Below are 118,995 nucleotides of genomic sequence, written 5' to 3' on the forward strand. Positions count from 1 at the left end.
CAGAATCCATCCTTTCCTCAACCCTCAATCTACTAAAATGCTTGTGCATGCCCTCATCATCTCCCGCCTCGACTACTGCAACATCCTTTTCTGCAGCCTCCCTGCTAACACCTTTGCACCTCTCCAGTCCATCCTTAACTCTGCTGCCCGACTAATCCATCTCTCTCCTCGCTACTGCTCCGCTTCCCCCTCTGCAAATCTCTTCACTGGCTCCCATTACCTCAGCATATCCAGTTCAAATTACTAATACTGACCTACAAAGCCATCCATAACCTGTCTCCTCCATATATCTCTGAACTAATCTCCCGATATCTCCCCTCACGTAATCTCCGGTCCTCCCAAGACCACCTTCTGTCCTCCACAGTTATTCGCTCCTCATCCAATCGCCTCCAAGACTTCTCACGAATATCCCCCGTCCTCTGGAACTCTCTGCCCCAACATGTCTGACTATCAACCACATTCATATCCTTCAGACGGAACCTGAAAACCCATCTCTTCAGGAAAGCCTAGAGCCTGCACTGACCCCGGTGCCTCCTCACCACCACCGGAGCTCCTGCAACCCCCAACCTACTGTCTCCTTCCCCATAGTCCTGCAGAATGTAAGCCCGCAAGGGCAGGGTCCTCGCTCCTCTGTATCAGTCTGTCATTGTTAGTTTGTTTACTGTAAGTAATATCTGTAACTTGTATGTAACCCATTCTCATGTACAGCACCATGGAAACAATGGTGCTATATAAATAAATAATAATAATAATCTGAGTGCTGTTGAAGGTACATAGGTGGCATCTGAGTGCTGTCAAAGGCACATAGGTGGCATCTGAGTGCTGTTAAAGGCACACAGGTGGCATCTGAGTGCTGTCAAAGGCTGCATCTGAGTGCTGTCAAAGGCACATAGGTGGCATCTGAGTGCTGTCAAAGGCACATAGGTGGCATCTGAGTGCTGTCGAAGGTACATAGGTGACATCTGAGTGCTGTCAAAGGTACATAGGTGGCATCTGAGTGCTGTCAAAGGTGCATAGGTGGCATCTGAGTGCTGTCAAAGGCATATAGGTGGCATCTGAGTGCTGTCGAGGGCACATAGGTGGCATCTGAGTGCTGTCAAAGGTACATAGGTGGCATCTGAGTGCTGTCAAAGGTACATAGGTGGCATCTGAGTGCTGTCGAAGGTACATAGGTGGTATCTGAGTGCTCTCAAAGGCACATATTTGGCATTTAAGTGCTGTCGAAGGCACAGAGGTGGCATCTAAGTGCTGTCAAAGGCACATAGGTGGCATCTGAGCGCTGTCGAAGGCATATAGGTGGCATCTAAGTGCTGTCAAAGGCACATAGGTGGCATCTGAGTGCTGTCAAAGGCACATAGGTGGCATCTGAGTGCTATCAAAGGCACATAGGTGGCATCTGAGTGCTGTCGAAGGCATATAGGTGGCATCTGAGTGCTGTCGAAGGTACATAAGTGGCATCTGAGTGCTGTTGAAGGCATATAGGTTGCACCTGAGTGCTGTCCTTTGTTCATAGACCCATTGCTTAGAATTGGCACAATTCATCCAGGACCTGGATCAAAAACAGACTCTCTTTTTTTCTGACACTCTGCAAAAAGACATGGGAACAAGTCCAATAGACTATAAGGCGTAAATGTGTGCAGTCTGTGGAGAATATTAGCTGTAACAGATTTTTTTGATTAGTTGTTCATGAAAATATAAATATTAAGGTTGGCAACAATGGATTTGGCCCCCGCCTTGGCAGACACAAACAAACAAGGGCCCTTGTGCAAGAACAATATATGGAGCCTTTTCCAGCTCCTCATAATGCACAATTCCTCCTGTTAACGGTTGAAATGGGCCCCCTAACCTCTTGGGCCCTGCAGCTGCGTAAGGAGGTGGCGGAGAACCTCAGTTGCCTCCTCTCTCCTAAACACCAAGCCCATGCGGCACACCATGGTTTCCTCATGTTTTACACTGTTATGCTGTGTGTGTATTAATATGTAATTTATAATATGTAATGTGCTGTATATGCTATGTAACTGTATTTGTACATAGTTTGCTTAGGGACAGAAGGAGTTGAAAAGGGGTCCGGTCCAGCAGGCTTACAGGAGGATTTCGGGCAGGCTTGCCCGAGGCAGGACCCCTATCACAGCCCAGAACAGAAAGTACTCCAGTCTGGGAGATACAAGCTGCCAAGGACTGCCAGGCAGTGTTGATGGCCCTAGTGTTGTGGGACCGTCCCCAGATGGACTTTTGTGGCTCCTAAACCTGGATGGGAGCTGGTGATGCTGGACCGGCTCATGGAGTTGCAGGGACAGAGCAGGAAGCATTACATTGTTATAGTAAAGTTTTCCGTTGGAGCAGAACTGTGGACTGTGGCATTTTCCTGCGTACTCATCCCCAGCAGCTGGAGACGGTGTATGATGGAGGTAACTGACTGTACCACATCTGACACCTTTTTGGGAAGATTTAGTGAATCCTGCTTTCAGCAGGTGGTTGGATCAGATGACCCAGGAGGTCCCTTCCAACTCTAACATTCTATGATTCTATGACTGGGACTTCGCTTGTCTGTTTGTGTGCAAGGGGCCAGGGTGCTCACTGACTGTATCCTAGTGAACTCGCCCACAACTACCACCCCTTGCCACTTTGTTACAGCTGCACAGGTTGCACCAATGATATGTTTGCCCTGGACCCTTGCCCCCATAGGCTCTTCAGCTACAGACTGGTATGATCCCCTGTGGCTCAGCTCCTGTTGCGACCTCATACATAGCACAGCCTCCCCCATAAGGACCGGTCACAGAGGACTCTATGGGTACATTCACATTTACCAAAAGCGCTGTGTTCTTTCTGCTGCAGTTTTTCTGCATGTCTTGCGCAGGAGTCTGCCCCAAAATATGCAGCAACCTGCTGTGCCTTTTGTGTTTGACAAAAGTGCCCCTTTGGCATACACTGGGCCAGTATGTGTCGGCATACCTTTTCACTGCATAGCAGCATAGTCTGCTACTCTATCCTACACCGAGGGGCACAGTGCAGTTTTTTTATCATGGCAGTAATGAAAATATAAACAAAATGTGAACAGACCCTTAATCAGGATATTTCATTCCTATGCCTAAAGTCACTTTTTGTTTTCACGCATCGTTTTGTGCGGTCTGGCGGAGGTATACACTGCGAGGATATTCTGACATATACCTCCCATTACACCACATACAGAGACATCCATCTTAGAACCAATATTTTACTGGACATCTCAGGATTTCTGCTTGTATTCAAATATTCTCCCATTTCTTCTTTCACCCATCTGTCCAGATGCATTTATGCTAAATCGTCACTAGATGGCAGCCTTTGGATAAGAGATTACATGCAGTCCTATGTAAAGCTACAGATACAATCCCATATTGCAAGGTCAAACACTTGTAGATACACATGCAGCACTTACCGCATTCTGCACAAATACGAAGAATCATAGCTCTAGTAATCAGACCCCCATCTGTGGTGTATGATACAATACAAGGCGGCAGATGTTCGGTGTGGATTCTGCAACAAAGTGACGCCCAATATAAGTGAATGGATTTCCACAGAATACTAACGTGGGTGTCAATTTATGCTGGAGATTCAGAGGGTGAAATCACTAAGTCTATGTTTCCACAATGACTTGTGGGCGAGATTTTTTACACTATTTTTTTTTTTTAAATGCAAGTAACCTAATTTACATAATGAATTTAGAAATGGTGGAGAAAATCTACAACATCAAAACCTTATCGTGGGAACGTAGCCTAAATCTGCAGCTTTCTGCAACTAAGGGTATGTGCACACGTTGCGGAAAGGTGTGCGGATTTTTCCGCACTGATTTTGGTAAATCTGCAGGAAATCCGCACTGCGGATTAACTGCGGAATTACCGCGGTTTTTGTGCGGATTCCACCTGCGGTTTTACACCTACGGATTCCTATTGAGGAGCAGGTGTAAACCGCTGCGGAATCCACACAAAGAACTGACCTGCTGCAAAATAAACAACGCAGCGTTTCCGCACTGTATTCTCCGCACCATGGGCACTGCGGATTTTGTTTTCCATAGGTTTACATGGTACTGTACAATGCATGGAAAACAGCTGCCAATCCACAGCAAAATCCGCAGTGTGTGGACATACCCAAAATCTGCACAATCCGCAGCATATCTGCACCATGTGCATGTGTCCTAAAGGTGATGACCTGCTCAAAATATTTAGCACCTTTTCAACCAGTGGTAGGAGCCTGAGCAGTCACGTATTCATCATCTATCCTATGGGGAGATAATGGTTTTTATTTTGTGGATTTTTTGGCTAACCTCTTTAAAGAGTTATTCCCACAATCAAATTTATCCCTATAATTTTCTGAATGCTGGGACCCTCTACTATCCTGAGACAGTGGCTCTGCCGCCCTCCGCTCTGCATGGAGTGGAGGTGCCCATGCTCGACCTCTGATCCAGTCATTGTCTATGAGACTGCTGGAGAAACCCATTCAAAGTTCTGCTTTGTTTTTAGGCATCCAGGTCTGGGGGGGGGCAAACATTCGGTAAGGGATCCCTTATTTTATGGATAGGGGATAGCTTTCAGTTGTGGGAACCCTTTATTAAGCATCAGTCTGTCCATGTTCAGGAAACCCCATTGTCCGTGTGACATTGTAATCTTGTATTCTATATGGAACTGATCTAGAACCCTAAATTGCATCGTGGTACTGATCTAGAACCCCAAATGACATCATGGTACTGATCTAGAACCCTTTATGGCATTGAGGTGCTAATCTAGAACCCTAAATGGCATTGTGATGCTAATCTAGAACCCTAAATGGCATTGTGGTGCTAATCTAGAACCCTAGATTGGTGGGTGTCATTGGTCCTTATAAGGATTTTCCAAGAATTACATTTTTATTTCCCGAGGTTAAAAATATCAAACTCAGCTATACCCACCCTACCACTACCTCGCTGCCGCTGTTCCTGTCTTTGTTGACAGGCTGCTGCACTAAAGTCATGACCGCTGCAGCCAATCATTGTGCTCAGCTTGGATGCCAAGGTAGTCAGTATGAGACCACTAAGCTCAGTGACTGACTGCAGCGCTGTTGATGTGATATCTCCAATGGAGCAGTGGCCGAGACCCGAGGAAGGTTACTACCATCTAGTTCTTTCATTTTTAACAGGACACGTCAATGGTGTACAAAATGCTGAAAGTGGAAGACCCCTTTAAGTGTCAATGTAGCATTATTCTAGAACGTGACTTGTTTTTTTTTTAATCTAAAGTGGCATTATGCATCACGGCCCCATGGTTTCATGTATAGGATCCTCAATAACAAGTATGGAACTTACATTAGATCCCTGCCCCACTAGTGGTCCATCTGGGATCAGCGGTCCTATATAAAACCTCTCCCTATTCCACGACACACGTCAGCCGGAGTGTCCTGCTTCCAATTCTCCAATCTGTGCAGGAGCGAGTAATAATATTACATGTGTATTATCTCTGCCAAAGAAAGTGAAAAATGACTCAACTAAGAAAGAGGCCTTGTCAGTAGACAATAGCGGGTCTGTGCCCAGAGGAATTCCAGCGGCTACGTCCCCTACTAAAATCTGCTCCGAGGATCAGCCAGTTCTCAAAGTCATCTTTATGGACCCACTTACAATTAGCCACAACGTGTCCCCTGCTCGTAGGAACGGATTGTACCCCTATAGCTTCCACCTATTGTGTAAGTGTCCCCTCCATGTAGTGATGGTTACCCCAAAAGGGACACCTTCCAATAATAGCTGTGTAGCAGCTGCAGTATCCGGACCTGTAGGGATCATCTGATCACCAGCTGGTGAAAGGGGCATATTCTGCCTCATAGAGCACCCCTCTATCCATTACAGGGGGTTTCCAAAATCGCACGTTCTCCCCTATCAGTCTCCCTGATTTGTATGAAGCTGAGGGGACATGGCAGGCCTCTAATACATTTATCAGAAATTGGACTGCTGGAAACAGCAGAGCGCTGTACCCGGCTTTCTCCTGCAGTCCCATAGACAGTGAGTGGACGGGGTGGCGGGGGTTGGGAGGTCGAGCATGCGTACCTCAATTCAAGGAGCAGAGCCTCATTCTCACCGTTTCAGAGCCTTGGTCTTGGAATCGTTAGGGACCCCAATGATCGGACCCCCAGTCATCAGCAATTCTCCTAAAACCTGTGGATAAGGGATAACTTATGATTTGGGGAAAACCAATTCAAACAGTCATAATGTAATGGCCAGATAGATCGCTGGTGGAGAGAATCAGGATCGATGACAATCAGATGATTACTGCTATGACTTCATTTAAAAAACTGCTCTTCTTAGAGACACAACCCCTTTAAGGCATTTAGATTAGGGTGCGGGGAGTAGGATACGTGCATTTGTTTTGCTGAGTTTTCGGAGCAGAAACTGAGTGGAAACTCCATGTTTTTCAGGAGGTTTGAGATCTGGGGATTTTCTAGAGGAATGAAGGCTCCTTTACTGTAATGATTGGTGGGTGATATTGACACTGGATGTACCCTCTAAGCAGAATGCGTTAACTATTATTATGCCACTGCCTGGTACAGAGGATCACATGAGGATACATTTAAATACAGAGGGACAACACAAAAGCCAAAATCTAACATCCGGTCGGCTTCCATTAACACATCGGGGACATTCCAAACAAAAGCTTCCTGTGCTGAGGTAGAGCCAAGTCCCTGAGAGCAGCCCCGAGCCCCCGGCAGGCAGGCGTTCTGGGCCCTGGTGCTCTGGAGGTCTCCTAGGGTTGGCCACTTTTAGGAAAGTGGGCCCCAAGTTCTAGAAATACCCCAAACTCAGCAGTGTGCAGCTAGCGCAGGATCCCAGCCCACTCTACAAGCAGCCGATGCCAGATGTGTTACTCTGCCCAGCAACAGCAACCAAAGGAATTTGCTCCTATCAGCTGTTGTTTAACCATTTAGACCCCACTGGTAATCTCTTGATAGAGGCATTTAAATGGAGTGGCCGCCAGTCCCCATTTGTCCCCCGTGGCATGACTGTATGGTGCCGATGGGTTCCCACCATTCCAGCCCGGGGGCTGCTGAAGGCCTTCACGACTGCCATCTTGGGCCTCCCCGTCAGCAGGCTGTGCAGCATAGGAGCCCATGACTTACACTATATACTGAAGAATATGGAACAAGGGATCAAAGAATCACAGGCTGAAGTCCCTAAAGGGGGCTGAAAAATAAAGTGTAATATTAAAAAAAAAGTTGAAAAAAAATATATATAAAGATTAAAAGACATTGAAATTTGGACCATTTTCTTCTCCTCCATTAAAAACCCGTCTCTGAGAGTCTGATCTATAATAAATGTTGTAGAGAGGAAAAAAATTATTGAAACACCGAAATGGCGTTTTTTCGGTCTCCCTAATAAAGTAAAATAAAAACGTCACGCGTACCCCAAATCATTTGGAATCACTAAAACAGAGTGAAGGAGGTAAACGGATTGTCCAATACTGGACCACCCGCTATTGATGGACCCAAGGAGGTAGAAAAAACCCTAAAAACACGGTGCCGCTCCTCTGTCCTCAGATATCACTGATTGGCTGCAGCGGTACATCAGATGTTGATGCCAGCAGATGTGCATTGTTTATTTTTTGCATGTCTAATAGTGGGGTGGACAGATGCAGACCCCCAGCAGCCCAGTCTCCTCCCCCATGGGCTCTTTAGCACCGCCCCCTGGCGTAGTCATGCTGACCATACCTGTGCAGGTCCCGAGCACAGGTATGGCAGCCTCGCTAGGAGCTGGTGGATAGACTCCTACGCGGAGGGAGAAGTTTGTCCCTGACTGCGTCCTGTAGCTGTCTCGCCGCTACTATGGTAACGCGTTAAGGTGAGAAGCGGCTCAGCCTCAGTCTGCGCTCGGACCGCCATCAGTGAGGAGCCGGGGCTCTGCAGGGAGAGGTAGGAGGCTGCGCTGCGGGGCTGTGTATAGCGCTGCCATTGCCATCATGCTGTATGTCCCTGCTGATCAGAGTGATGGAGGCGCCAGTCATCTCCTATGTACCGGCCACTCCTATTGTCAGGGATCTCCTCTGCTGCTGTCACTCCTATTGATTGTCAGGGATCTCCTCTGCTGCTGTCACTCCTATTGATTGTCAGGGATCTCCTCAGCTGCTGTCACTCCTATTGATTGTCAGGGATCTCCTCGGCTGCTGTCACTCCTATTGATTGTCAGGGATCTCCTCGGCTGCTGTCACTCCTATTGATTGTCAGGGATCTCCTCGGCTGCTGTCATTCCTATTGATTGTCAGGGATCTCCTCGGCTGCTGTCACTCCTATTGATTGTCAGGGATCTCCTCGGCTGCTGTCACTCCTATTGATTGTCAGGGATCTCCTCGGCTGCTGTCACTCCTATTGATTGTCAGGGATCTCCTCGGCTGCTGTCACTCCTATTGATTGTCAGGGATCTCCTCGGCTGCTGTCACTCCTATTGATTGTCAGGGATCTCCTCGGCTGCTGTCACTCATTGATTTGTGCATTGTCTTCCCGGTTTTCTCTCATTATGTCTCATTATTATACAGTCACTATGGATGCCATTAGTAATATAGACATGGACTTAACCATTTGTTGTCCAGTATGACTGCAACACCAAAATCTATTGCATCAACCCCCTCCTGCCCTGATCCACACAGGGGGCCACAGCCCATAATGCTACTCTAGGTTTTGGGTGTGGATTTTCTAAATTGTATGAAGCCTTTGTGGTTGATGCAATTTGTGATTCTTCTTTTATTTCTGAAAGGTGCAGATATCCCCTCTAAGGCAGCGTATCATGTCTTGTACAATTGGTGATCCTGCTATCTGGGTCTCTGAGTGTTACAGATCTGGGGAGGACATTGTTAGATGTTCTGTCGCCGAGTGTTCACATCTGACCAGTGGTGGGTAAGGCACTGCTGTGACCGCTCTAGGCTGAAAGAGATGAGTAAGGCACTGCTGTGACCACTATGGGGGGAAAGGGGTGGATAAGGCGCTGCTGTGTCCGCTAAGGGGGGAAAGGGGTGAGTAAGGCACTGCTGTGACCGCTATGGGGGGAAAGGGGTGAGGAAGGCACTGCTGTGACCGCTATGGGGGGAAAGGGGTGAGGAAGGCACTGCTGTGACCGCTATGGGGGGAAAGGGGTGAGGAAGGCACTGCTGTGACCGCTATGGGGGGAAAGGGGTGAGGAAGGCACTGCTGTGACCGCTATGGGGGGAAAGGGGTGAGGAAGGCACTGCTGTGACTGCTATGGGGGGAAAGGGGTGAGGAAGGCACTGCTGTGACCGCTATGGGGGGAAAGGGGTTGGTAAGGCACTGCTGTGACCGCTATGGGGGGAAAGGGGTGGGTAAGGCGCTGTGACCACTATGGGGGGGAAAGGATGGGTAAGGCACTGCTGTGACCACTGTGGGGGGAAAGGGGTGAGTAAGGTGCTGCTGTGACCACTGTGTGGGGGAAAGGGGAGAGTAAGGTGCTGCTGTGACCAATATGGGGGGGATAGGGGTGGGTAAGGTGCTGCTGTGACCACTGTGGGGGGGAAAGGGGTGAGTAAGGTGCTGCTGTGACCAATATGTGGGGAAAGGGGTGAGTAAGGTGCTGCTGTGACCGCTATGGGGGTGGAAAGAATGGGTAAATCACTGCTGTGACCACTATGGGGGGGGAAAGGGGTGGGTAAGGCGCTGCTGTGACCACTACGGGGGGAAAGGAGTGAGTAAGGTGCTGCTGTGACCACTGTGGGGGGAAAGGGGTGAGTAAGGTGCTGCTGTGACCACTATGGGGGGGAAAGGATGGGTAAATCACTGCTGTGACCACTATGGGGGGGAAAGGGGTGGGTAAGGCGCTGCTGTGACCACTATGGGGGGAAAGGGGTGGGTAAGGCGCTGCTGTGTCCACTATGGGGGGAAAGGGGTGAGTAAGGTGCTGCTGTGACCACTATGGAGGGAAAGGGGTGAGTAAGGTGCTGCTGTGACCAGTATGGGGGGAAAGGATGGGTAAATTACTGCTGTGACCACTATGGGGGGAAAGGGGTGGCTAATGCGCTGCTGTAACGACTATGGGGGGAAAAGGGGTGGGTAAGGTGCTGCTGAGACCACTATGGGGGGGAAAGGGGTGGGCAAGGTGCTGCTGTGACCACTATGGGGGGGAAAGGGGTGGGTAAGGTGCTGCTGTGACCCCTATGTAGGATAGGGGGACAGGGCGCTGTTGGGACCCCTATGTAGGATAAGGGGACGAGATGTTCCTGGGACCAATGTAGAGGTAAATGCGGACACGTCTCTTGTGGCCAGAATATACCACTCTTGCATGTGATATGTATCTTCCCCACTGGTGCCACTGATTTAGCTGCCACATACTGCAGTCAATGACTTTTTTTCTTTGTGGAATCCTTTTCCATACAGACAGTATTTCCCATCATCTTGTGCTGGGGGATCTGCCCTGTACCGCTCCTGATGACGGGCAGCTGACTACATCCATGGCTAATGGAATCTGGAATATTTTCCAGCATCCTCCTGCCAGAAGTTCCCACAAAGTTCTAGACATGTGATGTTCTCATTGTAGCCACACCCCTCTTTGACAACCAAGTAACAAGTCTGTATTTCGGATCCTTGGACTTTTAAAGTAGCGGGACAAAATCAGATGGAGGCCCGGATATTATGTTTTGCATTGTAGAGTAGCAATCACTGTTGGCACCAAAGCCTGGATGTGACACCGGACACCATGGCACCATTAATAGACGGGAACTATAACTCTGCACAATATTGTGATCTTTACGTCTCCATATACTAGTTAATACTTCCTCATTACATATTTTAAGATTACAAATGGTTTACAGCATAAATGTGAAAAGCCCCTTTAAGGGGGTCATCTCATCATAACCTTGGACCCCCAGTAAGGAGCTGATTATGTGACGTCCCTTCTCCTATGATGTCCTTAGGCTCTGATCATGAATATATAAAGGTGTAGTCAAGATGAGACCTCTCCCTTTAAACTTGTCATACACACTAGTCTGACGATGGGTGCAGTAAAATCTCAGTGCTGTGATCTGGTTGTCAGTCATGGTAATGGCTTCCATCCTTCCTCCATCTGCGCTGAGGGCACATTCTTTACAGCTTTAATCATTTGACTGTCATAACAATGATATTGGATAACTGCAGTGTGTAAAACTGAAGAAGTCTCCCGGGAGTGTAAGATCCAGATCTGGAACCGCCATATCATAAACATCATAAATGTCTGACTGACAAGGAGCTGCTCTCCCAGGGAGATCCCAGTGTGTGCCATCTTCTGTGTCTGGCGGTGCTGCCATCTTCTTTGTCTGGCCGTGCTGCCCTCGCTGGGCACAGATTATAGTGTCAAATTGTTCTGGATTCAAGGTTTAAAGTAGTTTCCAATTTTAGAAAATCATGACTGCTTTTGTTGTAGAAACAGCGCCACCCCTTTCATGGTTTAAGTCTGGTATTGCAACTCAGCAATATTAAAGTGAATGTGACTAAGGAGTAATTTCTCACACAACCTGTGGACAGGTATGGCACTGTTTTTGAAAGAAGGCAGCCATGATGGGATCCTTACATATAGCTCCCCATATCACAGCATCCTAGGGTCAGAGACAAAAAGATGAGTTTGGGGGAACTGCTGTTACTCTGTATCCTGTATATTTTGGGTGGAAATGTTGCCGGTTGGGGCATTCTGAAATAAGGGGAACACACCCTGTATGACAGCAGCTGCCAAGAGCATCTCTTACTCTGGAGGACATGACACACATGTGCATTACACTGACAACTGGGCACATTGTAATGCTTCATTTTATCCTATGGTGGCGCTACAGGGGGGCTGAACACTTAGAGATTACTCTCCTCAATGGGGCTCCCAGCCTCATAGGACCCTGTGATTAACTCAGCCATTCTAAGGGCGCGTTCATATGTCAGTGCAAATCAGCCCCAGATCGGACCACCATGCACTGACTGGCCGTGGGTCTCCATGACCCGAATGTCAGCCTCACAGGTATACATGAAGCTGTAGCTCCGTGGTCAGGAGAGACTAGGCCAGACTGTGCTTTAGCAGTCCCTGCTCAAACCAATTACCACATTATTTTGAATGAACCTTAACAAAAAGAGTGGCGAACCCCACACATAGCTTGCTCAATTAACCCATTCCTGCCGTACGACATACATTATTTTGTTGATAGGCACAACAATACTTCAGTCATGGCCCGGGCTCTACAGATGTGACTGTGCCATCACTCCCTGCTTTAACGGCCAGGGTTGGTTTTAATGATAATTTGGTTGATTAACCCCTTTCGATGCTGTTGCCAATACTGATCACAGCATTAAAGCGGTTAGGAGGTAGAGGACAAGAGCTCCATCTGTCACCTCATCAGCAACCCTGCAATGCAGTCGTGGGGTACCGATGAGCTACCATGGCAGTTTTGAGCCCAATGATTTCCCTGCATCTGGCACATACATGAGCTTTTTAGGCCATACCACAGATTGAGATTGCATATACAGGATGTATAAGAGGGTGACTGCTGCTTATTGTTATTAAGTACAGTGGCTTGCGAGAGTATCCACCCCCTTGGCATTTTAGTTATTTTGTTACATTGCAACCTGTATTTTAATTTTTCTCTTCGCCACGACAGCACCCACTGAGAGAGGGGATCCGCCCCTAGGAACAGGAAACCCTACGGAGAGATAAAAGGGGCGGTCCCCCTCGCTCCCACAGTTTGGTTTCCTGTTCCTATGGGAAATCCACGGAGAAGAGGATGCCTAGCCTGGATGCCGCTTGCGCAGTTTACCTGTGAGGACGGCAAGGGCTCCAGAGCTGGAAGCAGCGTCGGGGGTCCTGGTGTCAGCTTCCCCCCTCTGCTGGCAGACGCTGTGAGGCCAGGGCTGGAGAGTGCTGGCTCACAGAAATTCATCCGGAACGTCTGCGGGGAGTTAGCGCTGTAGTTGGGGAACGCTGCGCCGTCCTCGGCGAGCGCTTATACGGCGTGGAGCCCCAGTATGCCCCCCGGAAGTATAAGCTAAAAAGCTTCCGAGGAGAGGGAGGAGACGGCGCTGGTGCCGGTGACAGCGCGGGCATATGGAATATGGCCGCGACCCGGAAGTGATTAGCACTTCCGGGTTCAACAGGAAGAAGATGGCGGCCCCCATGTGAAAAGGACGCCGGCAGTAACGCTCCGGCGTCCAATATGGATTCGGCACAGGACCCTGCGATGTCTTCTATTGAGGCCACCGCAACTACTCCTCACAGCCATACCAGCAGCAGCAGCCGCTCCAAGCGGAGCGGATCTTCTAAAAAGAGCAAGCCTCTGCAGTCTCCTCCTCGTCAGCCGGTACCTTCACAGACGCTTCACTGGGGTGAGTGTACATCTACCCTATTAAGCTGATTGCTGTCCCCTCTTCTCTAACACTCTAGGCAAAATGTACTGAAAAAACGAAACACAAACAGTGTGCGATATGTCTTCAGCCCCTTCCGGATAGTTACACAAAGAAACTTTGTAAACCATGCATTGATTCCACCTTACGGGAAGAGGCCTCGGTTAAATCTGAGGACATTAGAGTGTTGATTAGAGAAGAACTACAAGCCCTGCATAGTTCGGGAAAAGAAACGCGTCCTAAGGGGACAAGAGAGTATGTTTCACCCATATCTGACCAATCTTCCGAATTAGAGAATGCAGATTCGGATATTTCTAGGGATTATGTTTCCTCGGATGAGGATCAAGATACGTGCTTCCCCACCGACAGTATAGATAACCTGGTGAAATCCGTCTGTAACACTATGGGCATCGAGGATTCTAAGACCCCTAAAACACAGCAGGACATAATGTTCGCTGGGCTGTCCGAAAGGAAAAGACCCTCCTTTCCGGTGATAGCAGCAGTAAAAAATTTAATTAAAAAAGAGTGGGAAAACCAGGGGCAGAAGGGATTACCACCATCTTCAAAGAGACGTTATCCCTTTAATGATGAGGAATTCTCGACCTGGTCAAAAGCCCCAAAAGTAGACGCAGCAGTGGCTTCCACATCTAAAAAATCCCTGCTACCTGTGGAGGATTCAGGTTCACTACAAGATCCTCAGGACCGCAAAGCCGACTCTCTCCTTAAAAGAGCGTGGGAATCTTGTGCGGGAGCCCTAAAACCGGCTGTGTCAGCTACATGCACCGCTAGGTCCATGCTAGTCTGGCTAAGTGACTTGGAAGAAGGACTTAAAAACGGTCTCTCTAGAGACAAGTTGAGAGCCTCTATACCTTTAATTAGGGGTGCTACAGCCTTCCTGGCAGACTCATCTGCTGACTCAATACGTTTAGCGGCCAAGTCGGCGGGGCTGACTAATGCAGCACGTAGAGCCCTGTGGCTTAAGGGCTGGAAAGGCGATCCCCAGACAAAATCCAAATTGTGTGGTCTTCCATGTCAGGGTGAGTACCTATTTGGTACTAAGCTGGACGAGATCCTGACTAAAGCAGGGGAGAGGAAAAAGGGCTTCCCTAATAATAATTACCTTCCATCTTATAGGAGGGCGTTCCGAAAGCCCATGTTTAACAAGAGGAAGGATTTCAAGAACCAAGATCGCTGGGCCACTAGACCAGACAGAGAGGAGCACTTTTTGGGAAGCGCCCTTACAAAACTGAGGAAAAACCCCGTTAGAACAGATCTGCCTGTCGGAGGTAGATTGTCTTCCTTCTCAGATCAATGGCAGAAAATAACTTCGAACATTTGGGCAAATAGTATCATCACCTTCGGCCTAAAATTAAAATTTTCCCGAGTCCCGCCGGACTCATTTCTATTGACTTCTTTAAAAACCCAGTTACAACAGGAGGCTTTGGAGCAGGAGGTAATGAACCTTCTAGCCAAAGGGGTTTTGGTGGAAGTCCCATTTCTTCAGCAAAAAAAGGGGTTCTATTCCCCTCTATTTTTAATCCCAAAGCCAGATGGATCTTTCAGAACCATATTGAACCTTAAAAAATTGTGCAAAAAGGTGTTCAATCAAACCTTTAAAATGGAGTCTATCCGATCCACCATAAAACTGTTGTCTCCCCATTGTTTTATGACGGTACTCGACCTAAAAGATGCGTATTACCATCTGCCAATTTTTATAGAACATCAACAATATCTCCGCGTGGCGATTGTGTTGAATGGACGTATACGACACTTTCAGTATACAGCAATGCCCTTTGGACTATCAATAGCTCCAAGGGTATTCACTAAGTTAATGTCGGAAGTAATGTCATACCTAAGAGTAAAAGATACCCTCATAATTCCGTACCTTGATGATCTTTTAGTGGTAGGAAGTTCCCCTTCACAATGTCACCAACGATTGTGTAATATGGTCTCGTCCCTGCAGAGGCTAGGGTGGTTGGTGAATTGGGAAAAGTCTAGACTTCTTCCAACTACTCGACAAACATTCTTGGGAATTATAATAGACTCCATAAGCCAAAAATGTTTCCTACCACAATCCAAGCAATTGACAATAAGAAATAAGGTACAGTCGGTAATAGATAAACCTCTAATATCTTTAAGACAAGGCATGTCCCTCCTTGGCTCCTTCACGTCATGTATCCCAGCAGTACCTTGGGCCCAATTTCATTCAAGGTGTTTACAATATGCAATTTTACATGAGGAAATAAAATTACAAGGTCATCTAGACGGTAAAATTTCCCTTTCTGAAGACGTAATTAAATCTCTATCCTGGTGGCTAGAACCAGATCACTTGGTTAGTGGGGTCCCCTGGGTAGTTAAACCTTCAAACACAATATTCACGGATGCCAGTCCTAGTGGTTGGGGAGCACATATGAGAGATCAGGTAGCCCAAGGTCTATGGTCGGTTACGGAGTCAGACGACTCATCTAATATAAGAGAGCTGAAAGCTATCCATCACGCTCTTTGTGAATTCCTTCCGCAGCTACACGGAACACATACAAGGATTCTGTCAGACAACATGACATCAGTAGCGTATATCAATCATCAAGGAGGAACAAGATCAGGAACACTCATGTCTATAGCCGAAAACATCCTAACTATAGCCGAGAAACATCTACTGTCTCTATCAGCACTACATGTCAGAGGAGTGGACAATTCAAAAGCGGACTTCCTCAGTCGTCATACCCTCCACCAAGGGGAGTGGGTTTTAAATCATCGAATCTTCAAAATGATAACCGTAAAATGGGGTTTACCAGAGGTAGATCTCTTCGCTACAAGAGACAACAGGCAATTAAAAAAGTTCGCTTCAATGTTCCAATCCGACAAACCCGATTTTCTCGATGCTCTCCAGGTACCATGGACATTTCAGAAAGCGTATGCCTTTCCTCCTCTGATACTTCTACCAACAGTAATCAGGAAGATAAGAGAGGACAAAGCCAATATAATCCTGATTGCCCCATTTTGGCCAAAGAGACCATGGTTCTCCCTGCTCAGAGCTATGTCCATCTCAGATCCATGGATTCTCCCAGAGGATCAGGATCTTCTCTTCCAGGGGCCATTCAACCACCCTCATGTGAAGGGTCTACGGTTGACAGCCTGGAATTTGAGAGGCAATTGTTGAAATTAAGGGGTTTCTCTGATCAAGTGATTAATACTCTATTATTAAGTAGGAAAAGATCCACTACTTCTATATATGTAAGAGTATGGAGGAAGTTTCTAAGTCTTTATCCATTGGCCTTGTCAAACGAAATTCCTATACTTAACATTTTAGAATTTCTCCAGAAAGGACGTGACTTAGGTCTTTCAGTTAATACCTTAAAAGTACAAGTCTCTGCTCTAGGGGCATTGTATAGTCACAATGTAGCGGGTGATAGGTGGATAACTAGATTTATTTCAGCCTGCCAGAGGTCAGAACCAGTTCAGATTCCCCGCATACCGCCTTGGGATGTTAATCTAGTCCTTGAAGCCTTGACAGGTCACCCATTTGAGCCACTACACTCAGCTCACATTAAACACGTTACTCTCAAAACTGCTCTTCTTGTCGCATTAGTATCGGCAAGAAGGGTAAGTGACATGCAGGCACTATCAGTAGATCCTCCCTTTCTGTCAATATTTCCAGATAGAATCGTCCTGAAAACAGACCCTTCCTACCTACCTAAGAGGTGTACTAAATTTCATAGATCTCAAGAAATTCTTCTTCCTACTTTTTATGATAATCCTACAAATCAGGAAGAGGAGAAATACCATACCTTAGATGTGAAAAGGGCTGTAATGACTTACTTAGACAGGACTAGCGCCTGGAGGAAGAGCAGGGCTCTCTTTGTTTCCTTCCAGGGTCAAAGGAAAGGAGCTGGTGTCACAAAAGGCACATTATCTCGATGGATTCGGGAGGCGATATACCTGGCCTATTCATCTAAAGGGGAAGATCCACCTGAGACTGTAAAGGCACATTCAACCCGAGCGATAGCATCATCCTGGGCAGAGCGAGCAGAGGTTCCAATAGAACTCATATGTAAGGCCGCAACCTGGTCTTCGCCTGTTACCTTCTATAGTCACTATAGATTAGATCTATCTGCTTCCACTGATTTGTGTTTCGGTAGATCAGTTCTTAACACGATAATCCCCCCCAAATAGCTATCTCTGAAAGTCTCTCAGTGGGTGCTGTCGTGGCGAAGAGAAAACACCGGATTACGTACCGGTAATGCTCTTTTATAGAGCCACGACAGCACCCCTTTACTTCCCTCCCTTATATATATTAATTTGCATATGAGCACTGATAAGGGTGATTGGTTCTTGTAAATATACATGATTAAGTCAAAGATGAAATGTTAATATAGAATGACCTACTAAAACTGGTGGGCGGTTCCTCGCAATCTCTGTAACCCAAACTGTGGGAGCGAGGGGGACCGCCCCTTTTATCTCTCCGTAGGGTTTCCTGTTCCTAGGGGCGGATCCCCTCTCTCAGTGGGTGCTGTCGTGGCTCTATAAAAGAGCATTACCGGTACGTAATCCGGTGGTTTTTTTTGTAAACCGAATTGTATGTGATGCATCAGCACAAAATAATCTACGCTAGTGAAGCGAGAAAAATATAGGCATAAATTAAAGTGAGCCTGTCAGTGGCCATTTTCCCGGAGGCCACCGCATTGCAGCAATGAATGTGTGGGGGCCTCCAGGCTTTCACAAAATGCCTTGGAGCCCCCCACACCATAGAACACCACTGCTGAACCTGCTGCACCAGCCTGGGATGGGAGTAATATCACTGGACCACCGAACACCATCTGTGACCATCCTCCACCAGCGCTGCTAATTCCCCGTCTCCCCCCCCCCCCCCCCCCCCCCCCCCTTCCCATAAGCTGACTTTGGATTGTAAGACAGACCCCCATTTGACACATGAATTTTTTTTCCCTGTTTTCCTTCTGAAAATTTGGGGTGTGTCTTGTAGTCCGAAAAATACGGTATATATAATTATATTCCGAACTCTGATGATTCCCTGGAGCACCATCAAATCCATTATCATCAATTGGAAAGAACCTGGTACCACAACCAACCTGCCAAGAGAGGGCTGCCCACCAAAACTTTTGCCCAGTCAAGAAGGGCATTAATCAGAGAGGCAGCACAGAGAAAAAAGGTGACTCTGAAGGAGATGCAGAGTTCCAAAGCAGAGACTGCAGTATCTGTCCATACAACCACTATAAGCCGTACACTCCATAGAGGTGGCCTTTATGGAAGAGTGGGCAGAAAAAAAGCCTTTACACACACAAATTGTAAGGCTCGTTTTGAGTTTTACAAAAGACTTGGGAGACTCCCCAAATGTATGGAGGAAGGTGCTATCGTCAGATAAGTCCAAAATGTAACTTTTAGGCCACCTATGTCTGGGGCCAAACCAACACAGCTCATTATCCCAAGAACACTATCCCTCAGTGCAACATGGTGGTGGCAGCATCATACTGTAGGGATGTTTTTCAGCAGCAGTGACTGGGTGCAAAATACAGGGATATTTTTTAGCAAAACCTGTTTGTCAGTGATTTGAGACTGGGACAATTCATCTTCCAACAAGACTATGCCCCAAAGCATACTGCTAAAGCAACACTCGAGTGGTTTAAGAGGAAACGTGTAAATGTTTTGGAGAGGCCTAGTCAAAGCCCAAACCCTAATCCAATTGAGAATCTGTGGTCAGATTTCAATATTGCTGTTCACCAGAGGAAACCATCTAACTTGAAGGAGCTGCAGCAGTTTTGCCTTGAGGAATGAGCACAAACCCCAGTGGCAAGATGTGGAAAGCTCATAGAGACTTATCCAAAGCAACTTGCAGCTGTAATTGCCGCAAAAAGAGGCTCTACAAAGTACTGACTTTAGGGTGGTGAATAGTTATGCACACTGAAGTTTCCAGTTTTTTTGTTCTATTTAATGTTTGCTTCTCGCAAAAAAGAAAACCAAATGTTCACAGTTGTAGGCATGTTCTATACACAAACTAATGTAAACCCTCAAAAAATTAGTGAAATTCCATGTTGTGAGGTTTCAAAACACGAAAAATGCCAAGGGGTTGAATACTTTCTCAAGACCCCTGTATGTTTAACCCTTTATATTCCAGCACCAGTAGATGGTTGTTTTGATGCCCGGGGCCACATATTGCGTTAATATCACTTAGTGCGTTCTCGTTTCTTTTCTGGAGGCACAGAGTGAGTCTATTTCCATCCCGCACCACAATAGCTTCTATTAAGCAGGGCGAAGGAGCGAGGAAGTGGGGCTAATTATGGAGACTGGAGAGAACCCCCTGCAGTGCCATGCTCGATGGCATAATACAGAACAAAAGAGGCATTCTCTTCAGAGTACTGGAAGGGGATGTTATGACACCGCAATTACGCCGAGTAATATTTCACAATATGTTAGCCATATATAGGAATAGAGTGGGTTACTCGGAAATGGGGCGAGAAACCTTCCCTGCGTTACATTATTGATGTGTTATTCTTTAAACCAGCCTTTACCAACCGGGATGTTGATGTTTTATAGCGACCCTTAAACAATAATGGCCATGACATAAGTAGCCGGCGATTGGCACATGATAGCCCCACTTCTTGTTCTTTTTTCTGCAGGGAATGTCAAGTCCTTTCCTCCTGTGTAAGGATGGAATACAGTATGGCGTAAGGCTGGGACACATTATGACAGACTTCTCCCTTAACATCACTAAACATGCACAATTACATGTCAATCATAGCAATCTCCATCATGCCCTTCACTCTCTTGGGGTTCCTGCCATTATGTGCCTCTAAAGTCCATGAAATTAATCAGAAAAGGTCTCAGGTATGGCTGCAGGTAAGAAGAGGTTTCCAGGTCTCTGCCAGAACTGTAGAGAACAGAAGACATCTCATCCAAAAATGATTTCACTGTTCTAATGCTGCTATGCAAAAAATGTACAAAACTAAATTAAAGGTTCTTAGTTCAACATTCTGATCAGACTGTATGAAGCCCACTGCCATGTCAAGGCGAACTTCTCAGTGGGTCCCTAGCCTTTTGTTAAACTAAGAACCTCTAATTCAATTTTGTAAATTTCTGTCTAGCAGCATTGGATCAGTGTATAGTTTTTGGATGTGTCATCCATGTCTTCTTTTTCTACTGTTCTGGCATTTTGCATGGTACTGGTCCATCTGCCACAGACTACATACTGTACTTGGCCGCTGGACCAGGGCACATTTTACTATAACTGTCATCTCACTCTACCCTTGCTTACTAGACTTGTAGTTTGTGTCCCTTCACTGTTTAGTATACCTGGGGGGTCTCCCAGTCCTCCCTATTATATCTGGGGCATGTATCCTTGCCCCTGATTATTCTTCCTAAGTAGTTTGTGTCCCCGCCCCTGCTTATTTTACATGTATAGCTTGTGTCCCCCATGCCTGCTTGGTGTACCTGGAGGAGATGTGTGTGTGTGTCCCTACCTTTTTGCGACTTATACCTGGGCCGTATGTCCCCGCCCCTGCTTGGTATACCTGGGACGTGTGTCCCAGCCCCTGCTTCGTGTACCTGGGCCATGTGTCTCTGCCCCTGCTCGGTATACTTGGACCGTGTGTCTCTGCCCCTGCTCGGTATACTTGGACCGTGTGTCTCTGCCCCTGCACGGTATACCTGGGCCGTGTGTCCCAGCCCCTGCTTAGTATACCTGGGCCGTGTGTCTCTGCCCCTGCTCGGTATACTTGGACCGTGTGTCTCTGCCACTGCTCGGTATACTTGGTCCGTGTATCTCTGCCCCTGCTCGGTATACCTGGGCTGTGTGTTCCCGCCCCTGCTCGGTATACCTGGGCCGTGTGTCTCTGCCCCTGCTCGGTATACTTGGACCGTGTGTCTCTGCCCCTGCTCGGTATACTTGGACCGTGTGTCTCTGCCCCTGCTCGGTATACTTGGACCATGTGTCTCTGCCCCTGCTCGGTATACCTGGGCCGTGTGTCCCAGCCCCTGCTTAGTATACTTGGTCCGTGTATCTCTGCCCCTGCTCGGTATACCTGGGCTGTGTGTTCCCGCCCCTGCTCGGTATACCTGGGCCGTGTGTCTCTGCCCCTGCTCGGTATACTTGGACCGTGTGTCTCTGCCCCTGCTCGGTATACTTGGACCGTGTGTCTCTGCCCCTGCTCGGTATACCTGGGCCGTGTGTCCCAGCCCCTGCTTAGTATACCTGGGCCGTGTTTTCCCACCCCTGCTCGGTATACCTGGGCCGTGTGTCTCTGCCCCTGCTCGGTATACTTGGACCGTGTGTCTCTGCCCCTGCTCGGTATACTTGGACCATGTGTCTCTGCCCCTGCTCGGTATACCTGGGCCGTGTGTCCCAGCCCCTGCTTAGTATACTTGGTCCGTGTATCTCTGCCCCTGCTCGGTATACCTGGGCTGTGTGTTCCCGCCCCTGCTCGGTATACCTGGGCCGTGTGTCTCTGCCCCTGCTCGGTATACTTGGACCGTGTGTCTCTGCCCCTGCTCGGTATACTTGGACCGTGTGTCTCTGCCCCTGCTCGGTATACCTGGGCCGTGTGTCCCAGCCCCTGCTTAGTATACCTGGGCCGTGTTTTCCCACCCCTGCTCGGTATACCTGGGCCGTGTGTCTCTGCCCCTGCTCGGTATACTTGGACCGTGTGTCTCTGCCACTGCTCGGTATACCTGGGCCGTGTGTTCCCGCCCCTGCTTGGTATACCTGGGCCGTGTGTCTCTGCCCCTGCTTGGTATGCTTGGGCCGTGTGTTTCTGCCCCTGCTTGGTATGCTTGGGCCGTGTGTTTCTGCCCCTGCTTGGTATACTTGGGCCGTGTGTCTCTGCCCCTGCTTGGTATACTTGGGCCGAGTGTCTCTGCCCCTGCTTGGTATACCTGGGCCGTGTGTCTCTGCCCCTGCTCGGTATACTTGGACCGTGTGTCTCTGCCACTGCTCGGTATACCTGGGCCGTGTGTTCCCGCCCCTGCTTGGTATACCTGGGCCGTGTGTCTCTGCCCCTGCTTGGTATACTTGGGCCGTGTGTTTCTGCCCCTGCTTGGTATACTTGGGCCGTGTGTCTCTGCCCCTGCTTGGTATACTTGGGCCGAGTGTCTCTGCCCCTGCTTGGTATACTTGGGCCGTGTGTCTCTGCCCCTGCTTGGTATACTTGGGCCGTGTGTCTCTGCCCCTGCTTGGTATACCTGGGCCGTGTGTCTCTGCCCCTGCTCGGTATACTTGGACCGTGTGTCTCTGCCACTGCTCGGTATACCTGGGCCGTGTGTTCCCGCCCCTGCTTGGTATACCTGGGCCGTGTGTCTCTGCCCCTGCTTGGTATACTTGGGCCGTGTGTTTCTGCCCCTGCTTGGTATACTTGGGCCGTGTGTCTCTGCCCCTGCTTGGTATACTTGGGCCGAGTGTCTCTGCCCCTGCTTGGTATACTTGGGCCGTGTGTCTCTGCCCCTGCTTGGTATACTTGGGCCGTGTGTCTCTGCCCCTGCTTGGTATACTTGGGCCGTGCGTCTCTGCCCCTGCTTGGTATACTTGGGCCGCGTGTCTCTGCCCCTGCTTGGTATACCTGGGCTGTGTGTCTCTGCCTCTGCTTGGTATACCTGTGCCGTGTGTCCCCGCCACTGCTTACCAGAACCGTACAATGTGAACCTGAGGACTGTTATGTCTCATCTCCCCGCTCTAGTTCTATGGTCCTTGTCACTAGGAATACTGGTCTCATACACAGAATTCTGCAGACGTCCTGATGCTTCAGCTCAAGGTTACATGATGGAGCTAATTCATATCCCCCAACTACTTTAAGTCGCTCCCACGCAGTAGTTGTTAAATTAACCCCATAGGGTTCCCTGGAAAGCTGTTCTGCAAGCCTTATCTTCAAGGCTGCAATTACTCTTTTAGAAGAATAAAAAAAGCTTGTCATCAGCAGAAGGAATATTATGTTACAAGGCAATTACACTATAGTGCTTGGATTGCAATGAAATATTTACGTGCAGGAGTTGTATTCCTCTGTGATAGCCTTTTGGGCTGCTCCAGATCAAATCTACCGTGTAGTGATCACTTAGACCAGCGTGTATTAAGCTTGGCAACGTTACATCTGCTCTTTTCTGCTGTGCTAATACCACGGTCTGTGTCTTAAGTGCCTGGAGCGTTGAATGGATATCTTACAGTGCATGTTTATCCTTAATCAATGGTAGCAGCCATTCTGGAGACTGATTACTGACGGTCTGGACTCTGGTGTCGGGAACGCCTTGGAGTGATGGGGCTGAGCTGCCGTACCTGACCCATCTCAAAGATGACAGTGGCCTGCTTTTGGGAATAAAAGAGACCCCTCTTTTCTACTCTTTGAAAACTCTGCATTAAACCATTCTTATTCCTCCTGGAAATATATAAGACTAAGCATTGCCACTCACCTTGTCAGGCAGAAGTAGAGCTTCATATTCTGACCACGTCCATTCAGTGCCAACCACATCTGTAACCGTGCAGGAAGACACTTTATCGGCTGCAGACACCTGTTTTTTTTAATCAATTTAGTCCTAGATTTCCAGGAGGAACAACAGTAAAAAATAACAATAGTAGAAGATCTATTATAACTATGCCAAATTGACATGTCAGGACAGATGAGGCTCTCCGCTTTTTTTATTTTGTGACCTATCAGGGGCATCGGAGATGAAGCTATTACCAATGTCTTAAATTAAAGGGTATGGTCATCCTTGACTCTGACCCTCAGCTTGTTGCTCAAATTAGATGTCTTACCAGAGCTGAAGAAGTACCATCCTCTGGCAATTTTCTCAGGCCTTTGAGGGCTACACATCGAATTCCAGCCTGGCTTCCCAGTTTGTTGTCTGACCTCAATGCTCTGATTCTGTTACAGTTCTTTGGTGTAAACAGGTGTCAAACCCTAAAACAGTCAGTCTTGTAGAAATCTTGCAGAAACCTCAGGGGTTAAACTCCCATCATCACCTATTGGCCAAATTAAGCCCTGCCCCAGAGTGTGTGCTTGGCAATCTAATGTCCTGCATGCAGTTTGGAGGGGGGGGAGGCTCCTGCTGCAGCAAGTTGTGTTCCAGCCAGACACAGGACAGTGGGATGGAGTGTGACTGATCTCCTGTGAGATAAATTTTCATCTTTTTACATACGGTACTTTTATTTTTTAGCACTTTCTGTTCAGTGTTCTTAAAGTTTGTGCTTTCTGCATAGAGAGATTTTGAAGACAATTGTAACCAGAAATGCCTAATTCCTCCAGTAGCCCCCGCAAATATCCATGGATTCCTGACATGTCTGTAATTAGAAGCGATAATTCCACAGATAGTGTGCCATTATATACAGTATACTGGAAGCTTAGAACAAAGTGATATTATTAGCCACCGTTACTCATCCCCATAAGCCGGGGTTTGTTAGGGTGGTAGCACACAGCCCCCAGTACATTTACTCACCGTCAGCAGAGACCGTGATCGGTGTAGATGACTCCTCTGCCCTGATGAACAGTAACAGGACAAGCTTATGGAAAAGAAGGAAATGCCAGAGTTTACCCGTCCCATCCAATATCGTATAAACACAAATTGCCAATTTCATAGTCCCAGGATTTGAGACCTTGATGCTTTTCTGCATATTCTCTGCCGGCTTAATTTTTTCTACAATCAATGTGATATCTCGACTAAAGGGTTTGACTACCATGGTCCTCGCCTATCCCGATAGCTGGGCTCTGAAATGCCCTGGCTGAATGGAGCGGAGATTGATCATGCGCACTGCAGCTCCATTCATTCTAATAGGAACGCCAAAGATTGGCCAGCGGCTGCAATCAGCAAACTTCGGTACTCCCATTAAGAATGAATGGAGTGGCAGTGCGTATAATCTCTGTTCCTCTCGTTCCAGTTCTCTGGATCAGTGGGGACCACGGCGGTCAAACCTCCAGTGATCATAAAATGATAATCTATCCCATTAATAGGGGATAACATTTAAACTTGAGAACGCCCCTTTAATGTCTCCTTCATTGTCTATATCAAGCCTAATTTTATAACAAACTAATACTGCGCATATATTTAGTGAGAAAGTGTTCCCTGCTGGTTCTATGTAACACTGTCTGAGCAAAGTAATGTTTCATAATGGAGATGAAGCAAAATACAGGGCGGGCCATTTATATGTATACACCTGGGTGGGCCATTTATAAAGTTGGATAAAAAATGGCCGACTTCAAAATGGCCGCCATGGTCACCACTCATCTTGAAAAGTTTTCCCCCTCCCATATACTAATGTGCCACAAACAAGAAGATGATATCACCAACCATTCCCATTTTATTTAGGTGGATCCATATACATGGCCCACCCTGAAGAAAGAGGGAGGATATCCACATTTAGTTTTTTATTTATTTGAAATAAAAATCAACACTCCTGTTTTACACATTTATTTAAAAATAAAAAACAAAGTTATACTCCCCTTACGCCTATTCCATTGAAGCCCCTGTGCCCTGTAAAAGACAAAATAATAAACAACCATAATACTCACCTTACGCCTAATCCATTAAAGCACTTGTCACTTGTAAAACATAAAATAAAAATAAACAACCATATCCTTCACCTGTCCAAAGTGATGATTGGCAATACTGTCCCACACCGTAATCCATCTCTGCGATATCTGGTTTACAACCTAAACGGTGACATGATGCAAGTGTCCAGGCTGAAAACCAGGACACAATGAGGTAAAGCAGGGTGTTGATTTTTATTTTAAATACCGTAAATGATTTTATTCATGCTGTGTTTATTTCCAAATTTACTATGGGTTTACTAATATGTGCATCTTATAGACGCCTCTCCATTACCAACCCCTGGGCTTGATGTAAGCTGACAATACAAAGTTGACATCAACCCCAACCCTATTACCCTACTTGCCACTGCCATAGGGTAAGTGGGAAGCGCCAGATTTGTCACACCTTATGGATGTGCCATTTCTGGGGCGGCTGAGGGCTGATGTTGGTAGCCTGAGAGGGGGGCAATATATCTGGCCCCTTCCTAATCTATTAAGATCAACCAACAGCTATCTGTTTAGCATTTTCTGGGTATAATTTATAGGGGAACTTTACGTAATTTTTTTTTTTATGGGGTCCCCCATAAATTTATCAGTAAAGGCTAAGTAAACATTAGTGAGCTGTTATTAATAGCCTGGGAACCACATGTGGTATTGTCCCTTGTCCCAGATTATTAACATCAGCCCCCAGCCGTGGGCTTTCCCTCTGCTGGTTCTGAAAATTGCGCTACCAGGAGACAAAGATGAGAGCTGTCTTCAGCCGCTGGCACCTGAGAACAACACGAACTGTACTGCTTGTTCCCAGGCTCCGGTACGTGTCACGGTGATGACACACGGATGTTCAGAGAGTTCCCTGTTTGATGCTAGCTACAAAACAGTGTCTCCGGCTTTGAAGGACCTGACACATCATTGCATTACAACAACAGCCCAGTGATTTCTATGAGAGCTGTGGAATGCCTCTTTTTCCATTTTGATGCGTTACTTTGTGACGCACCCTCGAATGCGGTGTACCGCGTTTTGGGGTATGTTATGTCTAACGCACAGCAAACGGACGCGTTCGCTGTGCATAGACCTCTATTGCTAATGCATGCCAACGTAATGCTACCATGCTTTAGTTCGATTGTCGATTTTGGGCATCAGCGTTGGCGCATCCGTTTAATGGATGGCACTAACGCAATGTGAACCTAGCCTTAAAGGGTTTGTGCGGTGATGGAAAGTTATCACCTATCCACAGTTTAAGTGAAAACTTAGAGATTGGTTGGGGTCAGACTGCTGGGACCCTCTCCGATCTGCAGAACAGGGCACTGTATCCCCGTTAGAATGGAGCGGTAGTGCACATGCTGAGCGCTGCACTCGGCTTTCCAGCAGACCCATAGAGAATGAATGTAGTTGTGGCCACGCATGCGGTGTGACAGCAGTCGTTATCCACCCCACTTGTGAGCTTCATTATGGGGCTTCCAGCATGGTTGCCGCAGCCATACTTCCCAACAAGACTTGCAAAAGCCCAGGAGACGATGAACTGTATCTGTTTCTATTAATGTGCAATTTATCTTTTAAAGGGGATCTAGAGGATTCTAAAAGCGTGACTGCTTCCTCTAGAAACAGCGCCTCATCTGTCCACAGTTAGTGTGGGGTATTGCAACTCTGCTATAGTCACTTCACTAGAGCTGAGCTGCAGTACCAGACATTACCCATGGGCAAGTGTGGCGCTGTTTGGGAGCAGTCATGTTTTTCCTTTTACTGTTGATGCCTGATTGTCTGCAGTCTCTTTTGTAATGTTCTATTTTTACAGTTGTGCCCGATCATCCTGCCTATTTTATCGCCGTGCTTCAGCTCACCAGCTGTTGCCATTACTTTGCCCATCCCGTAGACCAGTGACTAGTATGAGCGCTCCTCTCTGGGAAGATGAGATGTTTGTGTACAGCCTATTAGCTGATGTGACTGGAAGCAGCTGTTGTTTTCTTATTTATCACGTAATAATCTTTTATGCCGCTTCCATGGAGCCAAATGCTTATCCTGACTCTTCCCACAATATACTCTCTTGTAAATAACTACTTGAGCAGTATAGCAGAGTTGGCAAAACAATAACAGAGCGGAGTTTGTCACAGTCTAATGTAAGGTTAATAGGGATAAAGCAGAGCTGACTTTGCCACAGAGTCCTATACAAAGCTGGCAGCAGTATAACAGAGTTGACTCAGCAAGAACAGAGTGGAGTTTGTCACAGATTCCAATGCGGAGATGAGTGGTACAGCTTAGTTACCTGGCGTTGTAGCAATGCCAGGTTTGTCATAAGGACAAAAGCAGAACTTCTAGTAGCCTAGAGTGGCAGCACACGGCAACCATTGGAATATTCAGGCAGTGACCCTCATCTGAGTCTATTACAGTGGGTATGGAAAGTATTCAGGCCCCTTTAAATTTTTCACTCTTTGTTTCATTGCAGCCATTTGGTAAATTCAAAAAAGTTCATTTTTTTCTCATTAATGTACACTCTGCACCCCATCTTGACTGAAAAAAAAAACAGAAATGTAGTAATTTTTGCAAGTTTATTAAAAAATAAAACTGAAATTTCACATGGTCATAAGTATTCAGACCCTTTGCTCAGTATTGAGTAGAAGCACCCTTTTGAGCTAGTACAGCCATGAGTCTTCTTGGGAATGATGCAACAAGTTTTTCACACCTGGATTTGGGGATCCTCTGCCGTTCTTCCTTGCTGATCCTCTCCAGTTCCGTCAGGTTGGATGGTGAACGTTGGTGGATAGCCATTTTCAGGTCTCTCCAGAGATGCTCAATTGGGTTTAGGTCAGGGCTCTGGCTGGGCCAGTCAAGAATGGTCACAGAGATTTTTTAAGTATAGTCCTCCCTCTGTACTAATGGAGGCAAGACCCTTAAACAATTGTTTATGGATGATCATTTCTTCGCTTTGATGGAGATTTTTGCTTTGGCAAAATCCCTATGATTGACCTGCCTTGTAGATACTGTAGGGATTCACGCTCAGCAGTAGGCACCGTTCATACAGACACTGGTTCTTGTGTCAAAGCAATGTTACGTTTAATTCCACATGTTGCACAGCACCGAACGCAAAACCATAAACCAAACATTTCTAGCCTTGCCTAGATGCTAACTAAACAATATAGTCCCTGGCTACACATACACGGCTGAGCTAGTCCCAGTTCGGTCAAACACAAAACGACTATTGTCCATAGAAGCCACTGATACTTGCAGTTTGGTGCACACTCCGTGTGCAGTCTCTTTTTCAGAGTGACTCTGGTTTGTCTCTCCCCAGCTACTATATAACCCAGTCTGCTTGGTTTTCCCTGCTTGATGCAGAGAGACCAAGGTGAACACATGTCCTGGTTCTTAGTCAAAGCTAGGCAGGCGCTTCTAATCAAGACCTGCAGTTCTAAGATTTAACTTTAGCCTACCTGGCTGTCCTACAATTGGCATTGGAGAGACAGTGTCCTTTCTTTTGGTAGAACGTTAATAGGCATTTGTTTCCCCGTAGAGCATTCCGTGGTTTGTAAGACCCCTTACATCTGGTGGTGGACTCTGCAAGGAAAATGGTTTCCCCGAGAGTAAATTATAGCAAAAACCTAGCCGGAAAATAAGTTTAAACACTCCATAAGAGACTTTATTTATCATGCACCAGCAGGTACATTTCATTGTAAGGCCCTTTTATCATTGTGGACTGACTCCACGGTCAAGGCTTCCCAATGACATGGACATTATTATATACAAAAGCCAAAATCATTTGGTTGCCATTGTTTTTGTCAAAAGCAGCACTCCCCAAACCATGAGGTGGGTTTTTCTGGTGAGGTGTAGTACCGTTAATACAGAGTGGCGTGCCGTGTGACATCCCAAATTCAGTAGGAAAGAGTTGCTTTTGTCATACTTTATGAGGAGCACAATAGTACCATCATCTTGTGGAGGTACTCAGTTGTGACTCCTGGTAGATGACCGTATTGTGCATCCTGCCCTAACATGTCACATGTGATAAATGGTAATCACCATACTGTGCAAGGATAGGAAGGAGCGCTAGGACAGGCAGTTCATTTTTGTAGCAGCAGTTGTAGTTTCTTGGACGAGTTCCTTTTTCAGACTGGTGAGATAAAAATGACCAAGATGGATATATTCATTTACATAGGAGTTCAGCTAAGGATAAATGTATCATATAACATTTTCCTTAGAGGGCCGGTACAAGGGAAGTATTCCTCGTCTTCACTGGTTCATTGGTCGAAATCCAAAACTAATCTTACAGATGCAGAATAGGAGTAGCCGATTAATTCATCGCCAGTATATGGATATAACATTAGTCTCCAGTACATAGACGTTCTCACCTCAATATAGTGGTCGACACGTAACGTAGCTTACCTAAAAAGGTGTCGGGTTGCTGCCATGGCGAAATTTGGGGCATCCAGTAACTGCCAATTTACAGCACCCCCAATTAGGAAAGTTTTAGCTGATGAACACGGAGCACAGGTTCAGGTCTTGGTGCATCTGAAACATTGAGATAAGGAAGAAAGCCTCGTGATAATTTGGCCGCACCTTGTCATTTGTTCCAGTTTCTGGAGGTGTTCGGAGCTGATACCATTGAGTCTTTGCAGAGATGGCGCCACTCCCGTCTTTAGGCCGTGTCTGGTATTACAGGACAGCCCCGTTCATTTATTACCTGGAACACCAAACACAGTGCCGCTCTTTATGGGGAAAAAAAATCCAAGCATTTTTTTCCTAAACTGCGACAGCCCCTTTAAGCATCCATTGAAACTTTTAATAGGATTATTTAAACCGGTATTCTGATGTTGGATGTTTCTGGCATATCCATATAGCCTAACCCCTGTAGAAGTGAATAAGGAGAGTCCTGCATGTGCACAGCCACCCTTCCATCTATTCTACTCGTTGGCTCGCGGAGACCCCTGTTATTATGGAGGTGGGTATGATTGAGACGCGAGACTCGCATTTGTCCGACATTAATGGCAAGGCCTGTAAATATGCCAATAATGTCCAAGATCAGAATAGCCCTTTTAATCATTAAAGATGGATGAGGAAATTAAAGAATCAAACAAATCCAACCTGTATTTCAACGCTCACTGTTCTGTCTTCTGCCATTTCCATCAGTACTCCGGTGTCACGCGGCGCCATTTGTGACCTGCCGAATCACACCGTGTCTTCTGTATGGAGCGGACGTCACTTTCTCAATGTAAGTATGAGAGACTGTTTAGCATCGTTGTGAGCCTCATAGATTTACATGTGATGTCGGAGCGACACTGGAAACGGCAGAAGATGGCAACTGGTGAGCCTCATAGATTTACATGTGATGTCGGAGCGACACTGGAAACGGCAGAAGATGGCAACTGGTGAGCCTCATAGATTTACATGTGATGTCGGAGCGACACTGGAAACGGCAGAAGATGGCAACTGGTGAGCCTCATAGATTTACATGTGATGTCGGAGCGACACTGGAAACGGCAGAAGATGGCAACTGGTGAGCCTCATAGATTTACATGTGATGTCAGAGCGACACTGGAAACTGCAGAAGATGGCAACTGGTGAGCCTCATAGATTTACATGTGATGTCGGAGCGGCACTGGAAACGGCAGAAGATTGCAACTGGTGAGCAACTCCTGTCCTGGAAGACCAGAGTTGTCCTTGTTATGTAGTTGGCCATTTAGCTGATTGGCCACCATGCTTTGGCTGATAACAGAGGCTATTGGTAGCCGGACCCAATGCTGTTCTGAGAAAACCTCAGACAGTGGTCACCTGGGCTTGTTGGCCACCGCATTTATAGCCGTATGTCATGAAGAACTATCTGATTTGCCACGAGACCATTGTTCAGAAGTCATGTCTTGGCCAGTATAGCTCTGCTTCCCGTCGTTTCTCTCCCTCGTGGCACCCTGTAGTTGGAGGCCTATATATAGCACCTGCTGTTTTTCTTACTGTACCCACAGAGCTATTCAGGTATTTGCATAATTGCATGCAAAATAATTGTGGTTTCCTCATGTGCTTTCCATAAAGGAGCGCGGTCTACCACACCATTGTGATCTCATACGCTGCAGCGTTACTATACCCGGACTGTAAATTTGGGCTCCACGCCGTCTCAGGACAGAAGGGTTTGTATCTCCTAGATAAAAGGGAAGAAGAAGGAAAAGCTCCAAGTCATGGATTCTAAAGCAATGTCGTTTTTCTGCTCTGGTTTATTTAAGAATCTTGAGTAAAAATGTAAAAAAGAAAACTAAGATTCGGCTCTAGTATTGGGTCTTCGTAATCTAAATAAAGCCCTTCATAAATGCTGGTCACAGCAGCCCCCTTACCTGTTAATAAGAAAAATATCGCCCACTGTCTATGCCTAGATGATCACCGCATGGAAGTGGGGAAACTCTTTGGGACATGGTGCAATAGATTGTGTCGCTCCACTCAGTAGCTTATCCCCTTAGTGACGGAGCCAAATTTTTGAAATCTGACCAGTGTCACTTTATGTGGTAATAACTCTGCAACGCTTCAACAAATCCCAGTGATTTTGAGATTGTTTTTTCATGACATATTATACTTTATGATAATAGTAAATTTAGGTCAATATGTTTTGTGTTTATTTATAAAAAATATCAAAAATTTTAGAAAAATGTTAAAAAATTAGCAATTTTCAAAATTTGAATGATTTTATCCCTTTAATCCAGATGGTAAAACCACAGCAAACCATTAATAAATAACATTTCCCACATGTCGGCTTTACATCAGCACCATTTGTAAAATGTTCTTTTATTTTGGTAGCATTTTAGGAGGATTAAAAATGTAGCAGCAATTTTTCAAGAAAATTTACAAAATTTATTTTTTTAGAAACTTATCCATGTTTGAAGTGACTTTAGGGGTCTTACATATTGGGAAACCCCCAACGTGATATCATTTTTAAATCAGCACCCCCAGACGTATTGAAAACTGCAGTCAGGTAGTTTATTAACTCTTCAGGTGCGTTACAGAAATTAATGCAAAGTGGCATGACATAAATGAAAATGTATATTTTTATCACCTAAATGTCTCTAACTTCTGAACAAATTACTACAGCCGTTAGATTCTTAGGCCACTATTTGGTCATGAATTGCCATCGCAAACATCAGGACCACAAAATCATGATCTGAGGGCACCAATTTGGATAAAGAGGAATCCCCCACACTCTGTTAACCAATTATAATGATGTAGTCACTATTGACAGCAGCATCTAAGGGGTTAAACAGATATGGACGGTGCAAACACTGATGATGGCTGATGCAGCAAGTTGTCAGCTATAGTGGACATCCGACAGCTGCTGGATTGTCACCTGTATGGGGAGGCTATCCTCTTATATCTCAGGTCAGTTAAAAGACGTATTGGCTGTCACTAAGGGGTTATAGGGACCTACGGTAATTATGTATTCCAGTAGGAAGAAGCAATCGCCCACCATGAGGCCCCTACCGACTGTCAGAATGGGGCACTTTTATCTTCCTTAGCGTGGAGCTTCAGTGCACACATGCAACCGCAGCTTGATTGCTTTTCCTTGGGATTCCAGGACTTTGTACTCTGAATCAACAAAGTGAATGAATGAAGTGGCAATCGCCTGTGCACACTGCCCCTCTGTTCTAATGAGGGTAAATGTGCCCCATTCTGCTAAGTGGTGGTTGGTGCCAGCAGTCAGACCACCATTGATCTGTAAGATAGGACCAGTCCTGTGAACACAGGCTCAAAGACAGCACCCAGAGCATTGAGGGGAATGACTTCACGCCACTTGGTGGTTGTCCAGATAAACCAAGTTAGTAACTATTCACATGGACCGCCAGGACCCACTCCGATCGGCAGAACTAGGGAACTTTTATCCCCATAAAAATCAATCTACAGTGCACATGTACTTCCTGCGCTCTATGCATTTCCTATAGTGCTGTCAAGCCCAATAGGTAATGAATATAGTAGCGATTTGCTGCTCCATCTCGAAATAGAGATAATACAGTGTGTCCATAAAGTCATGGTGGACTTTTGACCCGTCACTGGAAAGCAACAAAAGACGATAGAAGTGTGAAATCTGCTCCAAATAAAATAAAAACTCTCCCAGTTTCATAAATATTCAGTGCAGTTTGATATGGGCTCCATTTGTTGCCCTACACACATCCAAATGATAGTGAAGTTCTTGCCACACACGGGAAAGGACGTCTGGTGTAAGGCTATGTTTACATTAGCGTATCTGTGCGCAGCGTATCATCTGCATGCGCAAACGCATGCCAAAATGCATACAAACGCATGGTTGCGCTGCATTTTTCATCCGCTTACGCATGAAGCCACGTGTCCATGCGTTTGTATGCGTTTTTGCTTTTGCGTTGTTTATGCGCATGGGTTTGATATTTCCAGGAGGGAGTGTCTCAATCAGTTCCTGGACATGCGCAGTCCGAAGTACGTATGCGCATCGAACACATGCGTACGCATGTCCTTGCATACCAATGCGTTCCCATAGACAGTAATGCGTTGTTTATACGCACTCATCCGCATGCGTATGCCTGCGCATATTTGACGCCTCAAAAAATGCAACATGTGTACGCCTCCGCATGCAAACTGATGCAAACGCATGTCGACGCATGCCGATCGGTACACAGGTATACGCTGCACACACATACGCTAATGTGAACCCAGCCTAACAGAGTGAATAATGTCTTTGATTCTCTGTTTTAAGTGATCAGTGTCGTTGATACGTTCAGTGTACACATGTTGCTACACATAACCCCAAAAGTAAAAGTCTAAGGGCATCAGATCCAGGGATCGTGGTGGCCATGGCTTGACAGAACCCCTGCCTATCCACCGCCGGGGAATGTTCTATCCAGAGACTCATGAACAATGGTGACGTAGTATGGAGGAGCACCGTCCTGTTGAAAAATGACACCTTCTGGAAATTGTGGCACTGCATACAATTCCAGCATGTCAAGATACGTGTTTGCCGTCTCGGACTGCTCTGCGAAAAAAAATGGGCCTATCACCTTATCATGCATCATGCCACACCACACGTTCACTTTAGGGGTGTTATGTTTGTACTCAGCATAGGCATGAGGATGTTCAGCAGCCCATATTCGGACGTTATGGCGATGAACATGTCCACAGATATGGAAGGTCGCCTCATCGCTAAACACAATCTTCTACAAAAATCTTGCATCATCATCTCACAGAACACACTGAACTTTCCTCTGTACCTTCCACATCTCGACTGGCATGGAAAACTGCACTGCTGGCTTAAGCTTGTGGTTGTATGATGTCACAGATCTGGCAGTGTATTAATCAGAGTTCAGTTTATCAGGGGTTAATCTGTCTGGGGCTCAGCAACAGCTTAAATGAGTTTGTGTTGTTTGATTGGTTCTTGTTATCTCTCCTCATGAACAGGTGTGATACTATTGGGCCAGAGAAAGGACACCAAAGTGCACCATGACTTTACGGACACACTGTATTTCCCCAATCTACCAATTGGTGTGGGTCCCAGCAATCAGACAGACCACCACTGATCAGCAAGTGATCCCCTATCCCATGGACAACTGGATAACCCTGTTTAAAAATATGTGACAGCTGATACATGCTGACTAATACACTGATCCACCAACAGCATGCATCAGACGTTGGCTTTATGATTTCAGCTATGTATTTTTAACTCTCGGAGAAACAAATACTTTAAAAGCCATCCCGGTACCAAGCCTCATGGCCATGGGAGTCTAGTTGGACAGGCATGTCTCCTTGAGTGAATGCGTGTATAGGGAGAGACCTGTCACTCCAGGGAAGTGGGCGGGGAGAAGTTGCCACGGACCTTCCGGTCTGACAAATCTCCTATGCGGCTCGGTCCGCTGCAGCTTCTAAAGTGTGTTTGTCTCTGAAACGCCACTACATTTCAGCATTAGACATATATGGTATAAATCATACAGCCAGTGCCTATGTGCTGCCGGTGGATCGGGCAGCATGTTTCAGCTGTCGGGTTCCCTTAAATTAAAAAGGTTGTCCACTGCTTTATCATTGATGACCTGTTCTTAGGATAGGTCATCCAAGTCTGATTGGTCTGGGTCCGACACCTGGCCCCCCTCGATCAGCTGGTGTCGGTGGCCGTTGGTCGGAAATGCTCCTTTGTGGAGCTGCTCCATCTTCTGATAGTGATCTCGGCAAGGTACCGCACATCCGCCTCCTATTGATTTGAATAGATGTGTAATACCTGACTGCGGCCACTATCAGAAGACAGAGCAGCTCTGCAATTAAGCCATCCCAGCTGGCGGCCTCCAATACTGAGAACAGCTAATCGGCGGGGTGCCAGGTGTAGGACCCTGACCGAACCAAAAGTGGTGGACAACCTACTCAATTTGGAGAATCTTAATGCAGCTCATTTTTCATCAAGACTGATGTGCTAAAAGCCATTTTTGATAAATTGAAGCCATAATGTGTAACTGAATTTTTAATCCTATCTATATCAATATGTAGAAAAATAAAAAGTGAACCACATGGGGTGATTTTGTCCTTCCTCTGTTTTGAAGACATGGTCCATTTTGCTGGTTACTTGAGGCCAACTTGCTGGTGTTGGAATTCATATGAATAGCAATTATGAAAATGACTAAAATTCAGGTATTTATGCCAGAGGGTAAAAGGAGAAGGCTCACTACTGCCTTTCCAGGACATTTCACACAGTGATGTCCCAGTTTTGCAGTTCATAGCTTAGAAGATGTGACTGTCGGGAAGAGACTGGCATTGTGACTGGCAATGATGGGGTTGGCAAGGGTAAGCTCATAGAAAGAAGGGAAGTAATAGCGCCTACGTCAGGACTTTAATTATGACAACCCCTTTCTGCTTCTGATTTAGTTGGTAAGTGGAGACTTTATGGCAGCATTTTTCTGTACTAAGTAGAACAAGTAATGGATACTATCGTTCGTGTCTTTGGCCGGATGCGGCTGTAATTAAAACCAATCATCTCTGTCTGTTACAGAATGTCCTCACGTCTCGGACACCAAACCAATCCCTGTATTTTGTTATGCAAACTGGTTAAGGCGTTTTGACGAAAATGCAAATTGTGACAAACAATTTCAGGACAGCGGATGGAAAAATTATCCGAGGTGAAGAGCGTGATGTCGGAAGGCAGAAATCCACCACATACATTTATTCCAAGGGATCAATCATCTCTAGAAAATTCTGATATAGCAGGATTGTTATCCTGTTTATAAAGGAGGTCCTGAGGATGATGATGATGATGATAATCCTGAGAGAATGGAGGTTGTAATTCCAATAGCAGGATTTAGATCCTGAACTAATGAGGACTGTAGTCCTTCTATTATAATGATTTATTACATATTAGGGTTATAAATTACCGTAATAGTTACAAAAAGGAAAGTCATAACCCAAAAAAGAACTGGGGTCGTTATAGTGATACGTAGATGAATACAAGAAGGTCATAGTGTTGAATAAAGGGTCATCTTCAAAGTAAATAGGGGTAGTCTTGATATAACAGAGGAATAGCATAAGGGATCATAACGGCCCCCAACACCCCACAATCACTATTGATATAGCCATTTCCTGTGAAAGCCTGAAACAGGGTGATGACCACCATACACCAAGAAGCCTTGGTAGAACGGTTCAGGTTTAAAAATGGAAAACTAATTTGGGGAATAAAAAATGTAAAAAATGTTCTTACCTGTGATCACTGTCCGAGTGGGGTCATAATAAGATTCTGATTGTTTGCTCGTGCAACGTGCCACGCAAAGACCCCAAGTTACAAAGGTTTAAGACTGGTATGAAAAAATGCTCCAAGTTAAGAGTGCTTTCAGAAGCATGATAGTTTATTTAAAATTTTTCAATTACCAAAGTGAATGAACAAGAGAAATTTAGATCAGATTGCTATTTGGTGTGACAGACCTTTGACTCCACACATCAATTCTTCTAGGTACTTTTCACACCTTTCTTTTATTTAAGGGAATTAAAAGGAGGTTGTTCCAAACATCTTGGAGAACTAACTACATATCTTCTGTGAATGAGACTTCTGCAAATCCTTCTGTCTCTTCATGTAGTCCCAGAGTAGTTTCTGTTCAGTGCCGGGCTCTGTAGGGCCATATCTTCACTTCCAGGGCTCTTGGTTCTTCTTTAAGTTGAAGCTATTTCTCAATGACATTGCCTGTACGTATGGGGTCGTTGTTCTGCTGCACAATAAATTTGGAGTTATGATGGTATTACATGATGCAAATGTATCTGCCTGTATTTCTCAGCATTGAGGACACCATTGGTCCTGGCCAATTTCCCAGCTCCTGTTGCTGAAATGCAGCCCCAAACTTTCCAGGACCCTCCCCCAGGGGTGGATTAAGGGTAGCCAGGGCCCCGGGCTGTTCAGACACTGTGCCCCCTCCCCCCCCAGTCATGTGACGGGGGGGTCATGTGACAAAGATTTTGTAAGCCGCCACCATAACACGGTAGACACTTTTGGCCGGGCCCTACTCTACTGTAACCTATTAAATATTTGTTAAAATATGCAATACAATTTAGGTATATTTTGATTTATTTTTCAATTTTTAAAATGACCAATAATATCACATACAAGGAACAAATATCACTGCACCATGACCAGACCACATATTACAACTACAGTGATCGAATACTATCACATACAAGGAACAAATACCGCTACACCATGTCAAGACCACATATTACCACCACATGGTGACCAAATAGCACATACAAGGGACAAATACCGCAACACCATTTCCAGACCACATGTTACCACCACATAGTGACTGAATACTACAATACTGATCAGTGATAAAAAACAAACAAAAAAAACCACAATACTATCACCATAAGTGCCAGTATTCACAGGAGATCTATACTTAGTATGCAGTGTCTGTGTAGAGGTTATACAGTGATCACTGGTGACATTGTACACAGGACCTCTGTATATAGTACACAGTGTATAGTGTCAGTGTATAGGTAACACTGACTCACCAGTGACGTCTCTAGGTGAAGTCCTTCATCTTTCATCCAGCACAGACCGCCATCATTTCTTCCAGCCAGGGCTCGTCTCTGCAGGAAATAACACAGTTATCTAGAGCTCCGCTTGCAGAACACATTACTTAATTTTTCCCAACTTCTACATTACACCACATGAAGAAAAAAAGGCGACATAGTGTCACTCTGCAAAGTAACAGGACCGCCCCCCTCATTTAAAACAATATACTCAAAATAAAATAAATACATCACTGCAGTAATAATATCCCTTAATTAGCCCCTATGATAATAATATTTCCCATCCTGGCCCCGTGTGTCTCATTCCTGGCTCCAGCCATATGTTCTCGCATCCTGCCCTCATGAGTATCCATTCTAACCCATATGATCTCCCCATCCTGCCCCATCTGTCCCCATCGTATCCATCCTGACCCATGATCCTATCCTGCCCCATATCTACATTCTGCCCATGCCTCCAGCATGCTGCCCCCAGTGTGTCCAGCATGCTGCCCCCAGTGTGTCCAGCATGCTGCCCCCAGTGTGTCCAGCATGCTGCCCCCAGTGTGTCCAGCATGCTGCCCCCAGTGGGTCCAGCATGCTGCCCCCAGTGTGTCCAGCATGCTGCCCCCAGTGTGTCCAGCATGCTGCCCCCAGTGTGTCCAGCATGCTGCCCCCAGTGTGTCCAGCATGCTGCCCCCAGTGTGTCCAGCATGCTGCCCCCAGTGTGTCCAGCATGCTGCCCCCAGTGTGTCCAGCATGCTGCCCCCAGTGTGTCCAGCATGCTGCCCCCAGTGTGTCCAGCATGCTGCCCCCAGTGTCTCCAGCAATCTGCCCCCAGTCAGTGTCTTCTCTCCAGCATCCCCAGTGTGTCCAGCAATCTGGCCGTTCGCAAAGAAAAAAAAACAAAAACGAGTTCTCCTCACCTGTCCTGGGCGCTCCAGCGGCGAGCTCCCTCCTGCAGCGCACACTCGCCGGCGACTGACAATGACGTCAGACGCCGGCGACGTGTGTGCTGCGCCTGTGGCAGACTTCAGCTGCCAGCCTCCAATAGGCTGGCGGCTGTTGTTGACTATTGACGTGCGGGCGCGCGCCCGCACGTCAATACTGAAACTGCCGCAGCGCCGGTAGGGGCCCGCTGAGCATATGAGACGGGGCCCGATGCGGGCCCCCTCTCTGCCCACCGGGCCTATACCCCCGTCAGGGCAGTAATGCCCTGACTGGCGGTGGGCAATCTGAGCGGTAGCCGAGGGCCCCCCCACACCGCTGGGCCCTGGGCTACCGCCCAGATTGACCCTATTATAATCCGCCCCTGCCTCCCCCATGTTTCACTGTTGCCTGCAGACTCTCATTATTGTTCCGATCTCCAGACCATCGCAACTGTCTTCTCTTACAGCCGAATGCTTCACATTTTGACTCCTTTGTCCAGAGCACCCGCTGATATGTTTCTGTGCCCTAGTAGGCTTTCCTGCATAGTTGACTCGCTTGGCCTCATTTCCATGTTGAAGTTATGACTTTTTGGCCATAATTCTTCCATGCAGATCACCTTCTTGCCAGAGTTATCTGAACAGAAGATTGGTGTAGCTGGTTCCTCTAGTTGCTGTCAGATCTGAGCTGATGGCACTGCTGGACATCTTCCTATTCTGTAGGAAAGACTGATGTCTTTCATCTGTTGCACTAAGTTTCTTTGGCCATCCACTGCGTTTATAGTCCTAAACTTTGCCCATTTCTAGGTGCTTCTTCAAGAAACTCCAGTCTGCTTTGAAATCTTGAAATCATCTGTCTTGCCATGGTGTATAAAACGGTCTTCCCCAACCTCACCTTTTCACTGTTCCTCACCCAGCTTTAATCCTCCTACACAGTTGTTTCTGTTTCAGTTCGCAATGACTTTTCTTCAGTCTACACATGAAAATAATCTTTATTACCTGTTTGGTATAATTGGTTACTCATACACCTGACCTATAATCCTCCAAAGTCCCTGACTTTCAGCAAGGGTACCAAGAAGCATGGATGCTGTTTTGAAGGCAAAGGGTGGTCACTCCAAATATTGAGTTGATTTATCTTTTGTTAATTCACATTGCATTTTGTTAATTGTTAACAATTAACACTTTTACTTTTGAGAACATTATTAGTTTTCAGCATTTTCTCCACACCAGCCTAAAACATTTGCACTGTACTCTATACATGCATGTGTATGATGGCTATATACACACACTTTACATGTCAGACAGGCGGGGTGACTGCTGTGCCTTAGGTGCCAAATACCCTTAGTACCCTTTTCCTATTTCTGCATGGCCAGAATTAATCTGAAGCTTCTTTGCCCGTGACTGGGGCCCATGACTTGAAAAAGAGTTCAGCCTGTGGGTGAATTCTTCCAAACAGATCTAAATATAGCCAAGTGCGGCTTATTATCTGCTCTGATAAATAAACTGCGACTCGAAACGCGCTTCTTAAAGGTGCCAGGACGTGCCTTTCTTTTATATGTGGTTTGTTTGTAATGCAGTAACTTAAAGGAGCCATGCAAGATTTGACTATAACATTTGCTAATACAGATGCAGTTTCACTTCTTTCCGAGGGGCCATGACTTGCACCACACAAGACTTTTTGATGTTTTCTATATAGATGGCCAAATAAGTATTGAACACGTTCCACCTCCAAACTTCACCGGTGTATGGTGCTTTTGGGGTGATATGCAGTGCCTTTTGGCCTCCAAACATGGTGTGTATTATGGCATCCAAACAGTTCAATTTTGGTCTCATCTGCCCAGACTATATTCCCCCAGTATTTCACAGGCTTGTCTTGATGTTTAGACGCTCTTGAATATGCGTTTTGTTCCCCAATGGAGTCTTGTGTGTTGAGCGTGCATACAGGACACGGAGGTTGAGTGCATTGCTTTTTGTTTTCTTTAAAAGCATTGTACCTGCTGATTCCAGGTCTTTCTGTAGCTCTCCTCAGGTGGTGCTTGGCTCTTGCACAACTCTTCTGATAATTCTTTTCACTTCTCTGTCTGAAATCATGCAGAGAGCATCTGGTCGTGGCCGGTTTATCGTTAAATGATGATCTTTCCACTCCCCAATTATGGCCCCAACAGTGCTCACTGGAGCCTTCAGCAGTTTTGAAATTCTTCTGTAACCAATGCCATCAGTATGTTTTGCAACAATAAGGTTCTGATGGTCTTGAGACAGCTCACTCATTTTTTCCATCATGAGCTGTTTCTTGTGTGGCACCTTGGAATGAGCTACCTTTTTAGAGGCCGTCAGTTGAACCAGCTGATATTATTTTTCACTAAGTGGCAGGATTGCTTTCTAATTACTGATAGATTTCATCTCGTGTCATGACTTTCCATGGCTTTTTGCACCTCTTTCTTCATGTGTATAATACTTTTTCTGTGCCATGTCTTATTATTACGCATAACTTAATTTACGGACAGCTATGCATTGATTTCTTTGCCTGTGTTAATTGGATGGGTTGTTACCCACATCTGGTGAGAATTTCCTGTCAATAGCCCCTTTAGAAATAGATTTACTTTATTGAACACATCACCAATTTTCTATTTCACCTGCTGTATGTATCTCATCTCTAACTGAACAGGAGCCCATGAGCAAAACAAAAAAGTGATTCCTGGGTGGTCTAACTGGCAACAAAGGTCTAGAGCAGGGGTGCCTAACCTGCAATGTGAAGGGTGAGGGTATCACACGAGACCCGCCATTCTGTTCTTTATGTAAACTATTGAGATGAGCAAGCATATGTTGTGAACAAAGAAGTAGAGGACCCCACATTACTTTATTGTTCTTCTTGGAGAATGTATGAATAAATGAAAACTGGATTATTATTTCTCTTGTCCATTTACAGTGGTGTTCAAAAGTCCTGCATAGGATAAATTGATTTTTCAAGTTTTAAACGTTTTCTGTCGAATATCTTCGATGCTAATATGACATATTATATATGGTTTTGTTCAGAATACAATTTTGCATTCTCTCCCTGTAATATTTTTATCTTTTGAAGCAGTTTTGCCTGAAATTATTGCAACAATATGGGAATTGAAAGCACAACTAAATATTGTACAGCTTCAGATCCAAAATTAGCCAATCACAGATGAGGTTCTTGTGACCAATCATAACCTGGATATGGCAGCCAATCTCATTGCATTACATTGCATCACATCTGCTGCTTTGTTTGTTTGTTTTATCTGTTGGTCTATCTAGTGAATCATAATGTAGAGTTTTATGATGGGAGCCTTCAGATTTTTGTCAGCGGAGGATCGTGTGCGAGTTGTGGTGCTACATGAAGAGGGTTATACTGGCCCTCAGATCGCAAGGAAGGTCGGCTGTAATCAGAGTACAGTCGTAAGAATTTTGCAGAAACATAAGTAGCTTGGAATTACCCAGGACAGGCCCAGATCTGGTCGGCCCAGAAAGTCAACTAAAAGGGAGGATAGAGTACTGATAAGAACATCCCTTGCCAATCGAAAGCTCACCTCTCCTCAGCTTCTGTGAGAATGGCAAGAAAAGTGCAATATTGAGGTAGCAACATCAACTGTTAGGAAGGGATGTTTGGAAGCAGGATTGAGAGGGTGCAAGGCCCGAAAGAAGCCATTGATGACAGCCATACAAAGACAAAGACGAAAACTGTGGGCATTGAAATATTTAAAATGGAGGAAGGAGGAGTGGGAAAAAGTGCTATTTAGTGATGAAAGCACTTTTTGCATTTTAGGAAATGATGGCAAGTCTTATGTGAGAAGGTTCGCACATGAAGAGTACAAGCCAGAGTGTTTGAGCTTCTCTGTGAAACATCCGATGAAAGTAATGGTCTGGGGCTGTATGGCAGCCAATGGTGTTGGAAGAACAAGGTGGCTACTATTGACTGGCCAGGTCAGTCCCCGGACCTCAATCCAATTGAAAATTTGTGGCATAAGGTATCATTAGAGATATCTAGAAAACAGCCAAGGACCAAGAGTTAGTTGATTGAGGCTCTGATACAGGCCTAGAACCACATCATCACTCGTGAACATCTGCAGAGGCTTATTCACAATGCCACAGAGATGCAAGCTGGTGCTCAAGAGCAAAGGCTGGCCAATAAAGTATTAGAAGCTAAAGATGCACTCAAAAGGCCTTTTTCTCTATCCCCATGATGGCACCACGGAGAGAGGGGTCCGCCCCCAGGGACAGGAAACCTACAGGTGAAAAAGGGCGTACCTCTCTCCCACATCAGTTGGTTTCCTGTCCCTGACGGGGAACCTACAGCACGTACCTGAAGGATTCTTCGTGGAGTTCCAGGGGCTGATGCAGTCGACTTTCTAACAGGGGGCGCCCTGTTACGGCTGGATCAAGCGGTTTTTTCCCTCTTTTTTCTCCCTTTCCTGAAGCACCACCACAGGGGTCGGCGGGCCTCATGGGTGAGTGGAGGAAGGCAGTGAAAGGATCCAGTCTGCCTTCCACAGAGAAAAAAAAAAAAAAAAAGAGGGGGATAAGGAGCGGGTGACGGCGGTCACCGGAGGACTCTGGATGGTAATATGGGGGTAGCGGCGGCTATCCTACCATAAAAGCCCAAGTAAAAACGGGCCGGACCGGCGTCATTACCGGTAAATTGGTGTGGGCGTCGGTAATGGAGCGCTGGTGCGCTCACCGGCGCCATCACCGCAAAAACGCAGCGCTAGTGCGCGCGCGCCGGCGTCCCACCACATTCATTCCCTCATGTGAAGCTGACAGAGACCGGAAGTTGTGCGGGCGCATGCGCAAACCGTCACTTCCGGTTTCGCCGGCAAATGCATAAAAGAACGCCAGCATAGGGAAAAGGGTGGCAAATTCAAACTCCAAAGTGCACCAGACAGTGCGGAGGCCACCATGAGCGAAAGCGAGCAGCAGGTTATGCAGGAAGCTGTCCAGCGATCTCCTGAGCAGGCACAAGTGCAGCGGCGTCTGCACCCACAGCAGCAGCGCAAAGGAAACTCGTCCTCTGTACAGCGCAGCAGCAGCGGACGATCAGAGTCTCAACGCAGTCGGGGGTCTGCAAAAACCACACGGCCGGCGACGATTCCAGCGGATACAGTCCCCAGGCCCGAGACGGTATCTCTGATCCACAGGGGGTGAGTGATCTACGTGAAAGTGCTGAGTTTAATATAGGGCTCTTTTTGTTCTAGGGGAGAAAAAGTACAGCCAAAACTAAGCACAAAGAATGTGCCATATGTTCAGACGAGCTGCCTTCCTCCTGGGAAAAGAGACTATGCAGCGTCTGTATAAAAAAGACGATTCAGGAGGAAACTCCATCATTTGCATCCGAATTAAAGTCGTTAATAAAAATCCAGGTGGAAAGTGCCATTAAAGGCATTAAAGCCACAAAGAAAAAACATAAGAAAACACCCGAGTCCCCCGTATCTAGTGCGGACGAGTCAGAGAGTGAATTATCTGACTCAAATAATTCGTCAGCCTCTGACACTTCTTCAGTATCCTCTGAGGGGGGGCGCAGTTGCTTCCCTATCGAGGAAACAGACGCTTTAGTGAAAGCAGTCAGAGCAACAATGGGGATAGTGGAGGAGAGACCTAAAAGAACAGCGCAGGACATAATGTTCAGCGGTCTGGAACAAAAAAGGAAAAGAGCATTCCCAGTAAATGAGAAAATTCACTCTCTAATTAAAAGAGAGTGGAAAAAGCCAGACAAAAAAGCTCTCCTCACCCCCAAAAGAAAATACCCATTTGATGACCCAGCATGCTCGTCCTGGAGTAAAGCACCAAAATTAGACGTGGCCATAGCAAAGGCCTCAAAAAAGTTTGCCCTACCTTTTGAGGACATGGGTACCTTAAAAGATCCGATGGACAAAAAAGCCGAGGTTTTCCTAAAAAACTCTTGGGAAGCGGCAGGAGGCGGGCTTAAACCAGCTGTCGCGGCCACCTGCACAGCTCGCGCGCTAATGGTGTGGCTTGAGCACTTGGATTCCCAATTAAAGGGAAGAGTCTCAAGAGACACAATTCAAAAATCAGTGTCTATAATGAAAGGTGCAGCAGCCTTTTTGGCGGATGCATCAGTAGACTCGGCCAGACTAGCAGCCAGGGCTGCCGCCTTCTCAAACGCCGCAAGACGTGCCCTGTGGCTAAAATGTTGGCCAGGGGACCTTCAGACAAAGACAAAACTCTGCTCAATACCCTGTGAGGGTGAATTCTTGTTCGGCGCAACGCTAGATGACATCCTCGAGAAAGCCGAGGACAAGAAAAAGTCTTTCCCTGGTTTCCCCAACCAATCATACAGACGTTCCTTTCGGAATAAAAAATTTATGCGGAGAAAACCTCCGAAAGGGAACAAAGAAACATGGGAGGAAAAAAGAAATAAAACCAGAGGGTTCCTATTCAACAAACCCACTCCCGACAACAAAAAAACTCAATGAAGGTGTCCCCCAGGTTGGCGGGAGACTGACAAAGTTTCTCCCAGCCTGGGAAAAAATTTCAAGCAGTCCCTGGATACTAGGCATAGTACGAGAAGGACTCAAGCTAAAGTTCCGCATTCCCCCCAACAACCTCTTCATGGTGACACCACAGAGACAGTCTCAAGAACAGTCGGCTCTTCAGGAAGAAATTCTAGGCCTAGTCCAGAAGGAGGTCCTACAGGAAGTCCCTCACCAGGAAAGAGGCATGGGCTTCTATTCTCCCCTCTTCCTCCGAAAGAAGCCAGATGGGTCATACAGGACAATAATAAATCTCAAAAAGTTAAACAGTTTTCTCGAGATCCCACACTTCAAAATGGAAACAATAAAATCTTGCGTAAAAATACTCTTTCCCAGATGTTTCATGACTGTTCTAGACCTACGGGATGCATACTATCATGTACCGATCCACAAGGATCATCAAAAGTACCTCCGGCTAGCAGTGAATATCCAGGGGGAGGTGAAACATTATCAGTTTCGGGCCCTCCCTTTTGGGTTAGCTATCGCACCCCGGGTTTTCACGAAACTAATGTCGGAAGTGATGGCGCATATACGAGAACAGAATATCCTGATAGTCCCCTACCTGGACGACCTCCTTGTAGCAGGGACATCATTCCATCACTGCAAACAGCAGTTGGATTTGGTTATGACTTCTCTGTCAAGCCTGGGTTGGCTATTGAACCTTACCAAATCCAAAGTAGTCCCATCACAGGTACAGGAGTACTTGGGGATAGTCCTCGACTCAACCACACAAACGTGTTATCTTCCTCAGGGGAAGATTCAGAAAATGACACAGGCAGCGGTACAGCTGTCAAACATCCCCGGTCACCACACTCAGGAAAGCCATGTCCCTGCTGGGCTCCATGACATCCTGTATCCCGGCAGTGCAGTGGGCACAGTGCCATTCCCGGGACTTACAATGGGAGACTTTAAGTTCAAGCCTGTGTCTGGGAGGAAATTTAGACGGGCAGTTAAGCATATCTCCAACTACGATACACTCCCTACAGTGGTGGGCGGACCCGATAAATCTTACCAAGGGGGTCCCCTGGTCACTACCAACAGAAAAAATCCTAACGACGGATGCAAGCCCCTGGGGGTGGGGTGCTCATATAGACGGTCAGGTGACACAAGGGAACTGGGACAAAAATCAACAGCTGACCTCGTCAAATATGAAAGAACTGCTAGCGGTAAAACTCGCCTTAATGCACTTCCTAAAAATCATCCGCTCCCACCACGTAAAAGTCTTCTCGGACAATCAGGTAGTGGTAGCATACCTAAACCACCAAGGGGGCACCAGGTCACAAACACTGATGGAAGAAACCCGATCCATCTTCTACATTGCAGAACACAATCTGAAGTCCCTAACGGCCCTTTACATAAAGGGTTCAGAAAACCAGACCGCAGACTTCCTCAGCAGAACACGCTTGAAACAGGGGGAGTGGGAGCTGAAACAGTCGGTATTCAACCAAATAGTGAAGCGTTGGGGAGAGCCAGAAATAGACCTATTCGCGGACTATCAGAACCGGAAAGTGAGGAAGTTCTGCTCAATCGACCCCCGGGGAGGGCCAGTAGCTCTGGACGCTCTCACAGTCCCCTGGAACTATCGCCTCTCCTACGCGTTCCCTCCAATATCCCTTATTCCCCTAGTTTTGAGGAAAATTCGGGAGGAGGGGGCAACAGTAATAATCATAGCTCCATTCTGGCCTCGCAGAATATGGTTTTCTTGGCTGAGGAAGATGTCCTTAGACAGCCCGTGGGTTCTACCAGACACGCAAAATCTGTTATCCCAGGGCCCAGTGTGTCACCCCAATGTAAAAAGCCTACACATGACAGCTTGGCTTTTGAAAGGAAGCTATTAAGCAGCAAAGGGGTTTCGTCCAATCTGGTGTCCACATTACTACAGAGTAGGAAACCCGTAACCACCAAAATATATGGCAAAGTGTGGAAAAAATTCATGTCCGTATCGGGGGCTGACCCAAGGGGGGAGATCCCAATAGATAAAATCCTTGAATTCCTGCAAAAGGGGTTGGAGAAAGGGCTAGCTACAAGTACCCTAAAGGTTCAGGTAGCAGCCTTGGGAGCGCTGTATAATTGTGATCTAGCCAGAAACCGATGGATCGTGAGATTCATCAAAGCCTCGGGTAGATTAAGACCTGTTCCTTTGCATAATGCCCCTCCATGGGATCTAAACCTTGTTCTAAATGCACTAACCAAATCTCCTTTTGAGCCCTTGGCAGACGCACCCCTAAAGATACTATCTTTAAAAACAACACTCTTAGTGGCCCTAACCTCAGCCCGTCGCGTTAGTGACATACAAGCACTATCCGCAGGTCCTCCCTTCACTCAAATCTTTGAGGACAGGATCGTTCTAAAAACAGACCCGGCTTACCTCCCAAAAGTCGCGTCACAATTTCACAGGACACAAGAGGTCTCCCTGCCCTCATTTTGTCCCAACCCCAAAAATGAGGGAGAAAAGACACTACATACCCTTGATGTTAAAAGGTGTCTACTCCAATACTTGTCAGCCACTAGGGAGTGCAGGAAGGATAGGGCTCTGTTTGTCTGCTTCCAGGGTCCACGGAAGGGACAGAAAGCGTCAAAAGCTACACTAGTGAGGTGGATAAGAGATGCCATCGCCCTATCCTACTCTTCCAGCGGGGCGGCCATCCCGGAGAATATAAAAGCGCACTCGACCAGAGCAGTGGCATCATCCTGGGCGGAAAGAGCGGGCGCTTCAATACAACAGATATGTAGAGCGGCCACTTGGTCTTCCCAGTCTACATTTTTCAAACACTACCGCTTAGACTTGACCTCCTCTGATCTCACCTTTGGTCGAAGGGTTCTAGAGGCAGTGGTCCCTCCCTAAAAAGTTACAATCTATGTAAATCTCTCCGTGGTGCCATCATGGGGATAGAGAAAATCGTAGTTACTTACCGATAACGGTATTTCTCTGATCCCATGATGGCACCCGTATATTCCCTCCCTTTTCACACACAGGTGTGCACATTATAATGTATAGTTAGTTACCCTTAGTCACGGTGCCTCTGTTAAGTTAAAATTGTTAAATTTAATTTGTGTAAACATTAAGTTGCAGCTGAAGTTCTGTATAAGGCTCTGTTAACCAACTGATGTGGGAGAGAGGTACGCCCTTTTTCACCTGTAGGTTTCCTGTCCCTGGGGGCGGACCCCTCTCTCCGTGGTGCCATCATGGGATCAGAGAAATACCGTTATCGGTAAGTAACTACGATTTTCAGGACTCTGAATTAAAGGGCACCTGTCACCCCGTTTTTTCAGTATGAGATAAAAATACTGTTAAATAGGGCCTGAGCTGTGCATTACAACAGTGTATTTTGTGGACCCCGATTCCCCACCTATGCTGCCAAAATACGTTACCAAAGTAGCCGTTTTCGCCTGTCAATCAGGCTGGTCTGGTCAAAAGGGCGTGGTGTCTTCCCCCAGATCTTGCTTAGTTTTCCATTGGTGGCGTAGTGGTTTGCGCATGCCCAAGGTCCCGAATCCACTGCACAGGGGAGTTAAAAGAGCGCAATGTGCACTATTTCATTGGCGATCGGTGGGGGCGGCCATCTTCCTTTGGCCGCGCGTGCGCAGAAGCGGCGCTCTGCTGGCCGCGGCTTCAGGAAAATGGCCGCGGGATGCCGCGCGTGCGCAGATGGAGATCGCGGCGGCCATTTTCCTGAAGCAGAGATGCGAACTCTGCTTCAGGAAAATGGCCGCCGCGATCTCCATCTGCGCACGCGCGGCATCCCGCGGCCATTTTCCTGAAGCCGCGGCCAGCAGAGCGCCGCTTCTGCGCACGCGCGGCCAAAGGAAGATGGCCGCCCCCACCGATCACCAATGAAATAGTGCACATTGCGCTATTTTCCCTCCCCTGTGCAGTGGATTCGGGACCTTGGGCATGCGCAAACCACTACGCCACCAACGGAAAACTAAGCAAGATCTGGGGGAAGACACCACGCCCTTTTGACCAGACCAGCCTGATTGACAGGTGAAAACGGCTACTTTGGTAACGTATTTTGGCAGCATAGGTGGGGAATCGGGGTCCACAAAATACACTGTTGTAATGCACAGCTCAGGCCCTATTTAACAGTATTTTTATCTCATACTGAAAAAACGGGGTGACAGGTGCCCTTTAAATAAAAAATAATAAATCTTAAAAAGTAAAATTTAAGTCTGTGTGAACTTGCATTGGAAGTTAATGAACTTAGAAACCTGTTCACCATTCTACACACTGTACTGGTGTAGGTATGGTTATGCTGCAAAAAAAACTATCAAAAATGCGCATACCATAACAATTTATACACTTGGAACATTCAAAAATGAGTATGGCATACAATGAGGGATTTCAAAAACATATATGTTCCACCAGTTTCACTGTAGAGATGCAGAAGTATGAAACATATGGTTTTCTTCACGCCTATGCAGGACTTTTGAACACTATTGTACTCTGAAACAGCTCAGCTCCTGCTGACAGTGGTAAATTGTGCATAAATGTCTGTTTATTCCAACATTTCCAGGAGGAGTAACAGAGGAATTATAGGAGTATGCAGAGTTGTAAGAAAAGATGCTCCAGTGATGTTGGTTAATGGGGAATATAAATATTGGAAAATGATAGAACTGCAATACCACGCACCACCCATGGACTGATGTGGCGCTGTTCGGTACAGAGAACAGCCATGTATCTTAATCTCCTGAATACAGAATATCATTGCAATGTTCTCCTGCTACCCAGTGATTTCAGTCCTGCCCCTTTAAACTATATCTCCATGGTTTTTTTTACTGAAATATCTCTCTGGCTCCGTTATCTGCGCTGCTCTGGGGCTTTCATGTGAGTTGTCACTGACATGTTGTGTACTAGCAGAGACCCTCATTATATCACTCCACTCCCCCGGGAGAGAGAGGCGGCTTGTCACATTACATTGTACATACCCTGGTCCTGTCAGAGGATGGAAATGTTTGTATGCTGCGTGCTTCCAAATGTTCCAGAACCTGCCTGTATATGGGAGGGTCAATGGGGGAGAACCAGGACGTGTAGGGGAAAATGTCAGAAATGCGGCATATCACATAAACGGATACATGTGAGAACCAGTGTGCCGTGACCCAGTCCTATGCATTCACAGCCCCCTGTCCCCAGTGATTACTACTTTGCTATCCTCCATTGATCAATGAGCAAAAAAGCACCAAAAAATCAGTAGTTAGGCTGGTATTACACTCCCGCTGACGAGCTGTGGGCCCCACACATGGATTCCCAGTAATCTCATACCTGCAACTTGAACCTACTGTCAAGAGCAGGTAAAGCTCGGCAATTAGTGTGACCCATGGCTCGCCCAGTGATTTACATAGAGAAAAAAAGACCAGCACATCCAAGCTAGTGTGAACAGGCGCCAACCCTCCCAAAAAAAGTAAAAAAAAAAAAACGATAAATGTTGCACCATGATTAACTAAGAATTACTCAAAAACATTGAAACTTTGATGACTGCCATAGAAAATAGGAGAAAAGGAAAAAAGCGCTATATAGTGTACAGTATATATGAAATATTCATCTGCAAAAATTGCTATGAAAATAAAGTAAAAAAGAAGGTACTTAGTGCATAGATTGGCCAATATATGTGAGCCCAACTGCCATATCAAGGCGTCCTTCAAAAGTTGGGTCCCTGTCCGGATTTGTCACCTCTCCTGGGCAAAAAAATGTCATTTGGCTCGAACACTGGCAGTAGTTCTAGGTAAAAGCATTAGACACTTCATGATTTTGATGTAGATCAGTTCCCAATCTTGTGGTCCTCCAACACTAATACTACAACTCTCATCATGCAACGACTGACTAGAGCTGTCAAAGTATGGTCAGGCTTATAGTTGTGCAAATACAGAGATAATTAAGCATTGGGTGATGTATGTGACAAGAGGAGGCTTCTTTCATGTTTTCTTACACTGGGTAGACAACCAGATCAGTGTGATAGCTGCTAAAGATTTTTTTTGGCAGGATTCCATATGTGTCAGATGTATTTTTGTGGCACTGTTCTGCGCTGTGCTGGGATCGGCATTGTTTTACTCCTGAGCAGGTTCCACCACAAGCTGCCGTTATATAATAATGCTATTATGAGTGCAATCCCCTCCATTTGGCTCAGATAGCGGAGGTGGCCTCATAGCTGTGACTCATCTGTGCATTCAGCTACTTGTCTTTGAGTCTGTGCTTTGTGGATTTCTTAAACAGTCGGCGTTCTTTAGATCATCTGTTGTACTGTTCGGAAGAAAATGGCCTGTTGCGCCTTATCCCTGGTGCTCCAAGAAGAGATTCGGTTGCAGTCTAATGGCTAACAGCAAATAAGAGATGATAGCGCTGGGCCCCCTGTGATCATGAGGAGTTTGCGCTATGAGGTGGGGCTCTCCTAAATGGACAGTACCCTAAGAACAGTCCGTACAAGGCCTCCTCCATGTAAGGGCCTCCTCAACCATAACATACACAGAAGATGATATCACTCTCAATATGGGGCACACCTCCTACCACTAAATCCTCCCCCAGCGGTACAAGAACCTCCAATCCTTGTTCTTTCCTCTTCCGATCTAATTGTCACCTCTTTCGTTGACCAGCCAGAACTGGGGCCTCTCCCTGCCATCATAGCAATAGCATAATGTCACCACCATGGTCACCACATCTAATGGACTCATTCAGAGCCATTAAATTATCTGGTGCAAATTGGACAGTCTGCTTTGAGCTTTTATGACGGTCGGACTCTAATATGAGGCTCCTTATTAAGTCTTACTTCAGGATGACTGTATTCAGTGACAGAGCTTTTACACTCCTCTACGGGTGGGTTACACCCGAAATAAATTGAGCACAATTGGCGTAAGCCATAAAGTACCTATTAATGCTGTAAAAAGTCATAATATGATACATGTACCATAAACCGCACCTGACAGAATAACACAAATTTTTATCTTCAAAGGTTGACATCTTGGACCACTTATTCAGGATATCTCAAGCAAGGGGAAAGGTAAGGAAGGACATATTTGTATATGGAGAGGTTACACAGAGAAGGAAACGCAAAATGATTATGGAGCCACCAGTTTTGCAGAAGCTATATGCTAATGTCCGGTAGTTAATGTGGAACACCCAAGCTACATCATGGTAGTGTCATATAACATAAGGAGATGGTGAGGTTAGGTCTGGGTTCTGTGTGGCCGGTCATGGTCTTCCACATAAAACTCAAGTAACTATGTCTTTATGGACCTTGCTTTGTGCACTGAGGCACAGTCGTAGAAAACAGAAAAAGGGCCTTCCCCAAACTGTTCCCACAAAGTTAGAAGCTATTATTGTCTGAAATTTCTTGATATACTGAATCATTAAGAGTCCCCTTCACTGAAACTAAGGGGACTAGATCCACCTCTGGAAAAACAATCCCATAGCATTATTTGTCTATATACCAAACTTTATAGTTGGCAGTGTCAGTCAGGTAACGTTCTCCTAGTATTCACCAAACCCAGACTCCATTCATCAGATGTTCCAGAGTCCAATGGCGGCTGCTTTACACCACTCCATCTGACACTTGGCATCGTGCTTGGTGATGTAAGGCATGAATGCAGCTGCTTGGCCTTGGAAACCTGAGCCGTCAAGCTCCTACGCACTGTTTTTGTGCTGATGTTAATACCAGAGGAGTTTTGGAATCTGCAGTTATGGAGTCAGCAGGGCATTGGTGACTTTTCTGCCTTCTGCTCCTCAGCACTCGGTGACCCCACTCTGTAACTTTACGTGGTCTCCACTTCATGCTTGAGTTGCTGTGGTTCCTTCCACCTTTCAATAATACCGCTCACGGGTGATGGTAGAATATATGGGAGGGAAGAAATGCCATAACCTGACTAACAGTGACGTCCTATTACAGGACCGCTCTGCTATCAGTGAGGAGCTCTTCTATCACAAATGTTAGTAAAGAAGGACTTCATGGCGAGGGGCCGGATTATACACCTATTACAATGGGACTAATGGAAAACCTGAATTGGGCTATTAAGAGATGTGTCCGAATACTATTGTCCATGAAGTGTATATAGACCTGTATGGCAACCCAACCTGAAGTCAAACAGGACCAGCACAATGTTCCAGGCAGTGACCACTAATGTTCAGCTGATCTAAAAAGCTGTGTTCCGCTTTCTATAAATAGAAGAGTTTAAGTCCTAATTAAAAGCCGCATGGATCCCCAGATACCAGACTGGAAGCTTGTGTCTAAAATGGCTTTCATGGAAAAAACCTTTTCTTATTTTAGAGAGAACTTGCATTAGTGTACGTTGTCCTCATACTTTGAATTTGGCCTCGTTGTAAGCCGAGGAACTCGAACACTAAGCACTATGTATCATGGGCAAATCGATTGCATCTCTCAAGATAGCAACATTTTCACTGGGGGTCAGATAGCCGGAGGGTTTTTTTTTTTTTTTTTTTGGAGACCCCTTCTTTTAAGACATGACCTTGTGCTGTAGACCTGAAGTGATCACCAGGGATCCTCTTTTCTCCTGACCAGTTTGGACCTAATGAATGATGAAGCGGCAAACAACTTCACGTTCATGGACCACATCGATAAGCATTTTTAAGGAAGATGTGGACATCTAAGACAATCCTCCATGGGGAGGGCTACGGAGTAGACTCCCATTGTTATTGGAGGAAGGTGGATTATGTCTTTCCTAAAGGACTTTGATTTGAAAAAATGTGACTGATTTATTCTAAAAAACAGTGCCACACTTCTTCAAATGTTGTATATGGAATTGCAGCTCGGTCAGTTTTTTTTTTTTTTCTTCTTTTATGCAATATTAGACACAATCTAATAAGCAGGTGTGGTGCTGCTTAGAGGTAATCTGTCAGCAGGTTATGTAAATGGAGTGAAGTATAATTTAGGGACTGAGACCCTGAGTCTAGCGATAATTCACTTATTAGGCTGTGTGCTGTTATTTCAATAAAATCAGTTTTATCAGCAGGAAATTATTACTACAGGATTAGTTGTCTTGTGCCTCCTAGTTACCTACTGTGTAACACCGCAATCGCCACTGATTGACAGCTTCCTGCCTATGCACAGTGTACACAGGATGCAACCAATCAGTCGTGTGAACAGGGTTATACAGAGCTCAGAATTATGAGCACTGCTAGATCTGCAGCAGAGAAAGCGGTGATTGTATCAAAGTGACAGCAAGCAGCACAGTAAGTGACACATCTCTGGAATCGGGATATCGGTCCCTACATCATGCTGTTCTCAGATTAGGTAGCAAAAACCTGGAGACAGATTCCCTTTAATTAAAGAAGCGGCTTTGTTTTTCTAAAACTGGACAAGCCCATTAACTCTATTCAGGCTAGAATATTTATTAACGTAATCACTGCTTCGTAAACTTGGAAATTGTGAATAGAAAGTAATATAGCTTAATGCACATAAGTTAGACGTGGGACTTTCTGCCGCTCAGCACCACATTCAACATCTCAGCTAGAGAAAGTCAATACAATTATCAAGCCATTTTTCTGCTTCCCCGGCCTGAGAGATAGTGGGATCAATGGTCCTCTCTGTATTGGCATAGGCTTCGGATGCAGCAGAGCTTTTAATGGGAATTACAGAAATGATCCATGATATTGCGAGAGGAGCTCAGGACTATAGACTTGTTTTCTCACTGCTGACAGGAGCCAAGTTTACACCGTTCTCGTGCCAAGGGCATCCGAAGCGCCTAACTGGCCTTCAGTGCGTTCTGTTATGGTGTCTCTTTTTTCCAGCAAATCTGATGTAAATGATGACTGACCCTCCATATAATAATAGTAAGAGAACTGAAACATCGAGAGTGATCCACCACCCATCGTAGACAAGGGGAAGCCAAAGGACTGGTCAAATGTTGACTTCCAGATGCAACATAGAGGAATAAAAAAGACCACTTTCACCACAACAACAAGGAGAATTGGACTTTTCCTAAGATCAGAAGACCAGTGATGGCCTTAATGGTTCTTTATGGATTTTTTTGTTCTCCATTTTGAGAGCTGGGTCATTTCAGGTGTTACCATCCTAGTTTTGGTTTAAAGCCAAGGATCCTCATTTATTGATGGAGACTGGTGACAGAATGTGCCCAGCTTTGGACGACCCATCCTATCGGGCATCACCTAGAGAGCCTGTCGATTTGAATGGCCTCTGTGCCGTGCTACCTTGCACCTGAGGTGGCTCTGCAGGAAATTCCACAGTTATTGCCAGGTTTCTCTACAGATCACAGCCAATCACTGGGGTTTCCAGAAAGGTGACATCTTTGTGACCTCTGAATAAGTATATTGTCCAAAGTGGACAACCTGTTTTTAATCCAGCCTTACATATTAAAGGGGTTATCCAAATCTGAATAATTGATTACTTGTCAATAGACTTCGTGATCAATATGAAATTGGTGAAGGCCTGATACTTGGTGGCCCTACTGACCAGCTATAATTTGTGCTGGCAGAGGCTGTATATACCGTAAGCAATGTATGGTATAGAATACAGCAACGCCATAAATTGCTTGGTGGCTGCTGCCAAGTACTGCACTTCATCTCCTAAACAAGTGCCAGTGCAGATTACAGCAGCCGGTTGTCGGCCCACCACCGATTTTCTATTGCTGACCTATCCTTCAGATACATAATCTATTGCACAGTACTAGATGACACTGATAAGGTATCACTGATCTAAGTCTGTTTGGCTGTCAGGTAATGCCCATGATGCCACCTCAGCTGTTTTGACTTGCTGATGGGGGCTTGACAACCACAAAAAATCCAGCCTAAGCAACAGCACATACACGATGGCCACCTTGAAAATGGAAGGTGGTATGAATTGAGGGCATTTCCAGCCTGGTTATCCTTATGCCTATGCTGCATTCTGGACAGTTTTTTTTTTTTTTTAGTAACTTCCACCCCCACACCCTTTTTCAGTTCCTACAAACACCATTCAGAGTGGAGGCCATTTTACATTGTAGGTTTGGCAATCCCTTGTGCACGAAGCCGCTTTACTTCTGATGGAGTCTGGTGTTCAAAATGGACGTGGCCTCTGAAGATCCAGTCCAGAACAAGCTCTGTTATTACAAGTGACACGCTGACAAATGAGCCCGAGTGCGCACAAGGGGATATAAATAGAGGCGCTGCTGACCTGCACAATATCCCGGGGAAGAGCGACTATGCTTGACGTCTGCCAAGTGTCTCCAAGATATAACCTATACGTTTAATTTCCCTCCTGCAGATGGTCATCGTAATTATCCCACAGAAAGTTTTAGTCACGTGCGTCGGTTTTCCATTGGATAAGACACGTAGATTCCCACTATGGTCACCTAAGTGGGCACTCCCGAACATTGCTCTACGTAGACAAGCTTACAATGAGCAGCAATGTTCCCGCAATTATTATTGATAGCATCTTTAAGGCTGAGATAAAAATTATCGATAGTTGACAGATCAGTCATCAGTTCAAACAAGCAATGCATTTTCTATTAATATTATAAACTGGTTTTGAACCCCTTCCGACATGAAAGTCTTATTTAATCAAGCACCAATCGGCTTCCTAGATCTTGGACTTTGAGGCAATTTATCTGTTTGTGTAAAAAGACGCTAACCCTGAGCATCCATAATATTTTCCTAGTATTATATCGATTACTATCATTGTTAGCCTTTATTTTAGTTGTATGATTGTTGCAGATTTCTGCTTTCAGCAGAATCCTTCCACACTCAGCGTCCAGTATCTACATCAGGTTTCTCAAACCAAAATTGGGTCTGGGACTACTTGGGCCACATGCACATGTTGAGTATTTGGTGAGTTTTTTTACCTTAGTATACGTAAGCCAAAAAGTATAATAGAAACACGTCACGACTTCTGTATCACCCACTCCTGGTTTTGGCTTACAAATACTGAGGTAAAAAACTCACCAAATACAAAAATTAGAAAGGTCAGTGCGCATTGTGAAATTTCAGCTGGGGCTACACACACCAACAGAGGTCGCATGGCCAAAGTTCACACTGCTGTGCAGCTGCTACTTCGCAATATCATAAAAATAAATTGTTCCATTGCGATGCCTAGCGTGTGGCAACCCCATTGCCACCATATACAGAATAATGGCCCTATAACCCCCATGTACCTTATAATGGCCACAGACCCCTTTTATGTACATCATAACCTAGCCCCCCCCCCCCCCCATGCACAGCATGACAGCCCCACAGCTCCTGTATTACAGTATGATGCCCCTAATAGAGCTCTCATCTTGCTTTGCATCTCCCATCCAGCCCTGTTTCTTCTAGATCCGCTCTGGTGGGTTCAGTGTGTCAGTCGCTCATCATGGTGTCATTCAGCAGACTCTGCTGCAGAAGTACCTGTTACTTTGTGATACAGCTGGGATGCTGTAAGAGGGTGGTGCTGTTATGGGCAGTAAGGAACACGCTGTTACTTTAAGAGACTGCACCCCCTTGTCTGGCAGGATGGAATGTTCTGCTTCTCCCCTGGGATATACTGTGTGAATGAACTGGACTGTGCAGATGGCAGGGGTGGAGCCTGCACAGCGTGTGTGAGCTGAGGCTGCTGCAGAGAGAACTTTGTGCTGATAGCTGCAAGAGAGGAGAACTGTGTCCTGATATAGCTGCAAGAGAGGACCCCCAGCCTGTAACGGAGTGGACTTGTGAGATTTCAGACTTTTCCGGATGCAGCGAGGGTGGCTGTCCTGTGTTAGTTCGAGGAGCCACGAAGATACCGAGAAAGGGATTTAAAGTTTCCAGGAGCACCTCCAGGACCCCAAAGAAAGGAGAAGACCACTTTTCACGGAGCTGGCAGAAAGCCGTGCACACCACCGTACTAGACTGTTGGGGGCCCCCGGGACTGGATCTGAGTCCCCAACATCACCGTGAGTTTGTTCCTGTTTTGTGCACGTCATGGCCTAGTGTAGGCTTCAATAGTCAGAACACGGCAGCCGTGAGGCCTGCTTAGTAAAGGCCAGGGAGGTTATACATAGAGTAGCATCATTATTTGTTTATTGTTTGCATTTACTTGTGTAACATATATTGAATCTGCAACATTTGGAGCACCATGCTATTTTACAGACAAGCTAAAGAATATAACTTGTAAATTATTTTTTGCCATTGCATACCCCTGTTTGCATCTTCCTCATCCACTTCATTCCTTGCCTTCCAATAAATCTACCCTTTGTTGTTTGCACCTCAGTAGTCTTCCTGCACCGTGGTGGTCCCCCAGCCATCGCTTCAATGGCACTTGGTACATTAAAAGACAGGGTGCCAGCTGCCTCTCTGCCACCAGGACCAAGCCCATTCGTGGCTGCGGGCTGCAAAAATTGCTTAGGGGGGTTGCATGTTGGAGAGCCTTGATCTACATCATTGATAATGTAGAGGATTACCCCTGGAAACTGACAATCAAAATGGAGAGAGGTCATACAGTACAGTCTAGGAACTGCATACAATACCTAACAAAGTGTAGTCTTCTGCACAACCCCGCTCACAGTATAAGTCTGCAGCTGTTGCTATTACTCCAAAAAGCATCAGACTCCTCTTCTCTGGGAACACTGCTAGCATTGCATGCAGTCTAGACAATCCTCTGTGGACTCCGCTCCTGATACTTTTCACCTGTGATCAATCACTGTAGCAACTACAAGGACAAGAGAGAGATTTGTTGCTCTCATATATTTAGCTCGCAGAGCATTGTCTAGACACTACAATTGTAGCAAACTGACAGCGGTGAGACGGATTGCTTCTATATGGGCGTGACCTCAATCGGTGATCTTGAAAATATTCTATTATATATTGAGAAAAGTGTATATAGATAAAATGTTCCATAAATCTAAGATATGAAGATGTTTCAGAGTAGATAATATGGCTGCCTTCGTCCAAAGACTGTGTCTATCCATAGGTTGTGTCTAGGATTGGAGCTCATTTCTATTGAACGGTCACTGTGCTGCAGTACCACACACAACCTGTGTACAGGAGTGGCACTGTTTTTGGAAGAAATCTGCCCCATTTTGATTTTTAAAACCTAGCCAAAGTAATATTTGGGATAGAACGTGTCGCTGATGTTTCTGTTCCGGAAAACTCAGTATGGCACGCTGTTGTGTTTAACCCTTTGCTTCGTTGAACTTGATCTCTTTTCTTACGTAGCTGAGGCTACTGATAGGTCGTCTGTCCCTCCCTGGGGAAATCTCCCAGCTGTCGTATGCTGCTCACTTGCTTCCTCTTAGGCGCGGGTGTGGGAAGCAGGTGGATTAACACTGACTCATTTTACTGCAACCCATACACAGGATAGAGGTTAGCGCTAGTTATTTAAAGGGGCATGAAATGAATATCCTTCCTGTTTCAATAGGGCATTGTCGTCTCATCCCGCACTCAGTGTGGAAGTGTAATTGTGTACCATTCATCCCCCTGTGAATCCGCCCGCACTACTAACGCTTAAAATGACAAGTAGGAGGCATTATACGGACCCCAAAGGGTTCACTAATTTCAGCTTGCAAATGTACTAACCCCTACAAGAACTATCCGGATTGTGGAAATCACAGCAAATCATTATGTTGACAGACTGTGGTCATCTAGGTGAGACTGAGAGAGTGAGAACGTTTAAGGCATTTTTATTACTGACTGCTAAGTCAAAGATTTACATACATTTCATTAGTGTTTGATACCATTGCCCTTAACCCCTTCATGACCTTGGGATTTTCCATTTTTCCATGTTCGTTTTTCGCTCCCCTCCTTCCCAGAGCCATAACTTTTTTATTTTTCCGTCAATTTGGCCATGTGAGGGCTTATTTTTTGCAGGACGAGTTATACTTTTGAGCGACATCATTGGTTTTACCATGTCGTGTACTAGAAAACGGGAAAAAAATTCCAAATGCGGTGAAATTGCAAAAAAAGTGCAATCCCACACTTGTTTTTTGTTTGAATTTTTTGCTAGGTCCACTAAATGCTAAAACTGACCTGCCATTATGATTCTCCAGGTCAGTACGAGTTCATAGACACCTAATATGACTAGGTTATTTTTTACCTAAGCGGTGAAAAAAAATTCCAAACTTTGCTAAAAAATAAAAAAAAATTGTGCCATTTTCCGATACTCGTAGCGTCTCCATTTTTCATGATCTGGGGTCGGGTGAGGGCTTATTTTTTGCGTGCCGAGCTGGCGGTTTTAATGATACCATTTTGGTGCAGACACGTTCTTTCGATCGCCCGTTATTGCATTTTAATGCAATGTCGCGGCGACCAAAAAAAACGTAATTCTGGCGTTTCGAATTTTTTTTCTCGCTATGCCGTTTAGCGATCAGGTTAATGCTTTTTTTTATTGATAGATCGGGCGATTCTGAACGCGGCGATACCAAATATGTGTAGGTTTGATTATTTTTTTTATTGATTTATTTTGAATGGGGCGAAAGGGGGGTGATTTAACACTAGAACTACTGAACTCGTGACCCGACTAGAACTACTGAATGTAGTCATTTTGACTACTGACTTGTTTTCGTTTATTTTTAGAGTTTCATTTGTGGTTATTTATTAATATTTTTTATGTATTATTATTATTGCGAGATCCAACAGTAATGCTTTGGAATGTTTTTTTTTTCTGATTTTTCATATTTTTCTACAGGAAATAACAAAAGTAAACTAAGTAAAACAATAATAATAGACGTATAATGTTCGTTCATTTTTGACTGGACCTATAAAAGTCTTGATGTTTTAGCTAATTTATACATTTTTTTTGCAGAATTATACTGTATGTGAACATGGTTGATCATAAACAAAAGAAAAATGAAAAAAAAAAACACGTAATTTTTATCGTTTTCGCGTCATAAACCATTACATTGCATTATTGCTATATTCATGCATATTGCCCATTTGCAGATAAAAAAAATTATTTCTAGCTGTAAACTATAATAACATCAAGCTGTATGCAAATATAGTTTTTCCCCCCAAAAAAATGCTGCTTCACACAAAATAATTGAATAAGGCTACTTTCACACTAGCGTCGGGAACAACCCGTCGCTGTGCGTCGAGCCGAGGTTCCCGACGCTAGTGTGGTCTCCGCCGCACAACGGGGGCAGCGGATGCATTTTTCCCACGCATCCGCTGCCCCATTGTGAAGTGCGGGGAGGTGGGGGCGGAGTTCCGGCCGCGCATGCGCGGTCGGAAAAAGCGGACCGTCGGGAGCAAAAAACGTTACATGTAACGTTTTTTTCTCCCGACGGTCCGCTACCACACGCCCAAGCGTCGCAAAACGGACGCGACGTTTTGCAATGCGTCGCAAATGCGTCGCTAATGTTAGTCTATGACGAAAAAACGTATCCAGCAAGAACTTTTGCTGGATGCGTATTTTCGGCAAAACGACGCATTTGCGACGTATTGCAGTTAACGCTAGTGTGAAAGTAGCCTAATATGACAATAAAATGTTGTATCTGCTATATACTTGTATGAGTTTTTTGAGCTCTTATGTCTGCATGTGTTCTCTTTGTCTCTTCAGCTGAACTGAAAGTACACTTACTATCCAGACTACTGTCTACTGCTAGGACCAGAGAAAAACAACACCCTTCTTTAGCATAAGATAAGAGCCTACAGTATTTCAAACAAACTCTTTTCAGTTCAGCATTAAGGTACCTTCACATTTAGCGACGCTGCAGCGATCTAGACAACGATCCCGATCGCTGCAGCGTCGCTGTGTGGTCGCTGAAGAGCTGTCACACAGACAGCTCTCCAGCGACCAACTATGCGAAGTCCCCTGGTAACCAGGGTAAACATCGGGTTACTAAGCGCAGGGCCGCGCTTAGTAACCCGATGTTTACCCTGGTTACCAGCGTAAACGTAAAAAAATACAAACAGTACATACTTACATTCCGGTGTCTGTCCCCCGGCGCTGTGCTTCTCTGCACTGTAAGCGCCAGCCGGAAAGCAGAGCGGTGACGTCACCGCTGTGCTCTGCTTTCCGGCCGGCCGGCGCTTACACAGTGCAGGAAGCACAGCGCCGGGGGACAGAAACCGGAATGTAAGTATGTAGTGTTTGGTTTTTTTTTACGTTTACGCTGGTAACCAGGGTAAACATCGGGTTACTAAGCGTGGCCCTGCGCTTAGTAACCCGATGTTTACCCTGGTTACCAGTGAAGGCATCGCTGAATCGGTGTCACACACGCCGACTCAGCGATGTCTACGGGAGATCCAGCGACTAAATAAAGTTCTGGCCTTTCTGCTCCGACCAACGATGGCACAGCAGGATCCTGATCGCTGCTGCCTGTCAAACTGAACGATATCGCTAGCCAGGACGCTGCAACGTCACGGATCGCTAGTGATATCGTTAAGTGTGAAGGTGCCTTTACACAGTATGCATGACACACGGATTGGATTATAACCAAATTGAATTATGTAACCTATGCTTTACACTACACCTCTTCTCTCTCTCTCTGACCTCTTCTCTCTGAGGTTAGTGCTATGGTAGGTGACGTTGGATAAGGCTACTTTCATACTTGCGTCGCATTGCGATGGATTGCCACACGTCGCATCCGTCGTGCAACGGATGCATCGTGTTTTGGCGGACCGTCTGCACCAAAAAACCTTCCATGCAACTTTTTTTTGTGCGTCGTATCCGCCATTTTCGACCGCACATGCGCGGCCGAAACTCCGCTCCCTCCTACCCGGACATTACAATGGGGCAGCGGATGCATTGAAAAACTGCATCCGCTGCCCCTCTTGTGATTTTATTTCACAGGATGCGTCGGTACATCGGCCCGACGCACTGCGACGGGTCCGTACCGACGCTAGTGTGAAAGTACCCTAACACAAGGAAAATGTGAAAAGTTGCCATCTGAATTGAACTACATCTATATGAACATCAGGGTAAATAAGATACAGTGAAAAAATTATGCACAAAACTTTACAGCAACATTTAGTGACAAAAGGACAGCAAAATATAGTAGGTAGTCAAAATGACTACCTTTAGTAGTTAAGGGTAAATTGTGAAAAAAAAAAAAAACGCGCAATTTTCCTATCGCCACGACAGCACCCTTACGAGAGAGGGGATCCGCCCACCATCTGGACAGGAACCTACAGGATTTAAAGGGGCGGTCCCCCTCACCACTCCAGTTTGGGTTCCTGTCCGGATGGCGGGAGCCTGCAGGATTCTCTTACCCGGGTCCACCATGCCTCTGCGCGGTTTCCTTGAGAACGGCAGAATCGGGGACTCTGGAAGCAGCGTCGGGGGTGTTCTTTTTTCAGACCCCTCCTCGTCTGGTCGTGTGGTACGCGTTCCCAGGGGTCGGGCAGGCCGCCCTGGGTCGCGTGAACGCCGCAGCACTGTCTGTAAGCGCGCGGCGCCGGTTCAGCGTCCTTCATACAGAGGACCCGGAAGTGGATGGTAGGACTTCCGGGGTATGCTGGGGGAGGAGGGCGCGGCTGCCTGTATTAAGCAGCGGTGTCTGCAGAAGAATATGCGGCAGTTATGACTTCGGTTGCGGATACAGAGCACCTTCAGGTGGAGGTGCCTGACCAACGTAAGAAGGACAGCAGCCGCTCCAGGAGCAGCAGCAGCGTGGTACGGGGGCAGGAGCAGGCAGGTGCCTCAACGTCACGTATGGATTCCCCTCCTCAGAGACCGGTACTATGCAGTTCAGCCTTGGTGAGTGTTTACAAAAAAACCAAGTAGCTGATATAGCCTGTCTGTCCTTGTGCTTTGTTTTAGGCCAAGAAATCGGCTAAATCCAAGCACAAGCAATGTGCGTTATGTGCGGTTCCCCTGCCTGATAGTTATCAGAAAAGGCTCTGCCAAACTTGTATTTGTCAGACCTTGGAAGAGGAGGCTCCCCTTCGTGCATCAGACCTCAGGGCAGTTATAAGGGAGGAAATTAGTAGTTCCCTTAAAAGCAGTCGGCATGAAAGATCCAGGGAAGTATCACCAGGATCAAGCCCGTCTATGCAAGAGGGTGAATGTTCACGTTCCTCATCACCATCCTCTTCAGATGAAGAGGGGAGACCTTGTTTTTCAGTGGATGGAATGGACGCACTAGTTAAAGCGGTTCGTACCACCATGGGGGTTGTAGAGAACAAGGAGCCAAGGTCAACCCAAGATCTAATGTTTGCAGGGTTGTGCCAAAGGAGCTGTAAATCGTTTCCGGTAGTGGACACGGTGAAAGAACTTGTTAAGCGAGAATGGGATAAGCAGGATAAGGGTTTCCTGCCATCATCAGCGAAGAGAAGGTACCCCTTTGATGATAAAATCCTGGCGGAATGGGTTAAAATTCCTAAAGTGGATGCGGCTGTGGCTTCCACATCTAAATCAACCACCTTACCGCTAGAGGATGTAGGCCTTCTAAAAGACCCTGCGGACAGAAAAGCAGACATGTTCCTTAAAAAGGTTTGGGAAGCATCGTCGGGGGCTTTCAAACCGGCAATTGCCGGCACTTGCACGGCCAGATCAGTTATGGTCTGGGTAGCCCAGCTGGAGGAGCAGCTAAAAACTAAGGTGCCTCGTGACAAGTTACTGGATTCACTATCCCAGATTCGGGAAGGTGTGGCATATTTGGCGGACGCCTCGGTAGACTCCCTAAAACTTGCAGCCAGATCAGCAGGATTCTCAAACGCTGCCCGGCGAGCCTTATGGCTTAAAACCTGGAAGGGGGACGCGCAGGCTAGAGCTAAACTATGTACTATTCCGTGTAGGGGTGAGTACTTGTTTGGGCCAGTGCTGGATGACATCCTAGCTAAGGCTGATGATAGGAAGAAAGGTTTTCCTAAAGTGTTCAATCCTACCTTTAGGAATACCTTCAAGAGACGTTTCCCATACCGGAGACCTTACTCAGCCCGAAATTGGGAGCCGGCGGAGCCGAAGAAGAGAAATTCAGACTTCAACACCTCATCATCTTCTTCAAGACGTAGGCGAAATTACCGATAGATCGGACCTTCCAGTAGGGGGCAGATTAAGGCATTTTTATACTCAATGGGTCAAAGTAACTTCCAATAATTGGATCCTGGGTATAGTTAGGTCCGGATTAAAACTAGAGTTCCGGGTAAGACCTTCAGATTATTTTGTATTGACTGCCCCTGGTTCCTTAAACCAACAGAAGGCCCTGGAAAAAGAGATTCAAATGTTGAGACAAAAGGAAGTTATTGTAGAGGTTCCAAAAGATCAGGAGGGAGAGGGGTTCTATTCCCCCTTATTCTTAATCCCCAAACCTGATGGTTCCTTTCGAACCATCATAAATTTACGAAAACTGAACAAATTTTTACAATACCATGCCTTTAAAATGGAATCAATTAAATCGGCAACTAAACTTCTTTTTCCCAGGTGTTATATGACAGTCCTGGATTTAAAAGATGCATACTACCATCTGCCCATTCACAAAGATCACCAACGGTTCCTCAGAATGGCGGTGCGCCTAAACGATCAGGTCAGGCACTTTCAGTTTACGGCAATGCCATTTGGATTATCTATGGCACCAAGGGTGTTTACTAAGGTCATTGCGGAAGTAATGGCCTATGTCAGAGAGCAAGATACTTTAGTTATACCCTACTTGGATGACTTCCTGGTAGTGGGTAATTCATTTGTCCAGTGTAAAGATCGCCTAAACTGTATAATATCTTCTCTACAGGACCTAGGTTGGTTGGTCAACCTAGAGAAGTCAAAACTAAGGCCATCGACTATTCAGACCTTCTTGGGTATTCTGCTAAATTCAGAGAATCAGCTGTGTTTTCTTCCAGAAGAAAAGAAGGAGAAGGTTATACACAAAGTCAGCACGGTGATAAAAAGACCAAATCTGACCTTGAGAGATGCAATGTCCCTGTTGGGATCATTAACAGCATGTATACCGGCTGTTCTGTGGGCTCAATTCCACACTCGGGTACTACAAGCCCAGGTCCTGGATACAGAGAAGAGCCTTCAAGGTCGGTTAAGCGGAAATCTCAGGCTATCTACCACCACTCTAAACAGTCAAAAATGGTGGCTAAGTATAGAACATTTGTCAAACGGAGTTTGTTGGGAAATAGTACCAGACAACACGATCACGACCGATGCCAGTCCAATAGGATGGGGAGCTCACATAGGAGATGTTTGGACTCAAGGGCAATGGTCTCCCTTAGAAGCCCAAGAGTCCTCCAATTGGAAGGAGCTCACGGCAGTAAGAAATACCCTGCTCAGATGGCTACCGTTGCTTCAGGACTCGCATGTAAGAGTCCAGACGGACAACACGACAGTAGTAGCATACCTCAACCATCAGGGAGGGACGAGGTCGAAGTCTCTGATGATCACCACCACAGACATATTCAATATGGCCGAGACTCATTTTCGCTCTCTTTCAGCGGTTCACATACGAGGAGAACACAACATACAGGCAGACTACCTCAGCCGTCATTCTCTACGTCAGGGAGAGTGGGTCCTAAATCGGCTAGTTTTCAAACAGATCGTGGGTCTGTGGGGATCACCAGTCCTAGATCTGTTTGCTACGAGGGAAAACAGACAGACCAGGAAGTTTGCATCCCTTAGGGTAGCGGACAACCCTTCCGTAGTGGACTCCCTTCAGATTCATTGGGGGTTCCCTCTAGCCTATGCATTTCCCCCACTATGTCTGATTCCGCTAGTTCTCAGGAAGATCAGGAAGGAGGGGGCGAGGGTAATCCTGATTGCCCCCTTCTGGCCCAGGAGGGCATGGTTCTCCTTACTCAGGGCAATGTCAGTGACCGACCCCTGGGTGTTGCCCGTAATTCCAGATCTTCTTTCTCAGGGTCCATTCCGTTATCCCAATGTGGAATCTCTGCATCTCACGGCGTGGAATTTGAAAGGGAATTATTGAAAAGGAGGGGATTTTCTGATGCTTTAATATCTACCCTTTTAAGTAGCCGAAAGGAAATTACTACTAAAATTTACTGTAAGGTCTGGAAAAAATTTCTTGCCTTTCACCAACAGCCCTTTACGGATAAAATTCCAATTCCGGCTATTCTGGAGTTTTTACAGAAAGGCCATGAATTGGGTTTGGCGGTAAATACCCTTAGGGTCCAGGTATCTGCTCTGGGGGCATTGTATAACAGCAATGTAGCAGGAAATAGATGGGTATCTAGATTTATGAAAGCTATGGATCGGAGTAACCCCGTTCATATTGTTAGATTACCGCCATGGGATCTAAATTTGGTTTTAGACGCTTTGACAGAACCCCCCTTTGAGCCGTTAGATTCTGTCTCCATTAAAAATTTAATTTTAAAGACGGCCCTGCTAGTAGCCTTGACTTCTGCTAGAAGAGTGAGTGATATGCAAGCGTTGTCAGTAGACCCTCCTTATCTAATGATCTTTCAGGATAGGCTAGTCTTGAAGCCTGACCCAGCATACCTACCGAAGGTAGCCTCTAAATTCCATAGGAGTCAGGAAATATTTTTACCTTCTTTTTGTGATAACCCAGTTTCAGCAGAAGAACAAAAATGTCATATGCTAGACGTTAGAAGAACTGTATTAGAGTACCTACACAAAACAGAACCCTGGAGGCAGAGTAGGGCTCTGTTTGTCTCCTTTCAGAACCCAAGGAAGGGGGCGAGTGTTACTAAAGGTTCTATTGCCAGATGGATCAGAGATGCAATATGTCTTGCCTATACTGCCAAAGGTCAGACTCCACCAGAAGGCATCAAGGCCCACTCCACTCGAGCCATGGCCTCATCCTGGGCGGAGAAAACGGACGTCTCCATAGACGTAATATGTAAGGCGGCAATGTGGTCATCTCCTTCCACCTTTTATAATCATTACCATCTTGATCTATCATGTAAGGCCAATTTAGACTTTGGCCGTTCAGTACTTAGTGCTGTAGTCCCTCCCAGGTTAGTCTTTGAAAGTCTCTCGTAAGGGTGCTGTCGTGGCGATAGGAAAACCGGTTTTTACTTACCGGTAATAGGATTTTACAGAGTCCACGACAGCACCCGCACATTCCCCCCCGTAGTTAATCACTGGTTTCCTGCACTCTTTGGAAAGTGTGCTATTAGTTATCACTCTTTTAGAGGTGGTGGTATTTAGTAATGTTTAAGTATGTATGTTTATGTACTAACTCAATGGGCGGTGTCCCTTATACTCTGAAACACAAACTGGAGTGGTGAGGGGGCCGCCCCTTTAAATCCTGTAGGTTCCTGTCCAGATGGTGGGCGGATCCCCTCTCTCGTAAGGGTGCTGTCGTGGACTCTGTAAAATCCTATTACCGGTAAGTAAAAACCGTTTTTTTCACCAAAATTATTTATTGTCACAAAATCTTTTTTCACATCCTATTTGAGGAAAAGTCAACGAGTCTCAAGCCAGAATTCCGAAAAATGTAGTCACAAAAGAGAAATAAAAAGTGAAAGTAGTCAAAATGACTATACCAGTAACCGGTATACCGGTTAAAGGCCGCTGTCTGCGTTTGACAGCGGCATTTAACTAGTTAATAGCGGCGGGTGAATTGCGATTTCACCCGCCGCTATTGCAGGCACATGTCAGCTGTTAAAAACAGCTGACATGTCACAGCTTTGATGCGGGCTCACCGCCGAAGCCCACATCAAAGCGGGGGTACTATCCCGTCCGAGGTCAGAAAGGGGTTAAACTGAATGACTTGGGTCAAACATTTGGGATATCCTTCCACAAGCTTCTCACAATAGTTGGTTGGAATTTGGGCCCATTCCTCCTGACAGAACTGGTGTAACTGATCCAAGTTTGTAAGGCTACGTTCACATTTGCGTTGTGCGCCGCAGCGTCGGCGCCGCAGCGCACAACGCAAACAAAAACGCGGCAAAACGCACGCTAAAACGCTGCGTTTTGCGCCGCATGCGTCGTTTTTGGCCGAAAGTTGGACGCAAAAAAAATGCAACTTGATGCGTTTCTTGCGTCCAACGCTTGCGGCCATGCGGCGCAAAACGCAGCACAACGCATGTCCATGCGCCCCCATGTTAAATATAGGGGCGCATGACGCATGCGGCGCCCGACGCTGCGGCGCTGACCGCAAATGTGAACGTAGCCTAAGTTGCCTTGCTCGCACCTGCCTTTTCAGCTTTGCCCATAAATTTTCAATAGGACTGAGATCAGGGCTTCGTGATGGCCACTCCAAAACATTGACTTTTTTAATCCTTAATCCACTTCATTACCACTTTGGCAGAATGCTTTGTGTAATTGTCCTTTTGGAAGACCCATTTCTGCCCAGGCTTTAACTTCCTGGCTAATGTCTTGAGATGTTGCTTCAGTATTGCCACATAATCTTCTTTTCTCATGATGCCATCTATTTTGTGAAGTGCACCAGTCCCTCCTGCAGTGAAACCCCACACCATGATGCTGCCACCCCCGTGTTATACAGTTGGGATGGTGTTCTTAGGCTTCCAAGCTTCTCCCTTTTTCCTTCAAACGAAACGATGATCATTATGCCCAAAAAACTAAATTTTAGTTTCATCAGACCACAGGACATGTCTCCAAAAATTAAGGTCTGTGTTCCTGTGTGCATTTGCAAACATTAATCTGGCTTTTTTATGTTTCTTTTGGACTAATGGCTTCTTCCTGGCAGAGTGGCCTTTCAGCCCATGTTGACACAGTACTTGTCTCACTGTGAATATTGACACAATCTTACCAAGCTTCCACCATCATCTTCATAAGGTTTTTTGTTTTTGTCCTTGGGTTAATATGCCATGTCAGACCAAAGCATGTTTATCTCTGGGACACGGAACCCGTCTACTTCCTGAGCGGTATGAGAACTGGATATTCCCATCTTGTTTGTACTTGTGTATAATTGTTTGTACAGATGAACAAAGCACCTTCAGGTATCTTGAAATTGTGCCCAAGGATGAGCCAGACTTGTGCAAGTCCACAATTCTCTTTCAGATATCTTGGCTGATTTCTTGACTTTCCCATGATGCTACACAAAGAAGCAGTGTGTTTCAGGTGTGCATTAAAATACATCCACAGGTGTGTCTCTAATTAACTCAAATGTTGCCAAGAAGCTACTAAACACATGACATCATCATATGGGCAGTCCAGAATTGTTTAAAGGCAGAGTAATCTTATGTGTATGTAAACTTTTGACTTTCCAGTAAGTAATAAAAATGCCTTAAAACATTTTTTTTTCTCTCGCTTTCTCTAAAACGGGAAAGATTTATACTGATTTTATGTCAGATATTGAGATAAGCATGCATAGGTGTTTTTTCATATAGTGTATGTAAACTTCTGGTCACAACTGTATGTCCACAAAGGACCTGTAGAGGAAATACTGCGAATTTGTCACACGTCAACCATTGCAATGCAAAGGGTGAAATACACAGCATGCATTGACAAACTGGGGATTTAAAATCTGCAGCCACGATGAATTTCTGCTGTGGATTTTTTTTCCCGTAACGTGTTGATGATTTTTGTTAAATTTTACCCATTACACCGCAACTGTAATACGGAAAATCTGCTGCATGTTTGACCCTTGTGTGCCTACTACTTTCCTCTCCCTTACCACATTAATGGGTTGCCTATGAAAATGGTGCAAATGTGTGTGCACGAAAAAATTTTCACACCAGATACGTTCTCTGTGTACGTCTCTTTAAGCTCTCCAGTTTCGTAAACCCATTTTGATTTACCCGTTTTGTGAATGGAGAGCTACAAAGAGTTTCTCCCTCCCTGGAGGACCCGTCATGTCCTGCATTAGGCTGCCATTACTAGCAGTATTTGGTCAGTATTTTACATCAGTATTTGTAAGCCAAGCCCAGGAGTGGGTGATAAATACAGAAGTGGTGACGTGTTTCTATTATACTTTTCCTCTGATTGTTCCACTCCTGGGTTTGGCTTACAGATACTGATGTAAAATACTGACCAAATACTGCTAGTGTGATGGCAGCTTTATACAGATAGCCTGTTGATTTGAATGAGTACTGTGTAATTCCTCATTTCTCATGCGGAGGCGCTGCAGGGAAATTAAATGCTTACTGCCAGGCCTCCTAACTGATTTCTGTGGCTTCATACACTTTGTGATCAGCGTCCTATGATGGGACCCTTCTAGTAGTGTTGGACTGAGTTGCCAAGGGCCCAACCGTAACATTGACTTTAGGGGGCCCACTTTTCACCTGCATGAAAATATTACACTACCTTCTTTCACAAATTTACCTATATCTCTATATAATAATAAACTGGGTAGTATGGTAAATGAATGATGAGATGCTGCTTTTTTCTATACACAGTGAATCAAGTGAATTATGCCAAGTACTGCCCACATAGTGGGTTTGGGGGCCCCGTGTATGCACAGGAGCCCACCAGGAGATTCCCTGGTTCTCCTATGGGCCAGTCCGAGCCTGCCTTCTAGCCATTATGGATTGCCCAAGGCAGACTTGTCTTGAGTTTGTGTGTTCTCTCCGTATTTGCATGGGTTTCCCCCGGGTACTCAGGTTTCCTCCCACATTCCAAAGACATACTGATAGGAGATTCAGATTGTGAGCCCCATCGGGGACAGTGATGATAATGTGTGCAACCTGTAAAGCACTGCGGAATATGTTGGAGTTATATAAATAAAAAGATTATTATTTATACTGAGCTGCAAAATATGTTGGCGCTATAGGAGCAGCAGTGAACATGACCTCTTAGAAGGGACACTCTTCGTGGCTGATGGTGTGTGGCAGAATTCAGACTAGCGACTATTCTACCCACTAGTGACAGTCGCACACAGCAGTTGTATCGCAGAGTCCACCCCTCCCTATACAAACTGCACAGGATCCATTTAATCCTCAAATCCCAATCATAAAAGGCACAATGGAGAGGTTCCTGGAAATGCAGCGATGAAGTGTGGTGACAATACAAAGCGGTTTGTACACGCAGGAGGGATCTTTTGTGTGGATGGCTGAGTAAGTGGATGGGTGACATCACTGAGTCTAGTGTTGGATTACAGCAGACACGGGAACCACCCATTGCAGCCCTAGTATCCAGCAGTATGAGGCGGACTGCCTGGACGCTGGCACCCTGGGCTCTTCCCTACTGATCCATCCAAGTTCACTCTGCCTGGGGGAGATCCAGCTCTCTGTAAGTACCATGCCATAGTACATAGTAACCAGGGGGAGCTAAGTGCCCCAGCCGGGGGGCATGGAGCCCTGTTTCCCTTTAAATACTTGATACGCTTTGCAATCACTTGTGCATTTATTTTATACCCAGCTGGTAACTAAGAGGTTAATAATTGATCGATCCTTTATGCCGCTGCTTTATATAGTCGAGGCCATTCTGGAACCGTTTGGCAGGGCCTGCTGAAACTTCTAGTTCCACATCCATCATATTGTACGCATCATCTGTTCCAGTACTTCACTGGCCATCTTATTTAGCTCTGGGAGTTAAGGTGTTAATTGCATTCTTAATATATTGTAGGGCTTAACCCTCGCAGGCAGCCTGTATCTTGGTTTTGGTTGTCAGAGCCCCCTGGCATTATGGAGCCACAGGTTGTCCTTCTGTCCACGTACGTGACTGCATGTGGCATCGCCGTGGATCCAGAAGGAGTTAGAGAATTCGTCATTTATTATTAACGTTACAAGCAACCTCCATGTATGAAGCAACCTCCATCTATTATTCAGATGCAGCTGAGGCGAGTTTGTCTTGTAGTAGCGCAACTTCTGGTCATATCAGAACGTGCAGTCTGGGATTGTACCTACATGACCTTAGGAAGCGATGTGGATGCAACCCTGACAAATTCAGCTCTGCTACATGTGTATGTAGGGAAGTATTGTGGCTCTTATGGTTTCCGCTGTTTTTGTCAGCGTCTCCCGGGTCTAAATATCACATTTCAAGTCTACATTTAATTCTTCTTTGTGACCTTTTGGCAGCCAGGGGCTTCTGTTAGTTTATGCTGAGTATGCCAGTGCTGGGACTGGTGCTGACGGTGGTAAAAATGTCACATTTATCAAATATGCAAGTGTCCTGGGCGATTCCACATGAATGTGCGATGATCTGTGTGGCTCTTCGAACAGTGGCTGAACTTGTAGTCTTCTATTAGATAAGTGTCATTTTTACTTACTGAGGAAAGTTGCCATTGTTGGAGCGCCCCCCCTTTGGCTAAACATATACTACTGGATTATAGGACACATACTAGAACTCCCCTCTAATTTTATGGTTCACAGGAGGCCACCTGTTGGAGTGCTGCGGCTTGGGGCTTGCCCATGTCACACATGAGTCGCCATTAGTCCATGTTCACATGCTCCTATTAGGTCAGTATTTTACCTCCGTATTTGCGCAGTATTTTACCTCAGTATTTGGTCAGTATTTTACCTCAGTATGTGTAAGCCAAAACCAGGAGTGGGTGATAAATACAGAAGAGGTGACGTGTTTCTATTATACTTTTTCTCTGATTTGTTCCGCTCCTGATTTTGGCTTACATATACTGAGGTAAAATACTGACCAAAAACTGAATGTGGCCATATAAAGATAATTTGTAGATGTCAAAAGAATCATTTGTAGATCTCAAAAGATCTCAAAAGAATCTCAGTGTGATGTAACTACACCTCCATTGCCTTATTAAGTCCACTTTCAAACACCTGGAGCTCATCGGTGGTATTATTTGGGTACTATGTGGCACCATTATTTACTTACTGTTTAGAATTATTATATAGGCAGGGGGGTAGCTGAATGGGGCAACCATGGCATTTTCTCACGTTCTGGGTGTTACTGACAACAACCCATTATTATTATTTTGATCTCTTATAAAAAATGGTGTTTAGCACATTTAAATGCCCAAAAAGTGCCGCCCGCTCCCATAGTACCCAGCCAAAGTTCCATTAGTATTCGGCTATATTCACTCTCCACTTTTTTTCCTCACTAATTCCATTACTGGCTGTAGTGCCCAGAAATAATGTCACAAGCTACCCTTTTTCTAGTGTCCAGATATCGGTGCCCTACAACCTGTCTAGAAAAGCGTGCGGTATAAATAATAGGAAATCCTTAAAATTTAATGGGAAAATTCGGTTCTCTCCTGTTGCTAGCCAGATATGGTGTGGTTGTTTGTTAGTCTAGTCTTTTGTTCTATTTTTATTTTTTACTTTTCTGTTGAAGAATAGATTTGATTGGTTGCAGAAAGTGACATCTTCTGGGCATTATTTATCAGTCATCCTCCCTTCACAAGAGTACAAGATACACCCACCCTGTCTTCTTTGGGCTACCACTAGTGATAAGTGAATATACCGTACTCGTTACTCGAGATTTCTCGAGCATGCTCGGGGGTCCTCCAAGTATTTTTTAGTGCTCGGAGATTTACGGTAGTTTTTCTTGCCGCAGCTGAATGATTTACATCTGTTAGCCAGCATAAGTACATGTGGGGATTCCCTAGCAACCAGGCAACCTCCACATGTACTTATGCTGGCTAACAGATGTAAATCATTCAGCTGCGGCAAGAAAAACTAAATCTCCGAGCACTAAAAAATACTCGGAGGACCCCCGAGCATGCTCGAGAAATCTCAAGACGAGTATATTCGCTCATCACTAGCTACCACCAAACCTCTCAAGGTTATGGTGTTTCTATTGTTTCACTTTTAGGCTCATGCTTCGGTACCTGTTCTTGGTGCATTGGCCCTCTGGGTCCTTGGATTGGTGCATTGGCCCTCTGGGCCCTTGGATTGGTGCATTGGCCCTCTGGGCCCTTGGATTGGTGCATTGGCCCTCTGGGCCCTTGGATTGGTGCATTGGCTCTCTGGGCCCTTGGATTAGTGCATTGGCTCTCTGGGCCCTTGGATTGGTGCATTGGCCCTCTGGGCCCTTGGATTGGTGCATTGGCCCTCTGGGCCCTTGGATTGGTGCATTGGCTCTCTGGGTCCTTGGATTGGTGCATTGGCTCTCTGGGCCCTTGGATTAATTCATTTTTTGGGGGGGATAACTGGGAGATTAACTTTTTTTTTTTTCTTCAAGTCACAAAGTCTGGAGGGCAACCAACATGCGAGTATTTGCTGCTTCACATAAGCTGCAGTCAGGTTGGGCAGAGTCACAAGGTTTCGCATGACGTGGGCATTTCTGGAGTCACCGCTAGGTATGAGCTTTAAGTGCTAATAGCCATATACTGACTGTATGTGCAACTCTGGTGCCATCACCCAGGACTATTACTTGGATGCCAGATGGCTCTGGGTAACATCACCCCAACGTCTTTTTTATGGGGTGATTACAGCCACAACATGACTGGTTCCCTGCTATCCCAGGGTCATTTCCAGTTGGCATATGGTTTGGATTTCTCTTTTGGCAGACATGTTATTATTCCGCTGTTGCCATTGGCGTGTTTGCTGTTTTTTTTTGCTCGCTGGACACATGTGACTAGCTAGTATTGTTTTTTTTTAATTATGTCTTTGGACGTTATGTGATGACGAGACAGTAATTATATGATTCAGTTTTATAACTATTGTCACATTAAATTGAGTTTGTATATTAACTTCTGCCACATTAATTATGTAGCTACGTCTCATAATATTTACCCTGACCTTGGCAAGGGACGGAAATAGACTTTTTCACTTTAAGGCTGCAATTTTAAAAAATTTTTTAAAGTGAACTGCGACCAACAAGGCCAGGCTATTGCATGGGCAAAAGGGGCAATTACCCAGGGCTCTCCATAATTTTATTTAGTCTACTTCTAAACTCCTTCTGCAGCTCATCAAGGTGTCAACGGTGGTATTATCTGGGTACTATGTGGCACCATTATTCACTTTAGGCATAATTATGTTGGCACTGTAGCTGTACTTTGAGTTGTACACGCTGAGGTCATTATAATTAAACAGAATAAAGTATAATGAATTGGGGAATATCATCCTTACAGGTGGTCCCTCCAGTCTTCATGAATGGGTATTGTTAGATACTGCTTGTGAATACAAGCAATGTTGCAGTTTACTGCATATTAACATTTTTAGCCCTTCTTTAGGTATTTTAAACTTATTTCTTTTGTTTTGTTTTTTTTGCCTTAGAGACCGACCACTGCTGCTATAAAGCAAAACATGCAGAGTGCAAGTTAGAGAGCAGCAGTGGTTGGTCTCCTAAGCAGCAAACTATAAACAAAAGGGGCAAATAAAGTGTTAATATCTCCAGAATGGTTGCAAATTTTAATAAGCAGTAAATATCAAAAGTTTGTTTTTGTAAAGAATTACCATCTATGTAAATGGGAGTAGCACTTTAATGTTTTTTCCCTATCCAAAAATGTGAACTACTTACCCTTTCCAAACCCTTTTTTCACCATAAATGTTTTCCCACTGGGCCCCCACCATTCATGATCAGCTATAAAAAGTAGGAAGAGGTTATTAATTTTGGGACAGACCAGACTTTCACCTCCACAGCGGTCAATTTAAATGAATGTCCAATATTGAAGGAGGGTGTTTGCACTTGGGCTTTATGGTTGAGCTTGATGCAGCTATGTGTAAGTAGGAGCTTTTTATATAATAGCTTAGTTCAGATACACTGTGCTCAGGTCTGCTATAGAGTATAGGACAAATTCTGCCCACGGGCCACATCTGGCCATCTGGCTGTTCCAATCTGGCCCACAGACAGAGGCAACTGATGAAAACAGTGGCCAGTGGGCTGCACCATGCCCTCCCTCGCCTGCATCCAGATATCACTGCTATAGATATCTCATACTGTATGTAGGTGGGTTATGTGGGGTCTCACTATATCGAGGGCTTATACTGTATATAGGGGTACTGTGTGAAGGCTCATACTGTATATAGCGAGGCTATTTGAGGGCTTATACTGGCTATAGGAGGCTATGTGGGGGCTTACACTGTATATAGGAGGCTATGTGGGAGGCTCATACTGTATTTAGGGAGACTTGGGGGTTCATAATGTACATAGAGGGCATCTGGGTTCTCATACTATATGTAGAGGGCTGTGTGGGGGCTCATACAGTATATAAGGGGGTCTCATCATACTGCAAAATAATAATTATAACTAATGTTAGTTTTCAGCAGAATTCATTTCAGCTTATTGGTTCCGGCCTCCACAAAAGTTAGGGGTTCTCATGTGACCCATCTGGAAAATTAATTGCCCACCCCCGCACTATAGTATAAGTGCCCCCATAGTTTAGATCCGCTGTATTATCTGTCTTGTGCCTTTTTTCTTTTTGCAGTGATGGATGATAATTATGTATTAGAATGTACATCAATCATATTTATATAATTCAACCTTACAAACGGTTTCTAGCTCTTGCCAGGGAGATTCTTGGACTCCACCATACAGTTGTTTCCAAGAAGACACGTGCAATTTTTTTCTTGACATAATGATATCATTAAATACCTGAATTTTTAGCGAATGTATGGAATTTGGAACAAAATCATTAAAAAATTGAGGAAATGGCCTCGCTTCTACTCCTAGTGAAGTCTCATCAGGTGCGTGGTCATACCTCACTCTGACCCGATGGCGGATTGATGTATGGCACACGGGATGATGACAGGCGGTGTGGCAGAGGGCAGTGATCTAGCTTACATCAGGGGTGTGTGCTTGTGCCATAGTCATGGCTTGTGTTATTGTATGTCGGCCATATGATGTCATTACTAGATGTCACTCAGCAGGTGACACATGCCAAGGAAGATCCCACACAAGTGACCAGTGATAGATTTGTCTCTCAGAGAGCTGAGCGGATCCTCTGTAGCACCACTCGTCGCCAAGAATTATACAAATGATATATTACAATCATGTCAGCTGATGACCCCATTAACATGCATTATATCAGTGGTATCCTTAGTACCCAGCAGTGGGTAATATGCCCGTTTTGATGGCACGTAACCCAGGGTCTATCGGTATGCTGGTAGTGAACTGATTGAGGCCTTTCACTTGTTGGAGTAAAATTTACCGTAGTTTCCCCAGTTATGTCGCTAAAAAAGTACTAATCTTTATTCAGTCGCAATAAAAATAGAAAAGCATCTAAAAAGCATAAAAATGCTTGTACATAATAATGTCAACCCTGATAACAGGCCTAAAATAGTGTCCACCTCCCTGCGAATGATCAAATGTATCACAATGTAAACCATGTAACATGTCTATACGCAGAGGATAACCATCACCAGCAAACCTCCCACCTGGCCCAAAAATGTTATCACAAAAGATATACATTAATAGATGGACTAATCGAGCAGCGGTGTCAGTAAACTGTGGCAGCGAAGCGTCACCTACTGTACCTGCCAGCAGCTTTTCTTTGATTAGCCAGTGCAGTGCAAAGTCACATGTGCATCACACCGCAACGATGACGTAATTTTCTTGGCTCCACTCTGGCAGTCTTAGGCTATGTTCACACATTGAGTTTTAGCTGTATTATTATTATTAACTGTATTAGTACAGTTTAATAAAGTTAGCCATATAATAATAATATTTTATTTTTATATAGCGCTAACATATTCCGCAGCTCTTTACAGGTTGCACACATTATCATCGCTGTCCCCGATGGGGCTCACAATCTAAATCCCCTATCAGTATGTCTTTGGAATGTGGGAGGAAACCAGAGAACCTGGAGGAAACCCACGCAAACACGGGGAGAACATACAAACTCCCTGCAGATGTTGTTCTTGGTGGGATATGAACCCAGGACTCCAGCCACAAGGCTGCAGTGCTAACCACTGAGCCACCGTGTGAACGTAAACAATGCCTGACCAACTCCATGCTCTACCAATGTGTGAAAATAAACAATGCCTGACCAACTCCATGCCCTACCAATGTGTGACCATAAACCATGCCTGATCAACTCCATGCCCTACCAATGTGTGAAAGTAAACAATGCCTGACCAACTCCATGCCCTACCAATGTGTGAAAGTAAACAATGCCTGACCAACTCCATGCCCTACCAATGTGTGAAAGTAAACAATGCCTGACCAACTCCATGCCCTACCAATGTGTGAAAGTAAACAATGCCTGACCAACTCCATGCCCTACCAATGTGTGAAAGTAAACAATGCCTGACCAACTCCATGCCCTACCAATGTGTGAAAGTAAACAATGCCTGACCAACTCCATGCCCTACCAATGTGTGACAGTAAACAATGCCTGACCAACTCCATGCCCTACCAATGTGTGAAAGTAAACAATGCCTGACCAACTCCATGCCCTACCAATGTGTGAAAGTAAACAATGCCTGACCAACTCCATGCCCTACCAATGTGTGACAGTAAACAATGCCTGACCAACTCCATGCCCTACCAATGTGTGAAAGTAAACAATGCCTGACCAACTCCATGCCCTACCAATGTGTGAAAGTAAACAATGCCTGACCAACTCCATGCCCTACCAATGTGTGACAGTAAACAATGCCTGACCAACTCCATGCCCTACCAATGTGTGAAAGTAAACAATGCCTGACCAACTCCATGCCCTACCAATGTGTGAAAGTAAACAATGCCTGACCAACTCCATGCCCTACCAATGTGTGACAGTAAACAATGCCTGACCAACTCCATGCCCTACCAATGTGTGAAAGTAAACAATGCCTGACCAACTCCATGCCCTACCAATGTGTGACAGTAAACAATGCCTGACCAACTCCATGCCCTACCAATGTGTGAAAGTAAACAATGCCTGACCAACTCCATGCCCTACCAATGTGTGACAGTAAACAATGCCTGACCAACTCCATGCCCTACCAATGTGTGAAAGTAAACAATGCCTGACCAACTCCATGCCCTACCAATGTGTGACAGTAAACAATGCCTGACCAACTCCATGCCCTACCAATGTGTGACAGTAAACCATGCCTGACCAACTCCATGCCCTACCAATGTGTGAAAGTAAACCATGCCTGACCAACTCCATACCCTACCAATGTGTGACAGTAAACAATGCCTGACCAACTCCATGCCCTACCAATGTGTGAAAGTAAACAATGCCTGACCAACTCCATGCCCTACTAATTCAATTTCCCCTGCTACAGTTCCAATCGTGGAATTATTCATGAACTCCTGTAACCTTTAGAGTGGAAGCAAAGCTGAACTTTGGGATCCTGAAAGATACAGCAGAAAGAAAACACAGCAAAACCTGCTTTTTGTCTGCAGCTCTTCTACTGTCAATAAATCAAATTTTGGCTGCAGAAAAAAACGCCACAAAAAAAGCAACATGTGAACATTAGGCTACTGATGTCTAATTGACTTGATGTCCTGTAAATCGAACAATCGCACCATGTCTAGCATTTAATACTATACCGGTAATGCACATTCACTTCACTGGCGCTGAGCTGCTATACCAAACCCCAGCTGGAGACAGTGGTGGCGCGCTTTTGGAGTGAAGACAGACATGTTTTTAATTCTCTCTTCAATGTTGGACTTGCATCTTGAAGCATTGTGAAATCCTAACAGAACAATATCCTATTATAATAATTGCAGTAAAAGTGCACTGCTATTAATTAAAACCGGTTATAATGTCCCTAAGGATAATAATAATGCCGTTAAATAGAAGTATGCCCTGACTGATGCCCAGTACGACACCGTGTGCTAGTAACTAGTGCTGACGTATAACACATCTGTGATATCTAAGTAAACCATACAATCATTGGTCAGTTATACAACCCTATAGAAGAGGAAATGTATAACGTGCCGCAGATGGGGACCCCAACACAGCAGTGAAACCCATCTTGTCTTTGGCAGGAGTAAAGCTGTCTGCCATCAGCTGTGCCCGTGTGGCATCACTTTTATATCTGGATGTAATGACTATTATCATCTTCGTGCATCGGGGCGGGACTGTGGGTAGGGTTTTGGGCTCTGCCGTAACCTTCTGCATTTGTACAAGCATCCGTTTTTATATTTCGCACTAGCACCACCCTTTCTGCTGGTCTCCCAGTGGTCTCCAGCAAAAATGGCACAGGTGGCGTGGCGGCGCATGGGCAGATTCTGACCTCGGCTCAATGACTTTGTGAGATCTCAATCTGCGCATGCATCATTTTGCTGAAGACATTCAGATGTCAATCTGCACATGCGCTGTCACCGGCGCCATTTTGCTGAAGACCAATGGGAGATGAGTGTGTGCAAGTGCCGCCAGCAGCAAGGGTCTTGTACAAACGCAGAGGCGAAAACCCTACCCACAGTCCCGCCTAATGCATGAAGAGCATAGCATAATGCGTCAAAACTTGTAAGGTGCATTAAAGAAGAAACAGGATGCGGATTTCTTCCCTACAGGTATCTATTACAGGGAATTGTGTCAGTCTTTGCAATGTAATTTGGAGACAACAAGAGATAGAGGCTGAAACAGAATTCAGGGGTGTGTCAATTGTCAAAATGTGTGGTTTACTAACTGTGAGGGATTTATCATTAAGAGATTAACATTGCCTGACTACATTAGTCCGTCAATGCCCCCTCCTGTGATATAGGCAGCTCGCTGTCTATAGACCATGAACTGGGATATAAATTGGTGTGCATGCAGCGTGTAAGGGCATGTTCACACTGGCAACTGGACGGAAAAATAATTACCGTATTAAATATCCTGCAGTAAATATATAAACAACATAGTGCATGAAATAATACACGGTACTTTAGTTAACATATTTTTTTATTTAAAAAAAAATAAAAAAATGGGAAAGCCATCCAACCACTCCACGGTGACCGTAATTGAGACAGTCCTAACTCTAATATTAAAAACCTTATCGTTTTTATCACTCCGTTTGCATCATGTTCATATAAAGGTGTGACCTACTTTTCCTTTGAGCTGGGAATTATATTGATGTGGTCTCATTTGACAAACGGTAAGATTTGTAATATTTAGGCTATGTGCACACGTTCAGGATTTTTAGCGTTTTTTTCCGCCAAAAACCGCATAAGCATCCCATCATTTTTAATGCATTCCACATTTTTTGTGTGCACATGCTGCGTTTTTTTTCTGCGGCGGAATCGCATTCCAGAAAAAAATGCGGCATGTTCATTCTTTGTGCGGAATCGCGGTAATTCGGCACACATAGGAATGCATTGATCCGCTTAAGCGGATCATGTGCGATTGGTACCCAGGGTGGAGGAGACGACTCTCCTCCAGGCCCTGGGAACCATATACCTGTAAAGAAAAAAAAAAAAGAATTAAAATAAAAAATTGTGATATTCTCACCTTCCGGCAGCCTTCCTGCTCCACGCGATGTTCCCGTTCCCAGTGATGCCTTGGGACAATGACCTGTGATGACGTAGCAGTCTCGCGTGATGCTACGTCATTACTGGGATCGGGAGCTGCGAGGAGCGAGAACGCTGCGGGGAACGCTGGAAGGTGAGAATATCACGATTTTTTATTATTTGTAACATAGCATAGCATAGGCAGCATCAATAGTAAAAAGTTGGTCACACTTGTCAAACACTATGTTTGACAAGTGTGACCAACCTGTCAATCAGTTTTCCAAGCGATGCTACAGATTGCTTGTAAAACCATAGCATTCTGCAAGCTAATTACGCTTGTAAAACGCTAGTGTTTAGCGGGAATGCGCATGCCAATTCCGCATGTGTATTTTCCACTGCAGGGAGTTGCAAAATTGCCGCAGAAATTTCCGTGGCAATTTTGCAACGTGTGCACATAGCCTAATTAAGAGTTAGGACTGTCCCAGTTACGGTCACCGTGGAGTTGGTTGGATGGCTTTCCCATTTTTTTTTAAGTTATTTATTTTTTAATCAAAAAAACATGTTAACTAAGTATCGTTTTAATGCACTCTGCTGTTTATTTAAAGCAGGGTATTTAACCATTAATTTTCTGTCTGTGGTTTTGTGTATAGACCATGTACATACAGAGCCTGATGTGAGTGGGTTTATCTTTCTCTACCCTATGTTCATACATTCTGTATTCAAATTAATTAATAATGCATAAAAACCACATAGAAATAGCACAAAATAAAAATAGAAAAATTAAGTTTTGCAAAACAAATGAACATAATTTCTCTCCTGTTTTTATAGCGGGCAGCGTAGTTTGCAGCTTGGTTATGAAGGGGTTAACCGTAGACCAGCTGCTCTGAAGATGAACAGCTGCTGTAGCAAAGCATGATGGGAGGTTACATTTTATCAAATTACCATAACTCCCGCCAGCAGATGTTTTCACCACAATTGTCGCAGGCGCTTACAGCATTAACCAGGAGGTGAACAGCTGAACGTTACTTCCACTGATCTATCAGAATTTAATGTCTGTGTTATAGGCTGTGTATTATGTCCGTCACACTGGGGGCAGCCATTTTTTTTTAACCAAAAGGTCACTGTCCAAAAATTGACACTGGATCAAAATTATAAAATCTAGTCCCAACAAAACAGGGGGAAATGTACATTACAACCAGTCTGGTGATGACTTTCTTTAGGAAAATGAAAGCTACAAACTGATTGGTAGTTATGGTCAATAGCGCCCTGGTTTTTAGCCTATTGTTGGTGCACAAAATGGCCGCAGCGCCTTCAGCAGTGTGGAAGCCTTTTATACCTTTTTAAATGGACTGTCTCGTTAAGGTAACCCCTGGTCATGCGTCCTCTCTGGACAAACAGTTGAAAACTGCCTAAGGCCCCTCAATGGCAAATGTACTATAGCGATACAAGTCCCATATTACTAACAGATTATCTTGTACTCTTAAAGGGGCTTTCCTTAGTATGTGACATCTGTGTTTGAGCATTGGGGGGGCCTCACCCTCTGGATCTTTGCTTATTAGGGGGGGCTACAGTGCCCCATCAAGAATTGTATGCTTGTCTTTCTCTGGCATTGACACTCAGTCCCATTTTAAGTGATTTTATATAGACAAATTTAATTTTAAAATCATCGTATACTCCAGTTACTTAGCTCATTTTTTTTTTTAATATGGCTTATTTAGCAGCGTTTTTTAAGTTTCTTCCCCTGCAAACCAATTATGTCTAGCATTCCCTGATATACTATAACAGCTGTAGACCCACGAGTTGGAGACCATTTGCATAGGGCCTTTAATGATCTGCGTCGATACGTTGCTTCCACAAATCATATCAAGTTTTGTCTAGTTGTTTATAAGGGATCTTGACAGGCTTATTGCCCTGTTCATTTCCTGTAATTCGTTTATATATGTTTTTTATGGTCATCCCGGCCTACGTCTGGTAAGGTTCATAGAAATGCTAATAAAAGTGTTTTATATGTTCCTGGTTATGAGCTTGTGCCTCATCAATCAATAAGTTACATCCCATAACACTAATGGGTGGATAGAGACTACTCCTAAACAGAGAAAAATCAATGAAATTTCTTATGGCAAGTGCCATACATTTGAGTTATTTTATTACCCATTTATTTTTGTATAACATATTATGTACAAATAGCTCAAATGCAGTTCACAATCCTTCTCTGCTACCACACCATACTATCCAGTATGGTGGATATACTGCTGTGGGTCAAATATTTCCTATTTTATCCCTATCACTCAACATCCACTATGTTAACTTCTAGCTTAGATCATTGATACCCTGGCTGCTGAGTTTTATAAGATTAAAATAAATTTTGGCATTATTAGGGGTGAATGTTGGACCCATGGCAGTTCCAACTATACAGGTGTTAAATTATTATACTCTGCACAGTAAACCACTGTTTAGCTTGATATGACCAATCATATAATAGATTGTATACAATACTTCTCAGTTCTATACAATAGCACACTGTTCCTGAAAGATTCCTTATATTGAGGTGCGTAGTCTGGTTTTGCTTTTTGGCTAAACTCCCTTCATTACTCCACACTACCCATCTTTATGTTTCACTATTGCAACACTAAAAACTTTGCTGGTCTTTTTGATGCTGGATGACCTTTTTCACGTCATGCTGTAAGGTGGCTTTAAAGCAGTAATTTTATATGGTTTTATTTCATTATATAATGGGCTATACAACAACAGGATATGAGTCTTGAGCAATTTTAAGAATTATTTTTAAGGTTACTTACGTAATATTTTCCAAAGCATGTTTATATTTGGGTGGTCTCAAAACCTTCTTCAGCTCTTCACGAAATATTTTGTTGAGGTCTCCGATGATCAAAATCAGATGGCAAAATTATATAATTGAGGTTAATATCCTCGGCGGACTTGTGGGAGGGAATATCTTTGGAAAAGTGAGCTGTTAATCATGTGCAACAACGTCATGATAATTGCAAAGTAATAGTTTCAAGATGGTCCCCATTTTATTCCGGTCTCCTGCTCTTACAGGAAAAGACTGTCAAGAAGGAGACGGTCACTTCTGCGCCACTCTGGATTACACTGATGAAAGTTAGAAAATTGTCTTTGCTCCCAAGTCACAATGTAGATCAGCCACTCTCATCTATTCCTGACCGCGGATGTTAAACAATCGCTGATCGGCTATATGCAAGTTGTTTGGCGGTTGTTTAACAGCTCATCTGTACGCACAGAACAACTGTTAACCTGATGTTCTATATGCACAGAACGCATTATCGTCAGCACGTCCTGTTTACACAAAGGGATGTGCCGCCATGAACAATATTTTATAAGCTTGCTTGAAAATCCTTTCACCCGACGAACGTGTGTTTTTATTTGTGCTCAGCAATTGCTGACTCTTTCCCAATCACCAGCCTGTCGAAATGAGCTTTTAAAGCGCCTCTGTAAAGTGGATCATTGTGATAGGTTATCTTTTAACGCAGTGTGAAAGTGACTATTTTGGCCTCTATATCCAGCAGAACAGGCAGCAGATAGTGGGAGCCTTTCCCGGTTAGATAACCTGTCACCGTTTGACATTGAGCATGTGTGCAGAATGCTGATCGCTTCGTCTCAGGAGACTCTGCTCCTTCTTGGCACCTGTCAGTTCCCCAGACATCAGCCGACACATCCTTGTGGTCTGATCATCCACTTAGATATTCTTTTCTCATGACAGTCTACCTGGCAATCTAAAGAAAACGTATATTTGTGTATTCCCAGCGCTGAAGATTTAAAGGGGTTGTCCGAGTTATGGATAGAAATAATAATAATAATAGAAGTACGGTACTATGTAACGTATAAAATAAAGCAAAAAGGCACAATTAAATCCCACAAAATAATAAAATCTAAATATTTGGTATCCACATAGTCCTAATAACCTGTGCTGGGAATATTTCCTATTAAAAGGCTCGAGGAGCAAAAGAAAAGCATACAGTGCATACTAATAAAATTGATATTCCATACCTATTTTGGCCCTTGATTTATAGCAGACATACCGGTCCGCAGAGTTTGATTGGGTCGTTGCCCTTTTATGTTCTTCTCATGTGAATGAGCTATAAATTGAAAAAAAAAATTAAAAAAAAATCGGTGACCCTTCAGGACAGATGGGGTTAACAGAGCTAGACTTTGATCCTTTTTGGCTATGCTGCGCTTCCTTTGGCTGCAGCCGCCTAGCGTAATAAAGTGGACTGGCGCTTGTAGGTGATGAGAGCTGGCACCGCTACCCACGACCGACGCTCCACAACGCTGTAATGTGTCGTTTTGGGGCTGACTTGTATGGAGGATTATGGGATTTCCCCCCTGTGCAGCTGATGGCGGTTTTTGAGCCACCATCAATAACTGCCACAACCTTCATTGTCTGCCCAGGAAAACGGGTTAACCCTTAGGGGACTGCTTTTATCATGGGATTTCTGGCTGTGAAAGGGTTGCACCTGGTTTGCATGGTTTCCAGATGCTATAAGTAAAATGAAATATGATAGCAGCCTGCGACCCACACACTTGTCAACGTACAGTGGAAATAAGGACACGGAAAATCAACTGCATCACCTGTTTTTATTTAAATTTTTTTTTTTTTTCCTTAAGGTGGAATCTGTGTAATGAAGTGTTCAGTTGAGCTGTAATACCAGTTGCGGCCCTTGCACAAGAGTGTCGCTGTCTCTGGAGTAGAAACAGCTAGGCCTTACTATATGAAGGCCCCTCATACAAAAATTCCTAAAATCTATTTTAATGGCACCAATTTGGTTCTTGAAGGTTTGGTTCTTGAACCTATTAGCAGGTATTTGCTATGTAATCCGAGAGTAGCATAATATACAACAAGACTCTGATTCCAGGGATGTCACTTTTATTAAGTTGTGTGTTTTAGTTTCAATGCAATCAGTGTTTTATCATCAGGACATTCACTGCAGGACTAGGTGTCAGGTGCAGACCAGTCAGGTTAATCTGTGTAACCACTTCCCCACCACAGAATAGCAGCTTTCTACCTATGCACAGTGTATACAGAAAGCTGCCAATCAGTGGTATGGGCTGGGCTATACAGAGCTCAGTATTCAGAAAACTGGTAGATCTGTAGCGGAGAAAATAGGAATTCTTTCAAAACTGCATCAGGCAGCCGAATAAGTGACAGATCGCTGGAATCGGGCTGTCTGCCCCTACATCATGCAGGCCTGCCAGGTTACTTGTTTTCTATTTTCTGTAAAAGTACTTTAGTTAGAATCTTGAAAATCTAGGTAATCCTCAGGTATATAGTTGTTAGTAATTTCCAGTTATTCATATATTTTTATGTTACAGACATTTCGGTATAACAACCTTTTTTGGGGACTACCCCATATTCACGCACCTGGGGCCTTTTAGGCCTGTACTAGGTTTACATGTGATACTCAGTCTTTTTGTCTGTATTGTTGCTGGGGAAGAACTTTTATGACTCTGCTATTGCTGGGAAGAGTGTGGATTCTGCATGACAGCGCTGCTATATTTGTCCAGCAAAGAAGGAAAGAAAATCGGAGCGTTTCTGTTCTACTTGCGGACAAAATGTATGCAAGGAACATTCAGCCGAAAAAATAATATGCGAGAATTGTCGGGGGAATATGTAAAGTTACAAATAAATATTCCTGCACCAAGTTTGCTACAACCAAAAAATGTTTTCATAAAAATATTGCCTATAAAATGCCTATATTTGGCGTGTCCATTTACTTACTTTTTTGTTGTTTTATGCACATAATTATGTTCTGAAATATACACATCTTAGGCTGTGTTCCCAGTAGCGCTGGGGTTCGCCAGAAAGGGGATCCATAATGGATCTGACCTCCTGGTAACTCCAGGATTCCGCCAGCCTTAGCTGGGGTCACCAGGAGGTCAGATCCATTACGGAATCCCGTCCTGGCGGACCCCTGCGCTAGTGGGAATGCATCCTTACTTTGCAATAAACTTTGAAAAGTATTTTTATTTGAGTTATTCCATGATAATTGTAAACAGGCCTAAAAGGCCCCAGGTGTGTGAATGTGTAGATTTCTATGGGTGTGCGTTCTAGGGTTAAGGTTGCCATACACAATATTGTAACCTTGGCCAAAGCCTTCAATGTTAGGGTGCTCAGCTGACAGTCTTCTGTTCTTGTGGGCCTCTCTCATAGAGGGCACAGGAGCACTCCGCTGCCTGTTTCATCGAATGTATGGACATCATTCAGATGTCAGTTTTGCATCCGTTTTTTTTTTTCACAGATACAACACGCACCCATTATAATTTATGGTCCTATTTATATACATGTCCGTTTTTTTCCGGTCTTGCAGATTAAAAGTGCCAACAAAAGTCTATGGGGCTGTGAAAAACACGTACAGAACACGGATGGCATCGGTATACCATCCATGGGCTGTACGTAATTAACATTGCAAAGTATTAGAGAAGCTTTGTCATTTATTATTTATCTAGCTGTGAAAAAGACTGATGGTAAAAACGGATACACGGACGACACACAGATGGTAACAATGGACACACAGATGACACACTGATGGTAACAATGGACACACAGATGGTAACAATGGACACACAGATGGTAACAATGGACACACAGATGGTAACAATGGACACACAGATGGTAACAATGGACACACAGATGACACACTGATGGTAACAATGGACACACTGATGGTAACAATGGACACACAGATGGTAACAATGGACACACAGATGGTAACAATGGACACACAGATGGTAACAATAGACACACAGATGGTAACAATGGACACACAGATGGTAACAATGGACACACAGATGACACACTGATGGTAACAATGAACACAGATGGTAACAATGGACACACAGATGGTAACAATGGACACACAGATGACACACTGATGGTAAACACAGACACACGGATGACACTGATGGCAACAATGGACACACTGATGATGCACGGATGGTGAAAACGGACACATGGATGACACACTGGTAACAACAGACACACGGATGGTAAAAATGGACACACGGACTGAACACTGATGGTAACAACAGACACACGGATGACACACTAGTAACAACGGACACACGGATGACATACCGATGGTAACAACGGACACACGGATGACATACCGATGGTAACAACGGACACACGGATGACACTGATGGTAACAACGGACACACGGATGACACTGATGGTAACAACGGACACACGGATGACACACTGATGGTAACAACGGACACACGGATGATACACTAGTAACAACGGTCACACCGATGACATACCGATGGTAACAACGGACACACGGATGACATACCGATGGTAACAACGGACACACGGATGACACACTGATGGTAACAACGGACACACGGATGACACTGATGGTAACAACGGACACACGGATGATACACTAGTAACAACGATCACACCGATGACATACCGATGGTAACAACGGACACACGGATGACACACTGATGGTAACAACAGACACACGGATGACATACCGATGGTAACAACGGACACACGGATGACACTGATGGTAACAACGGACAAACGGATGACACTGATGGTAACAACGGTCACACCGATGACATACCGATGGTAACAACGGACACACGGATGATACACTAGTAACAACGGACAAACGGATGACACTGATGGTAACAACGGACACACCGATGACATACCGATGGTAACAACGGACACACGGATGACATACCGATGGTAACAACGGACACACGGATGATACACTAGTAACAATGGACACACGGATGACACACTGATGGTAACAACGGACACACGGATGACGCACTGATGGTAACAACGGACACACGGATGACACACTAGTAACAACGGACACACGGATGACACACTGATGGTAACAACGGACACACGGATGACACACTAGTAACAACGGACACACGGATGACACTGATGACACCGGTGCGCTCTTTTCACGTACGTGTTTAAATATGGACGTGTGAATGAGGCCTTGGGCAGTGCAGGATTACTTCTTCCCAATGAGCTGCAGCCGTAACACAACCCTGAGTTTCCCTCCTGGACAGCGCACACATCCCTCACTATATGAGCCTTATATAAGAGCACGCACATTCTAAATTGTTTCCAAGCTGTGATATTAAGTTTTATAAGAACATTTTTCCATTCTTTGGGTTTTCCAGCGCTCTGTTGCCCAGAAGTTTATAAAAGAAGATTATCCTGTTGTTCCAAAGAGACTTTAGTAACTGTTTTGGCAGCAAAGATACGTGGAACTGCCAGTACCGCTGGCAACCGGCTGAGCAGAGGGTAAGAGGCGGGCACACGTAACGTCTGTCAGTCTCAAAGATCTTCGCTACTTAATTAGTGTTATGGTTTACAGGAGATTGTATTTCTAGCCCTGAAATCTCGTTAGTAAAGCCATGACTGATCTGTATGAGCTCGTCATGGTTTTATCTGGGGTGCCTATTGGGAAGACTTCCTGTGATCCTACAAAAATAAAGGTTTCTTACGGGCTTCAGAATTGGGGGAAGGGACTTTGAATATATCTTACCTTTTAGCCAAAGTATTTAGCCTAACCTTTCCTTTTGATCGCCGAAGATCCCAGCATCATGATTAACCTATTGGGGCTTATTAAATGAGCGAGGGTTTTTGCGGATGTGATGGGATTGACTCCTTCAGTCTTTTAAGGACACTATCCTGTGTGCTTTCCTATGACCCGTCTTCTGCACTCACATCGGGATAATAGATGTAGTTTTTTATAAGCAGCTTTTCCTGAACATGTGCCGGTGACTGAGGACGAGACATTATTTCATCCTTGCTCCGATGACTCACGCCGAGCATTGACTACAGGCTATACAGGTTTCTGCGGCGACTCACCAGGAAAAGCAAATGATTTTCAATTTTCGGTTCCTGGTTACGTGATTGATGCAAAGTCAGATCTTAAGGAAATTGACACAAGTTCAGTCCCCCAAAATTCACAGGTATTTGTGTGAGGTATGTATATGACATGCGTGTGACAGCACTGCCTCATTCTTTCTGGTCTCATTCATTCTTGAAGATGCTTATATAGGAGTCCTCTGCTCCGCCAGTGTAGACGTGGACAAGCCGAAGGACTGGTGAGTTGTTTACATGGTTTTTATACATAGGCTTATTTTTTTTTTCCTTCTATATTTTCTGCTGTTGGGCCTTAAAGGGTAACTCCAGACCAACCATTTAAAAAAGTTTCCTCCTGTGCCAAGATCACACAGTTTGTGTTTGCCTTCTTCTAGCATTGAGATTATTTCTATTTCCAGATTAGCAGCGCTTGTGTTTGCAGAACCTTCAGCCTTTTTCTCTGGGATATACTGTATACTGAGTGTTTGTACAGCACATAGTACACATTCCTCCCAAGTCCCTAGACAACAAATACTTGGCATAGCACACTATCACAGATACAGAGCACTGCGCCTTCTACAGAGATTCTCTGCTAATCTGGACATTGCACTGAAGCTAAATCCCAACCAAAATTCTAGAATTTTTCTTAGCTGAATTAATAGTTACAGGAAAAAATGTTGCAGTTTTCTGACTTTCCACTAGATGTCAGCACTAAAGATCACTCCTGAAATCGGAAACCTCTTGCTGTACAGCCTGCTGTAAAGTCACTGTTCTTACTCACTATTACTAGTTGATTGACAACTGCCATGACAAAAAGGTCGTGATTGTAGTGATTAAAGATTTACAAGAGTAAGTTACAGTTGTACTCCCAGCATTAATAGGAGAAATGTTTGATTCTGCGTTGAAGCAGAACTGTTCCGCTAATGTAGAGACAGCTGGGGGTGATACAGAAACTATTACGGGTGCCTGTGACACGTGAAGACTCCCTTGTATCATTTTGGTGTCTGCAGGATTTGCCGTGGGATGCCATCTTGTAAGGATGCGCTAATTATGGATGTCATGTGTAATTAGGCTGTTCCTTATTGTTCTCCTCTTTCGTTGAGTCAGTCTGTATGAACAGCAGAGGAGCATCCCTGACTCATAGCTAATAAGTGAAGATGTGCTTTTGGCTACCAGGACCTTCACATAGTTGGCCCCTTTCATATTTAGTCATAATCGCAGTGCTGTATACAATCATAAGCTACATGGTGACATCTGACGCCGTGCCAGCGCCGCTGCTGCAACGTAGACCGGGTCCTACTGGGTTGTACGAGATTAGGAAAGGTCTGTTTTGGGGGTTTTTTTGTTTTGTTTTTATTTTCTCCCTGAAACTCCGCCACTTTTGCTCATAGGCTGTGTCTAGTATTGCGCTTTTTTTTTTTTTTTTTTAATTGTGCTGAGCTGCAATACCAAGAACAGCCATGGGCAATAGTGGCACTGTTTCAGGAAAACGGCAGGCTTTATCAATTAATAGGGTTAGTCTGGTTCCCATCATGCTTATGGCCCCCATACATTAAATACCTACAACGTATTCCATCACCTATAGTGTCCCAGTATAAAAATAAATACCATATATACTCATGTATAAGCAGAGATTTTCAGCACATTTTTTTGTGCTGAAAATGCCCCCCTCGGCTTATACACGAGGCATTGTCCCATAGGGTCAGTGGGGGAGGGGGAGTGGCAGGAGCCTGCGGCTGTCACATCATACTCACCCACTCCTCGCGCCATCGCTGCAAGTCCTCCCTGCATCGCTCTGTTGTCCCGGCGAGGCAGCTTGTTCCTGTGTTCAGCGGTCACGTGGTACCGCTCATTAAAGTAATGAATATGGACGTGTCTCCACTCCCATAGGGGTGGAGTGCATATTCATTACTTTAATGAGCAGTACCATGTGACCGCTGAACACAGGAACAAGCTGCCTCGCCGGGACAACAGAGATGCAGGGACGTGCGTGAGGAGGAGGGGGGAGCCGAGCAGAGCCATGCATACAACAGGGGGAGGACGGAGAGCCTTGCACGCAACAGGGGGAGGACAGAGGAGCCTTGCACGCAACAGGGGGAGCCACACATACCAGGGACAATGCATACCCGAGTCGATAAGCTTACCCAGTTTTCCGTGGCAAAATTAGGTGCCCCGGCTTATACTCAGGTTGGCTTATACTCGAGTATATACGGTATAATATATACATATATATAAATATATAATTCCTTTTTCTTTTTTTTAGGTTATGTCAGTAGGTTTTGCAATATAATCTGACAGCAGCATGATGTAGGGGCAGAAACCCTGATGTCTCCTATGTATTACTTACTGAGCTGCTTGCTCTAATTTTTTAACAATCACTCTATTTTCTGCCACAGATCTCCCAGTTCTGCGAACACTGAGCTCTGTGTAACCCCGCCCACACCACTGATTGGCTGCTTTGTGCCTATGCACAATGTACACAGAAAGCTGCCAATCTTTGGGCGGGGTTATAAAGAACTCATGAATATTTAGGACTACCTGGCAGTAGATTTACTAGTACTCTCATCTCCTGCTGTTTAAAACGGTGATTTTCATCAAAACCACACTAAGCAGCCTAGTAAGTGGTACATCACTAGAATCAGGGTTTCTGCCCTTATATCATGCTGCTCTTAGATTACATTGCAGATACATCCTGACAGATTCCCATGAACTGAATTAGTGTTATTTACTATAGTATTCCATATGTTTTTGTGGTATATACACCTGCCAGATGGAGGCCAAATGGTTAACATTTGGGCCCCGGTGGAACGTGAAGTGGCGGTGCTCCAGAATCACTTTCTGTACTTAGCGGTTCGTAATGATTTTTGTATCAATCGATTACTTGACATTACATTGTTGAATTAATTGCGGTTTGCAGCCCTCATTAACTTTAGACAATGATGGGTGCAAAGTTATCATTTATTTATTTAGTTTTTTTGTTTTTTAGTGGCCAATGAAACTTATTGGGTGCCATGAAAAACCATGAAAACTTAACTCTGTAGCATATCTAGTATTTGCCATGTACTCTCCACTGTAATAGGGGTTGGTGGGGAAATCAAGTTATCACTTATCCAAGCAGAGCGCTCGGCAGCCCCGTAGGGAATGAATGGATGGGCAGACGGGCATGCTCACTGCTGCTCCATTCTAACAGGGATGCTATGTTATCGCCTACCCTGTGGATAGGTGATACCGTGTCACCAGACAACCCCTTTTCTCCTGCATTTACATTAGCAGTCATTGCATTTTTTCACCTGATTACCAAAGATCCTCCAACGTGTTTCCACTATCCCTGGTTAGCGACATATAGAGTAACCCCCTGATAAAGCGAAGGTGTATGTGGGCATTGGGTGTAAGGATATATGTATGTATGTATGTGCATATATGTAATATATATATATATATATATATCTATATATATATATATATATATATATCTATATATATATATATCAGTGTAGACTGTACAACTTTGTACATTGGAGGTATCTGGTTCACATTTTGATCAAGTCGTGTGAGCCCATCACCCAGCCACAAAGCAACCTCTCTAGATGGGAACCTATACTAATAGACTTGCCTCTCTTGGGCCTAGGACTACAAAATGAAAGAGCGGGGGGGTGACTAATCTAATTTTAAAGCAATCTTTAAGCCGGGGTCACACTGCACACAGACTCCGGAGCTATATGACATATTACAGGTCAGGGGAGGTGATAATGTTATATCAGTACAGCCAGAGTCGCACTGTACACAGGCTTTGGAGCGATATAACATTACAGGTCAGGGGAGGTGATAATGTTATATCGGTACAGCTGGTGTCACATTATACACAGGCTCTGGAGCGATATAACATTACAGGTCAGGGGAGGTGATAATAACATTTATATAGGTACAGTTGGGGTCACATTGTACACAGGCTCCATACCTATATAACATATTGCAGGTCAGGGGAGGTGATAATAACCTTATATTGGTACAGCTGGCGTCTCACTATACACAGGCACTGGTGGGATATAAGATATTACAGATCCAGGAGATGATAATAACATTATATCGGTACAGCCGGGGTCACATTGTACACAGGTTCTATACCTATATAACATATTGCAGGTCAGGGGTGGTGATAACTGTTGTTATTTTGTCCATATGGGCAATTTTCTGTGCAGGGAAACTTTTCTATATCAATTCATGGCTGTGGGCATTTTTCTTTTGGGCGTTTTTCTGGTCACCCAACAAAACACTGCCATCTGAAGAGGTGATCTTGTCGGTAGCAGATGTGCTCAGACAATTTGATCAAAATGTGTTCTAAGAACCTCTAAATTGTTAGTATAGTCTATATGGCAGTAATATAATTCATACTCAATGTCTGCATACTCCTTATGCTCATAGTGTAATTCTGACTGTATGCTGTTAGGAGGTGCCGGTCTGTCATCTGTAGCCCTCCCTGGCAGTCACTCACAGTAGGAGAATCTCCCTCCACTACCATTTCACCAATTATAACAATGTCTATTATGTGGTCCATGCTCTAGTACTGGAACCTCATGTCCTTCTGTACATCAGTAATTATTAAGCAGCCCATACACCTAATAGAACTGTCGGCAGAGCGATATCTGAGTTATTCCCCCTGACCTCCAATAGATCTGTATGCTCAGTTTAACTGAGCGTGCATGTGTTTGTAATGGGTGGAGGCGAGGACGTTTCTGGCCACTGCTTTTCCTGCCTGAGAACAAAACGTTCGTGCATTGAAATTCAACATGACTGATCCATAACAGATTTGTCCGGTTGGATACATATGTCTTTGTTCACACCTCAGTCACAGATCCAGCCAAAAATATTATACAGAACAGCACTGCATTCTATGCTCCTTTTGTTAAAATGTATGGCTCCATGACGGGAACTGATGCCTCCTAATAGGCACTTTTGGCCCCCCATAGTGTCTGGCATGTAAGGGGTCTGGCACTGCTATTAATTTTGCACTGTTCCTATGATGGAGCATCAGCATTAAAGATAGCTGGATCATTAGATAAGAGTGGTCCTTTACCCTCTCTGTGTATGACCCCCTTTACACCACATAGCCTTCGATTGGAAGCTATGGGATGTATTGTGTTGGTTTGAAGTTAGGAAATTCTGGGAAGCGTGTCCTCAGTGGGTGACCTCAGTGGGTGTCCACAGTGGTATCCTCAGTCGGTGTCCACAGTGGTGTCCTCAGGGGTGTCCTCAGTGGGCGTCCTTGTGTGTCCACAGTGGTGTCCTCAGAGGGTGTCCTCAGTGAGGTCCTCAGGGGGTGTCCACAGTGGTGTCCTCAGGGGTGTCCTCAGGGGTGTCCTCAGGGGTGTCCTCAGGGAGTGTCCTCAGAGGGTGTCCTCAGAGGGTGTCCTCAGAGGGTGTCCTCAGAGGGTGTCCTCAGTGGGTGTCCTCAGTGGGTGTCCTCAGTGGGTGTCCTCAGTGGGTGTCCTCAGTGGGTGTCCTCAGTGGGTGTCCTCAGTGGGTGTCCTCAGTGGGTGTCCTCAGTGGGTGTCCTCAGAGGTGTCCTCGTGTGTCCACAGGGGGTGTCCTCAGTGGTGTCCTCAGTGGTGTCCTCAGTGGTGTCCTCAGTGGTGTCCTCAGTGGTGTCCTCAGTGGTGTCCTCAGAGGTGTCCTCAGTGGGTGTCCTCGTGTGTCCACAGGGGTGTCCTCAGTGGTGTCCTCAGGGGGTGTCCTCAGTGATGTCCTCAGGGGGTGTCCTCAATGGTGTCCTCAGGGGGTTTCCTCAGGGGGGTACTGAGGGTGTCCTCGGTGGGGTACTCAGGGGGTGTCCTCAGTGGTGTTCACAGTGGTGACCTCACTGATGGATAAAATGGCTACCTTCTGCCCCCGCTAGAATAAAACCATAGTATATCTGGCAATAAGGAATATAATGACTACTATAGGGGTTTCGGTGTAAGGTTTGCGAAAATAATCTTTGCAGGCAAAGTACACGCAGTCCTGCAGGAAGATGGATAATGGCATCTGATGGAAAATGGAGCCATCTGTTTTTGTAGCACAAGGGTTGTGTTGTGCTAAAATATTTCCTAAATCCCCGCTCCAGTCTGTGCGCTGCCGAGGCCTTATAAAGTAAACGCGGCACATAATTAGAATATTTGCAAAGCTGGGGAGGTCACGGTCGGGTTAATTTGCCTGTTGTTATGGATATTGACCCATTAGGGAAATCCTAAATTTAGAATGGCTGCGAAGACACGGCGCTCCTGAGATAGCGGTCATTTCTTATAGGCGGGAGCCGGATGGTAATGAGAAGCGTATTCGGGGAGAGGAGGAGGATTTCTCTGCACAAAACAAATCTAATTCCCACTCCAGACTGGTGGCAGAGACCTCGGGTTATTACAGTCACTATTAACCACTTCATGCCAGCTTTTATATTGCCCTGTAGAATCGTTGGACAGTTAATAATAAACTAGATTATGAATAGCCAAATAGACATTTAAAGGGATATTCTAATTAATCGGCTGTGATTTAACTATTATATACGATATAGACTATTGCTTATGGCAATACAGTTAAAGGGTTATACTGTTAATTAAAATTTTCCCTTTATGCTAGATCTATATGAACTTTTGGCCGTGCAGCATTAGGAACACAAATGTCATGCATGCCACCAGTTGCAACTAATGATAGTGAATGTGGTTGGGCAGAAATCCGGCATTTTTGGATTTCTACCCATGGTCAGGTTGCTGGCGAGTGTTGGGGTATGTACACCCAGGTTTTTTGTTTTTTTGCTGAGTTTTCAGAAAATAAACTCTCCAAATCCTCCTCAAAATCTTTTGTGTTTCTACTCCAAACATTCAGCAAAAAAACAGCATGTTCACATAGCCCTGGTTTGTATTTCACCCTGTCTGATCCTTTGAATTATATCACAGCAATTTGTTCTTAGGAAGTCTCAGCATCTGGGAATACCAACCTTGGCCATGCCGCTATGTGGAAGGTTAAAGGGAATCTGTCAGTAGGTTTTTGCTATGTAATCTGAGGGTAGCATGAGGTAGGGGCTGAGACAGATTCCAAGGATATGTCACTTATTAGGCTGTGTGCTGTTGTTTTCATATAATGAAGCTTTCATCAGCAAGAGTTTTATCACTGCCTGGACTGGTGGCCATGTGAGCACTGGTCCGACCACTCCCCCAGCACTGATTAGCAGCTCACTGTCAGTACACAGTGTACACAGAATGCTGTGTTGTGGGCAGGGGCAGCTTTCTGAGCTCTGCTGCATGCTACATCTAAAAACTCTGATTGTATCACAACTTCTAAACCAGGTAAACTAAGTGATACATTGTTTGATTCAGGGTTTCTTTTCCTATAATACGCTACTCTCAGATGAGGTAGCAAAAATCTGGTGACAGATTCCCTTTAGGCTATGTGCCCACTTTGCAGAAATGCTGCAGAAATGTCCGCAGCATTTCCCCAACTCCCTGCCGCGTGTAAAACGCATGCGGAATTCGCATGCATTTTCCCGCAAAACTCAAGCGTTTTTCAAGCGTTTTTAGCTTGCAGAATCCTTGCGTTTTCCAAGTGATTTGATGCATCGCCTGGAAAAGTGATTGACAGGTTGGTCACATGTCACGCATAGTGCTTGACAAGTGTGAAAAACTTTTTACTATTGTTGCTACCTATGCAGCATCAATAGTAAAAGATAGAATGTTAAAAATAATTTACAAAAAAAAAAAATGGTTATTCTCACCTTCCGATGGCCCCCGATCTCCTCAGCGGCGCTCCCGGTACGTTCCGTTCCCAGGGATGCTTTGCACATAGGACCTTTGTGATGTCACCGCGACGTCATCTCAGGTGATTCGCACAATGCATCGCTGGGAACGGAAGCCACCGCGTGCACCGCTGAGAGGCGGGAGGACTCCGGGGGCCAGCAGAAGGTAAGTATATCCCTATTTTTTTTATTTTAATTCCTTTTTTTTACAGGAATATTGTACCCAGGGCCTGAAGGAGAGTCTCCTCTCCTGCAGACCCTGGGTACCATCCGCACATTAAGTGCTCACTTTACGCATGGTGGGCATAGCCACATGCGTAAAGTGAGCGTTTCAATGCAGTCCTATGGCTGCGGAATCACCACGATTCCGCAGAAATAATGAACATGCTGCAGATTTTACCGCTTTGCGATTTTGCAGCGGGAAAATCCGCAGCATGGGCCCAGCAACTGCAGAATCCCATAGGATTGTGTGGGAATGCGTATTTAAGTGTTTCCGCTGCGGCAAAAAAAGCGGCGGAAACGCATAAAAAAACCACAACGTGGGCACACAGCCTTAAGGACTTACAACCTATAAAGTAAACCCGCAAATAGTATTGGTTGCAATCTATGACTGCTCTGTTACTTAGTTTCCTGACTCTTTATACAATATGTGGCTCCCCTGCTCTTACTGACTACTCCTTTCCAAGGGCCTCAGGTTGGACAGCACTGCTCCATGCAGGGAGGATGTTCCTAGTAGGAAACCTTTAGTCGGCTTATCATGTCCTCAGAGGATTAAACTTGGTGGATACAAGGAAGTCTCTTATTATAAAAGTGCAGATGAAATCCGGAAACAGATTATTAAATTCTGAACTGCAGCAAAGAGAAGTAAGTGGAGTAATGAAGATGTATGTCCAGGGAGAACGCCTCACATTATTTTGATTTTCTTTCTTCTTACTGGGAATGGAGAGAAACAGAGGCAGAGCTTAGTGTTGTGGCCCCTGCCTGATGCAAAATCTGTTACTGGGCCCTGCCCTCAACCAGTTATTGTACGAATGTAGTTTTGGACCTTTTATGCCAGGGGTGGGGGCATCAGGCCCCTGCCGTTTACGGCCCTCGATGACCTGTTATCTTGCCCCAGGGCAGATTCCCGGGGACCGCAGTGCTATGGCTGGCAGCGGTATGATGACGGCTGCTGACCCTTTACTTTTTTTATTGCTCTGTGATCATGTGCAGCCAGTGTTCATTACGGAATGTTGATGCGCCTGCAATGAATGATTATGTCCTGACACCAGTGCCAGCGCCAGGACGTACTTTGTGGGTGGAGTTTGTGCGGCCCCCGAAGGGTGGTATAAATATCCAAATGGCCCTTGGCAGAAATAAGGTTCCCCGCCCCAGCTTTAAGAGGTCGGTAAGCTTTGTGTGATCGCCACCCCGTGGTTCCCTAACTGTTGAAAAATTGGGACGCTCAGCATCCATTGACTGTTGTAGCCATTTTTATTGCCACAATGCATCTACATAAAAAGGAATTGGAGGATTTGGCCACTACTTTTTTTTTTAGTGATAGCCCATCCTTATTATAGACAATCAATACCTCTTCAGTGTGGGTGCGACACCCGGCATGCCCGCCAATCAGCTGTTACTGGTGGCTGCAGCCAGAAATTCTCGGATGCTGGCGGAATACAGCAGCAGTTATTTTTCTAGTGGTCACGGCCGGGTACTGCAGGTCCACCCCCTATTTAAATATGGGGCATCTGCAGCACTCTGCCGCGGTTACTATAATTGTGACAAAGTTGCAGTGTCCCAGCAGCATTTGAGAACTTCCAGCATGCGCCGTTAACAGATGATCTGCAGCGGTACTTGGTTTTGCACCCCCATAATCTGATATTGATGGGCCATCGATGGAAAAAAAAAAAGTGAAAAGTTGCTTTAAGGATTTCGCTAAATAACCTTGGTAAAAAAATAAACTAAAAAGCTACACTTTTCTGTATACTGCTCCTATGTATACTTGTCACCAAAGTCACCCTCTCGCTGCAGGTGGGTATAAAGGGGTACTCCACTTCTCACACTCACCCGTCCACCCGCCTATCACAGTAGGCTAAACGGGAGATGGGCATACCCCCAGCTGGTCCACACTTCTTGCTGCCACTACTAGGCGTTTGCTAGGCCACTGGGTAACACACTAGTGCGCACGCACACCCAGCTTTTCAGCACCGCATGGGTACACTTATAGCACACTGGTACAAACTAGTAACACAACCAGGCTATGCTTTCCCTCTTTGAGATTGTGGGCAAATTTAGGGCAGCAAGTCTTATATACGAAAGGTACAATTCTCACAAAATGCACAAAGAATAAAGAGAACAAACACAAAAACCATAAAAAAAACAAAAGGATTGATTAATTGGATTGGTGAAAGGTTCTATACAGAACTGCTTCAGTTAGGACCAGGGCCATGGAGTCAGTAAGCCAAACCTCTGACTCCTCAATTTCCATGACTCTGACTCCACCAAAATGGGCTCCGACTCCACAACCCTGGTTAGGACAGATCAACAATGGAAGTGGAATAACGACCGCAATGTTTCCGAGCATATTTTTACCTTCCTGGACACACCTAATGTGGCCATGACATAGCCATAATTTAGGTTGGTATAACATGTCTGTGGATTTCCAAGGCCAACAATCCTGGTACTTGAAACCACAGAAGCAATAATGTTCCCCGGTCACAGAAATATCTGTCGATTGTTTTGAAATGTGATTATTATAGAGCTGGCAATAAAATATGCATGGTGATTGTGCTCGCTGATGTAGCTGTCCCTGGCGTGGGGTGGAGACCTTCAGGCTGCTGTTACTTTACCTGCTTGTTTGCATCTCATGAGGGAGCGCCCAGATAAATGTTTGGTCTTCCTGTAGAACGTCCACGCCTAGCTAACGTGGTCATCGCCTTCTTCTCGACGATGCTTACAGGGGTGCAGCGAGTTCTGATATTTATTCATCTGATCCATAACAATTTTTGAGTCTCCAGGATCACAAACTGCCAAAAATACTGGATTACTCTTCACATTTGTATGTATTGTATTAGTTTGTGTTTTTTTTTATGGCTAATATATAATCTGTATTTTGCGAATATAGAGGAGGGGGAATAATGTGATTGAAGGGTCAGGCTGTAGGGTTTGTTTGCAGCTTGTAACCATGGAAACGCATAGCTCTGCATTGGGGGCTGTAGAAACAAAACAGCGTGAGATTTTTGTAGCAAAGGTTAGTTATGTTTTATTGCTCCAATCCATCTAAAATAAAATAATGTCAATCGTGGACGTACCCTTCAGGGAGTCCTTTTTCTATGGGGAATTGGTTGTCTTGCATCCCGAGGAGAATGCTAGGCTTGCAGCTTGTCGCCTGCGATATGTCATCTATCACTGCGTATTCTAATCGTGGTCACCGGATGATTCGAGGACATTGCTAAACAAAAAACTTGTGATCCAGAAGGAAGTGCTATGTGGTGCATGGTGGGAACGTCTGCCCACACCTCGGTGATGTCCCTGGCTCCTGCTGACCGCAGCACATAGTCCAGGGGAGCAGGAGACGTCACGTGTGTGGAGGTTATCCAGCGCCTCATCAGAATGCTAATTCTTGGTATTGATCACCTCAGCCGTGCAGGCACAATGGATAGGCTGCCCACAGCAAGGCGCCTCATAGTGGCCCAATCCGAACAAAGGGGGCAGCCATGCGTGCCAACCGAGTGATGGACGAGGACAATTGCCATTCCCCTCCTCACTGCTCCGCCGCGCTTCTATTAATCTCCACATTTCCAGTACGGCTTCATTTATCTATCCAGAGGACTGTGTGGAGGAAAAAGTCACCTGAAATCTTTAATTCCTCAGAAAATCAACATTCACGGTGTGTCCACTCCCCGGTCAAAATATCTCTCCGCTCCCTTCTCTTTTATAACAATTCTGGGGAATATTTTCCTTCGGCACTGCAGTAATCTGTTCCTCTGTTGTTCCTCCTGACAATGTGTGACTACTACCTAGGTGTTGCCCCAACTAGAAGAGAAGTTGTAACAGACAATCGCTCAATTTTTTGTTCTGTAAGATCTGGGGGACCCCTGATTTGGGCTGACCATTCTAGCTCCGACAGTGGTTATCTGCGTGCCAAATCCACTTGTGGATTACTACACCCTCTGCTCCCATGGTGTCCCACACGGGCTGGAGAAACGTCGGGTGACAAGTTCTGACCCTTAGGCTGGGTGAGCGGGAACGACGGTCCCTTTCATTTGTATGTGGGTCCTGCAACCCGTCCCCTATGGATGATATTGGGGGAATGATGTGTCGGACATGTTGAATCTTAACTCCCGATCCTTCTATTGTTGGGGAAGAAAAGTCGTGACCAGAGATGTCTGGCAGCAGCTTATTTTCCTCTTCTGCTGAGGACACGCGTATGCTCAGCGGGGCATGCATGCGCATGGGGGTCAGCTATGTCCAGGTATACAGAGGCAGAAATTCTTTTTAGGGCTCATGCACACAACCAATCATATTAGCCGAGTGCTGTCCTTGCTTGTTACAGACAGCACTCGTACCCATGATATTCTATGAGGCTGTGCACATGTCCCTTTTTTTTTTTTTTTTCTTCAGACCGCTCAGGATCAAAATCGGCAATGCAAGTCTATGGATTTGTGGAAAACATCAGACCGCACTCGGATGACATCTGAACGCAGTCTGATTTTTACGGACTGATGGACTGGAGAAACTTTGGTGTTTGTTTTTTTTCTCTTCACCTCCGAGAAAAACTGATGCCACTCTGATCAGAAAAATCGGACCTTTCCGTTGTGCCAGTGTGAGCGCCATGAGCACGGGCTATTATGTGACTGTGGACAGTGCCGGGCTCCACATTGCCCCTTAATTCGCTCCTGACTACAGACGTCTAATGGCCCAATTGTTCTGTGTGTATGCCCAGCGCGGGCACCTGATCCTGCCACAAGGACCCGCATACAAAGGACCGAGGATCAGTACCTCATCGGCCTCATTGTTTTCTGCTGTTTGGTTTCCATGATGGTTGATGACAGTTTACTGTACCGCTGCCTATGGCTGTCACGTGTAATGGCAGCCAGCGCGGATGATGATCCTGTACACAATGTACCACATGCAAAAGCGTGAAAGTTTCTTCTTATTCTTCAGCTGCATCCAGAGCTGCATTCACAATTCTGCTTTACCTTCACAGGATTCATAAACTTGCTGCTCCCTTTTTATATCTGTATGTTGCCGGATGTGTGTTCTTTGCATAAGGCGAGTACTAGAAGTAGGAAGAACTAACCCCATCACCGTGCACCAGGCTCAGCTGTTCTGTAAGGGCATGAACTTTGGCGCAGAATTTTGATTGCAGCTCTGAAGTATAATGCAAGATGTAATTTATGATCTGGAAAGTTGATCAGGAGCCTTTGCCTGTAATAGTATATATGTAGAAGCAGAGTGTTGTGTCTGAGTGGACATGTAGGACTATAAATAAATAATGTTTATTTTTATATAGCGCTAACATATTCCGCAGCGCTTTTACATTATCATCGCTGTCCCCGATGGGGCTCACAATCTAAATTCCCAATCAGTATGTCTTTGGAATGTGGGAGGAAACTGGAGACCCCAGAGGAAACCCACGCAAACACTGAAAGAACATACAAACTCTTTGCAGATGTTGTCCTGGGTGGGATTAGAACCCAGGACCCCAGCGCTGCAAGGCTGCAGTGCTAACCACTGCGCCACCGGGCACAAGAGACTCAATAACGATCTGGAAGTACAATTCTGTGATTCTTCGGTCACACAGATGTGCCGGGTGGGCAGGTCCCAGGTTTTGATCAGAACAGTCCTATATATAAAACTCCCTGTAGTAATAGTCGGTGGCACCGGCCCCGCAGCGGCCTCTCGTCCGCCTGCTTCAAAGCTCCATTTCCCAGTAATAGAAGGACATGGCTGGACTTTGAAGCAAGCGCCAAGACTCGTTGGATCGTCTGCCGCTACAGCTGGAGGAAGTTTTATTTCTGGACTTGTTTATACCGACTGACTCAAATATTAGTATTGGCTCTATATATATATATATATATATATATATATATATATATATATATATATATATATATATATATATATATATATATATATATATATATATATATATATATATGTAGCGGGTGGTAAAATCTGGAGGATTGATGTGGTCACATGACTCCCGCAGCAAGAAGAGCTTACAATCTAACGCCGCACAAGAGTTAAAGGGAAGAGGCGATTGAGAATGTCTGTTCTAATCATTGGGCCTGACGTCCGATGTCACCGCCAGTCTGCCTAGTCTATGCATTGTGCAGCGGTCACTGATCCCTGCAGCTGATGGAAGGCTGTCTCTACCAATCAGATCTGCCCCTTCCCGCAGTAGGGCGGAGTGTGCACACTGCCTGTGTCACCATGCTGCTGCAGCGGGCACAGATTGTAGCCTCTCCTGTGCCATGCACGGTTATTGTGTGCAGCCATGGCTCTGATGACATGTGCCTGCTGAAGTGCTCTCGTAACGTCAATAGCACTATATACAGTATATGGCAGTTGTTAAAGGGGTTGCCACATTTTGGGCATTATTTTTTCTTACTTCAATTTTGGTATTTTTGGCTAAAAAGTATTTTAGTAATTGAATTTCATGAAAAAAAATTAAAACCCATCAACAAGGTCCTTCTGATGGTCAAATCGGAACGTTTCTCAGTTTTTCATCTTTTTTTTACTTCAGACCTTCTAGCTCATTTGTGACCACAGACCATATTAAAGCTGAACTAAAACTAAATTGTTTTTTTTTAAATCCCAAATACAGGGGCGGACATGTCATTAGTGCAGCCGGTCAAGGTCCCAAGAGATGAGGGGGCCCAGTACCACCCTCGAAAGCAGCAAGGAGCTTCTGTCACACCAGAACTATTGGACTGCAGGGGGCCCATGTACTGTTCTTGCACAGGGGCCCTTTTCTGTCTACCCAAATAAAGGTTCCCAAAGGCAGGCAGCCCCTTTAAGGAGATGTCCAATGTGCCTCCATTATGTTGTGGGGATTCAGAATAACCATTGCAAATGTTGTACAGCCCCAAGTGCCAAAACACCGTCTCCCAACCTTGGGCGTAGGTAGTGATTGATACCAATAACGGTTTTCACAGCGCTGATTAGCGGCTGCTCATCTCTCCCTCCTCTCTGGGGCTTCAGGTAATAGCACTTGCCGGATACATTGTAACAAGCCTGTCCGCTATGTGAACATGACTAGGTTTTTAGCACAACTACATTACAGATGGCATAGTACCTGGAAGCGCCATCATTATGTTGTTGGTGCAGACAAATGTGGGCAGGCGGCTGAGTGCAGTGGAAACTGAGAGCACAGTGTGCACAGCGCCCTATAGACTGCTCATGTGATGTGCAGTATGAGTACAACGTTCTCCTTCCTGCTAGTGATACATAATGTATCTGCTGAAAGCATTAGGGGCGGCTGATTTGTGCGGTCAATCCAGTTTGCCCTGTAAATAGTATCAGCACATTTTAAGATGTATTACCCATTAGTTTATGCACATATTCATCCAATCCATCAGCAAAATACTTGGACAGGACTGCTACACTGCTGCCATCTGCTGGATAACTGAATGAATGAAAAGACAGGACTGCTACACTGCTGCCATCTGCTGGATAACTGAATGAATGAATGAATGAATATACAGGACTGCTACACTGCTGCCATCTGCTGGATAACTGAATGAATGAATGAATATACAGGACTGCTACACTGCTGCCATCTGCTGGATACTGAATGAATGAATGAATGAATATACAAGACTGCTACACTGCTGCCATCTGCTGGATACTGAATGAATGAATGAATATACAGGACTGCTACACTGCTGCCATCTGCTGGATACTGAATGAATGAATGAAAAGACAGGACTGCTACACTGCTGCCATCTGCTGGATAACTGAATGATAATACAGGGAGGACAGGACTGCTACACTGCTGCCACCCGCTGGGCAATGGTCTGAATGAAAAGACCAATAATGTTCTACAGTGTCAGCTGTGAGACCCGCCATGCATCTTTGGTCCATTTATCTTGTAATAATGATGTAGCAGAGCTGAGCATAGAATTTCTCTCACTGTGGTGTATAATTTGTTATCTGTTATAACGTACTAATAGTGGCGGACTATAGCGCTAATGTAGGACAGTGGACGAATGTTTTCTGTGTATACTGCCACACCTGACTCGGTATTAGACTGGTACTGCAACTCGGCCACATTGTGATCTAGTGTTATTCTGCTTGGGTTCGTCCTGCTCTTAGGAAAGCTGGATGATCCCGTCTGCGCATAGAATGTATATTAGTTGTGGACTCGTGGGGGTCTCGCGTAATGGCTATTTAATGGTGGTCACAGGCCCTGCTTCATGCTTTCTTTCTCCTTCCAGAGCTCATGCATTTGATATGAGAGCGACGTTATGGACGTGGAGTCTGCATACACTGAATTCATAACCTGCGACAGAACCGGCAGGCGGAATGCAGTCCCGGACATCAAAGGAGAAGGAAGCTCTACGGGCGTGAGGGAACTGTCCGAAAACATGGGAGACCTGTCTATCCAAGGAGCAGGTAGTCTCTCGCTGGCGGACTGGATTCTCTGTAGTCTTTCTGAGAACATTGCTACTGAAAAGAACCTGTCAGCCAGTGATTACCTATGGGAGTAGTCGTATGGCTGTATAACACTTGTCCCCCAATGATCCGATGCGCCTATACAGCCATCCCACTACTTCCATATGTAACAATGTGCTGACACACTGATTAACGCTCTCATAATTGGTAATCTCTCTTCATGGTCCCTCCTAAGCCTAAGTCTATATGGGCATGCAGGTCATAGGAAGCTGAATAGAATGCTACCTTGCTATCTTCAATGTCTTATTCCTGAGAAATTCACATTTTTCTCAATCTGTAAATGAGCTGTTAAGATCTATGGGCTGGACATAAAATCTCTGGAGGCAGATTCTCTGGGAGATCTAATTAAAAGGGGGTGTTACAAGTGTGAGACATGTAATGACTGACCGTCTGATAAAACCTTCAACATTTGGATTGATCATTTTTTTATTCTTTTTTTTTTTCTAGAAGGACAAGCAGAAGCAACAGCGTCCAATAGCGGACAAGAACAGACCCCCGAAGCACAAGATGGCAGCTCGCCGTCGTAATTTGCGTATGTCTTGCAGACATCAATGCTGATTGACTTTTTTTTTGTACAAAAAGAGACAGCAGATCTATGAGACTGTTCACACGGAGCTTCGGAGTGAAGTGGAATCCAAAAATCCAGTGATGGTGACATGCTTGGACTCGCAATGCAGGACTCCACACGCCACCTGGTGGCACAGTATGGTCATAGCATCTTCTCAAACTCCACGTGACCTAAACTTGCCTTAGGAGATTTTTTGCTTTTTTCGTTAATAGAAGAATCATATGCAATATTCCTTTGGGGGTGACATTTTGCGGATGGTACTGCCCACTCCCCCTTCTGTAAATGTAAAGGTTTATTTATTGTCCATAGAGAATCTTTTTGCCCTAGGAGACCTGGGTCACACGGGACCGGAGACCAACGTAATGACAAAGCACTGCCTTATAACTGAGTGGACCAAACCTATCTCCATACTGAAGCCAGGCGCCCATGGCTCGTGTATAATCCAGACTGCCAACTTTTTTTTTTTTTCCTTTTATTTAGTCCACATTTTTAAGTGCTATATTTCAGATTGATATGAGATTCTGAAAAGATTGGATATTTAGTTTGCACAGGAAATTAATGGTGTGTTTATTTTTGTTTTTTTTTATAAACTTTTTTTCTTCCTTTAGAAAAACAAAAATATTTGTTCCCCCCCGAAATATGATTTAGTGTGACTGAATAATCTAATAAACACCATTAAGACCCCAGAATCTTCTCATTGCTCTTCTAGAGTTGAGTACAGTTATGTATGGTGGAACCACATGTCCCAGAGCAGCTGAGCCCGGCCATCCTATGTTCTCGGACTACTAGTCTCAGCAGTCACTGCCCATAGTGCTCAATCCGATTCTTGTCAACTCTAAGGCCTCATTCAGACGTCCATTTCTTTCTTCTGTGTAAAAAAACGGACTGATTGTCATGATTGCCCTTGATCAGTCTTTTACCCATGTGACCATTTTTTTTCCTACCCGTTAGTCTAAATCGTCCCTTCATTAAGCTTGGCGTGTACAATGCCGGTCGTAATGAATTGATCTCATTGTGTCGCATTGGCAAGTCTGAGCAAGGATTGGACCAAAAACAGGCATGTCTCCTTTTTTATTTTATTTTTTTTGGTGGACTCAAGGTCTGCAAAAAAAATAAAAAATCACAGACATGTGAACAGCCCCATAGACTATAATGGGTACATGAAAAAAACGACGGACGACTGAATGAGGACTGTCCTTTCCAGTGGTCTGCAAACTGTGGCTCTCCAGCTGCTGAACAACTACAACCCTCAGCATGCCCTAAACTTTTTAGTGTGTTTACAACAGTTAGAGAGCGACCAGTTACATCTGTGTAATAGTAAAGATGGCGCCGAGCTTTCTTGATCAACTAACTCTAGAGCTTCATGGTGAATACAATGATTAAGGGGTTGTCTTGTATTAGGAGGATCTAGTCACTTCGGCTGGTTACAAATGGCCGTAATTCCATTTCACTATCTGCGCCGACTCCTAGTTTTATTGGCCCTGATTGAGGTCTGGTCCATGGTTGGGATGTCCCTCACAGGTCTGAGGAGCACATTCCTTACCTGATGTAGAAAGACATCACTATGCTACATATTCATTCCAGCTCTGAGTGTGTCACAGGTTGCCATCAGTTTATACTCCCAGACTCTTCTGTCCTCGGAGACTTGAAGTTACCTTTAAATACTAGTCATTTCAGGTCCATGGTGCTGTGATCAGGGAGACAAAATGTTTGGCCACAGGTAGATCCATTCTTTTTTTATTTTGCGTGTGTGTGATGACAATCCTTCCTTGTTCTTTTCAGTTAGCCATTAAAAAGTATCAACCACTGAGGACTCTCAGATTGTAATATTTTTCTCTATACCGCCTAACACAGAACAAAGATATATATATATATATATTTTCCTGTTCTTTCTGTTCTGCCACATTTCTTTGCGGGGAAATCTCTCCACATGACCATCACTAATCGGAAACCTTTAGGGTTTTTCAGGCACGTTCCATCATGGAAATTGCTTAATAAACTTATCAGAAGATGCTGAAAAGAATGAACACAAGCATTTTATGTAAAAGCAAATTGCTGTTCATATGGTCAGGACGTTTTAAAGTTGTGCAACCGTCGGACTGAAAGCCTGACTACCGGGAGGAAAGTATCTTTAGTCCTCCCAGCAACCTCTGGCTGCCTGTCAAAGAAACGCCGGCGATGCGGCTTCAGTCACCGCTGAGTACACAGTGAGTGACAGCTGTTATCAGGACTTAGCACTGACTGACAGCTCAGCAGTGCATCAGTAGAGCTGGCTGTCAGTCAGTGCCGGTGTGTGGTTACAGCCACCACTCACTTTGCAGTGAGCAGTGACTGAAGCTGCTCTGGACACGCCTCTATAACTGAAAGCCGGCGGCTGCCGGGAAGAATAAAGGTCATTTCCATCCCGGTGGCCAGCCTTCCAGTGTGGCAGCCACAGGACTTTAGTTCACTATTAACCCCTGAGCTGCAGGTTCATAGCATTTGGGGGACATGACAGGTTCCCTTTAAAAGACATGTGCTCATACTTTTATGGCCAAATGTATGAGGTTTTCCTGCAGTCCTAGCGAAAACACGCAGAAAACACGTTGTAGTGTGACCAGTAGTAATAAGCGGAGTCTGTCAATAAATGGAGACTTGTTTATTAGAAAGTGGACTCCATTTCTGGCTCTTTTGGCCGCTTATATGTAATTCACAGTGCAGACACTTATTGGAGAGGGGGAAGGAGACTTGGCAGCCGGATGTGGAGCTGAGACTGCAGCTCATAATGGGCTATTGATTTTCTGTCATCAGAACACAATTATTGTAAGTGGATTGCCTGTAACAATCAGGTGGTAAGTGGAGCCGTAATAGCGCTGTGTCTCCCAAGTATCTAATGGACGGCAGTGCCGATGCTGCTGACTCAACGCGGAGTCATTAGTTTATTGTTTTACTCTCTGACCAACACCTAACACCTCGGCAGCCATATTGTGGTGACTGCTTGGGTCGGGTGCCATATCCGTAATAAGGAACTGGTTCTGGTTTATGCAGAGTAACGAGACAATAATGCTTTCTTTGTCACGAGCAAAAGTTAAAGGGGTTGTCCAGTTTAGATAACCTTTTCGGCAGATGGATCCCTGATAAATCTTTTTATTTTGCTGCTGAAATCTCCAATGATCGTCTGTTTTGGTGGAGTGTTTAGTTTTCCTGCAGTGCCCCCTCTGGGGAAAATGATGCATTACACTAAATAAAATATATTGGAGGGAGGAGAGTATTATGTACGCCAACACCATATTCTGTATGGCATTTGATCATGTACAATCATTGAAGAGGTTGGGGTCTGATGTCCAAGACCCCCCTAAAAGCAGGGACAGTGCTGGATGTGGCTCTTGTAATGATTGGAAGGGGAGTCAGAGGTCCAGCCTCTCTCCTAAAATGCTCCAACATTAATGGCCAATACCATTACTAGCCCATCAGTAATACAGCCCATGAGGACCTCCTTTTGTGCAGTACCTAAAAGATGCCCCCTCCACATTTTTGATGTGTTGGTTTTAGTAAATGCCTGCATTCTTCATTCGGGAAAAAAGTTAATACTGGATCATCTTATTTTAGAACTCTGCATTATGCTTTTCCTCTGTTGTTCCTCCTGGAAATGTATAAATAAATTGATAATGTGGACAGTACCATTGCGCTTGTCAATGGGGTGCGTCTTTACACCATATTATCAAAACTGATTTAAATGTGCAGTGATAAGTTGATAAGCAAGTAAATTAGAGTCTCACTAATAACTTTCCAAGGAGATTATCTGAGGAACAGCCCATTGCTGAGTTTTAGGGGGGAGCAAACCCCCCCCCCAAAAAAAAAAAAAAAAAAAAATGGGGAGCAGGAAACACAGAGAGGTTAAAAGGCCCTCCCACTCCTCAGTGTCTTTCCAGTTTCCCATGGGGCAGTAAGCGGTTCCTTGTGCTGTGCTGTGGTGGCCGGGGGCTGCAGTTACCTTATGACCAGCAAAGCCTGTATTGCCGGGCAGCATGTGGTCACTCTTCGCCTCCTCCTGGCTGCTCCTGTCGACCCCCGTTATGGTGACCTCGGGACCCCTTCCTGGCCTTCCCGTGCCCCCTAGAGGGCAAAGCAGGCCCGTGGTCCCGACCATGCTCGCGGCCAGCGTCCCGGGGTGGTGTTAGCGTGCGTCACTTCCGGGACTTTTCGTTCCAGTGGAGCGCATCTGAACTTCCGCCGGCGGCGCCTGGTGCTCGTGGACGCTGCACCACCTGCACATGGACCCAGGAGGGGGAAAACTATCTACACTGGGGGGGCAGGGGCTGGCTACCGACCGCCGTAAAACCTGCCTGAAGTCGCCACAGAGGTAAGACTATCTTTTAGTATGGAAGACAATCCATGCCCTGCGTCTGCAGAGCCCAGCGCTGCCCCTGCCACAGTAAGTGTATGCAGGGATGGGGTCCTCATTTAGATAATTTAGGGGGTCCTTCTTGTCTGACACCTCTTTCCCTCTCGTTCCAGGGAGACAAGTCTACCCCTAAAACCACTATTAGGAAAAAGTGCGCCGTTTGTAATATATAGCTACCCTCACTATGGGATAAAAAGCTCTGCCAGTCATGTATTGACAAAATAGTCAGAGCAGAGCAACTATCCCTTTTGGATGTGATCCGCTCGCTAGTCAAGCAGGAAGGTTGTAGTCTTCCCTGGCGGCTTTTACCCCTCCACCCCTACCACCTTCTCCAGAGAAGAAAAGGAAAATACGGGTTGAGGACTCTTGATTCTGAATCAGACCTATCCTATGCATCGTCCTCTGGTAGACAGGAAGAACCCGTATCACCCAAGGCCTCTGAATCCAGAAAATATCTTTTTTTCCTCGGAGTGGATTGAGGAGCTGGTATCTGCAGTACGCAGCACTATGGGGCTGGAAGAGGAATCGGAGCCTCGGTCCATTCAGGACCAGATGTTTGGTGGGTTAAAAACGGGAAAACATGTAGGGTTCCCGGTGCATGCTAACATATTTGACATGATTTCTCAAGAATGGGAACTGCCGGAGAAACGCCTCAGCACCCCCTCAGAGATGAAACACAGATTTCCCATAGAAGGTGATTCTGTCAGATGGGACATTCCCAAAGTCGTCGTACAGGTGGCAAGGGTTGCGAAAAGAACCGCACTCCCATTTGAAGATTCTTCGCAATTGAAGGATCCAATGGACAGAAAAATAGAAAGTCTCTTGAAGTTCTGGGAGACATCTATGGTTGCCTTAAAGGCTAACATTGCTTCCACCTGCGTAGCTAGAGCCCTCTCCCGCTGGTTAGAGGAACTAGAAACTCATATATTCTAGGTTACCTCCAGGGGTGAACTGCTAGACTCACTGCCTAGCATTCTCAGGGCTACTGGGTTTTTATCGGACGCCTCCATGAAATCCATCAGAGTTGCCGCCAGGTCACTTGTGCAATCCAACTCGGCCAGGAGAGCTCTCTGGCTCAAGATGTGGTCTGGTGACATCACCTCCAAAGCCAAGTTATGTGCCATTCCCTTTAAAGGAGAATATGTCTTTGGGCCTTCCCTAGACAAGATCCTAGAATAGGCCACAGATAAGAAAAAAGCCCCCCGGAACAAAAACCCTCTAAAAAATGTTTTTTTTCGTGCCTCACAGCCTCAAACCTCCCAGAGGGGGAAGGGCAAGACTGGGAGGTGGAGCTATGCCAAAGGTGGAGGGAGGAATATTCTCATCCCCCAATAACAGCAGTCCCAACAAGAGAAATGGTGACTTCGACCCGGTGGGGGGGGGGGGGAGACTCTCAAAATATGTACATCAGTGGCAGAATATCACCAATTGTCACTGGGTCCTCAATGTCATCAAGGAGGGCCTATTAATAGAGTTCATTTCCTCCGCTCCACGGGGTCTGAAAGTCACCTCCCTTCCAACCTCAAGAGATCAAACAGCGCTGCTAGTAGGTCTCAGAGACCTGGCAAGATCAAACGTGATCTCCCAAGTTCCAGAGTCGAAATGGGGTCTGGGCCATTACTCTCGACTGTTTCTGGTAGCGAAACCCTCAGACGAGGCCCGTATCATTATAAATCTGAAAGGACTGAACCAACATGTAAGATGCCACAGATTCAAGTTGGAATCTGTAAGATCAGCCATTCTTTTGATCGGCCTCACTTCTTTATGTCGACCATCGACTTAACACGCCTACTTCCATATTCCAATCCACCCGAGGCACAGAAAATATCTCAGGTTTGCGGTACAGGGAGGTCGGCAGATGGAACACTATCAGTCCAACGTCCTTCCGTTTGGCATTTACTCAGCGCCAAGAGTCTTCTCCAAGATAATGGTAGAAGTAGTGTCCTTTATCTGGAGTCAAGGTATCTGTATACTAAAAAAGAAACTAATGTCCAGCTTCACCGAGTCCGTAAAAAAGTTTTCTTTATTCACAAACTTTTAAACATGGAGGATACAGACTTCAGCACGAACCACATGGGTAAGAAATCTCACCGCGTTTCTGGAGACTAAGCTCCCTTAATCATGTCATGATTAAGGGAGCTTAGTCTCCAGAAACGCGTTGAGGTTTCATACCCATGTGGTTCGTGCTGAAGTCTGTATCCTCCATGTTTAAAAGTTTGTGAATAAAGAAAACTCTTTTTTACGGACTCAGTGAAGCTGGACATTATTTTCTTTTTTGGACTTTATACGCCTGGACACAGCGGCTCCTGCTCCCGAGGTTTGGTTCTTGCATCACAGGTGAGCTGGATTATATTCCTTCTTTCAAAGGTATCTGTATACTGCCTTACAGACTCTTGATATTTTAACATCTCTGGGGTGTATCCCAAACCTGAAAAAGTCTCAGCTACGGCCCTCCAAAACCAGGAAATTCCTGTGAGTACTCCTGAACTCTGCGAAACAAATGTCTTTCCTTCCAGAAGACCACCGTCTAACCTTAATAACAAAGGTCAAGAGGTTCAGAGACATGAGGTCCCCTACTCTCCGAGAAGGCATGTCAGTCTTGGGTTCCATGACAGCCTGAATCCAATCGGTACCTTGGGCTCAGGCCCACTCCAGAGTCCTCCAAGCTCATATTTTAGGGAACTGGAACGGCCATCTCAGTGCTCTAAACAGAAGGCTACACACAACGGGTCGAGTAAGAGCCTCCCTGGCATGGTGGATAAATTTAAAAAAAACTACACGGGTGTGAGCTGGACTTGGGTCCCTCTAACTACAATCACATCAGATGCCAGCAAGAGGGGCTGGGGAGCCATAATAAACAATAATCTGTTCGAAGGACTCCGAGACCAGACAATGAGCGGGAAGTCGTCCAATTTCAGAGTTAAAAGCTGTAAAGGAAGCCCTTCTGGCAGCAAGTCGCAAGATCACTGGACAACACATCCAAATGTATTCGGACAACATGACTGCAGTTGCTCATATCAAGCATCACGGCGGTACAAGGTTCAACAACCTAAAAAGTATCTCCGCTCAAATATTCTCCTGGGCCGAGAAACACCTACTGTCGCTGACAGCAGTCCATTTGAAAGGCTCTTCCAACACTCAGGCAGACTGAGTCGCCAAGACATGCAGCCGGGGGAATGGAGCTTGAACAGTCGGAGCTTCAAAATACTGTTAGACAGGTGAGGTCTACCAGAAATCGATCTTTTTGCATCTCGCCAAAAAACGCAGGTCGATGCCTTCTTCTCCCTAAACCCCAGGGACAATTCCAGGGGAGTAGATGCTCTAGTCCAGAAGTGGGACTTTCACTTGGCCTATGCGTTCCCACCAATTCCAATTTTGGCAAAGGTTTTACGGAAAATCCGAGAAGAACGAACCCCAACTATCTTGATAGCCCCGTTATGGCCAAAAAGAAGTTGGTTCAACCTGATTATCGATCTGCAAGTAGACGGCCCGGTCCAATTTCCAGTAGAAAACTACCTCCTCCTACAGGGGTCCATTCATCACTTGGATCCTCAGAAGTGGAACCTAGTTACTGAGGCCCAGGTGCTCAGAGCCAAAGGGTTAATCGGACCCAGTAATTACTACTACACAAAAGTCCAGAAAGACAGTAACCAATGCTATCTAAAATAAGGTCTGCAAGAAGTTTTCATCCTTCTGCCTCCCTAATCTACCAGATCCTCTTAGCCCAAATATGTCACAAATCTTAGATTTTCTGCAAAAGGGCTTAGAGATCGGCCTTAGACCTAGCACCCTGAAGGTCCAGGCCTTCGCTGTCAGTTCTGTTTTTGACCAGGATCTAGCAGGTCATCGCTGGATCAAGAGGTTCATGACATCGGCCCTCAGAATGAACCCTAAAAGACAGTTGGTGGTTCCCTCATGAGATCTTAACTTAGTGCTACAAGGGCTCACAGGTCCACTGTTTGAGCCTTTGTCTTTCGATTCTCCTCAAAACCTTGCTTACAAAACCGTTTTCTTGGTGGCTATAACCATGGCAAGGAGAGTAGGAGAACTACAAGCCCTATCAACGAGGGAGCCCTATTTGTCAATTAGAGACGACTCCATAGTCCTTCATCTCGAACCTTCTTTTCTTCCAAAGGTAGTCACTGAATTTCACCGTTCCTAGGAAATCGTCCTACCATCCTTTTACCAAAATCCAGCAAACTCGAAAGAGGAAAAATTCCACACTCTCGATGTCCGACGTATTGTTCTTCATTACTTAGAGCAAACCAGCTCTTGCAGAATTGATCAGAATCTGTTTGTCCATCTGTCTGGTCAACATAAGCGGTAAAAGGTGGCAAAAAGCACTATCTCTGATTGGATAAAAAGAGCTATAGCAGAATCATATCTCGCTCAAAGACCCACTCAACCAGATCCACATCAGTCTCCTGGGCAGAAAGAGCAGACCAGATCTGCAGGGCGGCGGACATGGTCTTCACTTCATACTTTCTCCAAGCATTATAGATTGGACATATTGTCCAATAAAGATCTAGTCTTTGGCCGGAAAGTACCCCAGGCCGTTGTCCCACCCTAGCGCCAAATTAGTTGGTATTCCTCTGTATGTCGTCGTGGAAGGTGACTAGAGAAAATAGAATTAAACTTACCGGTAATTCGGTTTCTAGGAACCTTCCACGATGGCACTAATTTCCTCCCTATATTCCTGGATAAAAATCTTTGATTCAGAAGGTAAACCGGTGCTATTGGTTTCAGTTATAAGTCACAGGTGAGTGGGAGGGCCTTTTAACCTCTGTGGTTCCTGTTCCCCATCAGGGCAAAGAGGCTACCTCCGTATGCCTTCGTGGAAGGTTCCTAGAAACCAAATTACCGGTAAGTCTAATTCTATTTTTTGTCATATTTTCTTCCTGTTGCTCCCCTGAACAATCCATTGTTTATTTTTCATAAATCTGTCATACGGTTCCAGAGATATGTGCCTCCTTAGTGCACATCTATAGTCCTTGCGAAGGGGACGTGGCTCACAGGATTTCCTGGGGGCGTGTTATTACCCTCTGAGCCACGCCCCCTTGTGAAGTTCATAAAAATGATCCCCAAATACACCGGATTACGTACCGGTAATGCTCTTTTATAGAGCCACGACAGCACCCACTTGAGAGAGGGGATCCGCCCCTAGGAACAGGAAACCCTATGGAGAGATAAAAGGGGCGGTCCCCCTCGCTCCCACAGTTGGGTTACAGAGATTGCGAGGAACCGCCCACCAGTATTAGTAGGCAATTATTATCATTTTATCTTAAACTACTAATATTTACAAGAACCAATCACCCTTATCCGTGCTCATATGCAAACTAATATATAAGGGAGGGAAGTGAAGGGGTGCTGTCGTGGCTCTATAAAAGAGCATTACCGGTACGTAATCCGGTGTTTTCTCTTCGCCACGACAGCACCCACTTGAGAGACTTTCAGAGATAGTCATTTGGGAGGGATCACAGTGTTAAGAACTGATCTACCAAAAGACAGGTCAGATGAAGAAGATAAATCCAATCTATAGTGATTATAGAATGTAGTGGGAGAAGCCCA

The 118,995-nt window shown here is 45.3% G+C and overlaps 1 protein-coding gene across 6 annotated transcripts; it reads left to right on the forward strand.

Annotated features, from left to right (window-relative positions):
* The first annotated feature begins 7,751 nt into the window (after positions 1-7,751).
* On the forward strand, positions 7,752-109,732 carry PKIG (cAMP-dependent protein kinase inhibitor gamma). Of its 6 annotated transcripts, none has more exons than XM_077252790.1 (4): positions 7,795-7,902; positions 53,184-53,231; positions 108,238-108,415; positions 108,923-109,732. In XM_077252790.1, the coding sequence occupies exons 3-4, from the start codon at positions 108,268-108,270 to the stop codon at positions 109,000-109,002; spliced, it is 228 nt and encodes a 75-aa protein (XP_077108905.1). In that variant the 5' UTR covers positions 7,795-7,902; positions 53,184-53,231; positions 108,238-108,267; the 3' UTR covers positions 109,003-109,732. The 6 variants fall into 6 exon arrangements, with proteins under 6 accessions (XP_077108908.1, XP_077108905.1, XP_077108910.1 ...); XM_077252791.1 differs by lacking the exon at positions 7,795-7,902 and adding an exon at positions 31,029-31,050; XM_077252793.1 differs by lacking the exon at positions 53,184-53,231 and having other exon boundaries at positions 7,752-7,902.
* The last annotated feature ends 9,263 nt before the right edge of the window (positions 109,733-118,995 follow it).

The sequence above is a fragment of the Ranitomeya variabilis genome, chromosome 4 (genome assembly GCF_051348905.1).
Source record: "Ranitomeya variabilis isolate aRanVar5 chromosome 4, aRanVar5.hap1, whole genome shotgun sequence".
Taxonomy (NCBI): domain Eukaryota; kingdom Metazoa; phylum Chordata; class Amphibia; order Anura; family Dendrobatidae; genus Ranitomeya; species Ranitomeya variabilis.

What these genes read in the sequence shown, in the direction of transcription:
- PKIG (XM_077252793.1), top strand. Translation starts at nt 108,268, where the DNA reads ATGGACGTGGAGTCTGCATACACTGAATTCATAACCTGCGACAGAACC. An exon ending in CCTGTCTATCCAAGGAGCAG is followed by an intron (nt 108,416 to 108,922) that starts GTAGTCTCTCGC and finishes TTTTTTTTCTAG; the next exon opens with AAGGACAAGCAGAAGCAACA.